The following is a 108,412-nucleotide window of genomic DNA, read 5'->3' as shown; positions in this document are numbered from 1 at the left end:
AACATAATTTCAGTGAGTCATATCATCAGCACAGGGGAAAGTGTGAACTAGCTCACTCTATCATGCTGATTGGATTTTAGGAGCAGATTGACTGCTGTAAAAGAGGGGACTATTTGCATATATTGAAAATGTTCGCCCCAAAAAAGCTTAAAAAATATATGAAATGTGTTCTTATTGTATTCCAGTATTCTATAGAAACATGTGAAAACATTTTCCTCAAACATTGAACCAGCAAACTTTGCAAAACACAACATTTGTCAATGCCAAAACTTATGGCCACGACTGTACAGAGAAAGACAGGACAGGGCAGCCCCAGACAAAACTCCCATGACAGATAGACAGAAGGTTCAATCAGTTCTGCAGGTTCTGCTGAGAAGACAGACAGAGGCTAGGGAACTACTCTATAAGAGGGCTGAACCCGGTGTGTGTGAGCGTGTGTGTGTCTGCATGTGTTTGGCTCATATTAACCTCACAGCATGTGGGTGAGAATGATTCCCCTTCACTCACAGAAAACACATGGTGATCAATCCTTGAGCTTATCTGGCTCCAGGTAACAGAGGGGACATGACTGAAGTGCACACACATACACACACGTACACACATATGCACACTCTCATAAATGAACACACACACACACACATCAGTTCTTCAGACTGTGTCTGGCCTGGCTCCTTTGGCAGCTTTAGAAGCCTCTCTTGTGAAGGGGTCGCCATGGTGACCCGTGCGTCGGAGGTTGTGAAGCGCAGCAACCTTGTGATCCAACCGGAACCGAGGAGACTGTCCTCGAGATGAGTGACTGAGTGCACAAGAGAAAACCTCCACTTCTCCCAAAAAGAGAAGAAGAAAAAAAGCGGAATTCAATTACACAGTCGAGCCCCTTCCGAGGCCTTGGGGAACGGAATCAACGCCATTTAAAAGTCTGATTACTCACAAAACCAATAACATTTTGACTCCTTGGTAATGGACCAGTAGATTAGAAAATTTAGATTACATTTAACCGCCCGTAGATTCTCATTAAAACACCACGAACTAGTTAGTAACAATAGGTAATTAAGAGTTTAATGAAGCATGTTACCGTTAGCGCTTGGTGCGGCTGTGCTTGTCTTATGGGACGGAGCTTTACTTTGCTCTTATCCTGCAGCAAAGCCACCTCGCGCCTCATTTGGGCAATACAACATATTAAATTAGATTAATGAATTTCGGTGTTGTCTCGTGGGATGGCAGAGCTCCACGTGGTGACAAGATAACAACGGATTATATATTGGCGAGACCCGTGCGCTGCAGGCAGACCGCGGCTCTGAGTTGCTCCCCGCCGACAGAGGTGGGATATGAGGCAGGAGCGGAGCAACCGGCTTCGGTTGGCACCTGCGGAATTACGGAATGCAAATAAAACACCACACAAATGTGTTGTGCTTGTAAACAAAAACAAATATTGAGTGCATTGTTGTGCCGTCTAAATAGCCTAGGTAACGAAATAAAACCAGAGGACAATACAATACAGGCTTTTAAAGACCAGAGTTAGCTGAAAAGGTTTAAATAATATATATCTTTTGCCCCTCTCGCCCGTTTCTTTCCACCCTCTGATGCCCCTGTCTCTCCTCTGTGGCGAGAGGAAGAGGAAGAAGGGAATGAAAAGAGGGAGGAGAAGAGAGGGGAGGGCAGGAGAGAGACAGATGGGCCAGTGTTGATTGTCCAGGACTGTCAGTATTGTTCTGGCTGCCAGGGAGGGTCACTCTGTCACAGAGAGAACCATGTCCCCAAAGGCCCCTGGGTCTAACATGTCACCCCCCTGCCAAACCCCAGCCTGCCCCCAGACTCTATTCCCCAGTCCCTTGCTCTCAGCCCCCAGCCAGCCTTCTGCCCCCAGCCAGACCCCAGACTCTATTCCCCAGCCCTAGGACTACAGCCCCCAGACAGGCCCCAGCTCACAGCCTGTATACCCCAGCCCTCAGAGGCCCAGCCCATTGTCACACACACTTTTTAATTTCTGAAATGCAATCAAGTGTGACACACAAACTGTTTACCTAGCGAGTCTAGCACAACCAAGGAATAAACAGGCACAGAAGCACACGCACACAAACACACGCACACAAACACACGCACATACACACATACACACATACACAGGGATCTGGGCCCAAACTAATCCTCTATAATACCAGCGAGTTAAAGAGGCTTTGCCAACATCCTCTACTCTCAGAAAGAAAGAGGGGAAGATAAAGACAAATATAAAAAACAAGAGAAAAAAGCTGCTGGGTTCGCCCTCTGTCTCGTCTGGGATTGCTAGTTATTGTTTTTATGGCATGACAACTGGGGAATTAGACTGTAAGCTTCTGGAGAGAGAGAGAGAGAGAGAGAGAGAGGGGGGGGGGACTGGGGAGGGGGGAGGGAGTTAAAAGAGAGAGGAGAAAATCATACAGGACAGGAAAAGGAGAGAAAAGAAGTGGAGAGGTGAGCAGAGGAGAGGACAATCCTTGGCAGCTATCCTGTGAGCGATCAGAGAGCCAGAGTCATCTCATCGGTGTGCCAATGAATTAATAAAGGTGTAATTAGAAAAGAAAACAGCGCCACCTGTTGGAATCGGCTCCCCTCTAACCCTGCCTTTGTGGTGAGCACCTGAGCCTGCCAGGACCAGTGTGTGTTTAACTGTATGTGTGTGTGTGTGTGTGTGTGTGTGTGTGCATGGGTACTACCTGGCAGCAAGAGGCAGGTTCTGGGGGTGAGCAGCTGGTCGTGGGGGGTCGCAGTGGCCTCCCATCCCTCAGGACTCAGGGGGGAGGCAGATGGACGGACCCCTGCCAAGGAGGAGGTCTGGGGGCCAGGGGGCTGGGGGGCTGGAGGGCCAAGGGGGCTGGAAGGGCTGGGTACAGCCAAAACCAACTGAATACACACATCCAGGTCAGAAACAGAAGGAACTAGCATAACACAGATTGCACCTGCAGGGAGGGATGTGCAGGAGGTCTATGTGGATCTAGAAAGACACATCATTTTAAGACTACAACGGAAAATATTCCACATCAAGTCTAAAAGACAAGTCTTTGGTTGGGATGCTGCAGGGTGTGTGTGTGTGTGTGCGCGTGTGTATGTGTGCACGTGTGTGTGTGCATGAGTGTGTGTTGACTTGGGATAATGTGTTTGCTGTACCAGGGGAGTTTCCTTTTTAATTTGCCTCTGTGTGTTTACCTCTCTTTGTGGATCACTGATCTGTTCAGAGAGAAAGAAAGAGAGAGAGAGAGAGAGAGAGAGAGAGAGAGAGAGAGAGAGAGAGAGAGAGAGAGAGAGAAAAAAATTAAAAGAGGAGTGCAGATTGTGTGAAGCTGTTTGGCCCTTCAGGCCCCAGGGCCTCGCTGGCAGCCTGCACCTGCTCCTCCTCCTGGGACACTTGCTCCTGATCCTACGCTCCTCTCCACTCATCTTCTTCTCTTATCCTCGCTTCTCCTCTCCTCTCTTCCCCCTATCCTCCCCTCCCCTCTCCCTCTCCTCTCCACCCCCTTCCCTCCTCTCTCATTGCCTCCCCTTATCTCCCCTCTTCTCTGCTTGGTTATTTTCTTAACGGATTGACACATAGTCCACGGAGTTGAAGTAAATACAAGGTGAGCTGTGGAATGTTGAAATGATCAAAACACACGTGTCTCTATAGGTCGGAAATGATGACAGCATGTCTTTATTTAGGCTCCAGTACTGTCACATATAACATGGTGGTCCACAGGTCAGATTTCTTGGTCCACCTCGTCACCACATGAAGTTTAACAACACTAGAAAGGCTATTCTGATTGGGTAGTCTCGTATTTATCATGTTGTGCCTCTGCAATGAACTACTGACTACTATGATCCTGATTTATATTGCAGGTACACACAAATACAAACAAACATACGCACGCACACACGTCAGTTGTATGTAGTGCTACTAACTACTGATAGACCAAGCAGTGTTTCTGTCCTCCAATCAAACAGCCTAAAAAAACAACAACTATCTGATTAGAACAGCCAATCACATGACAAATCAGTTCAAATGAAACACGAGTGTGCAAAACAATTGTGTGCTCTCTTTGAGAGCAGTAAGAAAACAAGCCGTTATATAAATTAACAGTTTGACATAGACTATGTTGATATTCAAATAAAAAAATAAAATAAAGTGCCACTGGTTTGGTCAGTCAGAAATGAACAACCCAACGTCAAATCCAACAATCAATCACAGTAATCACATTCATCTCTATTCACTCTGCACATACACAGTTAATTTGACTAGGGGACACATTTAATCTGGTGTTACTTTATGATTTTTAGATTTTTTTTTATTTGAGGCTGAAGAAAGAATGGCATACAGTAATGTAGAGCTACGGCGGCCTCTGGTGGTGAGAAAGTAGAACTGCGTCCAAACTTGTCCAGTTACCAGCTCACCATGGTCAACATCCTCCTCCATATATCCAGACTCCATCTCTCCATCTCTCCAACTTATATCCCTCCATCTCTCCATCTTATATCCCTCCATCTCTCCATTTTATATCCCTCCATCTCTCCACCCCTCCATTCTACCAGTCCAAGTGGCAGTCTCTCTGGCACTGAAGGTCAATAAGACCCTGCCAGACCACGGGAGCACACGTCACAGCATGACACGCCCAAACAGGAAGTCCATAAACTCATACAAGAAGTCACTTGACTAACAGGTTGTCATACACGGCATATAGACACCAGTGCAGAGCTCTGGAAGGACATTATTAATGGTAATCATAACGAACCCTTTCATTGGACGAACAGCTCATCGGAAGTCCACTCATAAAACCCTTTCTGATTCTGATTGGACGGAACTGTTTTATCAGAGATGCCCTCATTGGACTATCAGATCATGAGAGGCCCTGTCAGGCCCTGGGACTGCCACGGCAAAAGCAGTGATGTCATCAGACTATTTGGCTCGCCGTTTCCGGACAGGGGTCAGGGCTTCCCTTGAGCTGCAGCTCGTTGTCTGAGTCCGTGCCCACGTCAGAGTCAAACAGGGATGCGTCCGTGTCGGTGGAGTGTGCACGGCAGTGCGCGTGCGCGTGTTTGTCTCCACTCCGAGGGCCGCTGTCCTCGCTCTCCTCCAGGGTGTCAGTCCTGGAGAACAGGCCCAGGTCCGCAGGGCCAGTGGGAGACCCGCGGCTGTCTGTCTCCCCGTCGTAGTACAGATCCTCCAGGTCCACGAACCACTCGGGCCAGAAGCGCCTGCGCATGCGCTCACAGAACATGGCCAGGTTGATGAGCTCACCTGGGGAGGGTGGGGCGAGAGGGAGGGAGGACGCAGGGGACCACAAGTTGGAATCAAGAAAAGGAATGTCTGACCAGTCGGTATTCCCTGTCGTGAATTCACTCGTGCTGATGATAACCCAACACCGCATGCTGGCTTTCACTGCCACCTACTGGTGAAAATGGGAGGATTACACCAGGAAACAGGAACTGCTGTCGCATCAACAGGGGCTCCTACCTTTGATGAGCTGTTCGGGTCGCGACCCCGGCAGGCTCCACATGGGCACGGCCAACAGGCCGAAGACGCTAGCGTCCAGCTGAGACACACAGCCTCCCAGGAAGTAGCGCTTCTCACCTGGGGGATGGACGGGAAGCAGAACTCAGACACAGCGCAGGCTCCTCCTCCTCCTCTGCTCCCCATCCTCCCTCTCTCCTCTCTCTCCCCCTTTCCTCTCCCACTCCGCCCTTCTCACCCAGTAGATCGGCCAGCGTGCGCAGGTCCTTCTCCATCAGCAGGTAGATGTGCTCGCGGGGGAGCCGCCCCAGGCCCTGGCCGTACATCTCTCTCTGGAGCACGCCGCTCGTCAGCTGACCCAGCACCCAGCGCAGCACGCCACTCAGGGGGCCGCAGACGGGAAGCAGCTGCTGGCTCTGCTCCTGGTGCTCCACCCACTGACAGTAGACGATGGTCCTGGATACACACACACACACAGGCAAGGAGGATGATGGTTGTCGTGACTGGAGTGTTAGACCGGGGAGAAATGTTATCGTTCTGGTCCTCAGCGCCAATATTCCTATCACCACCGCCCCCGCCCCTTGCCCAGCCCCCCCCCCCCTCCCCTTCTCACTGCACGCGCACAAACAGGAAGCACAGGGGGTATGTCATTATAAAAGCAATTAGCTTGTGAAATCCATCCAGTTTAGGTTCATTGTTCCAGATGAAAGGCGGCCGATGTGTGTGTCTCTTAGCCTCTGGACGGGCAGTGAAAGGAGAGGCACCATACATCCCAGTCCCACACCTGACATCCTCTCCCTCCAGTGCAAGGCCTTCTGTTAGCCTGACTACAGACACGCACACACACATACATACCCTGAGAAACATGCTATCCCACTGCCCTGGGACATCCATAAATAATTGAATCAATAGCCCTCTGTTGGTCTAAACATAGCCCACTCTCACTGAGATAGGGAGGGGGGATGGAAGGAGGAGAGAAAAGAGGTCAGAGGGGAGGAAATAAGAAACGGAGAGAGGAAGAAAGCGATCAATGAAGAGTGTGAGAGAGAAATAGACAGATACAAAGAGAGAGATCAATAAAGAGTGAAATAAATATTAATTAAGGTAGGGAATGCAATCAATAAAGAAAAGAGAGAGAGAAAGCGAGTGAGAGAGAGAGAGAGAGAGAGAGAGAGAGAGAGAGAGAGAGAGAGAGAGAGAGAGAAGAGAGAGAGAGAGAGAGAGAGAGAGAGAGAGAGAGAGAGAGAGAGAGAGAGAGAGAGAGAGAGAGAGAGAGAGAGAGAGAGAGAGAGAGAGAGAAAGAGAGAAAGAGGCAGGATGAGTATTATCTTCACCACACACTTACAAAATCACCTCAGGAATAGACAACAGTCTTGGAGAGCGACTGTGTGCACATGAGTCTACTGTATAATGTGAGGGTGTGAGAGAGAATCTGTGTGTGCGTCTCACCAGTAGAGGTGTTCCTCCACCATGATGGTAACCGCACGGGAGAGCGCCCTCTCCTGGGCACTCAGGTGCTTGTTCAGGCTGAGGCCCAGCTTCTGCTCCAGGAAGTCCACTATGAACTCTGACCCTGAAACCTGCTGGTGGTTGTACTCTATCCAAGGCATCTTCCCCTGGGGCGAGAGCCCCCCATCAAAGTAGTTCTGCAGGGGCACCAAACAGGAAGAGGCGAGGGATTAGGGATTTCCCCCAAATCCTTATATGACACACTTCACTTCTGTCCATCCTGAGACACACAGTGAGCACACAGGGTGTGTGTGTGTGTGTGTGTGTGTGTGTGTGTGTGTGTGTGTGTGTGTGTGTGGTACCTGGTAAGGGAGGTCGAGCATGCGCAGGTAGGTCTCCAGCTGCAGACAGAAGGGCGACAGGCTGGGGGCTCCGTGGTTGGGCCTGGAGAACTGGTGGAGGATAATGGTGTCCTTAGAGTCCAGCTGCTGCTCCTTCCTGAGGGAGGGAGGAAGGGAGGAAGGGAGGGAGGAAGGGAGGGGGGAGGGAGGGAGGGAGGGAGGGAGGGAGGGAGGGAGGGAGGGAGGGAGGGAGGGAGGGAGGGAGGGAGGGAGGGAGGGAGGGAGGGAGGGAGGGAGGGAGGGAGGGAGGGAGGGAGGGGAAAACAGAGAGAGACAGTGAGAGAGAGGCAGGATGAGGGACAGGTGGAGAGAGAGAGAGTGAAACAGATAAAGAGAGAGAGAGAGAGAGAGAGAGAGAGAGAGAGAGAGAGAGAGAGAGAGAGAGAGAGAGAGAGAGGGGGGGAGAGCGCTAAGAGAATTAAGAAGGAAGTGAGAAGATAGAGACAAAAAGAAAAGAGTTGAACAGTCAGTGTGTAGCCTAACAGCAAGGCAGATTCTGATTGGAGGATGGGAGTTGTTTTCAGCTCCAAGCCCCCCAGGGAAGGAGAGAGGGAGAGAGAGAGAGAGGGGGGGGGGGGGCAGAAAGGAGGGGGGCAGCTGCTGCTCTTTATAGCCAGGGTGACACAGCAGAGCAGGATGCTACCCACACTCCCCACAGAGAAATATACTGTTTGTATACACACACAGACAGACAGACAGACAGACAGACAGACATTGACAAATACAAACACAGGGTTAGGGTTAGTGATAGCTAGAGTCCATAACTAAATCAGATTTAATCTGAAGTCAGACTGATGACTATTCAGTCAAAATGAAACATGCAAGTTTAATGTTTACACGTTGTTTGATCTCTATAGAGCAGATCAGGAAATTGACGTTTTTTACTATCGCTGTCCAGAGAGTCGTAGTGCTGAAACGGTTCAGACATTGTGACAGCCCATTTTCTCTAAGATGGTGAAAAACTAAGCAGTCAGTCGAAGTCAATGACCAGTTTCCCAGACTGCACGGGCCAGTGAATCATAGAACTATCCCAAGAGGCAACACGAGCCAAAGGCTTATACCATCACCACTGGGTAGCCTATATAGGTAATGAATGTGATTCATATGAGGATTAATGAACGACAAACAGTGACAGATTATAGCCCATAAAACAAGCCACTGGAACACCGGTCCCGTCCGTCGTGGGTACCGGATGTTCTTTCTTAAATCCATGAGTGACGGCTTTATTATTGCAAGGGCGTACTTTTCCCAACATTAAAATATAGGCGGAGTAATCCTTGATACCAAAAGACGACAAGGATTTCAATTATGATCTTTTATTCGTCCGCTTTTACATATAGGAACAGAGTGAACGTAGCTCACGTGGTATGTCAGATCAGGGCATCGTGACTGCTGCAGAGCCCGAGGAACGGTTATTTATGTTCAAGTCGCTGGGCAGGCACGAGACCTGGCACATGAGCAGACGCGTGATTCATACAGTACAGTCCGAATGGTCGGTGTTTTACGACCATCTCTGCATGCAGATTGTGCTACAATAAACACAACGAACGATCTAGAAAACAGAGAGAGGTTGGGTTGTTGGTGCAGCCGCAGTCAATAACCTAGCCAAAGTGAATGGGCCTGTAAAGCAATAATGACAATCTTCATCCTCATCATCCTCATGCACCTTGCATCCTCCGATTTTTACACAGACATAATGTAACGGGAGCAAATGTCATTCATTTGAACACATGTTTGGGGGCGGGACAGCCGATATCGTTCTGTATGTTTGCTGTGTCGGTGTTTGCGTGACATCTCTCTACAGGTGTTCCTTATCGGCGGGCTGATTTGACCACCTACGGGATTGGCTGGGTAAAGGCATAAGAACAAACCAAGATCTCCTCTACAGGGCTCGCACCCGACTACGGACGACCACGGTTTCCACACACGGAGGCGAGATCCGGAGCCAGCCGCCCTCTTCCCCGAGTCCTGGATGATCGGTCAGCACGGTGCCTCCAAGCCCCATCAGATTGTTCAACGCACTCAACTCCACGCCATAAAGGGAAGTAGCCCCGCTATTACTTTATGTGTGTAAGAACAACTGCAACCGTGATCGTTACATTTGGTTGCGTTTAATTATACACCTCCTGCACTTCCCCAGCACACAGAAGAAGCAGACGCCATCAGCAGTGTGGACGACTACCCCGAGACGAACTATTGTTGGTGTGGATTATAGTTTCCTGTTTCCCCAGTCTGAGCTGGGCTGCTAACGCACGGGGGAACAACGTCAGTGCCTCGTAGGCGTGGCCGACAGGCTCGCATCTGTCCCTCAACCTCCTCCTGGACTTCGGTTGGCTAGGCCGTGGGTTGGGCCGTGAGTACTGTCGAACGGTGATTGGCCTTCGAATCCGTTCCCCGTTAGAGTAGGGAATTGTGTATTTTAAATTGTGGTTAGACTTTCCACTGGCTGCCCGCAGTGTCACCATATTTATATCGATTATCTTCATACCTGGGGCTCTGTGTTGTCATACTGGGTGGTGATCTTACCTGTTGGCTCATTTAGCCTCCAGCTGTTTGCATATTGCACATGCTATTATAGTGCCAGATTGTTTGCAGTTTTTGCACGTACGTTTGCAGTGTCATTGTTTACACGCTTTGCACAGACTGATCTCAGTGGGGATCACTGCTTAAACTTTGCACATCTTGACGTTTTCCACTATAGGGTTACCACACGGTCGGTTAGATTACTATAGCCTCTTTACAGGTTTGCAGATAATACCCATTTCCACTGCCGGCGCCTAGTCTGGCCACCCTGTTCTAACTGTGAATTGATGAGTTGTTTTCTTGTGTTATTTCCTCTGCTAGTATTTTATAGGATGACAGTTTCCTGTTTTAAACTTTGTTAATACCAATAAAACCGTGTTCATAAATACATTGTTGGTATTGTTGTGTATTCCAGGGTCTAACGTTTTTAACCTGTCCGGTTACAAATTTGGCGTAGTCGGCAGGACCCTTGACGTACACAGCAATATGAATAATGGCGGGCAGCCAATGGTAGCGGGGGCACAACCCCAAGTAGTGCCCACAATGATGCCATGGTTCATGAGTGGGCCATGGGTGCCAAAGTATAGCGGGGAAGGAGAACCATCCAAATTTCTAGATTGGCGAACCCAAATTGAGGCTTTTATTCGGGCCCAGGGGCTAAATGACGAACAGCGGGTAGACTTTTTGTTGAGCGTATTGGAAGGGAATGCAAAAAGGGAGGTGGCGCTGTTGGCAGAGGCTGATCGAAATACGGATGTAAAGATTCTGGACGCCCTGGCGAGGCTGTATGGGGGCCAGCAACCAGTAGCCCTGCTGCGAGTACAGTTCTTTAACTGTAAACAAGAACCTGGAGAGGATGTGGGCACGTTCACTCTTCGGCTGCGGGAGCTGCATCACAGGTGGAGAGCAAGAGACCCCCAGGATGCGGGCTCGGATGACGAACTGCTGCGCACCCAGTTTTCCATGGGCCTGAGGCAGGGATTAGCCAAACAAGAACTGCAAAGACAGCTCAGAAGGGTCACAACGCTTACATTTGTCCAGGTCTGTGCAGAGGCAAAAGCATTGGAGCGTGAACTGGGCCACACTGAAGAAGCCCAAGTTTGCCCAACTGTTGCCACAACATCCAAGAGGCCCTCAACGGTCACCTCTGATTGGCAGCAAATGAAGGAAGCCCTCCGAGCCGAATTGCGTCAAGAGTTGACAGAACAGGTGAGCCTCCTAAGTAAATCCATCGTCGAACAGCTGCAAGGGCGTTTAAACATCATACCAGCCACCGGTGCTACAGCACTGCCGGCCATGGGTGCAAACCCCCAACAGGCTTGGCGTCAAGAACATGACCCGAGACGACAGCGGCTAGGGTCTGCCCCCCCGGATAATACGTCTTACCAATGGGATGGCCAAGGGAGAGCCATTTGCCGCGACTGCGGGGAGGCTGGGCATATTCAGAGGTTTTGCCCACGGCGACGGCCGCACCAGCCGGGTTTTCGGTATCCCCGGTCACAGCAGGGCGAGTGAACCGGGAGGGGCCCCAGATCGTACCCCCACAAAGGCCCTCAATGGTGGGCAAATGCCCTGAAGTGGAAGTGTTTGTTCAAGGGCAACGGGTTCCATTTATACTTGACACTGGCTCCCAAGTCACCATGTTCAGCCAAACACTGTTCCAGCACTATTTTGGGGGGGAGTGCATACAAGATCCCAGTGGTATACCATGGCTAACCTTGAAAGCGGCCAATGGTCTTCGTATTCCTTATGTGGGTTATGCTGTCTTGGATTTTAGTATTGGGGGAATAGACATTAAGAAAAAGGGTGTGGTTATTGTGAGGGATGATTGTATAAACACAGAATATGGCCTCCTTGGAATGAATGTGGTGGCGGATTGTTGGACAGAGGTATTCCGTAGGGGGCACCCAGGAGTGACGGCATTTAAATCTGTGTTCTCTCCTCATGCAGAGAAGGCTTGGGATGCAGCTTTTGCCGCTTGCCAGAAAGCGGATACGTCGATGGGCCAGATGGAGCTACAAGGGGTGGCTAGACTCCAGCGGCAGTCCCCAGTGAGGTTACCTCCTACCACAGAGACTATTATCTGGGCCCAAGTTCCACAAGCAGCTGGCCTACAGGATTGCCTGGTCCTGGTTGAAGACCTAGAAGACCATGGGCACGAATGGAGAGTGGCCAGATCTTTGAGCTGGACCCGTGGTGGGAGGGTCCCCCTGCGCATCTGCAACCCTAATCCTTTCCCGCTGGAACTACCTCAACGACGCCCCCTGGCTACAGTGACCCAGATTGACCCCAGAGATGTACAAGGGCGGTCGAAGTTGGTGCTGCGCAATACTGGTCCCCAGATAGTTGAGGTCGATGTACAGCACGTAGGGCAGACTTCAACCGAGGAGCACCCGGCACTGGCACTACGTGGGGAGGAATTGAATGACTATCAACAAGCACAACTGAAGGCCCTCCTGCAGAAGTGGTCACACATATTCGCTGCACACGATGAAGATTTTGGAAGGACCTCAGTGGTCACCCACCAGATACCCACTGGCACAGCACCCCCAATAAGAGAACGCTACCGCCCTGTCGCTCCAAACCTCTACCCAGAGTTGAGGGCCTTATTGCAGGGCATGCTTGACAGTGGGGTGGTGAAAGAAAGTTCGAGTCCGTGGGCAGCTCCAGTGGTCCTGGCAAAAAAGAAAGACGGGTCGTGGAGATTCTGTGTGGATTACCGCAAGCTTAATTCCGTGACTCACAAAGACTCCTTTCCCCTGCCGCGCATTGAGGAGTCCCTCACGAGCCTAACCCAAGCCAAATGGTACTCCACGCTCGACTTGGCGAGCGGATACTGGCAAGTGGATGTCGCACCAGAGGACCAGGAGAAGACTGCGTTCACTACACCCTTTGGCCTCTACCACTTTGAACGTATGCCTTTTGGACTCTGCAATGCGCCAGCTACGTTTCAGAGATTAATGCAACGTTGCCTCGGCTCACAAGTGTACGATCACCTCTTGATTTATCTCGATGACGTCATAGTCTATTCGCCCGACTTCCCCACCCACTTACAACACCTAGAACAGGTATTTACCCGCCTTCAAGAACATGGCCTGAAACTACAACCCCGTAAGTGTCATCTGTTCCAGAAGCAAGTGGTCTACCTGGGGCATGTGGTTAGCAGTCAGGGTGTGGCAACCGACCCAGACAAGACGGCCATTGTCCGCGATTGGGCTGCGCCCACGACCGTCAAGCAAGTGAGGTCATTTTTAGGCTTCGCGGGGTACTACAGGCGATTTATCCCTGCTTTCTCCAAAGTCGCCGCTCCACTTCACCAGCTCCTACAGGGCCAGGCTAATAGACCTTCTGCCCCAATCCAGTGGACAGCTGACTGCCAAGTTGCTTTTGACAACCTGAAACAGGCTCTTCTTAGTGCCCCCATACTGGCTTTTGCGGACTTCCAATTGCCTTTCAAGCTGTACACAGACGCCAGCCTGGATGGCCTAGGAGCGGTCCTGTCCCAAGTCCAGGATGGAAAAGAGCGGGTCATAGCATACGCAAGCCGTAGCCTCGCTCCGGCTGAGCGCAACGACAAAAATTACAGCTCCTTCAAGCTGGAGCTCTTGGCCTTGAAGTGGGCAATTACAGACAAATTCAAAGACTACTTGTGGGGGGCCCAAGTCACTGTGTTCACAGACAACAACCCGCTAGTCCACCTGCAGACCGCACGACTGGGGGCAACCGAACAACGATGGGTGGCCCAACTGGCCAACTACTCGTACGAAGTACGCTACCGACCAGGGACGGCCAACCGAAACGCAGATGTCTTGTCGCGACTTCCAGGAGAAGCCACCAGCACCACCACACAGGCCACAGCGTGCACGACGTCAGTAGAACCCTGCCCTGGCTCAAACCTATGGGCGACGCGTCAAATAGAGGATCCAGACCTACGACTCCTCCAGGCCTGGAGGCTAGAGGCAGAACCTCCAGTCACCGGTAACCGTTCGGCCTTGTCCCCACAACTCCGTCGCCTGCTTCAAGAGTGGGACCATCTGGAGCTTCAAGATGGAGCCTTGGTGAGGCACGTCACTGAACCTGACACTGGGGCCCCAGTAAGACAAATTGTCATCCCAGAGGGCCAAGCTCGATCGATATGGGAGGAATACCACAGAGCGGCAGGTCACGCTCACGGCGACAAGATGATGTCCTTGCTTAGGAGGAGGTTCTTTTGGGTGGGAATGAGTGCAAGTGCCCGGGCATGGACCACCGAATGTACCACCTGTGTGGTAGGAAAGCGGGGGCAACAACCAAAAGCCCCCCTGTGCCCCATTCCGTCCAGCTTTCCATTTGAAACTGTGGCCCTGGACTTTTTATCACTCGGAAGGCCCGCGGACCCTTACCAATATATTTTGGTCATCACGGATCTGTTTTCACGCTACGCACTGGCCGTGCCCACGAAGGATCAGACGGCTGCTACAACGGTGAAGGCACTGTGGACTGCTCTCATCCTCCCATTTGGCTGCCCAGAACGGATCCTCACCGACCGAGGGGGAGCATTCGAGTCGGCCCTAATGCAACAACTATGTGCCATGTATGGCTGCAGGAAGGTACATACTACCCCGTACCACCCACAGGGCAACGGGGCCTGCGAAAGGCTTAACCGCACACTTCTGTCCCTGTTGAGCACAATCGAGGTTAAGCACCAGGCCCAGTGGCCAGTTCATCTTCCAGCCCTCCTGCAAGCATACAACAATTCCTCCCACGCTAGCACCGGGATGACACCACACTACGTCGTGTTTGGCCGCCACGCCAGGCTTCCAGTGGACATGCTACATGAAGTCGCACCACCTCAACAAAGAGCTGATCTAGACGGGTGGGTCCGAACGCACTATCACTCACTTCTACAAGCTTATGACGCAGTACGGGGAAATGCGGAGCGTCGTGTAAACTGGAACCAAAAACGGTATGACCGCAATGCCCGTACCTTGCCGCTGCTACCTGGAGAGAGGGTGCTAATCAGAAATTTTCGCCGTCGGGCTCAAGGTAAATTGGCCCCTCAGTGGCTCCCATTACCCTTTGTAGTCGTCTCCCAGCCTTACCAGGACCGGCCAGTATTTGCTATACGGCCAGAGGGTAAAGATGGTCCTATTCGAACAATCCATCGTAACAACTTGAGATCCTGTCCTGGTGATCCACCACCAACCAACCACACCCCTGCGAACCCACATAGAAACGACACCTGGCAACCAGAACCGGTTTGGCCATACATCCCACTGGCACGCCACCAACTGATGCCACAACAGCAGCAGGAACCCACAGCCGCACCGCTGAGACCGGCCGCAGCGCCAACGGCCTCCACAGCAACGCCACCTCCTGCCATTGCTCCAGTCGCCCCGGCCCCCGAAGCCCCTGTATACGATCTAGTAGTTCCTCTTAATGTACCTGTAGATCATGGCCCAACCCCTACACACCATCAAGGAACCGCAACGGGTACCCCACCAAGGTACCCAGCTCGCCACAATCGGGGTCAACCTCCAGCACGGTACCGCCCTGAGGATTGAACCAGACAGTAGTGCTCGGGACGACCACTGTTAATGTGGGGGGGAATTGTAACGGGAGCAAATGTCATTCATTTGAACACATGTTTGGGGGCGGGACAGCCGATATCGTTCTGTATGTTTGCTGTGTCGGTGTTTGCGTGACATCTCTCTACAGGTGTTCCTTATCGGCGGGCTGATTTGACCACCTACGGGATTGGCTGGGTAAAGGCATAAGAACAAACCAAGATCTCCTCTCAGGGCTCGCACCCGACTACGGACGACCACGGTTTCCACACACGGAGGCGAGATCCGGAGCCAGCCGCCCTCTTCCCCGAGTCCTGGATGATCGGTCAGCACGGTGCCTCCAAGCCCCATCAGATTGTTCAACGCACTCAACTCCACGCCATAAAGGGAAGTAGCCCCGCTATTACTTTATGTGTGTAAGAACAACTGCAACCGTGATCGTTACATTTGGTTGCGTTTAATTATACACCTCCTGCACTTCCCCAGCACACAGAAGAAGCAGACGCCATCAGCAGTGTGGACGACTACCCCGAGACGAACTATTGTTGGTGTGGATTATAGTTTCCTGTTTCCCCAGTCTGAGCTGGGCTGCTAACGCACGGGGGAACAACGTCAGTGCCTCGTAGGCGTGGCCGACAGGCTCGCATCTGTCCCTCAACCTCCTCCTGGACTTCGGTTGGCTAGGCCGTGGGTTGGGCCGTGAGTACTGTCGAACGGTGATTGGCCTTCGAATCCGTTCCCCGTTAGAGTAGGGAATTGTGTATTTTAAATTGTGGTTAGACTTTCCACTGGCTGCCCGCAGTGTCACCATATTTATATCGATTATCTTCATACCTGGGGCTCTGTGTTGTCATACTGGGTGGTGATCTTACCTGTTGGCTCATTTAGCCTCCAGCTGTTTGCATATTGCACATGCTATTATAGTGCCAGATTGTTTGCAGTTTTTGCACGTACGTTTGCAGTGTCATTGTTTACACGCTTTGCACAGACTGATCTCAGTGGGGATCACTGCTTAAACTTTGCACATCTTGACGTTTTCCACTATAGGGTTACCACACGGTCGGTTAGATTACTATAGCCTCTTTACAGGTTTGCAGATAATACCCATTTCCACTGCCGGCGCCTAGTCTGGCCACCCTGTTCTAACTGTGAATTGATGAGTTGTTTTCTTGTGTTATTTCCTCTGCTAGTATTTTATAGGATGACAGTTTCCTGTTTTAAACTTTGTTAATACCAATAAAACCGTGTTCATAAATACATTGTTGGTATTGTTGTGTATTCAAGGGTCTAACGTTTTTAACCTGTCCGGTTACAACATAACACCATATACACGGATCGTGATGAGGATATGAAGACATGTCATTCACGGTAGCATTTTCTGTACGGAGTTTTTAACGGAGATCCTACCTGATAGCGAGCAGCTCGTGCAATAGGTAAGCGGCGGCGGCAAGGAGCGCTCCACCGGTGACATAGAGCGTCTTCTTCCACCATGAGTCGGTACCCAGTCCCGTCACGAGCGCACTGTAATCCTGTAAAGGAACAGCGGCAAAGTATCCATATAAAGACTGGTGTTCCTCAGAGCCACAAAACCCAAAGGGCAGGCTGTGGTTTCGGCCGAGCTCAACCACGCAGGGCCGGGACGAGGCGAAGCCAGCACTCCAATACATGGTCTCTTTCGGTAGGCCTGCCCTCCAACTTCCACCCAATAACCTCCACCGGACCTCATCAAAGTGCCTGGACAGCTATACAGCCTGGCGACATGGTGTCGATCAACCGAGCGGGAGGTAGCAGCATCTTCGCCCCTGATGGTGCCCGCACCCACATCGGCATCCTCCGCCAGAGCTCGGAGCCTTTGTCTGTTCCAATGGAAGCCAGTGATGTCACCGCGCCTCGCCGGAGTACACTCCCCTCGCATCTCAGTAAAACTAACAACGATGCGAGCTGACGGGGAACATACTGTAGCCTGCAGCCTGTCCACCTGAATATCTGAACTGGGCTAAAGCAGATGTCTCTGCAAACTGTTTCAGCACTCATAATCCACCGGTATTAGCTAAAGAGCAATAAGAGATCCAAACATGTATTAATTAGACTACCTCTATCCTCCTCTTTATGAGTGGAATTTTTAATGTTACATATTATATAGTAGGCTATTAATCCATAATACTCACTGTTAAAACAATGAAAAAAATATGTTTTCAACCTGTAGGCTATGTAAACACACGAACAACACACACCAGTGTCGATGCCAGACTCGGCTAATTTAGCAACAGCCTAACACACAAATTACAATAGACTTTGTAGTTTTACTCACCCGGTAACAACTTGTAAAATGAATATGGACAGTCATCTCGGAAAATACATTGGTACAGCGAGTTCTCTGTAGCGATTGCTTTCCGCATCTCTGTTGCAAAACAACTGATTTCGTAAGGATTCTTTAACTGAAGGGCAGTTACGTACCCAGCGAGAAGCAGTAGGCTAAAAACACGGTGTCGTCCGCAACCCGGTCCTGTCATTTACAGGCATGCCCTCAACATTTTCAAACGCGTGTGTGGGGAGATCATAGGACGTGCTGCTTCAACATTGCAAGCTTAATCAATATCTTAACATATAATGGCGTTTAGGATTAACCGACGAGAATCCATAATCGTCAATTAGCGGTTTTCGAAATCTGAAGCCTGTTGCTGAGTGGGACACTGAATTAAGGGTAATTCACACGTCACCTCTTCTCAGTAATAGAACATCTATGTTGCTGATATGCACCAGAAATTTCAGATCAACTGTTCCATAAGCAGAACAAGGAGTTCCAACTGTTTCCAGAACCTTCAGCATGGCAGGTTTGTTGATGTTGCTTTAGGAGTGACACTCCTGGAAGGCTTGGGGTGGAGTTATGTAATAATTCACTAACAGGCCAATTACCCTCCCCTAGTTGCCATGGAGATGGGATACAGCCCAGTCCTATATTTGTGTGGTCAGGAGAGAGCCTCTTCAGACAGCTTCATGTGGCTCAGAGACAACAGGGCTTCTTACGCAACCATTAATTATGAAACAACACTTCTTTTGATGGAGCGTGTTATTATGCAGTAGATATCTTGTGCAGTGAATGGAACCATCGATTATACTATGGGCAAACCAGATAGACAGTTGATGTGTACAAAGACCCAGACAGGTGTAGACCAGCCAGCCAGCCAGCGGTTGAGATAAGAACTGGATAGAGAGGTGAATGATGAAATCCATACATGTTTCATCTGTTTATTAGGCATGATTCGGTCTTTTTCCTTTTGAACAGTACATCTAACCCCTCGCCCCTCACCGTGGCCGTGAACACTCGGACTTCAGCTCATCTCACGGTGAGTCTTCAAGACAGTTTGGCAGCAGTGTGCGCTTCAAACAAGGTCACACCAGCTCAGCACTGCTGTCTAGAGTCGGCTGGCTAAAAAAAACACCACACTGCCAACAAGACACACAAGGACTGTCCAGACGAGCTCTTCTATCCCCGACCCCGTCTTTCCATCCTCAAAGTCTGCTCCGGAACATCTCCTACAGTAGATCTCCGGGGAAGAACCTTCCAGATGCTTCAGTCCTCTCTCCTCCATCACAGTCTTCCCCCCCTCCTGTGCCCCCTCACCCTCCCTCGCCCTCAGCTGTGTCCAGGAGGGGGCGCATCTCTGCCTCCGGTGTGGGCGGGGCCTGTTTGGGTGTGGCCGGGCGGGGGCTCCTCCTTCCTCTTGACGGCGTGCAGGGCGTAGTTGACGCTGGTGCTCTGCGTCCAGCTCCACCCCCCAGACACGGGGTTGTACAGCATGCCCTGGATACTCTCCACACTAAACCCATCTGGAGGAGGAAGAGAGACATCCGGAAGAATGCGTCAATAACCAAAGGGAGACCTCGAGGACTTGGAGAAACAAGAAGATGAACAGGAAGGCACGGGAGGAAACAGGAAGGGGATGACGAAGACCGCGGGAGACCTACTGGACTCCAGGAGGCGCTCCAGGTCCACAGGGGTGATGAACTTGTCCCAGTCGTGGGTACCGCTGGGCACGATGCCCAGTACCCGCTCTGCCGCCACTATGGCCAGGGCGTAGGACAGGTTGGTCTTGGAGATGGTGGTGATGAAGAGAGAGCCTCCGGGCTGGCAGGAGAGGAGCAGAGGGAGGTGTTAGTGAGTGGAACAGCCACAGGAGGCGAGCAGAGGGAGGTGTTAGTGAGTGGAACAGCCACAGGGGGCGAGCAGAGGGAGGTGTTAGTGAGTGGAACAGCCACAGGGGGCGAGCAGAGGGAGGTGTTAGTGGAACAGCCACAAGACAGGGGAAAGTCTACCCAAACCGTAGTTCACCAATTCACTGTGTTCTCTACTGTTCTATTGTGCTATCTACAGGTCTCCATTGTTCTCTCACGTTATCTACTGATCCTCCTGACCTCCACTGTTTACAAATGAGCAATGCAACATAGCGTCATCGCGTGGTACAGCTCAGCTTCACAGGGTCTGCTCCAGCCAGATAGAATGGACTGCAGCCTGAGTCTGGCTGCGGCTCTAAAAGGATGTGAGGCATTAGAGGAGATGAATAGGTTCTGGCCTCCCCACACATCTGGTGAACACACACACAGTACTAACAGCAAGCACAAACATAGTGCAAATAGAGCGTGTGCGAGTGCTGGCAGACACACACACACACACACACACGCTCCTCCTCATAGGACAACCAGACGGAGCATCGCACGATGACTTTGCAGCAGGCAGCAGGTCCCGTGAGCTACCTTCAGGACGTGCCCACAGCAGAGGGCGAAGGTGTCCAGGTCAGCCAGGTGTTCCACCACCTCGGAGGCCACCACCGCGTCGAACGACTCCTCTTCCGCCTCCGCCGCCTCCCCGGCCTCCCCCTCCAGGCCCTGGGACAGCTCCTCCAGGGTGCAGGCCCGGTAGCTGACACGCCCCCGCAGCTCCGGGTCTCGGAAGGTATGGAGCTCTGCTGTTCCGATGCTGTTGGCTGCAGGGTCAATCCCCAACACGTCTGCCCCCAGTCTGCCTAGGGGCTGGGGGTGGAGGGAAGGAGAGTGATGAGTACAGTTTTAGTCCAGATGGACTACAGCAAGTCACCAGATTACATAATGCCAAAGTGGTAAAGAGAACTGGACATTTAGTTCACTTTCTCTCTCCCCCCCCCCCCTAGGAAACACATCTCAGGAGCTGGATGTAAACAAATGTTGATCAAAAACGATCATGGTTGCAAGCAAGAAGGCAGGAATGTGCTTTTTGAGGGTCTTCCACCCTGATCTAATGGATAGATATTATAAACAGACTACAATACAGAAAATATGACATTCTGTTGCAGATTACAGAAAGAAAAGGGAGAAGAGTGCTTGTATAAACAGGATACATCTCTGATTAACCGTCAATTCAACATAGGAGTTGCTCATCACAGAATGGTAGAAAATTACACGCACATTCACATCACCTGATCGACCTTGTGTCTTTTGTTCGTTGTATAAAAATAAAAACATGTTTTGACATAAAAAGGATTAACTAATTGCCAGCAGATGGCGCTAAAGAGCTGTCTGGTTGGTGCTGCAGATGAAGGACTATACATCACAATAAGACGACTCTGCATACTATTTCACTGCATTACTAACGGAAGCTGGGAATCTGTCGCCCCCTTATGGGTGGACGACAAAACAGACAATGTCAATGTCACGTGTTTGAGAGAGAAATCCAGACTGTCCTCCCCCAGTCTCGTCAGCCCTCCACCGCTGATCTCCTGTGAAGGGAACAACGCTCGCCACAGGATTCTGACACACACACACAAACACACAGTGTGTACAGTATATCGTGTTTGTGGGAGACAGACAGCGATAATGGGACCTGATGCTGTCTGCTCGCATCAGCCCTAACAGCTGGTACGTCCACGGCGGAAAGCAACGTCTGAAGAGAGATATCCAAACTAACCAACACGTAAACAACAGTAAAGTACCGACTGTCCCTTCCACCAAACCACGACCAGTCACATCAGCCGAGCCGAGCGCTGAGGCGGACGCCTGGGTGTATTTTTGGACGCTGGTACACGGAGGGCCGCGTCAAACAGCCGACAACTGAGGAGGAACCTCCCAGGAGAGCTGGATGTGATCTGAATGCTGGTGATTCGAACAATTGGAAAACCAAAGACAGCTATACATGGGATGGCGGGAAGACGGCAGCCTATCTCCTTGTCGAACACTCCCTTCCCACTTGTCCTGCTTTCTGAGAAACACGCACACGCACGCACGCACGCAGCAGTGCTACCTCTGTGAGGAGGCCTCCTCCACAGCCCATGTCCAGGATGCGTAGACCGGCGAGGGGTTTCCCGGGGTGGCGCCCCCCGTGGACACTCATCAGGTTGTCCCTGTGGACAGAGGTCAGAGGTCAACAGGAAGTCCCTAAGGTCCGAGATCACTCCCTGAACTAGTCTGCGAGTCTGTGCTCCCTGTCGCTGTGAGACAGTCTGACAGCGCTGGGGGGTGGAATGCACTGAAGCCAATGGGCTTCTTCCACACTGGGGTGAGGAGAGGGGGGGGGGCAGGGTTGAGGTGGAGCCAGAAAGGAGGTAGGATAGGGAGGGTAGGAGAGGTGGGGTGGGTGGGTGGGGTTGAATGCCTGTTTGGGGTGGGTGAAGGCCTGTTGTGCTCCATATTTCTGACACCTCTCGCTGTCCCAATACCCCCTGGCCACTGTTGCGATGACAAAAAGGCTTGAATATCATCCCTTATGTACATTACAGAGCAAAAACAATTGGCCCCAACCCCAGGCCTGTCAGTCCATCTCCACACAGATTCGGGGCTGGGATGACACACCTATCAGTGTAAAAACAGCTTGATGTTCTTTATCTGACAGCCCAGCAACAGCAGGGTCTTGCCTGGAGGGTGTGGCCACATCAGCTGTCACTACGGAAACCCATCAACAGGACATGGGGTGTTTGGGGTATTATAGGCTGGATGGCCAGCACAGAGTTGATGGGGTCAGGGCAGCAGATCAAATCGGTTAAAATAGCCCCATCTCCTCTCTCCTTAATACTGCACCCCCTCCACTTTTCTAGCACAGTGCTGATGTGGAGGCTCTCTATCGCTTTGATTTGCTATCTGTCCTAGCAATCCACCCTGTGGCCATCCCTTCAACAGACGCTGAATGGTCTCTGTAAAATTGTCAAAAGCTGAAGTGACCAATTGTTATTGTCATTGGCTTCAGACAAACGCACAGACCGTATGAAAGGCACCCGTAAGTCGTTCATGGAGTGGAGGGCTGCAAATTCCCCTTGTTCATCCCACCACTTGCTGGCCAGTGCCTGGAACTTCTTCACCTCGTCTGGGTCCACGGTGGACTGCGAAGCGTAGCAGGCCCTGCAGGGAAACGACAGGCTGTTGACGTTAACCGGACTGATGATAATGTGCACCCTTTTGGTAGTAGGCTAGTGAGGGAAAAGTAGTCAACTCACACTTAGTAACACTGATTAAAGAAATCCTGCAGTGTATTCTATACTGTTTGACCTGGCTTGGATAAAAGTACACGAGTCATTAGCAGCTCATGGTTCATGCTGTAGATGTTTTACCTGACATGGATTGGTACCGGGCGTAGTTGGACAGATGGATATGCGCGACGGTTCAGAAGCAGAGCGCGACGTTGACATACTGAGGTCCAGCTGAACGCTCTCCTTCCCGACGCAGCCCCGTCTCTCTTCAAACTTGTGCTACATATCCCTTGCACGAGCTCCCCAAACTTCTTACAGTACATGTTGCTTAAATACATATTTATTATTTAACGTTGTATGTATAGGACAGACTAGTCAATGTGACCGTGTCCCCATTATGCTTTCTTCCGACTGGAAACACGGTTATTACAAATAGTTCCTAGTCTTAGCACCAACGGCCAATCACGTGTGAGTTTACAAACTAGAGGAGCACGCGTTTCTTTTTTCAGTGGAGATATAACGTAATGAAAAGTGATAAAATGTTTATAATTGACAATTTCAGACAATTCTTTTAATAACTTGATTAAAACACACATTTTCAGGGAGTTATTTGGATCCAAGTTGGTTCAAACAGACCAGTGCAGACAGGGAAAGGGACCATTTCACTTTTATTGGATTACATCAACATTGTGATTTCAGTTAATTCTGTTATGGTTTAAAATAATACACCTTTAAAGATTCTACAGACTTACAAAGCACTTTGCTTTGCATGATACAAGGCAAAACCCTAGCATTCCAAATGTCCTGTTTTCAGGCTTCACTTAAAAAGAACACATATTTACAAAGTAGAAGGGCGAGAAATGGAGAGGAGGATGGGTCGAGAGAAAGAAAGAGAGCGGGAGAGTAGGGGGGGGGGGGAGAGGGGTCTGGAGAGTCCACCTACACTGTTGCCTCGACAATGAGACAAGCCTGTTAAACTCATGGAATTTAAGAGGGGCACAGACATGATCTCCTCAGCGGCGGCGACGAGACGGAGACCTGGACCTGGAGGAGAGACGCAGGAGGGGGGGGGGGCCTTAGTGCTGCTCTTCTCTCCCCCTCTCTCTCACACACACACACACACACACATACACTCTCTCTCTCCCTCTCACGGTAACAGACACACGCTTTAAACTCTACAAATACACATGGAACAAGGACACGCATATAGCACGCCCCAGACGGGCCTCGCTGCTCTCTAGGGGCTCTGCGTGAGGCAGGCTGGGCAGCTGAACAGCACTGAGCTCGTCATATTAAACAAATAACACACGGGGCCTAGCGCCCCCCTCTAAACGGGAGGTTAACTATGCTGGTGCTCGGCAGAATTGTACAAAGATGGCCATGATTCTCTGAAAAGCAAACAGTTTCTAGGAGGTAGTTTCTTCAGAAAAGGTTTTTCAAAAAATAGCCCTTGAGCGAGCCCTTGGCAATAGTTGTTACAAATACCACTGGCTAAAAGGCCTTGACGCATACATCCAGACACACAATAGAGACATCGATTATTAGAAAAAGAGGGACGGAGAAAAATGAATACTACCTTGATCGTGACTTAGACTTGTGTTTGCGGCTTGCCTTCTTACCAGACCTGTGAGAACGTTCCGTCGACCTGGAGCGACTACGTTTGGATTTTCTAGACTTCTTTTCTTTGCTAAGCTCAGGGCTAGACCTGCTGGCCTCGGAGTCCGAGTGTCTCTTGCTAGGCTTGGCGGAGCCCTTCTTACTGGCCCTGCTCTCCTGCCGGGGCGCCCTGTCGCTGGGGGCTTCTGCCTGCTCGCTCTCCCTCCGCCTCTTGGACTTTCCGTTGCTCTCCTCCACCACTACGTCCCTCTCTTTGTCCCTAGCCTTCTGCTTGTCTCTCTTCCTGTCTGACTCCTTGTCCTTCTCTTTCTTCTTCTTGTCCTTGTCCTGGCTGCGGCTCCTGTCTTTCCTCCTCTCCCTGTCTTTGCTGGAGGCCTTCTGCTTGTGCTTGCTGCTGTAGCTGTCCCTGCGCTCTCTGCTACGCTTCCTCTCCTTCTCCCTTTCCCGCTCCTTCTCCCTCTCCTTCTCTCTCTCCTTCTCCCTCTCCCTCTCCTTCTCCCTCTCCTTCCCCCTGTCTCTCTCCCTGCTGCGGCTGGCCCGGTCCTCAGACCTGCTCTTGCGCCCCCTGCTGGCCCGGCGCTCCCTGGAGGAGCTGCGCTCGCTCCGGTCCCGCCGCCTCTCTGGGGCCTTGTCACCGTGGCGACGGCGGGAGCCCCGGCTGCCGCTGCGGCGGCTCCCTCGGTGGGAGGAGGAGCGGCTGCTGCGCCTCCTCTTCCTGCGCGGCGAGGAGGAGCGCGAGGAGGAGCGCGAGGAGGCCGAGGAGGAGGAACGCGAGGAGGAGCGGCTGCTGGAGCGGCTGGAGCTGGAGGAGCTGCTGCGTCCGTTGCTCGGGGAGACCGTGGCGGCCCGCTTCCCTCCCCGGCCCGCCCCCCTAACCTCGCTGGCTTCCTGTTCGCTGCGTGACCTTCGCCTCTCTACCGCGGGCTCCGCCTCCCTCTCCCTGACTTCCTGTTTTTGCAGACTGTCTAGCTGGCCCTCCACATACTCAGCCCTCTCTCTGCTCACTCTGTCCAAAGCCATTTCTGTGAAGGAGGGAAGAAACACAGTCACCACGGTTACCTCAGATAGCGGCACATCACACCAAACTATGAATATTTTGTGGGGTTTTTTTTTTTTTGGGGGGGGGGGGGGGGGGTGCATATTTGTCCATGTTGCGTCCTCGTGTGGTCGCCTCACCCCGGGCTATGGCGGCCTCCTGCGCCTGCCTCTCCAGCTGGGCCTGCAGCTCCCTCTCCTTGCGGCGGAAGGCGTCCTGCTTCTCCTGGATGCGCAGGTGCAGCTCCTCCTCGTCCGTGTCGGACGACTCGGAGGCCCGGGCGCTGGGCGGCTCCTCGTCCTCGCTCTCCTCTGAGCCGTAGTCCCCCAGTCCACCTGCCACAACAGAGCCCCCCGCCGCGTGAGCACAGAGGAGACGACAGACACAAGGCTCTCACACACTCCACCCCCACCCCCCCCCCCTCGGTCCCACCACCCCATAGACAACCCCCCCCCCCACCCCCGCTGGCTTGTCTTCCTAGCTAAGCTACACCTTCCTAGCTAAGCTACAACCCAGACACTTACTGTTAAGGCAGGCATGCATCTGAGTACTACACACTCTGCAACAACACACCCAAGACACTTCTCAAGTCTAGGAGAGCCTGCTTTCGGCCTCGGAAATGACTAGAACGGCTGCAACGAGACTAGGCTGGAGCTTCTTAGACACTTTCCCCCACACACACACAACACTCCGCCCTCCCACCCCTCTCTCCCTCCCTCCCTCCCACATCCCCCCCCGGTAAAGAAAGGAGGGGGGTACTCACTCAGGCCAGTCAGAGAAGCCAGTGCGCTTGACTGTGCCAGCTGTTTGGCAGGAGCTTTTGATTCACATCAACAACAGGAGCAACATGTTAACACACACACAGCCACCATAGTCTGATCATCAGAGCCAAGAGATAACGCACGGTTCGCACGGCGGCCCGGGGCGTGCGTGAAGAGACACAAGGAGAACACAATGGAGAGAAGAGAAGGGTTAACAGGCAAACAAAACAAAAAAAAACAAAAACAAAAACAAACAACAACAACCAAAGTTGCGTCACACATTCAAACATGTCAATACATGGCGGGACGGGAGAGAGTCAATGCAGCACTGGCCACTTCGGTTGTCTGCGTTGAGGGAGGGGTGCGGCGGAGGGGGGGCAGGGGAGAGCTACTCGGAGCCGGCCTGCAGTCCGAGGCTCTGACTCGGGTGCTGAGGAGAGTCTCAGCTGGTACGAGGACTCATGTGACATCCCGGGCTCTCCTCCGCTCCCCCTCCTCCCTCCCTGCCTCCCTCCCCTCATCCGCCCGTCGTCCACTGCAGCCGCAGAGGCTGGCTGAGGCTGTAGATGGCGCCACACGACTCAGCCAACCTCGCACACACACAGAAGGCTGCACTGGGACACTTCAAAAAGAGACTGTGAACACAACACATGGAATTGTACACTTTCTGCAGGATGAGAGACTGGTGTCTGGGAGTCAGGCCCCGGAGGGCTGTGTGGGGGAAGGGGGGAGGGGGGGGAAGGGGCCGGGGCAGATTGGAAAAGAGGCCGGAGGGGGAAGGAGGGGGGGGGGGGGCAGGGGCGGGGTGGTGACGAAGCTGGGGGAGGGGGTGGAGGGGCAGGGCAGGGAAGAGAGAGGAGGGGGACGCAGCGGACCTTTGGTGGCTTTGCGGTGCGTGTCTCTGGCCACGTGCTGGATCTCCTCGTTGGTGACCTCCAGCAGGATCTCCGTCAGCAGAGTCTTGGTCAGGACCATCTGAGGAAAGACACGGAGCGCTCGAGCACATGAGGGCGCCTTCTACGGTGGGGGCCGGACACATGGTCGGCTTGGCTCACGTGCTGCTATTCGAACCTGAACACGGCTGGAGCCTCACCACCCTGGGGGAAACGTACCAATTGGAAGTCTCGCTCCTCATCGGTCATCTCTGGTTCGCTGTGGCCTTCCTGGGCAGGGGAGGGGCTACGGCTCGTCGCGTCTTTCTTGGCGGGGCCCCTCTCCTCGACCTCCCCGGCCTCTTCCTCATCGGCCTCCTCATCGTCGCTGTCCTGAAGCAGGCAGAGGGGAGAGAGAAGATGGCCATCAACAACCACCGCAAGGTTCTACGGTCGCTTGTGGGGGTGTTTGAGCGGGACAAGGGGGGGGGGGGGGGGGGTTCTCTTACGAATTTGCTCTTGCGGGGGATGCGGGGGTCTCCCTCCTCCTCCGGCGGCCCGCCCGCCTTGCCCTCCTCCTTGGCCATCTTGGCCCTCTCCTTCTCCATGCGATCCCTCTCCAGCTTCTTCTGCTTCTCCCGGTCCATCTTCTCCAGGCCCTCGCGGATCCACGCCGGCAACGTGCGCCTCTTCACCGCGTCTGGGGACGGAGACGGGTCGTTCGCCACGACACACTCGGGGTTAAGCGGGGAGGGGGGGGGGCGGGCGTGTCATGATGTAGGCAGTGATGGTGTTTTGTGTGTGTGCGCAATATGTAAGCTTGTGTGTGTTTGTGACAGAGGTCTCTCACCCAGAGCAGCAGCATTGTCCTGCTTGACTGGCAGCTGGATGGGGGACCTCTGGCGGTCCCTGAAGCCCGGGGGTCTGTCCCGTCTGCCCTGGGGGGGGCCCTGCCAGTAGGGGGGGTGGAAGCCTGGCGGGGTGGGGCCATAGTTGCCCGCTGCTCCGTGCTGCAGAGAGAGAGAGAGAGAGAGTGAGGAGGCAGGTTTTCACGGGAGCTGGTCCAGCTAGACTGGCTCGAGCAGTCTGGAGCCCTGGGATGGCAGGGGGGGTTCATTATGGTTACTTTCAGCTGCCCCCCCCACTCCTCATCATCATCATCACTGTGAACAGAGCAGCTGTTGGGACAGAAAACAAGAGTCTCCGGCTACGCCTCTCCGCCTACAGAACCCTCTTCTGAGAGGAAAAAACAAAACAAACCAAAAAAACAGAACTCAAGGTTCCTCCAGTGCATGTCTGCATACCTGATAATCAAACTGGTTCATGGCCATGGGGGCCGTGGCGTAGCAGTCGGGCTGAGCCCCATACCCATGGCTGTTTGGGGGGTAGGCCCCGCGGGGACCGTCGGAGCTGAACTCCAGGCTGTCCTGGCTGTTGCTGTCCTCCGAGGGCGCCACCACATCCATAGGTCCCGTCCCTGGGGGCATCCAGGCCTGCTCTGGGGGTGGAGGGGGGGGCTGGCTATGCATGCTCCATTCTGGGGGAGGAGGGAGACACAAGTACAATTTACAGACGTCATATAAGCGGGAGGGGGGGGCACGAACACAAGATACGAATCCATTGCTAACTGTGTTTTTGGTCAGCTGTATGCTAATCAGGACCCGCTCTTCAATTTCAAGCTAAAGGTGTAGTCTTTATTGCTAATGCTATACTCGGCGGTATTAGGCAGGGTCTCTACCAGGCTGCCACATCCGGCCGAAGGCAGGGTCGCCCTGGAAGGGCCCGTGGTTGCTGGGGGGTGTTGGGTCCAATCCTGGAGGCTCCTGGCCATTGGGCTGGAGGTTTGTCTGGTCCACGGCCGGGCCTGGGCCAGTAGAGTCCTTCTGGGCAATCCAGGCTTGGGCTAGCGCGGCCCAATCTACCTGGCCTACAAAATGACAACCACAGGAACAATGGTGAGTTTGTTCACTTGAGAGGAGTGTGTTTATCACAAGACTCGGACTTCAAACATCAGCAGGTGGTTCTAGGTGGTTTAAGAACATGTTACTAGCTACGTGTGTAATTAACTTCCTGCAATGAGAAAGTACGGGAAGCCAGAGTTCTTGTCATTTCTACATGCAACTGTGTGACATAGCTAGCTCAGCGATGAGCATCTCTATCCATCTCTGGGCTTCGTGTACGGTTCTGAGTAGGTCACCCACCTGGATCCTGCTGGTGCTGGAACGTCTGCATCCACTGCTGCTGGCTCAGCGGCCATTGCGGCCAGGGCTGGCCACCCTGGTCCCACATCTCGATGTGCTCACTGTGGTTCCTATCTAACAACCTGGGTAGAGATATCATGTGATCTGTGTAAGGACGGACGGGGATCCGTGTAGGTTATTAGGTTTCAAAGCTAGTTTCAAATACAGTTAACAACACACGCAGACGTCTCTGATACCTACAATGATATAGCTATATAGCTAGCCATCGAAAGCTAGCTTGCTACGTCAACTATTTACAGGTCGCACCGAGGGGCCAAAATGAACCAAATTGCGCTGTTTGATTTGCGATGATTTGTTATGCATGCATGTAAAATATGCCAAGATACGCTTCACAACTATCCATATGGCTCACAGTGAATTGTGCATTAGCTATCCGCCAGGGAGACACAGTTCTGGGCCCTATTGAAAAAGGCTTTCAGCGCATTAGATTGTAGCTAGCCTACCTAGCTGAATAGAAGAACGGCCCATGGAAGCTACGCTAGCATGGCTAACGTTGGCCAATGATTTGAAATCAGTAACGTGGGCTAGCAAATATGTTTTAGATTAATTGTATAAGCCAACCATAAAAGCAACTGAAACCCTACACCATAAAGTAGGCTTGTCTCAACAACAATAATGTTTTCCCACCTCTTCCAAGTAAGCTCTTCCGTACCGTTTAGCTCTCAAAATGGCTACAACCTGGAAATAGAAATGTGAAGGAGGTGCTTCAAGTCACGACTAGCACGAGAAACGGAGATTACGCGTGTCCGCGAGAGCATGCTGCAAACGCGCTGTACACACCGCATCCGTTGCCTACCACAAAAATGCACAATTACAATGTAGTTATTTTTATAAATAAATAAATAAATAAAATAAATCTGAAGCGCATACTATTACACTCTAGCATGATACTCTGATAAGATAACATAATATTCTGATAAGAAATTTGAACATATGGTTAATAATAGGTTACAAATGTATTACCACGACATTAATTTGCCATCCTTATTGTTTTATTAAGAACCTCCTTCTCTTCTTACAATGGATTCATTATAATGCAACTTCGGAAATCTATGCGTTTTGGTTATTATTTAACACTCATTTTTACTCATCTGCAGCCAAGTCAGCCAAGCCAACCAGTCAAACTAAGTCACACCAAACCTGGTTTGGGTTAAACAGGTAGTGCAGTATCCCAACCACTCCATCTTACTGGTTGTTTAAAGACATGAGCTTTACATTTGTTGCTCATCTAGTTTCCACGGGTAGCCTGACAGCCTTTCATTAAGACAGATGTAATCACATGTGACCCCTCATCAGCAGAATGTCCCAGAGCAAGTGGCCCTGCTCTTCCAAACAGACAAATTTCAGGAGCGATTTGCAGAGTCCGCGGCGGTAGGTTTGACACCATGCTGTACGCTCTTAGCAGCTTGGTGGAGGCTGTCACTTCGCGAGCTGCCTTGACAGAATCCCATTCGACGTTGCCCTTTTCCAGCTTCCACACCCACCTCCTCCTCACCAGCTCACAACATGTCCCCGAAACAGCGCGGCCTTGCACTCGTCGCCGCGACGACGCACTGAAGATGGCACCCTGGGATCCGCAGTGACAGCCAGCTCTAATAGCTGCCGCCGCTGTCTGCAAAAAGGGAGAGATGATGACACACATTCCGGAAGAAAGGGAGAGGAAAAACAAGCCTTTTCCCTTTCTTTGTTTCTGTAGCCTCTAGACAGAGCTGAACACAAGGGAGAGACCAGTACAAACACAGGCAGAGCCCAGCAGTCCCTTGTACACTTGTTCATAAGTTAGATTTATTCTAGCTTTGATAGATTTGTGATTCATACATCCCCACTTTAGATTCATGATTGAAACCAAACCAGACGGCCGTAGAGGAAGCCCAGGAGAGCAAGTGACAGCTGCTCCACACTCTCACACACACACACACACACACACACACACACACACACACACACACACACACACACACACACACACACACACACACACACACACACACACACACACACACACACACACACACACACACTCTCTCTCTCTCTCACTCTCACACACACACACACACACACACACGCACACGTGGACACAAACAGGCCCACTAACGAGCCCCATACATAATACTCTGTTGTGCGTATCTTTGCATATGTATAGCGTAAATAAATACATCTCTGACACCCGCACACGCCGCCTGTAGACTCTGTACTGTATGCTAACGTGTGTGTACCTTGACACATGTTCTTACCATGCAGATGCTCATTCACCAGAAGCGTAGGCACAAGAGAGGTCTGGGCCACACCCACCACACATCACTAACCTGTCAGCAAGGAGGCGGAGCCTCACCACCACAATCATTTGGCAATTTTTCAAAACAAACCAACAGAAAATAAAACAAACAGCATGTGCACCATTTCAGTAAAAACAATGAACAATGTAAAAAAAAAAAAAAGAACCTAAAGGAATCAGACGGGTTCGAATGCCAGATTGACCAATCATTGGCCTGCATTCGGCTCATGTGACAGTAAGACAGTGACTGTAATTTTCAGCTCTTTCACCAAAGGTTTGTTTCACAGTCTCAACCCTCAACCGTGTTATGATGGATAGACGAATAAAGTCAATGAAATCAAGTGTACAGTCAGGTGACCACAGAGGATCTAGGCAGGAGTCTGGCCTTGTCTCTGTGTGTTGGTTTGTGGGGCCATAGACTGAAAGTTTGCCAAGAACACACTCTGGTTTGAAACACACTCCAGCACACTGCAGTCCACCCTAGGCAGGAAAGTACTCTGCTGCCTGTCTCTTTGGCAATCTTAACAAAAGTCTTCACGATCATCCTAATGGGAGTCACATACAGACATTAGCACATTCTCTACAATACAATCCAGATCACAGCAACAGGCTGTAGTATAAATACTGTGGCATTTTCCTCATTGGTGCTGATTGATAAACGCACTCCCTCCCCCTCTCCTTCTGGCACCCTGAGGGGACCTGGACATAAATAAACTCTCTGGCCCAGAGGATGCACAATAAGGAGGCCCATTCTGAGGCCGGGGGAATCCGAGGCCCAGGACCAGGACCAGGACCAGGACCAGGACCAGGACCAGGCAAATCCAGCCAGCCTGTGAAGCTGCTCAGTCCAGCCATGCATGCAGCGAGCCTGGGGTCCTCCGGCCCTAGCCAGTCCCATCATGCAGAGCGAGTCCTGACTCCAGACCTAGGCCAGGTTCCTACGGGGGGGGGGTCCTTTGTGTGGGGGAGGAGGAGGAGGGGGGGGGGGGGTAGAGGGGTCGTAGGAAAGTGGGCGGGTTCCTACAGCAGCTCCTCGTAGAAGAGCAGGTAAGCCTGGGAGCTCAGCACCCTGGACTCTGGGACAGTCTGAACTGTGGTGTCACTGACGTACACCCACTGACCCTGGCTGGACCCACTGGCCTCTCTGGGACCTGGAAAACACACACACACACACACACACACACATTATATGGTTTCCCCTCTCCGCCTCAAGCACACTTGGCACTGAGAAAAGAGAACACACGATGGAGAGAGCCAAGTCACTTGAAATCCAATCTTAGACCTTGGTCTGTCCAGACCTGCCTGATGCTACAATGGTCAAGTAAGGGCGGGGGAAATACACTGAACAGATGGATAGAGAAGGTGAAGGTCGGCCTGAGTTTTTGACTCTTGGATTTGAGCTGTTAGTTTCTGTGTTGCCGCACTGTGCCATCGTCTTAGAAGCATCCGGAACAATGCAGGGCGAGCTCTATGCTATCTAATTAACCAGCAAGGACGGCGGCTCACAGTGCACCAGGGAGGCATCCGAGAACATTTCAGCTCCCTGTGAAAGGCCTCCCGCTCTCCTTGAGAGCTGAAAGAGAAAATGACATCTCTACATCTCCCCACCGGACAAAAAAAAAAAAAAAAACTGTGTGCCTCGCCTCGAAAGCGCTTTCCTTCAAGGTTGGCGTGGAGGAAGGCGGTCGGCGGCCGACGCCGACGTAAAAAAAGAAATCGAAAAGAGAACGAGGCCTCGCGTGGAGACGGGCAAACCCTCACCTGGCTGGTTCCGACGCGGCTGCTCCGAGGGTCTCTGGGGGGGGCGCACTTTCACGTAGGCAGTGTAGTGGCCCCCCCGCATCGAGCCGCTGTGCTCCACGATCCCATACAGGCTGTAGAGAACACGCTCCCCCGACACCAGGTTCTGCTCGGGGAGAAGACAAACACATACACAAATCCGCACACACACACACAAGCACGCACGCACGCGTCAGAGGTGTCATCACAGGTGTCCGAGTTCACACTGAGACAAAGCCAGAAGAACGTGCTGGAAGCTAAGTCTCTCCTGCATTCATCGTCGTGCTCGATACCCTCGAGTGTCTTATGATAAATGCCAATCGAGCCTCAATAATCTTGACAAAGACCATCTCTGTTTAGCTGGTCTTTACTGCGGCATTCACGATGATGTTCACCTTGTCTATAGATCTCAAACGAGAGACACAGTGAGAGCGCGAGGTTCCTCTCGAGAGATTTGTGTGTGGAAGAGAGAAGGTCATTGTTGTGTCGAAGGTTGGGGGGGTGTTAAAGGATGGGGTGGGCGTTGCGGCGAGCACCTTGCAGGAGGCGGAGCAGAAGGGCGCCAGGTCCACGGTCAGGGGGAAGTCCACGTGGCGGTTCACTTTCCTCAGGTTCATCCCTGCCTGCACGCAGGAACCACAACCGCACGGTCACACAGCCCAGAACCACAGCCAAACGGAGAGTGTGCGTCTAAGTGCGTTGAAGTGGGTGTGTGTCTATGAGTGTGTGTATAAGTGTATGCGTGTGTATCCATGTTTGTGTGCGTGTATGTAACAGTGTGTGTGTGTGTGTGTGTCGCGGGGAGGCAGCCTAACCTGGTGGAAGCGCTTGAGGTGCAGCGTGACCACGGGGGGCAGTGCTGATATGAGGATCTGCTTGCGAGCGCTGGTGTACACCTTCTCGGCTTTCCTCTCTGAGGCCACGGTAAAGAGAAACACTTTCAGGTCAGAGTGTGTGCATGTCTGTCCGACTCACGGTGTGTGTAGGTGCCTGGTGTACCGGGTGAGTATAAGTGTGTGTCTGTGTGTGTCTGTGTGTGTCTGTGTGTGTCTGTGTGGGTCTGTGTGGGTCTGTGTGTGTGTGTCTGTGTGTGAGTGTGTCTGTGTCTGTGTGTGTGTCTGTGTGGGTCTGTGTGTGTGTGTGGGTCTGTGTGTGTGTGTGTCTGTGTGTGAGTGTGTCCGTGTCTGTGTGTGTGCGCGCGCTGACCTGCCACGGTGCTCTTGCGGAGCTGCTTGTGCCTGCGCTCGGTGCAGCTCTCGCACAGCAGCTTGTTGTTGCCCATCAGCAGCTCCACGGAGGTGAACTGGTGCAGGCAGGACTGGACGGAGCACTCCTTGGAGCAGGGGGTGTAGCTGTGCGACAGGGCCTGGAAGGCGCCCTGGTGGAGGGGCTGCTCGCGGTGCCCCGCGCCCCCCTGCTCCTCCTGTCCGTCGGGGCCCAGGCCCAGCTTGGACACGGCGCTGACCAGCTGCTCCACGGCGCCTCCGCCCTGCTGGGGCTTGGGGGACGGGGCCGAGGCGAGGGGGGGCGGGGAGGGGGTGAGGGTGGAGGCCGTGCCGGAGCTCTGGGCGTGTGCCGAAGGGGGGCGGGCCGCCCACTCGCTCTCGGAGGCCTCGCTGTCGGCGTCGTTGCTGCTGTCCTGGGGGCCGGAGTCCTTCTCGCTGCTCTCCGATTGGCTGGCGGCGGCTGCTGCCGCCGCAGGCGTGCGGGCCTCGTCCTCCTGGGGGCGCTCTGGGGGGGCGTCGGCTGCCCCCTCCCTGTCCTCAACATGGCCTGAAGACCTCCTGTCCTGCTGCTTCTGCACACACACAACTCTAATCAAAACCCATAAATGCTTCCACCTGCACGCTCTCTCTCTTCTACACACACACACACACACTCCTAATCACAGCCCAACCATACTCACACACACACACCCTCTTTCTCCGTCTCTCGTTCCCGTACACACCTGTCCGCCCTGCTTCCTGTTGTTCTTGATGCACTGAGCGTGTGCGGAGGAGAGAGTCTCGTCGCCGTGGGGCCCGTGTGTCTCCTGGTCCCGGATGACCTTGCCCAGCCGGCCAGGGTTGGTGGGCTTCGACATCTGGAATGGCGGAGGGGGTGGGCGGGGTTACACCTGCAGCTTATACCAACACAGTCTGTGGGGGCAGATGCCATCGCGCGGTGACGCCAGCCTTACCCGCTCCTCGATGATGGGCAGGGAGATGTCCATGAAGGCCTCCTTGACAGTGGAGATCTGCGGGGCGAGCAGACCAGCTTTGTTCAAACACACACACACACACACACACACCCTAACACATGCTAAAATCCGCAACACGTGCCACGTAGCGTCTGCCGATATGAGCACACGCGGGAAACACACACCGAACACAGGTTGGCTTACGTGCTCGCACTCCTCGCACATGATGGTGTTGGTCAACTCGCCCACGAAGATCCTGTCCACAAAGTTCATCTTCACCCCCTCCTTCCCATAGGCTGGCAGAGGAAAAGGGAGGGTCAGAAAATGGGGGTTATGTCCAATCAGATGCAGGGACAGGCTGACGGGCAGAGCGTGTCGTACAGGTGGTGTACAGGAGAGGAGCTGGTCGAGACTGGAATGCTCGGCCTGAGGGAACTGGAAGCAGCACGTTTACCTCAGGAACGCCGACACGTTTCTTTTCTGTCCACGGGTCTTTTGGAGGACTGTCTCACCACATTGTTTGATGCTGCACTGTGTGCAATACTGTAGTTGAGGTGTGTGACTGCTGCGTTTTTGGGAGACATTTGGTTTGTGTTTTGTCGAGTTACATTTTTATTGACCACGACGACTGTGGCTCGAGATGCCGCAAAGACTGCGGCCTCAGAAGGGTTTTCTTATTTGTATTATTGTTTTTATGTGAAGCAACTCGAGCTGCAATTCTTGTATGAAATGTGCTGTATTAAAAAAAGTCTTCTATGTATATGATGTTATAGTCTGTGCCCGGTAAACACAGACCAGGTCTAGACGCTGCTCACGTCTTGTAGGAGCTGTGCGCTCCTGATGCTCGTTAACATCCTGTTCTTTCTGCTATCTGTTTGTCGCTTTGAATGAAAGCGCCACTAGATGGAGCTGTTGAACTGGTTCTGTGAGCGAGGCGGGTTGTCGATGGCGTGTGGTCTTCAGGGTTCCAGTGGATTTGTGTGAAAGGGTTGGGGTCAGTTCTCTCTTAATTAAATACATTCCGAATCACAAACTGGAATAACAATTCTAAAAGCTAATTTTTTCCCCATTATTTCAACCGCTTTTGTACAGTTACACAGATATCTTTTGCAAATTGTTTTTTAAACGTAATATTTCAAAGTAAATTTCACATAAAAAATGTTGAAGAATCGAGCCCAACCATGGTGTGTGTATGTATGTGTGTGTGTTTTAAAACCTTTGACTTGGCGCTTGGTCTCCTCATCTGCTGTCTTCTCTGTGGGGTTGTTGAAGGCCTTCAGAATGCTGGCTTTGATCCTCTGCACTCCACACACACACACACACACACACACACACACACACACACACACACACAAAGAGAACTTAAACGGCATGTTAAATCTTTCAAATGCTGGCTTGGCTTCTCTGAGGTTGGCTACCAGGCAGTGATGTCTGTGGGCGTCTGTAAAGCTCTTTGTGACATTGAGTAGAAAATGTCATACAAACAACATTTGATTGTATTTATTTGATCTAGTGGGTAAAATATTGCTTACTTAAAAGTCATCAAATGATTCGATGTTGCCGTCTATTTCTTTCAATGCCTTTAACCGATCTAAAGTTGTGTGTGTTTTTATGTGTACGTGTGTTTGTGTGTGTGAGATGATACTTCTATAGGGGAACCAGAACTCTGAATGGGCACTTGGGGGTGTGAGAGGTGTGTGTGTGTGTGTGTGTGTGCGCCCGTCGTCTGCCTGCTCTGTTATGTGAGATGACATGGTCAGTGAGTATGTTGGTGCAAGAGCTGTGAAGACACACAGCCACAGTAAAGCACCAATCAATAGATAATTGGCCGTGGCTGTCTGTGGACCTAACCAGTCACACCCCTCCCCCAGACCCACCGCCAGAACCCACGCACTGGACAGCCTATCTAGGTCAGAAGCCTCGTTAATCCCAGCCTGGCCCGGCCCGGCCCAGCACCCCTCCACAGAATTAGATTTACCCACTAATTAGTTACCAGCAGAGATCTTCCCCCACCCCCTTTACCCTTCCTTCCCAAAACAACAGACTGCTCTGTCCCACGCAGGACAAGGGGGGGGGGGGGTCAAGGAGGAGAGAGGCTTGGGTCTCAGAATGGAGTACCAAACGTCTCAGCTAACTGGTGATAATTGACTGTGGGCTCATTAGCATATTTACATATGTGATCCTAATGACTAATCAACACAAACACTTAAGACCCTCTAGTTCGCTGGAATAGGCATTGAGTGAGAGAGAGAGAGAGAGAGAGAGAGAGAGAGAGAGAGAGAGAGAGAGAGAGAGAGAGAGAGAGAGAGAGAGAGAGAGAGATGGTGTGTTTGTTTTTGAAACTGAACATAGTTAAGTGTTGGGCTTCTGGTTGCCGAATGATGGTCAACAACGGCGACAAAGTGTTGCCGAACCAGCTTCTGTATGCTGCGACTTGTCATTGGTTACTATGGTTACACTCAAAGAGTTTTAAGTGAGTCAGGAACCGTCAGAAATGTTGAAATGGTGTGTATACTGTGTGTGTGTGTGTGCGTGTATATATGCGTGGGTGTAAATGAGATAAATGTATACATGAGTGTGCCTGATTGTGATGAATAGAGCTGGTGCTTCCCCCCCTCCTACTCTTCCTGATTGGAGGGGCTGGGGAGGGGGGGGTGGGCGGGCATGGAGGGGCAGGGGGGCTGAGGGAGGGAAAGGGAGGGGGTGACCCTGTGGCATAATGGCCCAGTCCTGCAACTCATTCAGCAGCTGTGGGTTTCCCAAGACCGCACAATGGTGCCGTGGCCCTGCCACTTGCAAGGCCCCCAAGTAGCACAACTGTCACCGTTCACAAGTCGGGAGCCAAGGACCAGAGGAGGGCCAGCCGGGGAGGCCCCTGCGGGGCTGGCCGCTCCACACCCGCTCCTCCTGCTCCTTCAGGGGCCCACTGAGACACTGGTGGGCTGGGGGGCGCCCGGGGATGGGCTGGGGGTGGGGGGGACCTGGAGCTCAGCTCTGTGGGGGTCATAATTGCTTCACAAGGGGGTAGGACTCTGCACTTGCCAGAAACATGGCACCAGGTTAGGACACAATGGCTAGCCAGGCAGAGACCAGACCGCGCGCACACACGCACAAAATATGGACGTGTGCCTTTGACTATCTGTTGTCTGGAACACTAGATAGCTACCCTTAGTTACTGGGTAAGACAGTGAGAGCAGAAGAGAGAGGGGGAGAAAGAGAGAGAGCATTTGTGTGTGTCAGTTTATCAGGGGAGCTAAACGTTGGTTTGATGGTAATACCATACTGTACCAACTAGATGACACAACAGATCAATAATGGCCTCTTGGCTTCATCCCAAGTTGAGCTGCAGTACGCTACGATTCGATACAGTTCCCAATGATACACAGCTATCCAGCTAGTACCGTCCAATACTTATCACTCCCAGCGTAAACCAGTTAAACACTAGCGTTAGCAGCTAGCCATTTGGGAAAACCAACAGGTTGGTTGTAAGGCAAGCCAATCATTATTATTGCTTGGTCATCCAAAGACCAGTTACAAGGACAAGTTACATTTTTCCTTTAGTCCAATTAATATTTTTTTTTTTTTATGAATTAGTGTACCATAAATGTTTCAAATAATGAACATTTTTTAGTTTGGGCAAGAGTAGAACATGATAGTGTGCGTACATATGAGTGTGTACTGTATAGGAGTGTGTGTGTGCGTGAGAAAGTGTGTCCTCACCTTTGTCTCCTCTACCCTGATAGACTCCAGCAGGTAGTGCAGAAGTTCCTGACTGTCCTGCTGCTGGTAACCCTTGAATCGAGGAGCCCTGGGAAGACGGAGGGAGGGAGAGAGCGAGAGAACGGGGAAGAAAGATTGACAAAGAAAGAGTGAGAGGGAGAGAAAGTGAGGGAAGGCGAACAAAGCTTGGACATAGAACCCGAAGCCACGAATAACACCAAAATCGAAATGGAATTTGTTTAAACCCACATTCACAAACACACAAACACATGCTGCCAATGTGCTCGTTTGGCACCGCAGGAAAACTGGGACAAACACACGGCGGGCCTGCCGCCTCGCAAACACCCGCCTCCACCCAGACAGAAAGCAATCAGCCACATCCACAAAGCAATCAACTGCATAGAGGGGCTTGAATGAGGAAAGAGAATAGGCATTCTTCTTCCTCAAGGACTTTCCCTGGGTGCAGCCGGAGAGGCGCTGCCTCGCTCTCTGGTGCCTCGCAGGCACACATTGTTTCACTCTGCCGGTTTCATTAAACCAGCTCGGGTCACACACACACGCAACCCCCCCCCCCCCCCCCCGTGACACGCACGCTGACACAAACTCACGCGCCGCGACACACGACGCGCTGACATAATGTTGCACTTTGGTATTATTATGTTCAGTCCGATTCAAGGTAAAGCGTCCACATCGTGGCGTTTTACGAATGACACTACATTTACAACGTTTTATCAGCTGTAGTTGGATAAAGTGTCAGGCCGCACAATACTGAGACAAGTCGGTCGCCTAGTCTACCGTACGTTCTATGGTGTCACGATCAAAAAGGGATTTTGTACCAACTGTACATGCAGTATGTGCCAAACTGGGACATACTGCTTTGTATAAAACCATGCCTCGAAGACAGGCTGGTTTTGGGATGTGGGTCAGAATAGGCTCACACACTGCCAATGCTTCTGGATGCAGTAGGACATTGGGGTACTAAAAAATAAATAATTGCACACTGCATTTGACATACTATGTGTTGGCACACACTAAATATGTTTTGGGCATACAATACATTATGATAGTATGGGTATTGAGACACAGCTATCTTGTCTGTTAACCTAGGTGTCACAATCAATCGATCAATATAACATAAGATCAACTTCTTGATCTTGGAAAACAGGCCGCGGGTGAGAAAGCTTTTAGTGAGGGGGTCAGATGGCTGAGCGGTTAGGGAATCGGGCTAGTAATCTGAAGGTCGCCAGTTCGATTCCCGGCCATGCCAAATGACGTTGTGTCCTTGGGCAAGGCACTTCACCCAACCTGCCTCGGGGGGGGGGGATGTCCCTGTACTTACTGTAAGTCGCTCTGGATAAGAGCGTCTGCTAAATGGCTACATGTAAATGTAGTGCTCACGCTACAGCCCAGATCCCGGCTTCCTACCGTCACAGGGCCGAGCCGTCCCGAGCCGTCCCGGGCGTCTCCTTGAGCTCGCCCCCGTCCGGGCAGCACAGCTGCGAGGGCCAGATGCAGGGGCCAGACGGCCAGCCGGCCAGACGGGCCACAGGCGTGCCAACCTGTTGGCCGGCCACAGCCACACAACTCCCCCCCAAAACGGGGTCGAGAGGCTGAAAGTAGGTCACGAGGTCGGCCCCGTTAACCATGTCTTTCCGGTTCGGATGCTTTTACTTTGACGGGGACCGGATGTAGTGGTGTTGTACTGGCGAAGTGGGAGTGTGACCATTTAAAAACCGAGTCAACGAAACACAGTGTTTTATATGAATGAACAGGCCCGAGCGACGGCAGGGGGGGGGTCAGGGGTCGGGACGGACCCAGATGAGGGTCCCGTTCAGCCTGCCGGCGGGCGGACGACGCCGGGCGAGTCTGCTAGCGTCGGCGGCCGGACGTGGTCTGCTGTGATAGGCTGCCACCGCGGAGCAGGTCTGCCGTGGGTAGGCTGGCGTCGGGGAAAGTGTGGGGGGTCTGGGATGGGACAGCAGAGCTGTGGACAGCAGGCCACCTGCCCCCCCCCCCCCCATGTCTCAGTCCCTCTGCCCTCTCGTCTCTGCACCATGCTGGAACGAGGGGGGGGGAGAGGGGGGCACATATGTCCTTGATTTGCGTTACATGCAATGTCTCCTTCGCAACGATGGAATGTTCGCTTTTGACTCCAGGAATTCCAACTTGATCCTGGTGGCAGCAAGAAGCTGGTGTTTAAGAAGGAGAAAAGGGGGGGAGGGGGAGAGTGGAGTGGAGGAGAGGCGCAGGGAGAAGGGCAGAAAGAAGAGGAGAAGGAGAAGGAGAGGGGCGGGCGGGCGGGGACCAGAGTGGAGTGTGTGTCCTGGAAGCTCACCGCAGTGGAAGAGAGGCAGAAGGGCCCTGCAGCGCTCGCCCCAATCTGGGCCCCCGCCGCACACACACAGCTGCCCCTCTCTCACTATTAACAGCGGATGAGTTAGTACCAGACACAAGCCTGCCCCTGCCCCCCCCACACACACACGCACACGCACACTCCTTTCCCTGCCTACATTTGAGAGCCTGTCTCTCCGTGCCTGTGACCGGATTGCTTTGCTGCCTGTCTGTCGGGCGAGGTTAAAGCAGACAGGTGAGCAGAGCGACAGGCAAAACTGCACATGAAACCACTACTTATGTTTCGGAAGTGTTCAACCCCCACACAGGGTCACTCAACCCCCCCCCCAAAAAAAATAAAAATAAATAAATAATAATAATAACAACCCTACTCATACAAGCCCAAGCCTAGCCCCCCCTCCCCCCACACACACACACATGACACGGGGAGAGTACAGAGTACCGAGGGTCTGAGCACAAGCTGGGTGCCTCGCTGGCACCAGGTCCACAGTGTGGTGCTGACCCTCCAGACCACAGGCCCTGGCGCTGGGCCCAGACCAACCCGTCCAGCTGGCAGCCCTGCCAGGCCAGGCCCGGCCCGGCTAGCAGGGACCCGGGCAGCAGGAGCCCAGCTGGTCATGGGGGAACACACGCACACACACACACACGCACAAAGCAGATTCCGTCTCCAAAAGCAAATAAACAGTGGCAAGGCTCCTGCTTCAATCATGGTTGGAGCCAAGTTGAGCTGCCCGGAAACACACACACACACACACAAAAACATAGACAAACACAGACACACACACACACAGGAGAAGATATAGGATCTGTAGCAGAGAGGTAGCCTTCACAGTAGCAGCAACACGAGGAGGAGCAGGGCATTCTGGGAGTGGGTGGTGGGTGAGTGAATGTGTGAGGAAGGTAAACTGCCACACACTGAAGTGTGCATGTGTGCTGTGAGTGGGTTTGGATAAAGGCCTGTGCATGTGTGCATGCACTGTAAGCATGAGCAAGGCCACGATAAGAGGCCCGTTTGTGTGCGCACACGTGTGAGCGTGTGTGTGTGTGTGTGTGCGGGCGTGTGTGTGCGGGGGGGGGGCGGGGGGGGGGGGGCGTGCTTGTGTGAATGCACCATCGAGTACACTGTGTGCTGCAGGCTGATGTGGCACCAGGTGAGATGACACACATGTACACAATCATACACACACACAATCATACACACACAATCATACACACACAATCATGCACACACAATCTCACATCCACAAGCCTGTTAGTTGAAGGTTGGGTACCTGGGAACACATCAAAGCAGCACCAGAGAGGTACCCAGCCGGCTGACAGGCTGGCACTCGACGAGCCACCCAACCATTCTGCACCACACACACACACACACACACACATTAAAGACTTACTCTACACACACAAACATAGGCCTGTCTCCCAGCCTGTGCACAACCTGCAGTTCACCCTGTTCAAACACAAGAACCAACCAACCATTCAGCACGGGGTTCACACACACACACACACACACACACACACACACACACGAGCGACCAGCCGAGCATCCTGGCTGCTCTGACAGTCCACCACCAGAGGCCCGGGCCAGGCAGGAGGTTTGTTGGGGTCAGACACACACAGGTGGAGCTGCAACATGAAGGGGGTTGGTGTGTGTGTGTGTGTGTGTGTGTGTGTGTGTGTGTGTGTGTGTGTGTGGGGAGGGGGGGGGGGGGAGGTGGGGAGCAGAAACAGACACAGGCCTGGACCAGGTGGGGTGGAGCACAGCAGAAAAGGATTCATTCATCCATATTCATCTGTAAGGGGATGAGGGTGGTGGGGTTAGGGCGGCCTTTTCTCAACTGGTGGGTCGTGACCCAAAAGTGGGTCGCAAGCTGGTGTGGAGTGGGTCGCGTGCTTTGGCTCCGTCCAAAAATCGAACTTTTATTTGTTTATGTTACCGAACTTCCGACGGCGCGCTTTTATTTCGAAAGGTGCTCAAAGCTCACGCATTTGCCGTGAGACTCCGAGGAGATAGCCGTAACAGAGTTACATGCCACCTACCAGCCAAGCAGAAACATCACCAGCACCAGCAGGGTGGTGGAGTTAGGGGGCCGCGGTGGTGGGGTTAGGGGGTGAGGGTGGTGAGGTTAGGGTGGTGTGGTTAGGGGGTGAGGGTGGTGGGGTTAGGTGGTGAGGGTGGTGGGGTTAGGCTCTCACTTGTGGCACAGCTGGTTGAAGAGGATCTTGGGGTTGACGGGGCCCTTCCCCCCCTCCCTCATGCCGTGGAGGAACAGGAACATGGCTGAGGTCAGCGGCTCGGGGCTGGCCAGGGTCACCGTCAGCGGGCCCTGCTGCACACACGGCACAGCATCACAGCCGGGATGGAAACAGTCACATCTACACATCACATCGACGAGGTTAACACGTGTGTGTGTGTGTGTGTGTGTGGCAGCGGACAGTACCAGGTTGGTGTCAGGCGGGGGAGGGATCTTCAGCTTGTGACCCTTCTCCTTGACGTCTTGTATGAGGTCGTTGAGCAGGTGGGTCTGGGACAGGTTCTGGGGGGTGGGGGGGGGAACAGAGGAGGCACAGAGGAGGTCGGCACAGAGGAGGTCGGCACAGAGGAGGTCGGCACAGAGGAGGTCGGCACAGAGGAGGTCGGCACAGAGGAGGTCGGCACAGAGGAGGTCGGCACAGGCTTCTCCAGACCCCCCGTCTCTAGGGTGTCTCAGAACAGCGTTAACACCCACCGGCATGGAAGACTCCACAGATTATAACAATCCCAGTGATCCGTAATCCCAGTGTTTCCTCTATGTCGATTTTGGCGTGGCGGCCCGCCACGGCAAGATTTCTGCCGCCACGGTATCAGAAATAGGGCTGTACATCAGCAGGCATCAGCAGTGATTGTTAGAGTGCGCGTGGGAGAATAGCACGGACACGCGCTTCACGCCGCAAGCGGGCACGCACACCACTCTGCGTCCTTGACAACTGTCCTATAACTTATGTTGTCAGTTCATTTCAACCTGTTATTATATTAGTCTAAAGTTCTTGCAAATTTAAATTAAGTAAACTGGTGATTTAAAGTAGCCTAACCTTATTGCTTTAAGGGAAATAGGACAAATATATGTGCAATATTACATTAGCTATTAAACAGTCGACTAATACATTAAGATGCTCCAAAATATAGTGAACTTTGTTTCGGCTGTTCGGTTGTTCGGACAGACGAGGAGAATCCTAGTGGAAACACAGAATCCCATTCCTCCAAAGCCGTGAGAACCTCCCCACCGAGCTTTGATAACGACACATCTACGACCACAACACAGTGGCGTCTTGGCCTCGGCACGGCGAAATCCAATGTGCACGACCCTGCCCACCCGAGACCCACCGGGTAGGAGCCCTACCTGCATGACGGCGTTGAAGAAGCAGGTGTTCCCCAGGTTATTGATGCCCTTGACGGGGACCAGAGTGCTGTTCGCGGGACTCCTCCCCCTGGGCGGGTCGGCCAGGTCCAGAGGCTCCTCCCTCAGCTTGATCAGCCTGGAGCTGGGCCCTGCGGGGGGGGAGAGGGACGCAGTGAGCAGGAGAGCTACGGAGGGAGGGTGGAGAGGGGGCGGGAATGCTGCACAGAGGTTTCAAGTTTGCAGGGAGAGGTCGGAGAGTCGGGCCAGAGGTTTAGAGGACGGGAGGGGGTTAGAGGCTGGGAGGCTAGGTTTTGGAGGCAGGGGAAGCTGGGGTTTGGAGGCTAGGGTTTGGCGGCTGGGTTTAGAGGCTGGGGTTTAGAGGCTAGGGTTTGGAGACTGGGAGGCTGGGGTTTAGAGGCTGGGGTTTGGAGACCGGGAGGCTGGGGTTTAGAGGTGAGAGGCTGGGGTTTTTAAAGGCTAGGGTTTGGAGGCTCGAAGGCTGGGTTTAGAGGCTGGGGTTTAGAGGCTGGGGTTTAGAGGCTGGGGTTTAGAGGCTGGGGTTTAGAGGCTGGGGTTTAGAGGCGGAGGTTTAGTAGCGGGGAGGCTGGGGCTGTGGCAGCAGCTGGAAGTAGAAGCGGGTCATATGGGAGAACAGATGACAGCTGGACACGCTTCCACTGGTTAGGGAGGGAGGGCTGTTCTAGACACAGCTGTTCCTCCTCTCCTTATTCCCCCCTCTCCTCTCCTCTCCTGTCCTCCCCGACCCTCTCCTCTCTACTCAGCCCCTACCGGCTCCCTTCCCCTTCCTCGCATCCCTTCCCCTAGTCTCACATCACACAACACAGGAGGAAACTAGGCCAATGAGAGCAAACAAGTCAGGAGCATCTTAATTCAATCAAACACAGACTACAAGCTAGTACATGCCAACAGGGCCCGGGACAAGCAATCAACAATTAACTGTTCTGCCAGGCCATCAGTGCTAATTCAACTGTCATCGGTGCCATTAGAGCATGGGGGTGGGGGTGTTCCAACACATTAGGCACTAACGAGCAAAACAAGTGAGAGGACCCTAGGCTGTGTAGACCCCCCCCCTCCCCCACCCCCACACTTCTCCACACTTCTCCACACACACACACACACACACACAAACACAAACACACACAATTTAGCCCATCTTTCACGCACCACTAGACAGCAAGCTGCCTTCCTGGCTACCCCCCACCCCCCCCCCCCCCCCCCCCGCCCGCCCCACTCAGAGTGTGATACAGCTTGGTCTTCTCAACACAGGGGAGGGGAGGGGGAGCGGAACCTGCGCCAAATACCATAATACTGCTTCAGGAGTATTTCATACAAACTCAAGTTGCTTCGACTCATTCTTTCTTGCCTTTGGAACGTGGACTAATGATGTTGTTGTGCTGGGTAGGGAAGTGAAGAGGTGCTAAACAGGCCTGGTGTCCTGTGTGTCTGGATGTGCTCTGTGCCTGACATCCCCGACCCCTCTCGCCTCCCCCGCCCCAGGCTCCCCAGGTACAGGGTGCGGAGGCCAGGGGTGGGCCTTGGGTCGCCGCCCTGCGGTCGCACATCCATCAGGAGAACACCATGAGAGACGAGACCTCTCAGTCTGAAACACTTCACCCTAAACCAGTCAGGGAGCCCCGATTATACTCTGGGCCCGGTCCCCCCTGGCCCCTCGGCCAATGAGCTTCCGTCCTCCCACTGGTTGTTAACCCAGCATTCAGGAAATCCTAATTATGACTGCAGAACCCTTGGCCTCTCCTCCTCCGCCTCTCTTCTCTCCACTCCATACAGCATCTTTCTGCTCCCTGGTATTCAGCTATTGAGCGAACTGTCGGCTGGCCTCCAGCTCGCCCGCCCGTCCGTCTTTCTATACCTGGTTGACCTCGAGGGGCTTCACGCGCACAGGCATTATGCCCTGGACGCCACAAGACCAGGCACACACACTCCACTTGCATTGTCCACACACAAACACACACACGCGTGCACACACGGGCAAACGTGCACGCTCGCGCACACAAACTCGCACTACAGATGGGGTGAAAGACCGCAATTCAAAGAGGTGGAATGCGAAAGGAATTAAATAAATAACAACAACAAAAAAACTGCCGAGCCGTTCTTTCACGCCTTCCATCACATGTGACATATGGTGTTTGATCACATGCTAATTGTTTTCCTTGAAATCTTGGTTTTCCTTGCGAAATGTCCCTCTCAAGGTCGTTTCTCCTCTTCACGGCAACATCCTTCACTCTCTGCACAACATCGCTTTTCACCAGCGACGCCCGAGTCTCGCAGCCTCGAATAAAAAGGCAAATATCCGACACAGTCACTTTGACAATAGCCACAGCAACGGGCCTGTCAGTTTCGGAGTTTGCTAATGACGTGGCCTTGGTGGGCCGCTTGCCGGACGAGCCCTCCCTGTCCCTTAGGCAGCCAGTGTGTGGACAGCACGGTCCTCAGGCTCCAGGACCGCTCAGGAGGGCAGACGCGACAAACGGTTGGAGATCTCTCCAGAGAGGCCCGTTCTGTACACAACACGGGGTCTACAAGAAGTGTTTCTCCCGAGAGAGACGTCCGACGTGTGTCCCGTTTTACGCTCCGGCAGGACGTGTTTGCGGCAGAGAAAAAGCAAGAATGAACTCAACAAGGAGAATCAAGCACACAAACAAAATCACCGGCACCACTCAATCCCAACTCTGGGATCTTTCCAGTCACATCAGTAAATAGGAAGGCAGACAGTGAGACTCCCTTCACAGCTCTCCTTTCAGCTGTTCCCCTTCAGCCAAAAAGACAGCTTACAAACACCTTCTAGTTCATTCCCACAGCAGAATCCATTTGAAACAAGGCCAAAAAGACAGGCATTACTTTTGAAATCAGCTTTGCTCAACTGCTTTTACTGTGTTTACATAGGAATTGTTTGGAGCCTTTCACATTTGAATGTTTTGTGTTGTTTGTGAGTCGCTAACCTAAGACTTAATTGGTACGTGATAAAAAAAAATAAAAAAAAACTTTTGAAAATCGAATTGAATTACTGGCCAAGCACAGAAATGTCAATGCCTTTTATGAGAGCTGAAATGTAGGAAGTGAATTGGGTTCCTAGACCTGAGTAAGCAGACAGTGACCTGTCCTTCAAGCCTGCCACTGTCACTAGTTGTTTTTTTAAACAGGCAGTCAAGTTGAGGGATTCAGTTTCATCTACAACAGGGGTAATATCCGCCAATGAAATATAACAGATGGAACAATAAGAGCTCATTCCTTATCCTTTTACTATATATTGCCATATTATTTATCATAAATTGACATTGATCCCCCCCCCCCCCCCGCATACAACACCCCGTTTGAATTTAGTTATAATAAATTATAACATTTGTGTTCACCCATTTTTTTATCAGGCGTGTTGAAAAAGGTTCATTGTCTGAAAGGAGGTGAATAATTATTTGTCTTTAATGTATCTTTTATTCGACGGGCAGTACCTCAACATAGTAAAGCACATAACCCTCCAGTGGCTAGTGGCTACACTTCTGAAGTAGACACCAGACCATCATCCATTATGGATCAGACTTGGGTGTCAATCATCTCACTGTGGGATGTTATACACACTGTGTGTGTGTGTGTGTGTGTGTGTGTGTGTGTGTGTGTGTGTGTGTGTGTGTGTGGTGGAGAGAGAGACACTGCGTGGGAGAGAGATGGTGTGTACATGTGTGTTCTATAGTGTCAGTCCACCCAGTGGTGCCAACAGCATCTGTCTCCCCCCCTCAGAAACATCTGGAAGTCTGTCTGTATCTGCTAAGCCATCAGGGAGAGAGCCATATGGCAATACTCATGACACACACACACACACACACTCACACAACACCCTATGCACAACCCACCAACACAAAAAACAACACACACACACACACAAAGACACACACAAGGCGTTCTGTACACCATGTGACTGTCCGAGGTGGGCAGCTGAGAGAGAGAGCGACCTGTTCCTTGGCAGAGTGGAGGAATGGGCATGCCTATGGAGCCTCTAAGTGGGACTCCCAACCAAGGTAAACAATGCTCACTCCGCCATCTGGCTGGGACTGTAGGGGGGGGGCTGGGGTGGGGGGGGGGGGGGGGGTGGATGTAGAGGGGGTTGGTGTGTGGGGGGGTGGAGAGCAGTAGCATATGGAAAAGCAGATTTTTCCTCTCCCCGCAGCAGTCAGGGAAGGCAAATGTCAGCATGCGCCGCGTCCACGCTTGACTGTGCGGCGCTCGGCTACACCACCTGGCCCTCCTTGCCCAGCCACCGAGTATGGGCAGCAGTGACACTGTGGCGCCTGTCCCCGGGGCAGACTAACCATGCTACCCCCCCCACCCCCCGCCATCCCTAACAGCCCCCCCCCCCCCCCACCTTGATACACCCCCCCCCCCCCCCCTCCTTTATCCCTGCTCATTTTCACACAAGTGAAAGAGAGCGCAGGACTTCTTTATTTGTAAAATATTTGCCCGGGTTACATGCCGGCAGCAGCAGGCACACCAAGTTTAATCGGGTATGAACGTGAAAGCCACTATCGGCATAACTGCAAGGTTCATTACCAGCTGACTACTGGCCCTTTACGCGCTGCTGCAACAATATTATAACTATTGACAGCTTCCCTTCTTTAAACTATTCCCAGAGTTCAAAGAGAGAAGGGGAAAGGGGAAGAAGGGAGAGGGGAGGGTCCTGTCATGCAGCAAAGAGTAGCCAGTCAAGAGGAAGGCCAGGCAACACCAAATGTCTGATTAATCTGTTAATTTGTTGTGCCCGCGGGGCATGAAAAGCCTGCTTCCTCGCCATCTGAGGCCAGAGGAGCCCACTGCCACGTTAAACACACACACACACACAACTTTCCGAGCTAGTCCTGACCACAGTGTCCTACATTAATGTTCAGTGGTGGGTTAAGACAGCAAGTCACCCTTGATTAGGCCCACCCAGGCCCCCACCGGGGAGCAGGCCAGCCCGCTGACCGCCAGCCCACTGACACGCCACAGCCCGGCCCGGCACACGCACAGCCTGTAGCACGGGCCGGCTACGAGCTAGCCTGCTCCACAGGCCCCCGCGAATGCCTTTCGCACACAGACTGTGTGAGGGCTGTGACTGGTCGGAGACAGGGGGGAGGGTGAAAGACAAGACAGATTGTACCGCCGGGTCCGGATGCGAGGGAGGCTAAGACCACCCCCTTACCTGTCCAGCCATCATCGTTTAAAAGATGTCCTGTGTTCAAAAAATAAAAACACAGGAAGAAACAGCTGTGAGGTGGCTCACATGTCGCGTACCACACAAGCCTTACCGCAGGTGTGTGGGTTCTAATCCGGCCCAGAACCTTTCCTCCCCTCACACTCTCTCTCCCTTACGTTTCCTTTCATTCTTCACTCTCTTTCCCAATAAAGCAAGAATGCCCAATTATTATTTGTTAATTTATTATCATTGTAGCTGTGAGAACAAAAATTAAATACCGTGAACACACCCACAAACCCTTAGATGTTGGAGGAACAATTAAAACGGAACCCCAAGACCCTGCAACGTGGAAGTGGCGGGCACGACGGCGTCCGATACCGTGTTGGTTATGCTCCTATACCGTGTTGGTTATGATCCTATACCCGTGTTGGTTATGATCCTATACCCGTGTTGGTTATGATCCTATACCCGTGTTGGTTATGATCCTATACCAAGTTGGTTATTATCCTATACCGTGTTGGTTATGATCCTATACCGTGTTGGTAATTATCATATACTGTGTTGGTTATGATCCTATACCGTGTTGGTTACTATCCTATACTGTGTTGGTTATGATCCTATACCATGTTGGTTATGATCCTATACCGTGCCCATGATCCTTTCCTGTGGGCAACGCCAGGTTTTCACCAAAAAGAGAGGGACAAAAGAAAGAGAGGGAAAACCGCTGGATGGATGAAGATCAATAGAGGGATGTAACGAGTTGGAGCCGACAAACCTCGGATGCCCATTCACAGCAAGCATTTTAATTTAGTGCACAGAGCCAGCCAGCTGTACGACTGCCACTGAGGTCAAGTCCCCTTGTGCTAGGGCTCGGGTACTTGAGCTGAAGGCCTTGTTGGTGAGAGAGCATGCTTAATAGATTTTTCTTTCTTCTCGGCACTGTTGTTGTACCAAACTATTATGGATTCAGGAAACATTTTTTCCTGGGGCTCCTTTGTGCCCAGGGTGGGGGCAATGCGAAGAGGAGAATACTGCACTGCGCTGAGCCTATACCCTGGCCTTCAAGCTGGAATTTCAATTTCACCAGCTCTCCTAGTCCTCCAGCCAGTCCATCTGCGGGCTACAATCACCTATTCAGCCTGCCGGTGGTGAGGTGGGGGGGTCTGAGGGTGGGGGGTGGGGGGGACAGGTAATCTTAGAGGTGACCAGACCGAGTTGTGTGTGTGTATATGGGGGGGGGGAGAGAGAGAGAGAGAGAGAGAGAGAGAGAGAGAGAGAGAGAGAGAGAGAGAGAGAGAGAGAGAGAGAGGGAGAGAGGGAGAGAGACAGTGGGGCACCTATTAGAGCCCTTTAACCAGGAGCCTGTTTGTCTGGCCTGAGAGCGGGCCTCAGATGAGACATGTAGGAGCTGGTTGGATGAGTGTGGGGATGAAAAGGAGGGCCATGGAAGAGGCAGATGGATGAGTGTGGGGATGAGACGACAGCCATGCAGTTGTGTGCCACTACAGATCCAGCAGGGGGGCACAGCTGGATCCGGGCTTCTGAAGATGAGCTTCACGAAGGTCGAGGGGAACTAAACAAACTCCTAGCTACCGATAAACAAATCAATAACTCAACTTATGCTGTGTGATTGTGTACTTATATGAGTGTGTGTGTGTATATAACAAGACGGGGTAAGGGGGAGGAGTGGGGGGGGGGGGGGTAAAAGCATTTGCATGACTAAACACAATGTGTTAAAAGTGTGAATGTATGTGTATGTGTGTGTGTGTGTGTGTGTGTGTGTGTTTGTGTGTGTCCAGTCAAAGGCTGTGCTGGGCCCAGGGAGCATGCTGCAGCTGTTGAGATCCAGTCTCCTGGACCCGTGTTGGACCCTGGATCCCACAAGCCTGGCACACAGGCCCGTCCCAGAGGTGCCGAGACATGCAGCAGGACAGGGGCTCGGCGAGGTGGGGGGATTGGGAAGGGAGGGGGGTGACAGTGGGGGAGAGGGGGGGGGAGCGTTGTCCGGACCCCGACACAGCTGCTCTCGTTCTTCAGGGAACCCAGCCGGAGAGCGTCGCTCAGGCGTCTAATGCTTCTAATGTGTGCAGCCACGCGGCAGGAGTGGAACTGGAGCATCGCTGGGCCCCCCTGCAACACCACAGCATGCCTAGGAGAGAGGCCTGGAAGAGGGGGGACCAGGCTGGGTCTGGGGACCAGCCTGGGTCTGGGTCTAGGTCTGGGAGAGGGGGGACCAGGCTGGGTCTGGGGACCAGCCTGGGTCTGGGTCTAGGTCTGGGAGAGGGGGGACCAGGCTGGGTCTGGGGACCAGCCTGGGTCTAGGTCTTGGAGAGGGGGCCAGTCTGGCTCTGAACCAGCCTGAATCTGGGAGAGGGGACCAGATGAGTGTAGGTCTGGTAGAGGGGGAAGGGACCAGCCTGGGTCTGGGAGAACCAGAATCTATCCAGTGCCCTGTTGACCAAGGTTCCCCATACTCTCAAGAAGACTACAACCTACAATCTCTTCCACAAAGCGGAAGCATAACTCAATATGCACAATTACAGGTATATCTCCCATAACTGCTGCTTCTGAATTCCAGTTCATCTCAATTTCATTAGCATCAATACTTGCTTTACTCTACCAGTGGCCCTGACCAGTCTGAATGGAGAGCTGTTACAAGCCTCCATCAATCTTGAGCATTCCTGCTAGCCAGCCGCTGCCTCTGTATTCATAAGGTACTGTATTAAGTAGCCTGTCTTTCAATCGCTGTTGAACAACACTCAATGTTCAGTAATATATTCCACTGGCAACATAATGTATTCACAGCGCTGATACCATGATGCCATTTGAACCCGTGTTTAATAAAACTGCAATTTATGTTTGCCACAATGAAACATACCGTACATATCGCACACACACAAGGTTCTTTCTGGGACATAGCACAGCTTGACAAATTCGACCTTGTGGGTCAAGGTTTGGGCCCATCTCAACATGATGACACATTCACTTATCCATCTCCCCGTGTCTCTTCCTCTCTCCCTGCTCCCCCCACCCCCCCTCCATCCCCACATCATACGCCAGAGAAGGAACAGGTGTGAGAGAGAGAGAGAGAGAGAGAGAGAGGGACCAGCTCGGAGGCAGGGGGAGGTGGAGTGCTGCGGTCCCTTCCTCCTCTCTTCACCTCCATCCTAACCTCCACCTTCTCCAAACCCCGGAGGGATACTACAGCATTATTACAACAGATAAAGGAGCAAGATGATTGCTCTGAGTGAGTGAGTGTGGGTGTGAGTGTGAGTGTGAGTGTGTGAGTGAGTGAGTGAGTGAGTGAGAGAGAGAGAGAGAGAGAGAGAGAGAGAGAGAGAGAGAGAGAGAGAGAGAGAGAGAGAGAGAGAGCGAGAGCGAGAGAGAGAGCGAGAGAGAGAGAGAGAGAGAGAGAGAGGCAAAGGGCTTGAGAGTGTCTCCACCAGTCCTGAATGGTTAGTTTGACAGACAGAGACAGTTCGTCCTCTCTTTGGTCGGCCGGCAGCCGCATGACTCACCTGAGGCAGCTTTGGCGGAGTGCTTTTGGAGGAAGTCCAGCGTCTGGGCCAGAGCCTTTTTGTTGCAGTGAGTGGAGAGCTCTTCATTACATTCAAAACACCTGTCGGGGAACAGACAGGGGAGCACAGGGAGGAGTCAGATTGGGATTGGGGATGACTTCTCAGTGTGCTGGAGGGTGGGGGGCGGGGGATGTCCTGATCTTGGTAAACACATCCCAAGTATCTCTACGCCAGACTACAGGCGACCCCACACAGGCAGGTTCGAGTCTCACCAGGCCTTCCAGGAGCTGAGGCTGATGGTGATGCAGTGGGCCTCGGGGTGCAGGGCCTGGTGGTGCCTGGAGGAGTGTTGGCTTTCAGACTGGTTACAGCCCTGCAGGAACACAAATGGGCCCGATCACGCACACACATCTTAATTACCAGCCTACAGTCCCTGTTACAATTCAGGTTATATAAACAACATATACAAATCTGATTACCAGGGAACATAAAAGTGTCCAGTGACATCGTATTTCCATAATCTATTCACGGCTACTGCTCCCATGGAAGCAAAAGTGAAACTAAATTCCCCAGAGAAGTTGCTTTCTCATACTGTCACAAGACAAATGCATCTGGAGTTCCTGGCTTTATGTTACTGGCTGACTGGTTGCCTGGCTGACTGGCTGACTGGCTGCCTGGCTGACTGGCTGCCTGGCTGACTGTCCGCCTGGCTGCCTGGCTGACTGTCCGCCTGGCTGCCTAGCTGACTGGCTGACTGGCTGCCTGGCTGAGAGTGAGAGAAGGGAGAGCGGACCTGGAAGCCACATTTGAGGCAGACGAAGATGTCGTGCAGGCCGGAGGTCTCGGCCTCCACAGTCGACCTCTCCCTGAGGCAGTCGGAACACACAGCCCACACGCTGGACGACACAGCCTTCCTGACCAGGCTCAGGTCCACCGCCCTGCTCACGTGCTGGCAGGTCAGGCCTGCCGGGGAGGGAAAGCAAAAAGGAACGCTCTGTCTCACTGGTTACCTACATGTAGAGGGAAGCCGTTTCGGCAGGAAGTGCTCTGCTGGTCCTGGTGTTTGCATACAGCCCTAGTGTCTTTGCGCATTGTGCGGCGTCCATAGTCCATACGTACCACTGACTTCGTCAGACGACTCCTCGTCCCGAGGCTTCCTCGGCTTGTTGGTCCGCTTGGTCATGTCGGCCGCTTTGAGGGAGAAGGGGTCCTTCAGTCGCATCTGTAGATGGAGGAAGGACTCTCCTATCAGACCTAGAAGAGATGGAGACACTGTGGTGGGCTGAAAAGGATCACCACTCACACAAAGGATTACCATACCCCAAGGCGAATTCCTTCATATGTGGTCAGCGTCTGACCTGACCAGTACCTAACCCCACTACGAAGTTCACGACAAGCATCACACAGACAGCATTAGCGTCATTGTCAACTAACTTTAAGTTAAGATCGTAATTGTGTCGGGTTATTAATAGGGTCTGACAGTTTTCCCAGTTCTATGAAATAAATGTTAGTCCCTATTAATAACCCTGCAAACACCTAAGCTTCAACAATGAGTCACTATTAAAGGACACGACTCATTGGCTCGCTAGGCCGTTTAACGTTATTGTACACAAATCCTTAGCATAGGTTAAGTTAGCTACCTACCTACAGTTCTGAGGTATTACCTTACAACATCACCGATTAGTTGTTTAAAATATGTCAAACACCTTGAACGTACCTTCTATATTTAGGTGGAAAGCTTGTGGATTTAGCTAACGTTAGCTCTCTGGCTAGCTTGCTACCAAAACCGGTGCCTAAATGACAAAGATAGGTAAACGTGTTCCAAGTGAAATGCACATTAACGAACGGTAAATAACTATCGACAATACTTGCTATCAATGCGCACCTCCAATAGGTACACTTTCAGTATTTTTTTGTACTTTATAAAACTGTCAGGGTCTGCTAGGTGTCGATAGCATCCAATCCGAAACTATACTACTGTCACAGAAGTCAACAAATGACGCGCTACGGTGGCTGCCGTGGTGTGGAACAGAGCGATGAGAAAAATAACACAGGAGTTCAGTAAAATAATTTATCTGGCATATAAATCCATGCAAATATGTATGTACAACTGGGGCCACTTGCAATAAATGTTAGTAGCATTATTCTATGTTTTGCTTAGTTCTCTATTGATCGCGCATGGTTTTCATCCATAGAAAACCGCAACGTTGTCCCGTCCTTGCTGTGACCCGTACGCACGCTCACGTCAGTATACGTCGTGAATTTGTATGAACACTCATAACAGTGTTGTCAGTAGCTAGCTAGCAGCTAGTAAGGTAGACATGTAGAGGGCATAAGTGTTATTATAACGCTTTGATTTGTACGTATATAAAACGTGCATGTTGACATGGCTCTCAAAGCTTGCAGAAGGTTTTCGGGAGTGATTCCCCGACTCTTGTTAGAAAGAAATGTCCCTCCTTTCCCATGTGCCTCGAAAGGAATGCCATCAAACATGCCAGAGACTCAACCCCGCTGTGCTTGTAAGTGAACTTGAACTTCATTTAAAATAACTTTATTTTTTTCTTCTTTTCGTCAAGTTCAGAATGTGTGTTTTTGATTGTGAGATGTTGATTAAACAAAGTCCCAAACGAAACTGTTCAAAACCGATAGATGTACGGAAGTTCAAGCTCTAAGTCAACCGTATATCTTTCAGATGTCCTGTGGACCAACAGAGCGTACTTATTGCGTAGTTTCAGCTCGTCGTCTTCGCCCTCCGAAACCAATGTGTCCTACGACCAACTGAAGCAAATCCTCGCCTCTCAGTCTAGTGTCGTCATAGATGTGCGCGAACCATGGGAGTTGAGAGAGTACGGACACATGCCGGGGTCAATCAACGTCCCTTGTGAGTAATAGCCTGCAAAACATTCAAATGATCTATCTGTGACTTTCCACCACTACGGGGCTTGTTAAGAAGCTTTCACTGCTATCTAGAGTAGTGAACTACGATGTCATATGATCACTTTTCAAAACAACCACCTTTCTTTCATAGGGCGAACAAAATGCTTATTCAGCTTTGTTGCCTGCTCGGTCATGCATGCACACACAATGCTTATAAAATACACTTCTCCATACAGACACATTAACAAACACAAAGACCCACCATTGTGAGGTAAGACAATGTTTTCTCTTTGGCCTACACCCTAACTGGCCATGCCTTGTCTAGATAGCATGTCCTCTCACTTAACCAGTTGAACATGCGTTCCAGTGGGCCAGGTGTGTGTTGCCCTGCAGCTGGACCCCGAGGAGTTCAGGGAGAGGTATGGAGGAGACATGCCCCGGCAGACGGACCACATCATCTTCTCCTGCCTGGCAGGAATCAGGAGCATGAAGGCCCTGGACACCGCAGTCTCTCTGGGATACACAGAGTGAGACCCACCCTCAGCATTTCCAACACATTCAGTGACCCCTCCCCCCACCCAAACACACCTGTCCTGTCCTGGCCTGTATTAATTATTTCAACATTATTTTCCTCTACTAAGTTATTTTCTTGCTGAACAAATACACAATGACAGTTATTAAGCAGTTCTACAACGTTTTCCTTGTCTCTTTTCTCCCCTTTTCTCTTGTAGTGTTCGGCATTACCCTGGTGGCTGGCAGGAGTGGGCGGAGCTTGAGCAGCTGAACTGATCATGTTTTAAGTGTGCCATAATAAGGACTTAAAGACGTGTATAAATGGTTAAAGTATTACTTTATAAACTCAATATAAACAGCTTATAAAGTCAGTGTCTCTTTAATCACCAGCGGTGTAAATGGTTAACCCTTTGCATACCCATTTCCCTATTATTTGTAATTGCTTTTATTGAATCAATCACAAGTTTGTAGGCATTACTTTGGTTGAGTCATTGGACCTTTTGGAGAGGCTTTTCAGAGTAGAAACTGTCATTTGTTTTGACCTTTGAACTGGAGTTTGGAATATCAGCCTCTGCCTGCAGTGTTCATTCCAGACGATGCAAAAATAAATTAAACTGTGATGGGATTAGACCCAAACTAAAGGCACAAACGTAGCTTTGTGCCTTTTATACATTATACACATTATACACATTACTCATTATACATTTTACAATGAAAATGTCTTGTAAATATATAAGCAGCAAGTGTGAATATGGAGAACATGTAAAGACACTCATTTTATGGAAATGATTAAAACCCATTTGATTCATGTTTGTATCTTATGACTGATGTCGAGTGAGTAAGTATGTAAGTACATTTTATTTATAAAGCACACTCTAACACAGCAAGGCTGACCGATGTGCCGAACAAAAGCAGAAAAAAAAAGAATTAAATACATAATTTGATAATAATAAAATACATAGTAGAAACAAAATACAAACAGTCAATAACAGTAAAATAAGTGACACCACAACTCAAGAGGTAGCAGTAGATGGAATAGGCCTGGGTGTCTGACGAGGTTGAATAATCTGGGAGTGCATTTCATATTGAAGCACTTCAGACTTGAGTCTGACATGCCGGCCACTGCTAGGATGATCTACTGTATTTAATAAGACATTCGAATCATGGCTGCATCTCAATGCGAGTTTGTCACTGGTGCTCCACTGAACATTAGCAGGCTCATTAGTCAACATGAAGAACACCCCTGCCCCCCCCCCACACCCTTAGTGCCCTGGTTAACCTGATATACAGATTATTACCGATGTACTGTCACAGTCAAAAAACATACCCAATCTTGAATTTATATTCATTAAAAAATAAATTATATTGAAGAAAAAAAGATCCCTTCTCTTTGCTTGGGTTTTTCCGCATAAAAAAACGGCGTTCCTGAGCTCCAACATACAACAGGGGTTCATCTACTATGGAAAACAGTAGTAGAGCACCCATCTTGTTTGAATTCTATATGAATTCTATTGGTCCTCCCTTGGCCCTCTTCAACTCAAACCCCGCAGAGCTTCTGCATACCAGTGTTTAGAAAACCTGACATCCAGGGGGGTTCTGAATGGAGCAATCATGTTTATGCTATAGAGCCGAAAGTCACGTTGAGCGGATAACAGTAATGCAGTCGAGATGTATGAAAGAAATATGATGAAACACCAATGTCTTTTTCCTGATTCATTCTGATGGAGTTTGTGACATTGTGTCATGGTTAGATTCTGTTCTGAGCACATATGTGGGTGAAGATAGCTTCTATTTGCATCTTGGAGACATGCTCTCCCTCATCCCATCCTCACATCTCCCTCACCCCACCCTGACATCACACACAACTGCCAGGTCTGAGTTCAACAGGAAAAACTCCTACGCTGGAATATTCAATCATTGACTAAAGATACAAAATGTGTCATAGAAATGTTGAATGCAGGCCCGCACTGTATTGTACAGTTTAATGGTTTTCAGGGTCATGGTGGAGGTCAGGGTTTCTCCAACCTAAGTCGGTGGGAAGGCAGATGTCCATAGAAAAATGCTTGCCAGTGTCTAAAGTGACTGCGTGATTACATTTCTTCGTTTTTATTATAAAGATGACTTCACCTTGATGGCCCACTCTAATCAAGCCCCTGTAAGCACAGGTTATGGAACTTGTCTTTTTACCTAAGCAAGTGGTTTCTAGAGGGAAGAGTAAAGCTATGCTGGTTCTTGGCCTTTAAACAGGAACAAATCTATTTCCCCAGCCTGATTTACTGTATGGGAGCTATAAACTAAGCCAGGTCAGACTTGACCAGACAGGGTCAGACAAGGCCAGACCACCATTGCCTTATTTCATGTCTCTCTGCCATGTCAAGCATAAACGCCCTGCTTAAAATTCCTCCTTGGCGCTAGTTAATAATGTCATTTTTTCTTAGTTTTTTTTACTAATAAGTCATTTATGCCAGCGCTTGCACATGCTTTGTCCCTCTGTTGCCATGTCGTCAGGCCACCTCTATCCTTCTCTGCCGTGTAATTATCCCCCCTCCCATCACAGCCAATCACATCACATTAGCCGTTTACCTTCTGCCCAATGGTATGCTGCCTCTCAGGCTTCCATGATTCCAGCTCAAGGTTCTCCAGCCTTAGCTGAGGGTTCCATTGCACCACCTCAAGTTTCTATTGCTAACAGTGGTCTGACAGATGTCTGTATGTCAGGACGGACTCTCTGTGGAGGAGAGGTTAGACATTCCTTAGAGGTTGGTTCATGAGCAGGGTGGGGGGCCAAGCTTGGGCAGGGTGGGGTTGAGACGGGGGTGCACACTGCTGAGGGAGGCCAGACCAGGATGGTGGGGGCAGGTGGAGGCAGGCTCTCTCGTGGGAGTATAAAAGATAGACGGGAACTGGAGGGTCTGTATGAGAGCTGCAGTAGAGCAGAGACAGTCCAAGGTAAATCTTCTCCACTCGTCATACAGAAAGACAGACGGAGCATCTTTCCCCTCCCAGAGGCCGCCACCATGAGTCGCTCCCCAGAGAGAATGTCGTCGTACCGCCGCCACTTTGAGGACACCAGCGCCACGTCTATCCAAGTCCGGATGTCCAGCCCTTCTCCTGTCAGGAGGCAAGATGGCCGGCAAGCCTCGGCCAGCTACTCCCGAAGCCTGGCCACCACCAATAGCATGAGGGCCGAGGGGCGCCGCACCGTGTCCGCGGCACGCAAAACCCGCACCACAGGCCCCGGGTAAGATGCTCCTCTGAACCCCCGAGATGGCTGTCGTACGTTCGATTTGACATGCGTTTTGATTTATGTCCAAATGTTCAGTGGCTGCACTGATGTGACAAGGCTGTACCAAAGCGGAGGGTAAAGGTGATTAATCGTGACCGTTGTCACCACCATGGGCTTGTGACAAGTCTCTTCCCCTCTGCTGTCTCTTCACACGTGGGTGGGGGGCAGGGTGGGACTTGAGGATGTGCTGATTGGCCGAGGGTCCCTGTCGTCTGGCTGTGATTTTGACACCAGAACCAGGGGACAGAACCTTTCAGCCCTCACACGTCCGCGCTATCATCAGTTGCTCTCCTGATCACACTGGGATGACACAGCCTTGGGCCAGCGGGAGCCTGTTGACAGCACCTGAGGCATGCAGGGCACATACCACCACGGGGTCCTCAGTCAAGCAAGAGCCCCCCCCCTCCCGAGAGAGAGAGAGAGAGAGAGAGAGAGAGAGAGAGAGAGAGAGAGAGAGATAGAGAGAGAGAGAGACAGAGAGAGAGAGAGACAGAGAGAGAGAGAGAGAGAGAGAGAGACAGAGAGAGAGAGAGAGAGAGAGAGAGAGAGAGAGAGAGAGAGAGAGAGAGCTGGAAAACACACTTTTCATCACTCTGATTCAAAACACAAACCTTGAAGATTACTAGATCCGAACTGTTCCTGTGATCTATGTGTGTGTGGCTGTGACACGGCAAGGTGTGTGTACCTGCGTAGTAATGCATGCACATCTGTGGTTTCAGTGGCGGGACTCTGTGCGTTGGCTTTGGTGGGGAGAAGGCCATCGACCTGGACGTGGCCGCCGCAGAGAACCAGGAGTTCCTCGCCACGCGCAGCGGCGAGCGCAAGGAGATGGTCGTGCTCAACGACAGGCTGGCTGCCTACATCGAAAAGGAAAGACGCGCCCCCGCCTCCTGCGCACACTCCCTCCAAGCGACACGACACGCACACGTCCACACACACAGACGCACGTAGGAGGTAGTAAGCTTGGGCCGCAGGTGCTACGAGATGTTATGTGAAACAGCGTGGATGCATAATACTAAGTCAACGTGGGCTTCCTGTCCTCTGGAACCTCCAGCAGCTCAGTGATAGAATGAGTCTGATGAGCGCTGCCTTGTCTGGGAGCGTCGGAGCATATGGGCGCGTGGAGACACACCCCCCAGGCTATGGAAACGAAGGAGGCCATTACTCTCACCTCCGTGGGCAGCCAGCGTCTCACAGGCTAGGCCAGGGCTCTGGATGGCAGGCCTGGCAGAGGCGAGGGAGCACCTAGAGAGCGTTGTAGCTGGAGGGCACTGCGAGTCCAAGCGCACGTAGAATCCCATTAAAGTGGCTTCCGTGGGTCTGTTACTGACGAGCCACATCTGGGATGTCTGCCAAGACTTCCTTCTCTGTCGCTTCTTGGCGTGGGTGCGAGGTAGGTCTAAACCCTCTGCTCGGTATCCTTGTTCTCCCCCTAAACAGGTCCGCTCCCTGCAGCAGCAGAATGCCCTGCTGGAGACGGAGATCGAGGCCTACCAGAACCGGTTCCAGAAGCCGTCGGGTCTGAGGCTGCTGTACGAGGAGCAGCTGAAGGAGATGAAGAGAGTCGCGGATCAGATGAAGGTCCAGAGGGTAAGGCACGATGACATGACTCAAAGCTTCTTTTTTTCCCTCTTTATGTCGGTGTTTATCACATGACTGATCATGAGTGCTGGAGCTGAGTGTTTTGCTCCCGGAGAGCTTCACCCTTCGCTGACTCTCACAGGAAGCTTCTGGGCCACAATGGCTCTTCTACAAGACGTCAACTTGGTGTTTTCAAGGTTGTCTACCTGGTAACAGTATTCTCTCCTCAGGCACAGCGGAAGGTGTCTCAGCGTGTTAGCATGCAGCCAGGCACAATGTCCTCAGCTGTGCTTTACACAGTCACAAAAAGGAAGCTGTGAATCACACACACCCAGAATCCCCACACACACACGCACACAGAACCAGCTCAGGCATGAAGAAAGGCCCTGTATCTGCATTACTGCTCATAGCTTTGACTTCCTGTCTATAACTGCCATCCTTATCATTATGATCTTCATCATCATCATCATCATCAATCTCCTGAGGCTCATCCTGCACATTGTGTTTCAGGAACTGGCGCTTGCGGCCAAGGAGGCCATGAATGGCCAGCTGGAGGCCATCAAGATCAGGTACGAGGAGGCCGTGGAGCTGAGGAGGAAGGCTGAGCTGGAGATAGAAGCCTTCCGTCCGGTGAGATAACTGATGGTTTGATCTACCTTACAGTATGTTACACCTTCGCTGATGACCATTCAAGCGGGCTCATTATAAAGCTGTTTGTTTGTTTGTTTGTGTGTGTGTTTGTGTGTGTGTGTGTGTGCATGATCTTAGGACGTGGACGCGGCCACCTCCACCCGCATTGTTCTGGAGAAGCGTCTGGAGCAGCTGGAGGTGGAGATTGAGTTCCTGCAGAGGGTTCACCAGCAGGTGGGTGCTCATACAGCTAAGATTCATCCCGGTTAGATCATGACAATCCCCCAGGGTGGCATGTCAGTGTTGAGGATTCTGTTTCATGTCACCTGAAGGTGAAGTCACCAAAAGTTGATTCTCCACAGGAAATCGAGGAGCTGCTGAAGCAGATCTATGCGGCTCATGCCCAGGCTCAGAGTGCTTTCGCCCTGCCGGACCTCTCGGCTGCACTCAAACAGATCCAGAGTCAGTACGACGACATTGCAGCCAAGAACCTGAAGGTATAGCCCTGCTCCCAGGAGGGTGTCTGTCTGTGTGTGTCTGTGTTTGTTGGTCACATGAATTGAGTTGGTCTACCGTCCTCCTCCTGTGTGTGTTTAGGAAATGGATAACTGGTATCAATCGAAGTTCGAGGATATAAGCAGCAAAACGTCAAAAAGCGTGGACAAGGTCCGGAACGTCCGGCAGGAGATAACCGGCGCCAAGAAAGAAGTATGTCACGGATGAAGAGAAACACATTCTTATTGCTGTTGTCAACTGAATGAACATTTGGTTTAACAAGCCAAACATTTAACATTCCATGTTGATTATTAACCTTTCCAGTAAATGTCCCAGTATGAGCCATAGCTGGCGACAGTTGAAGTCTCTTCTGTACATCTATGCATAGCATGCCATGCTCCTTAGCCAACTCCCATCCATTTAAGACTTCACATATGCATAACATCATGTGATGAGGAGATCATGACATCCCCCTCTCGCGGTCCAGATCCAGAACAAGGAGCGTGACATGGAGTCTCTGAGGACCAAAGGGGACGCCCTGGAGGCCCAGATCCGAGAGACCCAGGAGCGACACAAGAAAGAGCTGGAGGACACGCAGGTGAGGGGTGCAGAGGGGTTCATGAGGATGGACGGGTGGCACAGGGACCGGAACAGACAGAGAGAACAGGGAAAGGCACCGGAGATCCATAGGGTCACATATAGGGACAGGAGACCCCTACCCAATCAGCTAGTCTCTGCAGCCCATATGCAGGCAGATGTCTCAAATCAAGTCGATTTTATGTGAGGGGTATCTCATGAAGACTCGGAGTCTGTCTCCATCTGACAGGCCCGCATCCAAGCCCTTCAACTGGAGCTGAAGTCCACCAAGGAGAAGATCGCACTGCATCTGAGGGAGTACCAGGACCTGCTGAACATGAAGATGGCTCTTGAGATCGAGATCACCACCTACAGGTGAGGAGGCAGCAGCGCAGACACCTCAGGGGTTTGTCAGGGATTCATCAAACACACAGCGGGCCAAGCCCACTATGTGTGAATAGATTTGTAGACAGTGGATAAGCATTGTTTATACTAATGTAATGGATGGTCCGAAACTGTTTGTTTGTATGAGCTTTTAATGCCTTTACCACTAACCATTGTCTTATGTGTCATTACTCAATCATAACTATTGGTTGCCCGTCCCTTTCTTCTTCCTGTCTCAACAGGAAGCTGATTGAGGGCGAGGACTCTCGCCTCTCCACCATGGTGCAGAGCATGTCTCTGATGAGCAGCAGTATGACTGCCATCGGTAGTGGAATGAGCATGGGCTTTGGAGGAGGGATGGGAGGAGCAGGAATGGGAGGAGGAGGAATGGGTGGAGCAGGAGGAGGAATGGGAGGGGGAGGGATGGGAGGAGGGGTAGGAATGGGTGGAGCAGGAGGAATGGGAGGAGGGGTAGGAATGGGTGGAGGAGGGATGGGTGGAGCTAGAGGAATGGGAGGAGGAGGGATAGGAGGAGGAGGGGTGGGTGGAGCAGGAGGAATGGGAGGAGGAATGGGAGGAGGAATGGGAGACGGAATGGGAGGAGGAGGGATGGGAGGTGGAATGGGAGGTGGAATGGGAGAAGGAGGAATGGGAGGTGGAATGGGAGGTGGAATGGGAGAAGGAGGAATGGGAGGTGGAATGGGAGGGGGAGGAATGGGTGGTGGAATGGGAGGGGGAGGAATGGGAGGTGGAATGGGAGGGGGAGGGAGGGGAGGAGCAGGGGAAGGAGTAATGGGTACAGGAGGAGTGGGGGGAGGAAGAGTTGGAATGGGTGGAGGAGGAGGAGGAATGGGAGGAGTGGGAGGTGGAGGAATGGGTCCAGGAGATATGAGTAAAGGAGGCTATGGTGCTGGATTAGGTGAAGGACATGGAGCTGGGGATATTGGAGGTGTTGGAGGTGTTGGAACTGGAATGGGTGGACCCAATGGTTCAGGAATTGGAAATGATGTTGGTGGAGTAGGAGGAGGAATGGGTGGAGGAATAGGTGGTGGAGGTGGAATGGGAGGAGGAGCAGGAGGAGTAGGAGGAGGACTGGGTGGAGGAGCTGGAGGAGCTGGAGAAGGAGGAATGGGAGGAGGAGCAGGAGGAGTAGGAGGAGTGGGTGGAGGAACTGGAGGAGTGGGAATGGGTGGAGGAGCAGTAGGAGTAGGAGGTGGAGTAGGAGGAATGGGAGCAGGAGTTGGAGGAGGAGTGGGTGGAGGAAGAGCAGGAGGTCCCGGGGTTGTGGCTGGAGGAAATGGAGTGAAGGTGAACCGCTCCCAGCAGCAGGCGGTGGAGATGACCGAGAGGAGAACCGTGCTAATAAGGTAAGAAAGGCCTCGTCTCCAAACTTCTCCTCAGGGAAACCACAGGGTGACACCCGACGTGCAGACTGAGACGGTCATGTGTCTTCTCTCAGGACGGTGAAGACAGATGAGGATGTGCTGGAGACAGACCAGCAGGAGCAGACCTACATCATCTCTGGAGCTGCCGATGACTCTGATGAGGAGTAGGCTGGGTGACCTCTTCGTACACCGTCCTGCCCCTTTTCCCGCCACCCCTCAAGCTTTTTCCTGATGACCTGCATTTGACCTTTGATCTCTGAACCCTGGACACGAGGCCCTAGCCTTGACAACCCTTATGTTGGGTCCAGAAGCCTCTTCTACGTTCTTAACATATCTCTTAAAACTGCTTACAAATGATTGTCTATCCACATCAAATAAAGTTCTTAACAATACATTACTGGTGTGTCTTATCCTTAATTTAAGTAATTTGCCACTGTGGTTGATTTGCACTGAATGCCAAATTCTGTAGGAGAGGGAGAGAGACTGTGATAGTAAAAATCAGACAGGGTGAGTGATACAGAAATACATTTATGATGAGAGGACTTAAGACCTGAGCTGAGAGAAGCAACGAGGGGGTAAGAGAGAAAGAGGAAAAACAGTCTCCTGGGGCTTGAAGGGGTGAGTCCAGCACTCTGACTGAGTATCTGATGTGTGGGTGGGTGGGTATGGGGGGGTCTAGGGTTCAAGCCATGGGGGAGGTGGGTGGAGGGATTAAGGCGAGATGGGGGGCAGATCCGTCAGTCAGCAGTCTGTCCTGCCTGCAGAACAAGGGCTTGCAGGCACTCCCCGTCCCCATTCCATCCACTTCCTCACCTCCCCCGGCCTTGGCTGATCGGGAACGATCGGATCTCGTCAGTGTTTGCCAAACACACTCAACGTCCCAGCTGGGGAGGAATGGTCGGGCGGGTGACAGGGCTGCTGAAGTTACACAACACCAAGACACTTACGGTAACAACATGTAGAAATGCAAGTGCAAGTGTATCTGATCGAAGTGATGTGATTGATCGATGGAATTGACAGGGGTCATACATAACTCCAACTGAAGTGAGAAACTACCAGACACAAACATTTTCGTTACTATAAAACTAAAGATTAACCCAGATAATCTTGGTGTTAATTTATTCTAAATAAATACGACAACATGCCTTTCAAGAAGCAAGCAGGCCAAATAACATGTTAAATTTCAGATCCTTGTAAAGCAAGCATCTGGAAAATGTCACTGCATTTGTAAAAATATAAATAATATTAGGCTATATTGATCTGTAAAATTATTTTGGGCGTAATAGGCCGACTGTTCTCCCGTAACAGCCATTTTCAGAGCAGAATAGTGAGAGTGCAGACCCCGAAACGGAAAAAGTATGACACTCATTATAAATTGTAACAGAAACTAGCCAATAGATATCATTATGACCGTATCTGTCTCCGTCCAGCTGACATGACACCCTTTTTGCGATCTGAATACAGCAATTATCCGGATGATACTGAACACAGACATGTACAGTGTTAATCAATATTATTCCGTTCCCGCGTGGCCGTCATTTCCACAAGCTCATTCCACCCGAAACGCAGGCGCAATTAGTCCGTTTGCGACTTTTTTCTGTTTATTTCTGAGAAAAAACGAACCCAGAAATGTCACTCTCAGTCTAATGAGGATCTGCCAGACCCTCTCAGACCGTGTTTGGCCTTGATTCACATCATTAGATGATATTCTGTTGAATGTTATAATGTGCATCCAAGCTAAATGAGAGCCAGACCATATAAATAAAACGAAAATAAATAAATAAATAAATAAAATACTTTTTTTTTTTTTACAAATAACAAAAATCTGCTGTATAAAGTAATATTTTGTAGGCTAATATCAATATAATTAACTGACACAATAAAGACCAGTGGTTGAGGGCACGACCCCCGTTAATATGTGGCAACAACAGGGAGCTATCCATGGTGCTGTTATCCAGCTCCATCGCCTGGTCAAGAGGGAAACACTCCACGTGTTGGTAGCAACAAAATAGACAAATGGTGAATAGCCTGCCTACCTCGCCTATGTTGAAATCTTTATCGACGTGTTATCAAAGACCATTATATAAATGTCTCTGTTTTTGAAATGTATAATCCTTTACTTATATTACTTGGCTAACGTATCTTTACAAATGTCTGAGAAAAAGGCTAAATGTATTTCTCATTTTAATTCCACAATAGCCTATGGTCAAAATAGACAAAACGACCAATTATAGACCAGCAAAAACACCAGTAACTTATTAAGCTTTGATATGATTTAATTCCACACTCACTGGTATTGTTCCATGTCAAGACATGTAGCTCAAATACATTAAGGATATAGGCACGAATAGTCTTTATTAATTTTACATGTAATATCTATAAATGTTCTAATCTAAGAAATAATGTAATCTTTTGTATGCTAATTGATTATTCTAAACATCAGTTTAAACGTCAATGATACATTTTGATAATTATTTAAACATTTCTGGTCCATTAATCGCAAATTTACAATTTTGTAAGTTCTGGTCATGCTAGATATGTACACCTACTGTGGTAGGCACGCGCTGCATTTTATAGGTTATATTTACTTACCCATATTGAATGTGCTGCTATAGGCCTACATCAAGAAACGACCTATGGGCAGGAAGCAAGCTGTTTTCCCATGCACTAGAATTGTTTAGGGCCAAAAGTTTGACTTCTTTGAAACTTGTGAATTTCTGTCACTTCATGCATATGTTTTAAGTGTCTAAATCCCAATTAGGATCGGCTGACACGCTGCGCTATTCACCAAGAGCCCTCCCTGAATACATTTGCCTAGGAATGAACTTCACAAATAGAGCTCGCGCTAAATGCGCTCGACAGCAGAGAGAATCGAATAGAGTGACGGTTTCATTCTGAAGCGCTCGAGTGAGAAAAGGTATGAATTTATAAGGTACACCGAAACATTTCAATTCAGACAACTTTACGCCCCATTATCTGCGTCTTCTCAACCGAAAAGACAGAGTTAAAGTTAGGGAAATTTGCCTCAAAAGCCGGCACAAACTTTGTTAAGACTTTGAATACTGAAATGGAGCGGCCCACCTTTAAAAGGGAGCATTTAAAAATAAGAGCACGCATGAACAGAGTTGAATCACCGGCCTCTCATTTCGCCAATCTCTAATGTGATTTTGAATATTAGTCTGGGTTAAAATCCCAATCATGTCATCTGGTGGGACTCCCATACAAGCATCATTACTATTCAAACGCTTCGGTAATGTTCCACCCGCACTTCTACAGCAGCTGGTCCGCCCTTTTGTCAGGCCAGAATCTTCCCGTGAGGTGGAGATATTGTGCGATTATAACAAGTAACTGGGTGACCTAGACAGAAAACAAACACCCTAGAAATAAGGACAATTCAATCATTGTATAGCCTGTAAAGTGAGCAAAGCCAATATGGATTAGGCCTATAGGATTTAGGTATTTAGGCTATCATACTAAAATAGTTTTTGTGTAAATTCCAAACTAGGGATTCTGCCTCATAACACATAGACGTCCCCAATAACATTTTGCGACTGTGATAACACCTGCTCAACTGTTCTGTTGTCTGCATACTGTGCGTCAGGGAAACCATGCACCTGTTGTAGAAAGCAATAGTGTATATGAAGCTCGTGACAATGACGGTGTAGCGAAAACACTAACCCAAATGAATTCGTGGGAAATCTGAATAAAAAGCATTTTGTTTGGAGTTTGCGAAAGAGAGGTGGCTTGTCTGTTTGAAAGGAGCCTGAGCAAAGTTTATGGTCGACATAAAAAATGTGTTGTCAGGGAGCTCCGTGGGTCTTGAGTGGTGCATTGTAGACACTCCGGGAGGAGAGAGGTGAACCCGGGCTCCCTGAGGCAGTTTAGGAGGCTGAATAGAGCTCCCTGGTGGGGCATTGGGCCCTGTAGCCTCGCTGCTTTCAGACGGGTTGTTCTTCTGCATTCATGACCCGTTATGGGCCAACCAGTTAAATCAGAACCCCACATCGACCGGATTGTAAAACAGAGGCGTTAGCTATAGCACTCTTCTCTGAAGACCTGGAGAGGTGGAAATAGGCCAGCTCCCATAAAAACGTCTTCCCCTGGTCCAATTATTCAGCGGTTTGTTATTTAATTAAATTAAGGACTCGGGAAGTTCGTTAAGAGGGTAGAACTCGTGGAATGCTGTGACCGGCTCCGCAATATTGTTCTGGAATAAAGCTGCGACCATGTAATTAATGTGTCTTTGAAAAAGACCCAGACAATACCGCCGGTCAAGCTATTTAATTTCATTTAATTTTCCATCCCATTTGCTCCGAACACTGCTTTCACTTCTGACACCAAGCCTTTGACTGTTCACTGTGCTTCAGTGCGCGCATTGGAATGGGATTCACCCATGCTTCTCCCGGGTTAGGGAACAGAAAGGACATGTCTCTTTTCCTCTCGAAGAATAATTAATTTCACTTAGAGAACTGGGAAGACTTTGAGCCACAGGACGAGAATGAGAGTCGCCACGGCTGGTGTGAGAGGTTTTGGGGGCCGAACCCGTTATTCCCTGGTGGATGGGAACCAGCAACAAATGGCAACATTAATAAATAACTCCAGCGCAGCCGGCCTTTTGCGTCCGCCTATTGACGAGATTGTTCGCGTGTCGTTCACGCTCTTTGACTGATGAAGTGGAGAGAAGAGAAGGGTCCTCGAATGGAGCAGTGGGGTACCTTTACGTGGCCGGAGAGGGACCCCCTCTCCCCCCATCTACAGTTAAGCAGAGACGGTAGAGTCTCAGGGCCAGAGGTTAGATGGACATGTTCATGGCTTGGATTTATCGCCCACGGCTTCTTGTTCTGTCTCTAAGTCGAACTCTTTTCGAGCCACATCAAAGGGAGTGGACTCCTTTAAGAATCGGCGGTCACAAAGCCACTGTCACCAGTCCCAAATCCCTTTTCACCTCCATTTACTATCATACCCACCCTCTCTGGATGCCATGGTTCTCAATTTGAAATGAAACCATATCACTCCTACCTATTTTTTTTATCTGTCTATATATATAGGCCTATATACATACATTAGATACATACATACATACATACATACATACATGTATGTACGTACGTATGTACGTACGTATGTATGTATGTATGTATGTATGTATGTATGTATGTATGTATGTATGTATGTATGTATGTATGTATGTATCTACTGTATGTATGTATGTATGTATGTATGTATGTATGTATCTACTGTATGTATATAGGCCTATATATATAGACAGATAAAAATGTATCTGTATCTATTTTGTATGTAGGCTATCTATTTTGTATCTATGTATCTATCTATCAATCTATCTATTTTTTCCAAATGAATTAGCCTACTTTTAATTACAATTGTATTTAATTACATTATACTTAATTAAATGCATACTCACTGTGCGTTAACCTATTAGCCAAAACAGTTATAGGCAAAAATCTATATCTTGAAATTCATTATGGATTAGACAACATTTAGGCCTACAATACTTTGATAATATAGGCTACAAAATGAAGCAAAATTCTGTTTTACAAAATGATCAAATAGCACACAATTTATTTCACAATTTAAAACTAACTATAGCATAAAAACATATATGTAAAAAATAGCTTATTTATGAAACTGTGCAACATGCCGCTTTTACGCAAAAATGTATGTACCATCGAAATTAATTGATAACAAAATGTGCAACTGAGGCCTCAAAAGGCTATGTCTGTGTGTCAGATCTCTCTTGACTGAAGTCGTGACAAAAAAAACCACAAGTGTGAAATGATAAGATGGTGGTTATTTTGAAAGCAGTAGCTATTTTTCTGGTTGTCCCGTGGAGTACCTGCCTGATCTCCACCCGGCACACGCCGGGACTCAACAGAAGTTAACAAGTCCTCCAAACATTCCTGTTGCCTTTGTTCAAGTAGGGACGTACAAAGCTCCCGGGAGGAAAGGATGGAGTGCTTTGAAGTATATAAACCTTAAAGAAGGCAGCCAAGTAGATTTAAAGTAGTCACTGATTTCCCAAAAACTAGTTTGTAAAGGAACAATAAAAAGGGGAGAATTTATGGAGAAATTATACAGTGGATTTGTCAGTTAAAATATCGGAACTGTCTGGGGTACAAAGCCACATGCTGAGGATTAATGGTCGCCACAGACCTTTGATTCTGCTCGCTCTTTTCTCTGTCCTTGACAAATTGGATTTTGGGGATGGGAAGGTCGCTGGCCTATTGTCTCTTGACCGTTTTTGGAGCAGTTCATTATGTGCGAGGGTGAGGGAAAGTCTCCATGTGACCACGGCGGCCCTGGCTTTCTCCACAGCTGCTCACAGAGACAAACTCTCTCACACCGCGCGCACTTGCTCGTCCTTGCGCGTTAATGTGCCGAGGGGGTACCTAGCCTGTCCTTAGAAAAGCCGGATCACATACGCCACCACGTCACTTCGCGGGCGGAGATTGGCCTGTCCTCATCTACGTGACTCTTCTTGCCTCAATCAAGCACCGTTTGGTCTTCATGGTTCAGATCTCACCGCGCGCAGAGCCAGCCATGCAAGCCAGCCGGGCATCCACTCTCAGTGTGTTTGCAGACTGCAGCATCCCAGCCGGTCTGCGGATAGGACCTGTACCGGGCGTCTTCAAACTAGGGAAGTACGTGTCTGATCGAAAGGAAGTTGGATCAAAGAAAAAGGTAAATAACAATTTCCCCTATTTATTATTATTATTATTATTATTGTTATTATTATGATGATGATGATGAACAGAGTATGGGTCAATACTCTGAATTTAATCTTCAAATTAGGCATTTTTGGTATATGTCTTGAAGGAGCTTGTCAATTGTGAGTTTGTTCTGCTTATAACAGAATAAGTTTAATATTTTAAAGAAAAAGCCTGCCAAAATAACGTTTCATCATGTGTTATAATAATATGACATTGTACTTTATTCGATAGGGGGAAATTATGCCAATTATATTAGGCCCACTGTCATTATATTCGTTATCTATAGAAGTGAGTTTAATGTGCCTTATTCGTTGTTATACGTACTTGGTCTCCTGGACAGCAGCCTAATTGCAAGGGCAGGTAAATAGAAAGGGGTGCTCTTTTTAATATTTGGATGCAGACCTGTCATAATTCATTGGGCCTTGATTTATTAATTGGTTAATGCTGTCAAGTTTGGAAATAATTTAGTTAGCCTATATTAGTGGGACGACTTGTCACTTTGAGACTTCACTTAACCACCCTAATAGGCCGACCAGGAAAGCTACAGAATCCATGCCCTGGCGCCGCAAATCCCCCAGCCCGCTGGCCTAGATATTCTGATGAGACATTTAATCTTACTGTAATGTAAATCATGGAAAGATGCAGCGGACAGAGAGAATAGCCCCAGGCTAAGAAAAACAAACGACAATTTTAAATGCTTAAATTGGACACAAATTATACAAAAATTGTCCTAAACTATCATTTTAAAGACCATGGTTGTTTGCGTTTGTTTGTTCGATAACACACAATTCCACAACGAAATGAAATTGATAGCCTATTTGAATGCATGTGCATTTATAGCCTAGCCGTATTCTGTTTGTGCCCAACAAAAACAAAAATTATTTGCGGATTTATTTACATGGTCTTAAATGCATTTCTAACTGCACTATAACAACCTTATAAATACACCATCGTGTTCTTCAGCTGTCTACATCTGTGATTGATGCAGTTAAATGCATGGCCTCCGGCTGTAGGCGATCATCAGGTGCAATCTCCGTGTCAAATGTCATGCTTCAGTCTTTAATTTGCTTGAACAGTTTAGAAACGCTTTGACACTCCTCAAATTCGTTTCCCATATCAACTCAATTATGTGTCATTCTCCTTAGAGAATTATCACTGCTGCCCAACGGGGCGGATAAAGACACATTAAACGCGTTAGGGTTATGGGCACACCTCCATGTTTCAGACAACAATTTACATAAACAACAGGACTTTCTGCAATTAAATGTTATTAAAAGTTGCATAATTGACCATGTCAATATTTGTCCAATAAAAAACATAGATTACAACTTCTTACGAAAATAACATAAAAAACTATTTGCAGAAGGCAAACAAGCGTGTCGTTAAGAAATAGATAGCCTAGGCGAATAGAAATATGATTTGACTGAACTGATTTTTTTGTCGGTCTTATGCGGTCATGACCGTGTGAAAATATAAGATATGTGTCCATAAATTGTAGTTCTATAATTATAATGCCAAACATTGTTTACATTTTTGTTAGATTCGGCTGCAAAGAGGTGAATTCCTGGACGAGAACGGTTGTCAAGTATCGGACTGGATTGGGTTTATTCGAGCTGCCAGGAACAGTCAGGAGCAGAATCTCGAGGCAGTCGCAGACCTCCCTGGTGGACAGGTAGGCCCCTCAATTCTGTTTAAATAAATCGCATGTTTATTTATGCTTATTGTCTTTGCTGGACTAAATTAGACATCAGTAGACAATCAACCAACAAACAAACAACATGAGTGGCACAACACATAATCCACACCATGCAGAAAGACTCATAGCCTATGTGACACATTGTCTACCGAGTTCACATTCTGTGATGAAATGTTAAAAAGCTACTGCGGAGGCTTATGCAAGCTCACACGGCCTGGTTCTGCAGATCTTCTATCGGGTGCTGCGGGAGATCCCTTCGGGCGAGGAGCTGAGTGTGTGGTACTCCAACCCCCTGGCCCAGTGGTATGACATCCCCACCAGTGCCACGCCAACTCATGACGAAAAAGGTAAACTAGGCACCATTTCACCCCACTTCAGAAATCAGTTGTTTGGAAACATCAATCAGATTATGATCGCCACTCGCCTGACATTTGAAGAAATAGTCTAATAAAACTTTTGATACAGTTAAACTGGGATTCCACAGCGTCATTGACATTCTGAAAGTGCCATCATTGCTCGGTTATGCAGTCGATATCGTGCACCACTGTGCTGAGCCGGTAGAACCAATTACTGTGACTGGAGCCTTCTCTTCTTCAATGGTCGACATTTGCATCCCCAGAGCACACTTTTCGATTGCAGACAGATTTATTGGTTTTACTTAAGATGATTCAATCCGTTTGTTTTATTGAATTTGTGAGGGTTTTATTATAGCCTGTGAAGAAGTAAAGTGAAAACACATCTTAATGAAACAATAAAAAGCATGGAAAAATTGCAACAGGCTTACAATAATAACTGTCAAGGACAATAACAACAAAACAATAACCACAGTATTGATGATCATATAAATAAAATAGACTGATTATAACATTCATAATTTCAGACTGTATTAGGCTACTATTGGGCCTACTACCTTAGTTGATATGGCAATATGTTATTGCACCTGAGTAAGGTCTACTGCAAACCAAATTAAAATCAATCTGGGTAGTGTTAGTGCCCTCGACGCCTTATAGTTTAATCCTTTGCGGTCACCAGCGATATGATCCTGTTCTACAGTAATTGGATTATGTCCATTGGATACTGGGAATGGATGCTCTGCAGGGCAATTCGATATGTAGTTGACATTTATATTTAGTCATACATTAGTTCAATTTGAACTGATTAAGATAGACTAGGCTGTCTTCTATCGACAAGAAAACAGACAATTAATTTACCTGTAGCCTAATAGCCTATCAACAAAAAAACAAACAGGTAGCGTATCTATTTAAAAAAACATAACATTTCGGAATACGTCATGACAGTAATTACACTGATGGAGATGGGTGTCTCAGACACCATCAAAGCAGGCGGTACGAATGCAGCCTAGGACAGGGGTTAACAAATGTCATTGCACCGTTAATATTCATGTATTCAAAAGCATATCAATTCAAAAAGGTGCTTTACGGTAAATTAGCAGCCTACACAGGGTATTGTTGCCTAATGAATGGTAACTTTTATGTGGATGTATATTGCCCTGATTTGCGGCGATGGCCCTGTGTTCTCTGCACTCCGGCCAATGCACCGCGCGCTCCTTGACATACGCTTCCTATTATGTGGCGTCAACAGATGGGCCCGCGCCATTGTTTCTGCAGACTTGCGATTTCAAGCAACAGCTGCTGTCACTTCCACGGGAAAAAGACCAGAGAAAGTATCCATTCAGAAACCGGCTCCGAGCGCCAGATTGGACAGGGCGTTTTGCTCTTTTGATGGCGATAATAAACAACTGCCCATAAAGATTACAAAATCATTACATCTATATAATTGACCCCACATTGTTAAACCGTTGTCCCCGCCCAGGCTTGATGGAGTATGCCTTCGCGATATAATAGACTCCATCCTTACATACCTGCTTTACTAACGGTTAAGGATGAAAGCTGAATACTATGTTCGTCGCCTACTTAAAAAACACAGGCAATGACATATGAATGTGTGTTAACGGTACCCCCACCATTTAATGACCTCCTGCTTTTCCTCTTTCTTCTCAGGTGAGGAACGTTATATCTGCTGGTACTGCTGGAGAATATTCAAATACCCCAACACTCTGAAGGCACATGTTCACTTCCACTGCGCCCTGAGCAATGGACGGGGGTTCGTAAGCACTGAACAGGCCCGGGGTACGGAAAGTTTTAGCCGGTCACCGAAGTCTGGGGACATTCCCAACACTTCGGCCTCGCCCCGGAACGGACACAACACCTCCATCTCTGACTCCCGGCGCGCCGTGTCCTCCTTACCATTCCTCACAAAGGCGGGGGTGTCTAAGAAAGGCAGCGCGGAAGAACAGGACAGGGCTCTGGACATGAGTGTGGCCTCGGCCCGGAACCACGGACACTTGCTGGGCCTGGGTGCGACTTCATCTGTGCTGAGTAACATGGGCTTCCATCCCGGCGTGCGCTCTGCCTTCAAGCCCATGGGCCTCTCCAAAGCCCCAGCGGCGGAGCTCTCCAGAGAAGAACCCAACGGAAAACATACCACACTAGGCTTCAGTAAACTGCTTGGGAACATGAAATCGACGCGAGTCCTTAACGAACCTTTGACTGGAAATCATCCTCCCAAATGTGTCCACCCAATGGACTCCACATCCCCGGTAGTGCCATGCGGCAACGGCATTCGCGGATTCCCGTTAATGCCGCATTTTGAGGAGACCTCCGCTTTCAAGCACGTGGAAAGCCGCATGCACTCGGGGCTGTCCCCGTCCCGCTACCCCCAGATGCCATCGGGACTCCATTTTGAACGGTTCTCTCTCCCTCAGTTCGATGGCGTCAAACCGTATGGTGGGGACTGTAACATTCCTCTCATGCCCTTCACGGTATATAACGGCGAATTGCTCTATAGCTCACCGTATTACCCACTAAAATTCCACTTTAGTAACCTCCTGAAATACCCAGAGTCCATGTCCTACTTTGGGACTCCGACTCTGAACCAGGATATAGGCTCCATAACTAACATTGACAGGGAGATAGCCATGCACACCCAACAACTGTCGGAGATCACTGTGGAGAAGAATAGGGCCAGACTGGACACTCTGCCCGGCGCCAACGCCAGCTCGGGCAAACCCAAAAAGGGACACCTGTGTCTGTACTGTGGGAAGCTGTACTCAAGGAAATACGGTCTCAAGATTCACATGAGAACTCACACAGGGTATAAACCCCTTAAGTGCAAAGTTTGTTTCCGGCCCTTCGGTGATCCAAGCAACCTGAACAAGCACATCCGCCTGCACGCGGAAGGTAACACGCCCTACAGGTGTGAGTTCTGTGGAAAGGTGCTCGTGCGTCGGAGAGATCTGGAACGTCACGTGAAATCACGGCATCCAGGGCAAACCATCAAAAAGACTGAGGACAAAACAGAAGGAATTTTTGACGACCAAGAGGAGCACAAGAGTGACAATGACAGTGATGTAGACGTGTGCTTCACCGACGAGCAGAGCGACCAGGAGTCCAGTAAAAATACTGATTAACTGAAATAAACAGAAATTAAGTGTAATTGTTTTTAAAATGGCAACAGACTTCCTGTGCAGGTGTATGTGTAATTTATGTCTGTTTCCTGTGACTAAATATATTTATGTTTTAAAAGCTCTTGAACGTAATGCATTTTTTTTCTTCCTGAAAACCGTATAATGATTGGACGTTAATCCGGATCATAACTGTATTCATGGAATCTGTTCATTAGGAGCTTGCCGCCACAGGGCAACGGGCTAGCAGGCCATTGGAGCATCTGCTATTGGTGCATGTTTCTACATTAAATGTTTGGTTTTGAATCCCAAAAGGAGGTCATTTGCACTTTAAAACGGTTATAGAAAGGCAAGAAAAATCCAACGAGAAGTCAGTTGTATAAATGTATAAGCCCTAAATGTTAAACTTATTTTGGAAAATGAACTTTCTGATTTTCGCGTTCTTGAATTGCACTTTTGCGGAAGCAAGTTATACTTTGAAGAAAAAAAATGATAATCCACAATTAATTTAAGGAAGTTGTAAACAAGCAAACAGTTATTAAATTCATAAACAGAATAAAGTGTTAGATACGATCATCGACGGTTTAGTAAAACAGTGTTGTATACCCTTGTTGAAGAGTGATATTGTACAATATTTGAAAAAAATCCCCTGTTTACCAAGTTGTTCCATTTTAAATAAATTAAATATAAAACAAATTCACCGTCATAAATGTATTCCATACGTGATGCTCGATAAAGTCTTTGGTAGGCTATATTAAATTCGTTGAGGCACATTTAAGTATTTTTTTGACTCATTGATCTACAATTTAATGTTAAGTAATTTGATGGATGGACGTCATCGGGAGGCTGGATTGCTGCACCTGTGGACAAGGCTATAACATCCTGAATGCAGAATAAAAGATTTTGGGTAGGTATTGACCAATCAATTGAAGTCAACATTCTACTGCTCAGTAAAAAAAAACGAAGATGAAATCTTGTGTGATGCTATCCCCTTTACCCAGACCGCGCGCTTCACTGGCACACGTTACAGAAAATCCGAAATAACTCAGCAGCTGTAGCCACACGCTGCCATTTGGGGCGAGAGGTAGTCACGGGCGATGAGGCGTTCAAGAAGAGGTTCCTGTAGGTTAACGGCATGATTTATAGGGCAGAAACTCGGCTCATTTCTACAACTGGTTTTACTAGGTTTGGTCAGGTTTTGGTTTTACCTCAATGAAAAACGTTCGTTTTAGATTAGGCTAATAATTGTTTTTAGAAACACAAACAATATATTAGAAAAACAATATGTGTGCCACAAAATAAACCAGAAATAATATGCATTTTACTTTAGTTCTTGCCGACTGAATTACTGTATGATTTGCTTGTGGTCATAGGTTTATTAATCCCCAAGGCGCAATTGCGACATTGCAGCAGGTATGAAGAGGAAATAGCAACAGGAATGACTGTAAAAACACATTTTGTTTTTTTACAAATACAGTTGTCCTACTCTTTGTAAACCAAGCTTGTACCAGAGTGACATGATGAACTAGCAAATTGGATCTATCAAGGAAGGAAGAGGGTCGAGGGTCAGTTTGTATACTATCTTGGTAAAGGTTTGCAAACATCAGATATTTATACTGTGTATATATTCTGCATCTGGAGAGGTCAGAATGAAAAACTATTCCATGGATTCATTTAATACGTTTTACACACTATTCATCTTCATTATCAGTACTGTTTCATTATTTTCAGGAATGTTCTAAGCCATTGGCCCCCAACTGCTAAAAAAAGATTCCAGTAAGCAATGGTTTAACAAAGGTAGTTAATACAGGCAGCATTTTTTTTCCAATGGTGGTTAAAGCAGTTTCCTTTCCTCCTCCTCTCCTTTCACATGATGCGCCAGGCTCCTTCTGGTACAAAGGCTTCTCTAGACCTAGAGTGTCTGTCATATCAACCGTTGAAAGTAGATTGTCTAGTTAAGCACACACATGCACTCGCTTGCACACGGCGACGTGCCAACACACGCACGCACACACAGGTCTCAAGGATGAGGGAGAAGGTCCATTCAGTGATCAGATGGATGCATAAATGCCGCGGCCCTCTGAGACCTGTGAGGTGGGGACTGTGAGGGGACGCAGTCACAAATGCTGTTGAGTGACGGAGAGGAGACGATGGGGACGATTTGAGGCAGTGCCCTCCCCTTCATCCATCAGAACAGAGTTATCTGTGCCTTCAAGGGGAAGCGTGCAGTCTCCTGAAGATGCAACAAGGCCCGTTCCTACTCCAAACAGACAAACTATCTGAAGGCCTGCTCATTGATTGACATCATTTATACACCCACTCTACCTGACCTCCGAGATGCCAGCCGTTCCTCTCTCAGAGAGTGCGCAGGGAGGGTAGGGTGTTTACACGCACTGTCACAGAAGTAGGTAGATAGTTCAATCAAGTCAGAGCACAAAGAGGCCACCTTGAATGCTTGTTTGATCATTGTGATTTCGACTTTGGCTCCGGAGGTATGTATGGGGGCTGGATGTACATTTAGTCATTTTACATTTCGTCATTTGGATTTAGTCATTTGGATGTATGTTGCAGTGTTTTTTCTGTCTCCTTCGGCTCATGCGGCTCCCATTTTTCAGCTGCTTCTGTGAGGAAGGAGCTGTCACTGAACATCCAGGCACACCACCACATCACTTCCCGGCAGGTCCTTAGGCATCTGTGTGTTGATGTGTGTACGTGCGTGTGTGTGTGTGTGTGAGTTGCCGCGCGCTTGTTAGAAATTTCGTCCACAAATGATGCGATGCAATGTGATTGTGATGCTCTGCAATGTCGGCGAACACTACAGCCTGTGCTTGACGTCGAGATGTGTCTTGTTTCTAGGGCAACTGGAAAGTGAGCACCTATAGTTCTCCGGACTACTCGGAGGAGAGGAGATTTGAGGAGAAACGAGGAAAGAATGGGAGAGGAGGAGAGGAGGCGGAAGGAGGAGATGACCGAGGAGAAGAGGACTAAGGGAAAGTAGAAAGGATGAGAAGGCAAAAGAGAGGAGATGAGGTCACTATCCTATATCACACCCTCCCTCCTGCCGCAGTCTGAAAAGGTAAACCAGTTATGAGGACAAGTGAAGTATGTCTGCTCCCACCTAATTTCCTCTAAATGGGTCTTTGTTTCAGGTTTGAGTGACACTTAGTTCAAGTGGACAAGAAAAACTATGTATTTTCGTTTGAAGAGGCTTAGATAAATTCAGGATGTTAGGAAGGGTTATTAGCACTGTACAAACCCACTCACAAACACGCGCGCACACGCACACACAAAAACATATTCCCATTAACAGGTGATGAGAGAGACGCAACTGAAAAGAGAGCGAAAAAGTAACTCGAGACAGACAGTAAAGCAAGGACACAGGTCTTTGAGGCCCACAGTGGCAGAGTGTGTGTATATGTGTGTGTTTGTGGCACATTAAGAGCTCTCAGCTTGAGCAGCTGATTGTTCCTGCTGGCTGCTATACTACTGTATGCTGCAGGAAAGAACAAGTCCATGTACACTCCACCAAGGATAAAGCAAGAGTATGGTTCTAGCTCAGTGCTAGAGTGTTTGAATGCAGACTAAGAGGACGCAAAAATCAAATCCCCCTGTTGCTTTGGTTAAAAGTGTCTGCAAAAGGAATACATCATTATGAAATACAATATGCTGCATGTTTCCAACGCATGGTACAGTAATACGCCACAGCACTGACTGTGCAATGGGCTTTCAGGGAGAGGGCATGGGGTACTAGAGAGGTCAGACTGACAGGATGTGATGCGACAGAGACAGGATGTGATGTGACTGCTTTCCTGCAGCTGTTGACAGGTAAACCAGGAGAGGAGGGCAGGTAGGACACACACACATGCATACACACTTATGTGTGTGTCTGACAGAGGTCACACAGACAGGAAATGATGCGACAGGGACAGGATGTGATGCGACTGCTCTCCTGCTGCTGCTGACAGGCTGGTCTCCTGAAACAGGTAAACCAGGAGAGGGGGGCAGGTATAGTAAAAACACACAAACACACAGGGATGTCAAGCAGCTATGTACCAGATGCAGTAGCATCATACTGTTGTTACTGTTGCTTCATGTCATTGAGGTACCAGCCAAACACAGACCAAATACAGGGAGCACCATTCAGAGCGGCAGGTCCGGTTCTGATCCCCTGGCGGGTGGATTCGGGGCCGGTCCTGAATTGGAGCCTGCAGGCTGGTATTGACCTGGTCAGAAAGGGCCAGGCAGGAACAATTTCGTACCTGTTTATCTTTCACTTATCCAGGATAGTCAATGTTGACTCTGTCGATGTTGAGTGCTGACCTGATTTCTCGGGCTGATACCTAGGGTAGGTGGTCCAGTCAGATAGCCTGAGTGTCTATCTGCCTGTCTGTCTGCCTGTCTGTCTGGTTGTACAGATGTTTGAGTGTGGAACATTGATTTCCTCATTACCTTCAGCCTAGTAAACAGACCGACAAGAACACTGCTAATGCATTGCTAATTAGCACTTCCAAGCTAGTCTGTCAACTCACCCTACATTGACACACCCAACCAATCACAAAACTCAGCCATCTGCTGGTTGATTAGAAACTGGTGTGGTCAGAGAAGAGACTCCACAATAAAGCTGCATGCACACTCACTCAAGGACTTCTTCTATGGTCACTATCGGAGGTTAAGGTTGGGTCTTTGACAGCCATCTATGGGATCTTGTAAATCCCTTTAAAACGGTGTCAAGAAATCAGTAAATAGTTTATTTCATAACAGTGTCCCGAAAAAATCTTGCTTTATCAAGATATGTGTGTGTGTGTGTGCATGTGTGTGGGCAGAGCAGAGAAAGCACTGCTAGCTGGTCCTCCAGTCTACCCCAGCTGTGGTGGGGTTGGATCTCAGACAGGCAGAGCAGAGGAAGACAATCATTACCCAAACACAACAAAGGCTGACTATTTAAACCCCTGCTGCCATTGTGGGACGACCACCACCAACTGAAGAAGACAGGGGAGTAAAGAGAGTAAATAGACCAACAAAGGCCAAAAGAGTGAGAGACAAAGAAAGAAATGGAGTGGAAGAGTGAAAGAGGATGGGAAACAACCCGAGAGAGAGAGTGAAAAAGAGAGAGGGACACGGAGAGGGAGGGAAGTGGGATTAGAGAGAGAGAGAGAGAGAGAGAGAGAGAGAGAGAGAGAGAGAGAGAGAGAGAGAGAGCAGTGTGCCATTGTGGTGCAGTGGACTGTGAGACGGGCCCTTTTTGTGCCTCTCTCTAAGGCAGCACTGGGCTGGAGTTAACCACTCAGCTCCATTACCAGAGCAGAGGGCGGGCTCAGACCTGCCACACCAAAGCCAGCCCACCGCCCAGCCAGGAATATTAATTGCTTTTAAATGAAGTGGAAGTCTCTTTATTGGGTGTCTGGTGTTGGTTTGTCACCGGCCCCCTGAGAGGCCCCCAGTCCTTTGGTGTGGCTGATTCTGAAAGCACCGCCGACTCTGGATGAGTTCATTGATCAGCAGGGGGCGGGCTGGCGGCGGGCCGGCCCCTTCGCTGGCCCATTGTCCTCCCCTGTCATCCCTTGGTGACAGGCATTCAGGACAACATTGTTTACTGGCTCTTCTGAAGCGTCCTGCACACAGAATAAAGACACGAGTTTCTTTAATTTGTAATTTTTTTACCACAATGGTTTAGATCTGTTACCTGTATTTAAACACCTAAACACTCCAATCCTTCTCCAGCAAAGACATTCATTATTGACATGGCGCCTGCCATGGTCAGTCATCAACTCGTCTGGCCTGGCTCAGCAGGGTGTGGCACGGTCGCTTATCAACTAGTCTGACCTGGCCTGGTATGGTCTGATCTGGTACTCTCTACTCTGTTCCGGCCTGGGACCAGTGTGAATGGTGGGCAGATGATTGAGAAGATTATCTTTAATTCCTACTCCCACTGCTCTGCCTCATTCAAGTGGCTGCAGCAAACAAAGCCGGCTGTCCTGCAGCGGAGGAACAGAAAGCAGAGCTCACATCCCGGCCACGAGCGCCTGTATTAATCCTGCGTCGAGAAGAAAGAATCAAGCTACAGGTCGCTCTCCATACATCCTTTGTGTTAGTTTCTTTTTTTGGTCGCTCTCTGTCTGGTTTCTGAAAAGGGTTTTTCTCTCTCTCTGCCCATTGAAGAAATTGCCTTCTAAATACATGCTATTAGAATATTTGTTAGATGAGTAATAAGTTATTAGTTGCAATTACTGGTCATCTATCAGTCTTGTATAATAGACTGATGAGCAGCCAGCTTTTAACTTCAGAAGATGTAATTTGGAGGGCAGGCAGACATGAGCTGAAGAATAGGCTTCCTTTATCCAGCTGCCTATTGTAGAAAAATACACATTATAATGGTATTACCTGAGGACTATGGGGAACTGATAAAATCAAGGACGCACGCATTGAAGACTTTGTCTGGCGGGCACTGGATGGGGGGTTAGGAGCTGACTGTAGCACATGCAGAACTACAGAACGTCACACGCGTGATGTGATACGGCAGATTTATAGAAGCCTAATAGGTGATGGTGATAACACATGCTGTACGGAAAATTATGTAAAGTTTTAAAGAATTGTACAAAGCAGAATAGGAATCAGGTAAAGAAAAAAGAAGACAAATATATACATAACCCACTCACCCTACCCCCCCCCCCCCCGTTAAAAAACCCACTTGAGCCAATTTCCAATTAGAGATAGACAACCTTGAAATCTTTTGAAGATAGACTTCAGATGTTAAAGCTTTGGCCCAGACTCTCTGCCTCTCTTACCATAGCCATCTACCAGACCTTAATCAGAAAGACTTCAGTTTACCCAGCTTGGTTAACTTCCACGCATTCAGAAACCCTGGCTAGGTGGAGGTAGTAATCTTCAACAACAAATGATCTTCAGCTTCAAATGTTTGTCTGTATGTGTCTGTCTGATGTGTGTTGATCTGTTTGTGACCTGACAATACCAGAGGCCTGTTGTTTCTATTGAGCTAATACTAGACTTACCACGAGATTATCACAACAAGTCGCCATTCAGGTTTGTTGTAAGGAGCCCAAGGACACTCGTCCATTGTGGAGGTCCCAACATGCGGCTGCCTTCTATTACCAAGAACAATGACAGCTGGAATAGGTCCCTTTCCTTCTCCTCTCCTCCACCATGTCTATTCACATTCTCTTGCTCGCTCTCCCACTCCCTATCCTTTCTCCCTCGCCCCCTTTTTTCTGACCATAAAGAAGGCCTGACAATATTCCCAGGCGCCATGGCGAGAATCGGAGGATTTGAGAGCGACAGCGCACGGGTGAGAAAGAGAACAAAGGGTCGGAAAAAGACGCGGTGTGTCTGACAGGCAGTCCCACCGAGCAGCTCTCTCTGCTTCAATTGGCAGATCAATTTGTGCTCTCCGCCGCTCCGTATAGCAGGGACCAGCGACCACACGGCTCTGACAGCGGGCCAAATGACACGCAACAATTTCACCTCTCTATTGGGGTTTGGAGGAGAGGGGGGGGGCGGGGGGGGGGGACGGGAAGAACAAGTGCTGTTCTATTCTTCTCCTCTGCCTCCCCCTCTTCCTCTCCTCTGTTTGAGGTTTGTGTGGCGGTGGTGCGCCGGGCCGGCTGCTGGTGACAGGACGCTCGTGGCGGTGGGGTTCGCTCTCTGACGTGCTTCCAGGAAGCGCGGGGGGCTGGCTTTGTGCTGGGGTCTGGAGCTGGCAGGCCTGCCTGCTGCACCAGTCTACCAGGCCTCTGCCCGCAGGGAGGGAGGGGGTGCTCAGGGCAGCTAGTACACACATAGCACCCCCATTTCATCCTCCACCCCCACCCTCAGTCCAAGCCCCAGCTCTAGTCCCTGTCCCAAACCTAGTCCCAGTCCCTGTCCTAGCCTCAGTCCTTGTCCTTGTCCTTGTCCTTGTCCTTGTCCTTGTCCTTGTCCTTGTCCTTGTCCTTGTCCTTGTCCTTGTCCTTGTCCTTGTCCCTGTCCCAGCCTCAGTCCCAGTCCCAGTCCCTGTCCCAGCCTCAGTCCCAGTCCCTGTCCCAGCCTCAGTCCTAGTCCTTGTCCTTGTCCCTGTCCCTGTCCCTGTCCCTGTCCCTGTCCCTGTCCCTGTCCCTGTCCCTGTCCCTGTCCCAGCATCAGTCCTAGTCCCTGTCCCTGTCCCTGTCCCAGCCTCACTCCCAGTCCCAGCCTCACTCCCAGTCCCAGCCTCAGTCCCTGTCCCTGTCCCAGCCTCAGTCCCAGTCTCAGTCTCAGTCCCTGTCCCAGCCTCAGTCCCAGTCCCTGTCCCAGCCTCAGTCCCTGTCCCAGCCTCAGTCTCAGTCCCTGTCCCTGTCCCAGCCTCAGTCCCTGTCCCTGTCCCAGCCTCAGTCCCAGTCCCTGTCCCAGCCTCAGTCCCAGTCCCTGTCCCAGCCTCAGTCCCTGTCTGAGCCTGAGTTTCAGCTCAAGCTTACAGGACACACAAGATCCCAAATCAGCCACCAATTCATCAGTATTCTCCAGGCAGCAGGAGACTGAGGGGGACGCGTGGCACATCTCCCACAGAGAAACACAGAAGACATCACAGGCAGAAAGGATGAGAGAAAGAGAGAAATAGAGAGAGAGAGAGAGAGAGAGAGAGAGAGGAGGGGGGCCTCTATAGTTGGTAGTCAGCAGGCCAGGTTAGTATGATGGGGTGGTAGATTGCTGGCAGCAAGTGAAACACTCCACAAGATGATGGGAGTGCAGTAAAGTGTCAGGGTCCATGATCGCTGGCTGCTCTTAGGTAATAGCCCCTCCCCCTCCCCCTCCCCCTCCCCCCCCCCGCCCTCAGAGCCTCTCGTGTGGAGGGAGAGGATGAAAGTGCAGGGGGAAAATAATTACACGTAATGACACTGTTGTCTTGTAGCGTTATGGAGATGTTCTTGAAGTCAGCGAATAGGAGGAGTGAGCGTCTTGAGGCCACTCTCCCCCCCCACCTCCTCTCCACCCCCCCCCCCCCCCCCGGTCCATATGGCCGGTAATTACACACGTCTTATTGAAGTCCTCCTCTCCTCTCCTCCACTCCTCTCCACTCCTCTCTTTCGCTCCACCACTCCTCTATTACACAGAGTGACACTCCTAGACATCCAACTGATCAGCCACCTCCATCATCTAAATCGCCCCCCCCCCCCCCACTCCCCCACTCCCCCCCCAACCCCAACCCCCCCTGGCTTTGATGTCAGACTGCCCTCACACACACACACGCACGCAGACAGGAGGACACATGCTTGTGAACAGATACACACGCACAATCATATCCGGGACGACACACTTGCACACACATATGGATCTCTCTTCCTCTCTCAACTGCCCAACGAAGAGGCCTTGTATCCTGAGCCAAGAACACAGAAATTGTAGAAAAACAAGTTCGATTCTGAGCAAGCTGTTTACCTGACTGCATTAAAAGAGTACCAGAACATTACTATACCAGATGCTTTCATCGGAAATAATACTGTTATTACCAACAATATCATCAGTTAACAGACTTTAACCAACAATATCATCAGTTAGCATATGGTCTGAAATCCAGCACTTTAGACACTGGCTACCTACATAGAAACATAGGACCGTATCGCTGATCATCTGGGAGGAACTATAGAGTCCTCAGGTGGGGCTTGGGGGTGAAGTGCTCTCAGTGTGTGTGTGTGTGTGTATTAGAGTGTATGGAAAGGAGCAAGAAGGACATCCTCAAAGCCCTTCTCCTCGTCACAGGGAAAAATGACCCTCTGCGACACGTGCACACACACACATATTCACAGCTGTGCGGGTGGGTCTTGTTATTTTTCCTGCTTGTTGTCTTTGATTGGGTGGGTTGTGTGGCTCTCCAACGACGTGTGTGTGTGCGTGTGCGTGTGTGTGCACCATGTGGTTCTGTTCTCAGTCCCCTCTTGGCTCGGGCCTGATTTGCATTCCTTTGTGTGTGTGTATAAAGGCACCTATTCTGAGGACAGAGTTTACCAGCTGCCGTCCAGCACTAGTCCTTATTAGAGCCTTGCTGCTACTCTGAGAACGCCAGCACATGTTCAACACGCGCTCTGCCCCCCCCCCCCCCCCCAACACACACACACACACAGAACTAGGATGCGTCTGTGGAGAGCACCAGCTCTACCAACCCCAATGTGGGTAAAGGTCATCATCTCTCTTCCTTTTCACTCTCCCTCCATCAACATGTTTCTTCTCCCTCATCCTCATTGTCCACTCCCTCTTCTCATCCCAAAATGACCGCAGCCGGATCTTCCTCTTGGATAGATGAACCCTTTCATGGAGGATGGAGTGGTCTTCTTGCAGCGGTCTTCCAGGACTCGTGATGACTTGAGTGCAGCAGGAGCCAGCGGTGTCCTGCGTACGCCGAGTCAGACAGGTCCTGCGAGGGTGGCGAGACAGAGCAAGCAGGCGAGCCTTACAGGCTGCCACAATGACTGAAATTCCTGTAGGGTTAAAGTCGTACAATAACGACAGCCAATCTTGGCAGAAGGCCTAATAATAACAAACCCCTGTGTCTAGCAGCGTTTACGCGGAGGAGGGCATGCCGACAGCCTTGAGTCTCACAAAGAGAAAAGAAGCAGATGTGTTTTTGCGACCAGAAGCGTTGAGCTCTCTCCTTCAACAGGCTACCAATTGCTGTGAAAGTGAGAACAAAAAAAGAACAAAAAAAAGTCATTCCGAAATATGTGGCATACCTTTCAGAGAGAGTTGGGCTACTGCACCTATTCTTGCTGGTGCCATGGTCACAAACGGAGCACCGTGCTTGTTATTACCTTTAATTGGAAAAGGTATGTGTGCCGATGCTTGTTTTTGAGCATTTGTTGTTTGGTGTGTGTCTGTTTCCGTGTACTTATGTGTATGTGTGCATGTCCATGTGTGTGTGTGTGTGTGTGTGTGTGTGTGTTGAAGGGCCCTGTGTAAGGCAGGGTTCTGGGTGACATGTGCTGTTGGAACTCCAGGATGCAGATCAGGTCCTCAGGCAGTAGCTGGCATCTGCTCAGCTCCACTGCTCTACAGCATCTGTGACCCCCTTTACACTGACACACACACACACGCATTCAAATGGTTGTAGCGTCAACACAGTATTTAACGTCATGCATCCCCTGATGTCATTCATCAATCACTTCTGCACAATTGCAGTGTCTTCTTTTTGAACCTGAAACGGAACCTGTCCACCGCGACCGACGATGTTCAGACTGGGACGGAGACAGACGGAGACAACTCTCCCGTCCTGTAATTGTCACGTCCTCTCCTGTCCTCTCCTCTGTTGTGTGTGAAGAGGGCCCATGACACACACTCCTCCACGGTGTCGTTCAGAAGCTCAGCCATTGTTTACCTCTCTCTCTCTCTCTCTCTCTCTCTCTCTCTCTCTCTCTCTCTCTCTCTCTCTCTCTCTCTCTCTCTCTCTCTCTCTCTCTCTCTCTCTCTCTCTCTCTCTCTCTCTCTCTCTCTCTCTCTCTGTCTCTCTCTCTCTGTCTCTCTCTCTTTCTCTCCGTTTCTATGTCTCTCTCTCCCCCTATTAACCCGTCCTCTTTTGTCTGGCTGCTTTGCATTCATTGGAGCTGGATTGTTTACGCCGTGAATAGAATGCTAGTGGGAAGAGCAGCACATGCTGAGGTCGGCAGGACGAGGACACTCCACGCCGCAGACGAGCCGCCCTCACGGCCCGGCCACGCCACAGCGAAGAGGGCCCGCGCCAGCCTCATCAGACACCTATCTGGAAATGAAAGATATGGTAATGGCAGGTGATAATGACGTATCTAAACATTGATTACTAATGCCGCTGAACAACACGAAGAGGGGAGGAGAGGACATCTAGAGGGAGCGTAGAGAGGGTACAAGAGAAACACATGAGAAAGAAACAAAAGACACAAGTGGGGAAAGGGAGACAGAGAGAGAGAGCGAGAGAGAGAGAAGCCGAAAGAGGGAGAGAGAGAATCCGAAAGAGGGAGAGAAAGGGAGGGTTGGGGCGAGGCTGGGAATGAGCGAGGGGGAAGTGAGCGGCGGAAAGATGGCGAGACAGCCAGGTAGAGGGGGAGAGGGGGAGGGAGGGAGAGAGAGAGAGAGAGAGAGAGAGAGAGAGAGAGAGAGAGAGAGAGAGAGAGAGAGAGAGAGTGAGAGAGAGTGAGAGAGAGAGAGAGAGAGAGAGAGAGAGAGAGAGAGAGAGAGGGAGCGACACGACGAGACGTGTCATTCTGAGCTTAACCACATCAAAAGGTGTGCAGTGTGGTAATGAAGTGTATTCTTCCGATGATGCGCCGCAGACCGCGGGGGGGATGGGGCGAGGGATGGCAGTGAATAGACTCCCTCACCTCTCTCTGCATCGGCCACCATTATCCTGACGGTGGTGGGCTCCCGGGCGAGGGGAGGACATGATGAGGAAGGACCGCTGTCACAACACAAACAGAAGAACATGTATGGTGAAAATCAGATTTTTTTTCCTCCACCCTCTATGTTCAGCAGGGACGAATCGGGCCCAGGAAGAATGATTTGCCTACCAGAGCTTGTACTAATTACTTTAATGATGTCGCCATGGTAGCGGGGCCTGCGCCGCCCTCGGTCAGAGGCTGATAGGGAAACCAGAGTTCAAAGGTCACTTGGCTATCAGCTCATTGGTGAGCATCAGCTTAGGTCTGGGACTAACTCAAAACCAAGACCAGAAATAGGACCAGGACAATGACATATGGTTGATAGATGTGACTAACCCAACAGGGTCAACAGGGCTGAGAAATGATCACGCAGAACCTTGCCAGTCCAGTCTCACTGCCGCCTGCTCTCCCAGTCCACCTCTTGCTGCTGTTCTGCTTTGGGGACCATATGGAGTGTTTATGATGTGCAGCATTTGCCTTCAGCTCCAGGGGTTAGTGAAGCCCAGCTGACACGGTGGGTGAGCTGGCACGCTGACACACACAGATGTTCCCTCTCATGCCCTCACGCCTGGGACCACGGTTCTCCCCTGCTCTCTTCTCCTCTCTACTATTCTCCTCTCTTTCCTCTCCTCTCCTCTCTGGGCTATTTGACAGTGATGTGTTGTGAAGGCCAGAGGACATAGGGGAGTTGTAACAACATCAGTGCGCTTCGCCAGGTTTTCAAGTCAGGGACATGTCTTATTATAATTACTACCTAGACCTTATTTATTCTTCTGAGGAACTACTTGTGCACTGGACAGTCATGTCCTCTCTCCTTCTCCTCCTCCTCCTCTCCTCCTCCCAACCCCTGGAGAGATGGAAGGGTGGGGGGAGAGGGAAGGAGAGGAGAGAGGGGGGGGGACAGACATGGTGGGGGTGGTGGTGGAGTGTGTGTGTGTGTGAGGGGGTTGTGAATCTGCAAATCATTTATTTACGTTTGGCATCTGCATAACGAGGCAGTCAGCCAATGGCAGCCGAGGCAGGGTGGCATGCCTTCAGTTTTAATGGGCGAGCCGAGGAAACTTCCAATCCTTCTTGACATTTCTCATAGCGAAACAAACGTGCTCTGGGTCACAGTGTCTATTAGGAAAATAAGAGACGAGCAAGTCAATTATTCTCCAATGACTGGATAGCCAGGGGACCTCATTATGGTGATCAGACCGCGGCCATGCTGCCCAGGCTCTCCTGTGTGTAGCTCCTGATTATGCTGGGGAAGAATGACATGGCCCTTTTCCACTCTTTATGGTACACACACACTCACTCACGGACACACACACACACACACACACACTCAGAAACACAGACAAACTCACATCGGCAAACGTACGCTGTGACACACACTTAAACACACACATGTACACACAGAGACATAGCCGGAGTGGAGTGTCTGGCCAGCCAGCCAGAAATTGTTGACACGTTCAAAAAAGTGCGAGGCGCTCTCATCCAGCGGAGTGCTGAGGTCGGAGCTGCTGATAGGCTGACGGGGTCACGGAACTGGATGCTTTGGGAAAACATTAGTGGCAGGGGCACTGCGAGCTGTCATGCCCACCCTGGACACAGGCCCCTGGGGAGGCAGGAGGAGGGTTGAGGGGTGAACAGGAAGGGAGGAGGGGGGGGGGGGAGGAGGAGGAGGATGCGCGGGTTAAAAAAAGCAGAGCCTGGGGTTTGGTGGGCGGAGTGGTGCATGCTGGGATGCCGTGTGCGAGATGGCGCCACGGCGTGCGGCTGCTGATGTGATGCGGGCAGGCAGGGCGCGGGGGGCGCGGCTTGTCTTTCCTAGTGCCCGCATAGTGTGTGGCACGGCTCCGCTGCATGGGCGATGACACGCTAATTAATTCATGCGAGAACCTATCTGGACCACTGCTGATTGATAACCAGCCATCTTATCAAAGCCAGAACTGTCATCCAGCTGTGTAAACCTACACCAGCTTGCACAGTTAGGTTCATATACAACGCTTTTGTTTCAGGTGGCAATGAAACAATTTATTTTATTACTTCCATAAAGCAATGAATATGAACCAGTAAGTATGTGCCAGAAAGACAGTGATTGTGAGTCCAAAGAATAAATATTGATATTCTTTCCTTCCCCCCTCACTTTTCAGAGCGTTTTTGTCCGTGAGAAACTGCTCATTCACCTCATAGAAATTCCTCCGACGTTGCCGAGGAGCGCTGGGGTTATTGAAAACAAATCACAAACGTTTCTTTATTAGTCATTGATTCAAAATGAGTCTGTGCCTCCGTTTGATACCGTCCTTTGCATGCGTACACCGTTCCTCTTGTCTCCACGGTAATGGCGCGCTATCCAGGGGTGGGGGTGGGGGGGGGTGGGTTAGTTGTGGGGAGTTGTGGGGGGGCGAGGAGGGCGAGGAGGGTGCGGGGGCGGGGGCAACTCCTCCAGTGGGTGTGGCCTTGGCGGGCACTTTCCCATATCTCCCATATTGCTCCCTGAAACATGAATGATTGGATTATTTGATGACAGCTTATTTCTTAAATTTGTTTCGGCACCATATGTCTCTAATGCGCATCTGTCCAGGGCTCCGGAGTCGTGCCCTGGGGTCTGGTAGGACGCAGGCAGCCTCTGTACCTGGGGGGCAGGAATGGCTAGTGAGCCCTCCACCCCATCCTCCACCCCCAAACCCGACATGCACATGGCACTGGGGGAGGAAGTGCAGCAGACCGCAGTCTAGCGCATGTTGAAGAAACATCTTTTTTATTGCCTCACCCTCTCTTTCACCCTCTCTCTCGCCCTCCTCTTCAGATGGTGAATTAATAACAGCGCTGCAGGCAACGCTGCAGTTTGCGAACATCTAGCAAGCCAAGCAGAAGAGGAGGAGGAGGAAGATTCCTTCGCTTCTCTAGCTATTTTCCGCTTCTTCCAATGGAAGTATCCTTGTTATCATAATTGGTTCCTTGGGCCTGTTGGTTCCCTACGTCCCCCCCCCCCACACGGTTCTAGGAGCAGCCCCCCAGACATAGACAATGCGGGCAAACCTAACTAACTTTAACCAGCCTCACCAACCTGCGTCTCTGCTCTCCAATTAGTTCTTTAATTGTTTTGGCAGCACGACAACCAACATAACCTACGTGTAACCTACATGCACAGGCCGTGCCCAGGGGGTCGGGGGGGGGGGGTCGGCGGCAGGGGTCATTTGTTGTCACGGCACCGGGTCATGGTGGTGTGCTCGGGGGATGAGCCAGGGGTCTCGCAGAGCGTGAGATCACTAACGAGCCTGTTGCTTTCACACCTCTCGTGTGCACGCAGCGTAGCGTCTCTGCTCTGTGTCCATACGCTCAGGGAGCGGGCCTGTCAGCCTGCGTGTCACCAGCCTGGAACAATCTGCATATTGGCCACAACCTCCGGTCAGTCACCTAGGAAGAGGAGGACCCACACCCTCTTCCCCCCCCTTCGCCCCCCTTCGCCCACCCCCCCCTCCACCTCCCCCTCCCACTTCCCCCCAAGAAACACACACACACAGTCACACTCTCACACACACATCACATATGACCCCCTTCCACACACACACACACACACGCACGCTGGGTAAATAATATTCTTGCTAAACCTGTAATCAGAAGGAAGATGACCTTGCTCAATCTAAGTTTGAAATACAGAAGGAGACAGCTCTTTTGTTTAATTCAGCCTTCAGGGGAACTTTTAATTGATGTCTTACAGCTCTCAATGGCTTTGAGGTTTGAAATAAAACTACAATTGAGATACATACTCAGACAGGCAAACAGACAGGCAAATCCACTAAACCCAATTAAAGAGGTTGAGAATTATGTAAAGACCTCCCTCTCTCTGTGAATACAAGTGTCAAAAGTAATTACATTTGTGAATTTCCTAATTCTACAGCCAGTCAATCATTATTTGCTTCATATAGACACATGTCAACACATGCACACACATGTGTGTGTGTTGAGTTTGTGTGTGTGCCAGCTTGGTGACTGTGGTCTAGTTGCCCTATGAGTAACCCTGTCTGGTCCAGATTCTTCCTGGCCATTTAGCTTGGCTAATGGCCCCTGTATGTGTGTGTGTGTGTGTGTGTGTGTGTGTGTCTGTGTGTGCCTGCTTGGCCCCGTTCTTCGCTCCACTAGTCACATGTCAGCATGATCCTTCTAATGTCAATATTGGGACCTTGGCCCCGCCCCCTAGGGTACCTAAACAAGCTCTTTAATAGATATACTGTGCTTCCTCAAGGCCCCCTGCCCCCCTACCCCCTGGTTTGGTTTACAGGGGGAACAAAAGACTATTAGGAGAGAGAGAGAGAGAGAGAGAGAGAGAGAGAGAGAGAGAGAGAGAGGGAGAGTGAGAGTGAGAGAGAGAGAGAGAGAGAGAGAGAGAGAGAGAGAGAGAGAGAGAGAGAGAGAGAGAGAGAGAGAGAGAGGAGAAAAGAGAAATTTAGGAGGGGGATTCCAGAAACTGGTGACATTGGTCAAAATGTCTAAAATTACAAAAAGTCTGTGTTAGGGAGAATGGTAAACAGGTAAACAATGGTCCAACAATGTCATGGGCCCTTTTCACTCACAACACAGAATTTGTATAGAATTCTTCTCTACAAAGCTGCCATTCTCTCATCTCCTCTCCTGTCCTCCCTTGGTATCTGGAACCTTTATGCACAGGGAAACCTTATTGGGTAAATGGTTCTACTTTATTTCATGGACATTCCCTCCTCCAGGTCTTCTGTGCTGGATTCCAACATAGAACTGGCCCAAGGCTCTGGAACAGCAGGTTTTTGGCAGCAGGAATTATCGTGACCCCTTCCCATCCCTACTTTCATAGAGAAGCCCTGCCCCCATACTCACAACGTAACGCTAACCCCACCCCGAGGGCTAAAATAGGCCACAGTGCCAGGGGCTTCATGTTGGTCATGTGACCTGTGATAACTTCTCACCTCCCTGGGCTGGTTAATTGGCTTTAATTGCCTGTAATTGCCTAATTAGCTGGTCAGTTATTTACTTAGATTCTTTCTAGTCCCTCCTTTGTTCGACAGGGCAGGGTTTGCACTGGTGTCACGTCCAATCACACCGCTCTGGACGGGACCCAATTAGCATTGTAAGCTGAACAATTTTTTGTCCGCGATTTGTGCGGGAGGAGGACATAATTGAAGACGACAACAGCTTTAATGTGAAAGTGTGCAGCCTGGGGGCTAGTCTGTGAAGTTTGTTCTTCTTCAAGGTGCTGGGCGCACTACAGTACGGTTCTACTTACAGTATACCATGGAGCGGAGAGGTTTTTACAGTACAGAACTAATATCAATGACAGTTGTGAGAGTCAGTAACTGACTGAGGCCTGTGCCCTGACCATTACCATTACCAGGAAGAGGTGAAAAAGAGTCATTTAGAGGCTCTGTTCTCTCAGGGAGCAAATGTAGCCTGAGGATAGTCAGGGAGGCCTGCATGAACACCAGAGACCTGTGATGCACTGTCAGACCTTGTAAGCTGCAAACTGGGCCACCTCCTCTCTACCCGTCTCCTCTCTTCCCTCCGTCAAACCCTCCTCCACTTTTTCTCCCTCTCCTCCTCGTTCTCCCATCGCTATCTCCTCTCCTGTCTTCTTCCCATCTCTCTGGTGGTGGCAGGTCCATTCAGGCCTCATTACTTCAAGCCCAAAGTAAGCGTCTGAACTTGTAACCTTATGATCTTCCAGGACAGGCTTAATGGGTCACCAGAGTTCCAACCCGCCTCGACCAGCCCGGCACATTAGAACCACTCAGTTCCCATAACTCCCAGACCAATCAAAAAGTCTCACACAGCAACTAGCCAATCAAGCAGGCCTTCCGGATTGACCGGCCCCAAATGCGATGAGGCACCACTGCCTAGAGACCTGCTTGGTTCACCACGGCCCCAGGTCAAGTGTCTATGACATCACGGGGCAGCAGTGGCCCCGGGGAATGCATAGGAGAAGCCGACCCAGAAAGGTCTGTGTAGCCAGAGTCACATGACCTCTCTTCAGGTCAGAACAGCTGGAGGGCGTCGCCACAGGCAGGAAGGGCTGGGGCTATGTCCTCTGAGTTGGAGAGAAATAAAGACAGAGAGAGAGAGAGAGAGAGAGAGAGAGAGAGAGAGAGAGAGAGAGAGAGAGAGAGAGAGAGAGAGAGAGAGAGAGAGAGAGGAGGAGACAAGAAAGATTTAGGAACGGGATTTCAGAAACTGGTGACATTGGTCAAAATGTCTAAAATTACAAAAAAAATTACAAAACAGTGTTCCTTTACAACAATAAACTTCCCGCATGTGTGGAAAGTCTGTGTTAGGGAGAATGGGGGAGTGTGTCTGTGGGATAGTGGGGAGTGTGTGTGAAGGGGGAAAGCAGGCGTCTGTGAGCCTAATCGCTAAGCCACTTAGGCAACATCAGTCAGAGGAATTAGGGCCTAAACATCCCGGCCCAGCGTCATGGAAGACAGCAAGCTGACAGGAACTAGCGAGTGTGTGGCTCGCGTTCAGCGACTGGAATATCAAGCCCAACTTGTAGGCCGACTAGTGCTTTATCTGATAGGATTAGCGTTACTTAGACCACACACGCTGGAGCGTTCATAACCCCGGACGCTTTTTATAGATATCTCTCTCTCTCCATCTCCTTGTGTCTCTATATCCCAAGCTCTGTCTCTGCCAGCAGAGCAGTGAAGGGAGAAGGGCTGACGCTCTGTGTGAAGGCTGCTATCGAATGGATGCTCATCATCAGCGGGAGCTCAGACAGAAACATCCATGGGAGAGCTGGTCAGGAGAACACAACAACCGGCAGCAGGCTGGGGTTGACGCTGGTGTTTGGTTGACGTCCTGGTCGTGCCCTGGGCCAGCTTTGATCCCTGCTTGTATTTGTACATCAAATAACTCCCTTCCCTGACCAGGGTGAAACTTGACTCCACCTCCTCCCACCCTCCCCCCTACACACACACAAAACCTCTGACAGACTTTCTGGGTGACTTTCTGCTTCAAATTCATTGACCACGACATCTACTAAGTGAAACCCAAGGGCCATGTATGGTTGGTTGGTCTGTTGCTAAAGCAGGGACTAAAGTGTGGGTGGGTGGGCAAGTGTGCTGACTCACCTCATTGTCTCATTGTCAGAGTGTGTGTGAGTGTGTTAGTTGTCTCATGTAGACCCTTGAGCAGGTAAGGAGATAAAGTGGCCAGTGTATTTACATGCCAGTAGAGCAGTTAGAGAAAGAGCCACCTAGCCGCTCCTGCTACATCAAAGAGAAGCAGGTTATTAACGGGACATGGAGAGCCCTGCAGCCTGGGTTAGCATCACACACACTCCTACGCTCATCTGGAATCAACAACACACACTCACACACGTACACCGCTGCACACACAGCCACAAGCATATAAACACACACAGGACCAGGACCGGCTTCCATACAAAACTACTTTCAATATCCAATCCACCTAGGGCTAGTCCATTGTCAGTGGCTCTCACAATTAATTAGGCAACTTATTGAGCTCGAGATGCAATATGCATGTTAATTTAATGGGTTCTCTCTGGCTTGGAAAAAAAAAAAGAAAGAAAAGGCTTTGATGTTCACCAAACTTGGCAGTGGATTGGCCGTGGCACACAATGGCAGAATTAATGAGGACAGGGAAACAATGGACCAGGTATTGTTTCCCAAACCTGCATACAAATGGAGCGGAGATGCATGCATGCTAATGTGGTCTGAACCCATACCCTGCAAAACGGGCCCTGGTCTAGCTTTTCATAATGTCTCTCTGCTGGTACCTATTCAACGTCTCTTTTAGTGAGCAGAGTTAGCCTCATACAGCCTCAGAGATCCAACCGGATGGTCTGGGGGATACTTTGCCCGTGTGGGCAGAGCCAACAGCATCAGGCGCCCCTATGTCGGGGAACCCTGCTCTCCTCTCTCTTCTTCATCTCCATGTTCAACCCTAACATTCAGATATAATTGTGTTCAGGCAAATTGATTGCGTCTTTTTGTGACTTAACTAACCTGCGCTCAACATAAACAAACAGGCAATTTGACCCGTTCAAATAGGGTAACCCATGCAGCACATCGGAACAGCAGAGCCTTGCCCCTTCTCTACCCTGTGCCAACAACATCCAGGAGCTTGCATTGACATTTGTCACAAACAAGAAACTATGGTTTCACACACGCTAAAACCGGCCACAGGTAGGCTCCATTCGGGACCCAATATGATCTTGTGTGATGAATTCATGAAGTTCTTGGAATTCCATAATCAGGGATTAAAAAATATGTGAGTTGCAGGGCTGTAACTGATCTGGAGGTGATGATCTTTCAGTGTTCCATCTGGACCTTATATGTTTATTTAACATTATTGAAAAAAATCTACCTTAACAAAATTAACCAAACATACTAGAAATGTACAGTATTTTAATTAACTTATTATTCAGTGACCTAACCTTACTGCTATCCATTATGACAAATGCTTCTTTAACAAATGGAACCATTTCATGGCAAGGTGAAAAAACGAGTTGTGAAGGCTATTGAATTGCCATAGAAATACACAATAAAATACAATTCAGCAACAGGCCACATTTACGAAATAACATGCATAGCAAATCTTTCAAGGTCAAAAAGAGAACAAAATATTGTAGCAGAGCCATGTTTGAAAGGTGGAGCAGAAGTGAAGCATTGAGGTCAGATGTAGGGAGCTCCTGTATGACAGTCAGTTCCTCAGCATGTGTTGCTCCATCTGGAGCACCAGGACAAGAAGCAGCACAAGCCAAGCGAGCATGTGCCAAGATTTGAAAGGCGGGAAAATGCTCTGATTACCACGCGCTTGGTCCATCAGCGCAAGGCTAAAGGCTGTACAGCATGCTGTATTTACATTATTAACGCGAATAACTGCCACTCCGGTATACAAATGATATTCAGTGAATCATTTTGAAACACTGTGTCACCACGAGAGCAACAAATGATACAAACAAGTGTACGGATGCAAACCCACTTCCCAGCTGTAAATTGACTTCTTTTCATAACATTCCTACAAGAAGAGGTAATCATACAACAAAATTAATCCATCAAGGATTTTTATAAAACCTGAATTTGCCGAAAAAATGCTTCTATGTAGGCCATTCTTGCAGTGTGAGCTGCAGGGGAAGTCTCGGTCTGTTTTTACTACAAAAAAAATAATTACACTTGACTTTAGGTTGTAATCACACTTGTCATGTTGCATTCCCGACTGAGTCAAACACAGTGAAAGGCTTCTTCTAATTATGGAAAAGTTGTCAAGCCTCTCTCGCGCCTGCTTGGTATCTGCGCGTGGTACCCGCCCGTGCAACAACAGGCGGTGGGGAACCTGTGCCAGGCTCTGGCTCGCGGGGGAAAACCTGTGCGACGCGCAGGATGCACTATCTGTCTGCTGAAGCAAGACGTCTCAATTCATTATTCACAGAATCAGTCAAGGAAAACGAAAAACAGTGAGGAACGTAGGCAACAGCCAGCAGAGCGTGGCATTAAATACAAAGTTTTAATAGGCCCACTGGTTAACATTTTATAGGCTAACATAATGTGACTAAAAGGTCATTTAAAAAGAGTGTTGTTATAAGCAACTTCACATTTGTGTGGTTTCACATCAAAGACAACAAAAATGTAAACGATTAAGCTACATTACTACTGTCACTCTGACACAGCCTTCCACCTTCCAAAGCTTTGACACATCTGTCCAACTGGTCAGCCGAGCATGCAGAGTCAGCAGATCAGGTCAGACAAGACATGAGAACTAATGGGGCTCAATCCGTATTTTTGATTTACAGATAGTGGGTAAAATATTTTGCTTTCGACTCAACTGGATTCAAACATTTGGAAAATCAAAGTAAATCAGGTACAGTTTGGGAGAGTAATTGTAAAAAGAGTTGTCATAAATCCAAACACACCAGTCCCCTGCCCAGTCGAAAGAAAAGAGAACGTTGTTGATCGCGGAGGTTTGAAGCTTGTTGACACAAGACACGACGAGGCCCTCTGCTGGTGTGGAAAGGAATTAAATGACATATTTTATTGTGATACTTGCCCTCCATTCTCCAAACCACGGAAAACAGGAAAACACACACCAAGGTCACATCCTGTATTGGTACATTATTACCAAAGTATGTTTTATACAAATAGGAATGCTGCCTCTGTTAAAAGCGAAACATCACCATTGGCTTTGGACAAAGATAACTGAGTGTTTTGTCTGAGCTGAATGATTGGTGCAACTGCTTCGGCTGCTTTTCTCAGTTTATTGATGAAAGAAGACTTTCGGGTAGAAGGACATCAGCAAGGGGTCAAGTATACTGCTTTCAAATACTTTAGGTGTTTGTTTGCCTTGAATCGTGTGGGTGAGGAGAACACAAAATGTTTTTGGTCTGTTTTGTACTACTCGTTTGGACTGAGGTCTTATACAGGGCTGCTAGTGCTGTGATGGAACAAAAATCCTGGGGTGTTGGGTGGAGGGGTGCAGGGTTGTATGAGGGGGTTGGGTTAGGGTGGGTGGGTGGGTGGGTGGATGGATAAGTGTGGGGTTGGGTTAGGGAGGGGGTGGTATTTTACTGCTGAAAACAAGGTCAAACAATGTCAGATCAAATAGCTTTCACTCAGCCTGCCTGCTTGCCCATCTGCCTGTCTGGCTGCCACCCGTCCGTCCATCCAGTTGCCAGTGAACCTGCCTGTCTCTCTTCAGGGCTGGAGGACAGAGGCAGAGCATTTCAGGATGTGCAAGGGCCAGGTGGGCATCAGAGACGGAGAGATCCACATTCCAACCTGTCACTGAGTAGGGGATCACTGGTGCCAGTGCCGCGGTTAAACCCAGGGCCCTCCTGGAACAATAAACAGTTTTACACTAATGTGGTGAACACAATCAATAAGATGGCCGTTGATTGGACAGACAGGACAGTGGGATAATGTTGACATTGAGACATATTGATGAACCTGTCAAAGCACCAATGGCCTGGGATTGGCTAGAGGGGTAGGGGGCATAGAGAGACAATAGGCCATTATCCAGCAGGGGCATGGAGTTGGCGGGAGAGGCCTGGGGGAGAGGCCTTGGGTGAGACGCTGAGACTGTCTGGTCTGGTCTGGTCGCCTCTTTATTGATCACATGGGGATGGCTGTGGTGGTTGGCGTGGATGAGTGGGGCTGGGGGATGGTTGGGGGTGAGGGTGGGCCGTACCCTCTGGAAGCATGTCCGTCTGGTCAGTGGTGGGACTCTCACTGGTGACCCACCCTGAAGCTGGCCGCCTGCTCTTGTTGCACCAGACAGTCAGAGAAGTGCCCAACGGCCCAGTCTGACATAATCAATGTTTACTAACTCAGTGAATGATTTACACAGCGGTAGCCGTGACGGACATGACCCTGAAGGATACTATGTCTCATTCAATTATGCACGCACATAATGGGATTTCATAGAATAGTTGTGGCTGAGATTATAAATGGCTTTATTGGCATTTCATGACAAAAAAGACACATATCATAACGTAAACGTTTCAAACATATAACAAAATGCACATTTAGAAAGTGGCACGGTACTGTACGTCTATACTCTTGTAATACCACAGTTTGCCTGTGGGGAGCGCTTGGACACCACAAGAATCTCACATCTGAGCTTCATATGAAGATAAAAAAAAACAAAAAAAAACATGACAGTTGAATCTCTGACAACATGCTGGTCAATATATAGGTAGCTATAGGTCCTACAACGAGCTAGTCAACATATGTAGAGATATGTAGACAGGGATCGTGTGGACAGGCGACAAGGTGACAAACAGATAAACAGACAGGTAGACAGGCGAACAGGTAAGCAGACAGATAAACAGACAGCTAGACAGGCGAACAGGTAAACAGACAGATAAACAGACAGCTAGACAGGCAGCCATTGACAGACAGACAAGAAGACTTGAACAGAAGGTCACAGTGTATATTCAGCCTCAATGGTACTCTCACAGGCTGGCAGAGGTTGGAGTATTGTGTGTGTGTGTGTATGTGTGCGTGTACGTATGTGTGTTGTAGGGGATGTCTGAATTAGTAGTGTGTTCTGCGTGATTGCGTGTGTGTGTTGGCTTTGGCGGGAGTCTCGCTGTCTCCCTCTGGGTCGCTGGGCGCTGGGCGTTGGGTCATGCGCTTGCGGAAGTGTCTGCTCAGCAGGATGTAGATGAAGGGGTTGATAGAGCTGGGGGCGTAGCTCAGGCAGACGGACAGGTAGTAGCAGGTGTGGTAGGCCAATGAGGGCCGGCGCACCCTCAGGTTTACAAGCTGGAGAACGTGATAGGGCGCCACGCTCACCATGAACACGCCCACTAGAACCAGCACCATCCGGGTGAGGCGGACGGCGCGCTGTCTGGGTAGGCTCATGTTGCAGCTGGAAGGAGGGGGGACGTGGGCAGAGGAGCGGCAGGAGGGGGGAGGAGAAAGAATCAGGGAGGAGAAATGTGAAGGGAGGATGGGGCGTTAGAGATTTTTTTTTTTTTTTCATCTTGATGTTCAGCTGAACTTTTAGAAAGGTCTCTGTTTAAAATCACTGACAACAATAACAGACTAGCCTGTCCCTAGCAGCAGTCCCATGGTGTGGGTTGGCCACAGGCGGATGCTTTCATAATCCCGTTTCATGATTCACTCTGACTTCTAAGAGGCAAAAAATATCCTTTCCAGTCTGTCGGAAACAGTCAGGAGTTGTTGTGTAAAGAATCTTTCATCAGCTGACCACATCTGACCACAGTTTTCCAAAGATGAGCACAGTTAACATCACCGCTTGAGCGCTTACTCTGCCATCATAGATACCATCTCCCTGCCAGCGACTGACGTCACTTAACCTGCTGCTGTTACTGCATACCCATGTTGGTCTGTGCCCATGCATCAAACACACACATACACACACACACCAGCTTGCCTGCTTGGTCTTCAGGTACTTCCTCCATGTCGAGGTGAGGATGAGGATGTAGCACGTCAGGATGAGGGGCAGCGGCAGGAAGAACGATGTGATGGTCTGATACAGGGTGTACCTGAGAGAGAGAGAGAGAGAGAGAGAGAGAGAGAGAGAGGGAGAAAGAGAGAGAGGGAGAGAGAGATAGAGAGAGACAGAGAGAAAGGGAGAGAGGGAGAGAGAGAAAAGGGAGAGAGAGAGAAAAGGGAGAAAGAGAGAGGGAGAGAGAGAGAGAGACAGAAAGAGAGAGAAAAGGGAGAGAGAGGGGGAGAAAGAGAGAGAGAGAGAGAGAGAGAGAGAGAGAGAGAGAGAGAGAGAGAGAGAGAGAGAGAGAGAGAGAGAGAGAGAGAGAGAGAGAGAGAGAGAGAGAGAGAGAGAGAGAGAGAGAGAGAGAGGGAGAGAGAAAGGGAGAGAGAGAGAAAAGGGAGAGAGAGAGAAAGAGAGAAAGAAAGAGAGAGAAGGAGAAAGAGAGAGGGAGAGAGAGAGAGAGAGAGAGAGAGAGAGAGAGAGAGAGAGAGACATGAGCAAACCAAGGTACAGTACGTCCGAGTCTCAATCAACACACAGATAACCTATTGAGAACATAATGTATTCAAGGAGGTGATTACACTCTCTGTGTGTAGATCCATCATATCCAGCAGCCATATAGAATGCATGGCTGTAGACTGGAATAGAGTTAACCCGGGAGCTGCAGCTCTTTCAATATGGCTCTAATTCAGCCCTCACTAGCAGGTTCAGCGTGAATTTAAAGAGCAGCGTTGACCCTCGTGACTCCATTACCACTGAGCATCACACAGAGCTTCATGTTTAATGATGCTCAGCCAGACTCATCTGCAGCCAGGAACCATCCCTGAAATCAAACACCACCTGTGTTGCTTCACATTGGCATCAGTGTTATTAAGAGATTGTTAAGAGATGTTAGTTAGATGTGATGATATTCACGTCCACGGTACTGGCTGGAGAGAAGATTAGAGTACAGGAAGTAGTTTGGTTATACTGTCAGCAGTCTACTACACGATTTCTGGACGGTCGTGAATTCCTGATTTCCTGACCCTTACCAGAGCACTGCGCTGGGAGAGACCAGGTTCATGGTGCAGCTTTCCAGGCCGTCGGGGAAGCGCAGCACCTCTGAGTAGAGCCAGGCAGGCAGCACCAGGATGAAGGACACCACCCACACACACAGGTTGATCCGGATGGTTCTGGAGCGGGTCCTCAGGGTCATCAGGCGGAGCGGGTGGACCACCGCCAGGTACCTAGGGCCGGGGGTGAGAAGACGGAGAGACTGATGGGGAAAGACAGATAAAGAGAAGACAAACATGCTCCCCGGTCCCTGAGTGTTTTCAAACAACCCCAATGTCCCCTGAATGTAAAAACATTTGTGAAACAGGGGTGTGGTTGAAAACTATATCTACACTCAACAGATAGACATGGTAAAACACACACACATACACACAGTTGGGTTGGGTACACTGGGGTTGGGTACTACTGTAGTGTGGGTGCTTCCTCCAATCGGTTGGAAGCTAGCTGTTGCTTTGAGATAACCGTTGATTGTAATGCACCATGTCTGGTGGCCTTGGATGAAGGCAAGCTTTGATGAAGAGAACCATTGCATCAAACCGCTCTCAAATTAGTGAGTTTACCGATATTCAGTCCCCTATGCATTACCATGCCTCAAAGCTAATGCATCCATTAGGCTTGTCGATGCCCAAGGGCAAAATGCACCAACTGTCATGGCCGCCACACTGGTCATGAAATGGACAGCCGTGGGACAGAAACCACATCTGCTCCATATAACTGTCAAAACTACATATGGAGACGGGAATGTAATTTATATCTGTACACCAACAGTCAGATAATGTCATTCAGGGATGTCCAAGAGATTCCGACTATATGTTGAGTTAAGTTAATCTGTCTGAAGCGGGTTACTGGAAGAGAGCCTGTGATGGCTCTTATAGTGGGTTTTGTTCTAAAGCATCTAATGGATCAGTGTCCACTTGATGTCTGCTCACTAGAACAGTCAGAGACTGTCAAACCAGTCATGAGAACCACTGGTAAGCAGGAAGATATGAAACCACACAGAACCAACGGCTTTTTGTGTTCACTGGTGTCCAGGCTGTGTCTGAGACATTTGAAACTGAATACAAACTGATCCAAATATTTCAGTAACCTGTCTAGTTATCTGTGCAAGAGATTCCGGCCTAAGAAGATTCGCTTTTAGGGAAAAGAAATCGGAATCTTGTCCCTGATGACCAATCAGTGATCAATCACGCACCAACCTGTCCATGCTAACCAATCATACACTGACCTGCCCAGGCCTGCCAATCACGCACCAACCTGTCCATGCTAACCAATCATACACTGACCTGCCCAGGCTAACCAATCACACACCAACCTGTCCAGGCTGACGGCAGTCATGACAGCTGCGCAGGCCACCTGGTTACAGTTGTCGATGGAGGTGATGATGGTGCAGAGGGTGCTGCCAAACACCCAGTGCCCCCCGCGCGCCCACTGGTGGATGAGGAAGGGCATGACGGTCACGTGCACCACATCTGCCACCGCCAGGTTACACACATACACGTCAGGAACAGTCTTCTTGGTGGTCCTGAGGGAGCACACACACACACATATATATATATTTCTATACAGACACACACCAATACAAAGTTCATATAAACACATTCACCAGCCGGTTACAACATAGCCATGCTTCATCACTGATCATGTGTTGCTCAGTGATGGGGGTTGTCTGTTGTTGTGTTGTATGCTTATATGTGATATGTGTTTTGGTTGTTGCCTCCCTGATCTATATTTTGATCTACATCCTGTATGATCACCAGCACGGCTGCTCTCTGCATTGGTCTCCCCTGGGAACCTCCCATATCCTGCTGTGCCTCCTCCAATCCCAGCGTCCGATACTGATCGTCTCCAATCCCTTCGCCTGATATTGATCTCCTCCAATCCCTGTGCCCGATACTGATCTCCTCCAGTCTTGGCTTCTAAAATCAGACATGGCTCAAGGATGTCCTTCCTTCAGCCCGCAGCTAAAGAATGTACGAAGCAGGAAGGGTCAGATAGCTCACACATGGTGAGCGGCAGAAGACGATAACCACGGAAACCTGGCATTGCTTGGCTCTCAATGCAATCATGTTTTGTTTTGATTGTCCATTGATTCAGAAATGCAGTACATTTACATTTAGTCATTTAGCAGATGCTCTTATCCAGAGCGACTGACAGTAAGTACAGGGACATTCCCCCGGTAAGTAGAATGAAGTGTCTTGCCCAAGGACACATCATTTGGCACAAACCGGCAACTTTCTGATAATAGCCTGATGCCCTAACCGCTCAGCCATCAGCGTACTCTGATCCATATGCAGATCTATCATAACAATCCACATGGATCTTCCCCCTTCATTGTCAACTGTCCCAGCTCCATAGCCAAGCTCCATCTCTTCACACCTGCTGACCGGCTCCAGCATGAGAACTAGGACCAGCCTGCTGATGCTCCATGAGCCTGGTCCAGAATCCCCCCAGAGAATCATCCTTAATGTCCCCCCATCCTGTATCACCTGCCTGGGCTCAGCAGCGAAGGTTCACTTGTTGAGGGGGGGTGGGGGTGGTGGCGGTGGGGGGAGGCGGAGCGGAGCAGGGGGGTCTCCTGTACAAATCCTTGTCATTTAAGCCATCTGAGCTGTCAGTAGAGGTACTGAAGGGGCCCCACACCCCCGGTACAGCAGAGTGCACAATGACCATGGGACATTGTCTGGAAGAAACACTTCTTTAAAGACAGACCCTCCATTATGGACCTTGTCTTAAAACATGGGGATTAACTACTGTATATGTATAAACATAGAGAGTCACCAGACTCAAATTAACACATATCTGGGAATAGCAATAAAAGTGGCAAACCTTGGAATTGGGTAAACATGAGACCGCTTTAACATTTTGTAGTTTGCTTCAGTTGACAAAAAGAGATGTTTATATAAGATTATAATTATTTTCTGCAGCCTAATTTAACAACACATGACTGCTAGAGTTTATTCAGCACTTTAACAGCAATTCGAATTTCAAGCTAAATATTTTATTTTCAGCTACAGTAAATGCAATTTCGCCACTTCCACGTTGTCATGGTTAATAAAATTGGTTTCTAGCAGCCACCTTTCTGCCTGCAAAAATTATATATAACATTTTACATTTCTAACATAGTGGGGTTTGATTTGCTTCGGAGATAACTACAATGTTAGCGCCTACCTCAAGATTGTCACCAGCACGAGGATGTTTCCCACGAGTCCCGTGGAACACAAGAAGCCTATTAGAGAAGGTAGTATCGTGGTCTCCGTAACGTGCACAAAGTTCGAATATTCATCCAGGTGGTTGCCGTCATCACTGCCCGACTCGTTGAGAGGATAAGTTGTTTGATTCCAGGTATATTTGTCGATATCATCCATGGTGATATTTGCTCACGATTTGATCCGTTTTTATTACTGCCAGATTACACAATTAGTGGAAACGTAGGATGGAGTCGGGTTTCCTTTACTGTTCATCTTAACATGAGGAGAACGCTGTGACGGCGCGGGACTGCGGACTCTCGCACTATGGCACAAGAGCGCATTACGCACGCATATGAATATGCGGATAGCTGTCGGCCTCAAACTTCCCCAAGAAGCAGCTAGATATAAACCTTTTTCTTGACCCTCACACTTTGAAAAGCACCGTCATATAAAAGTCATGAAATCTATACCACGGCAGAAGCTTTGAAGTCAAGCTTGGCGATTCATTAAGCTTGTCAAATCTGAGATGCTGTCCAGCAAGAAGACATGACACAACCATCCATAATTAATGACGGAGATGAAACGTTAGTGGAAACCGTCAGATCTGTAAGATGTCATGACTCTCTTCAAAGACCCGATGTAAGCATGCAGTAGGCAGTTTTACTTTAAAATGTATTTTCTTCGAACTTCGTATACTTGGCTACATCTAATTCTATAGGCCCATAGATATACAATATTTTGAAGAACCTGTTGGAACTAGCTACATCTTCTTGTTTGTAACACAACAGCTGGTTCCCAGTGACCAACAAGCATCACCAGAGGTCATAAACAATATAGGCTACCAGTATTCAAACAGTGAAAAGCGGAGATAACATCCAGTCTGTGTAAACATGGCTTGTCGTAAACATCTCCCTGTGTCTGCGGGACGAGATCAATAAGCACCACTATTAGCTTATATTCTGTTCTACACAGACATCTCAATTCAGGTGCATCTCTGACCGTGTCTCCAAGTAAACATCACAGTGTTATGCTACAAACTGTGTTGACTGCTAAATGGCAATGGTGATTAGGGTGACCAGAAGCATGACCCTGAAAAGGATGACACTTGGGTCCAAAAAGGATAACAATCCTATATGAAATTAAGACAATAACATTAGTCATTTTAGTAAGTCAAGTCTAAACTGCAGTCTAAACTCCTGTAAGAGTGGTGATGTTTCACTGTATGAAATAATTGGGTCAGCTCAGCAGTGGTTTTATCATCCGCTGTTGTTGTGTTAAGAGCAAAAAATGATGTTTAGGAAGAGTGCCTGGCAGAACTAGCATTATCCTTGTGCCGTTCTCTAGCGTTATGCCGCTCTAAAGCCCCTTTCCCCCTACTACTCACGTCTATATCAATGCGACAGAGCTTACAGAAGGCATGATATTAATCTGTGCTCCTCTTAGTGGCAAAGTGGAGTTCTGAACTCCAAGTAGGT

At 49.8% G+C, this 108,412-nt stretch overlaps 8 protein-coding genes across 14 annotated transcripts; 3 read left to right on the top strand and 5 right to left on the bottom strand.

Moving 5' to 3' along the window:
* Positions 1-3,637: 3,637 nt before the first annotated feature.
* Positions 3,638-18,063, bottom strand: faxcb (failed axon connections homolog, metaxin like GST domain containing b). 2 transcript variants are annotated; one of them, XM_084707441.1, is made up of 7 exons: positions 17,689-18,063; positions 16,785-16,906; positions 7,270-7,405; positions 6,908-7,104; positions 5,697-5,914; positions 5,462-5,578; positions 3,638-5,245 (listed from the first exon to the last, which is right to left on the bottom strand). In XM_084707441.1, the coding sequence occupies exons 1-7, from the start codon at positions 17,722-17,724 to the stop codon at positions 4,899-4,901; spliced, it is 1,173 nt and encodes a 390-aa protein (XP_084563567.1). In that variant the 5' UTR covers positions 17,725-18,063; the 3' UTR covers positions 3,638-4,898. The 2 variants fall into 2 exon arrangements, with proteins under 2 accessions (XP_084563567.1, XP_084563556.1); XM_084707430.1 differs by lacking the exon at positions 17,689-18,063 and having other exon boundaries at positions 16,785-17,658.
* A 549-nt stretch (positions 18,064-18,612) lies between these two features.
* coq3 (coenzyme Q3 methyltransferase) lies at positions 18,613-23,212 on the bottom strand. The gene is made up of 6 exons (XM_084669987.1): positions 22,952-23,212; positions 22,605-22,742; positions 21,652-21,751; positions 20,133-20,408; positions 19,347-19,506; positions 18,613-19,208 (listed from the first exon to the last, which is right to left on the bottom strand). The coding sequence occupies exons 1-6, from the start codon at positions 23,146-23,148 to the stop codon at positions 19,015-19,017; spliced, it is 1,065 nt and encodes a 354-aa protein (XP_084526113.1). The 5' UTR covers positions 23,149-23,212; the 3' UTR covers positions 18,613-19,014.
* A 248-nt stretch (positions 23,213-23,460) lies between these two features.
* Positions 23,461-30,112, bottom strand: pnisr (PNN-interacting serine/arginine-rich protein). Of its 2 annotated transcripts, none has more exons than XM_084707417.1 (12): positions 29,985-30,112; positions 29,298-29,419; positions 28,835-29,023; positions 28,401-28,633; positions 27,947-28,106; positions 27,606-27,796; positions 27,337-27,489; positions 27,100-27,199; positions 26,227-26,280; positions 25,604-25,798; positions 24,387-25,449; positions 23,461-23,854 (listed from the first exon to the last, which is right to left on the bottom strand). In XM_084707417.1, the coding sequence occupies exons 2-12, from the start codon at positions 29,383-29,385 to the stop codon at positions 23,824-23,826; spliced, it is 2,457 nt and encodes an 818-aa protein (XP_084563543.1). In that variant the 5' UTR covers positions 29,386-29,419; positions 29,985-30,112; the 3' UTR covers positions 23,461-23,823. The 2 variants fall into 2 exon arrangements, with proteins under 2 accessions (XP_084563543.1, XP_084563533.1); XM_084707407.1 differs by having other exon boundaries at positions 29,298-29,441; positions 29,985-30,087.
* A 215-nt stretch (positions 30,113-30,327) lies between these two features.
* On the bottom strand, positions 30,328-55,803 carry usp45 (ubiquitin specific peptidase 45). Of its 4 annotated transcripts, none has more exons than XM_084707356.1 (18): positions 55,478-55,803; positions 54,880-55,014; positions 54,554-54,723; positions 54,033-54,133; positions 53,761-53,861; positions 45,040-45,188; positions 44,101-44,196; positions 43,856-43,986; positions 39,311-39,398; positions 36,807-36,888; positions 35,795-35,886; positions 35,591-35,647; positions 35,360-35,494; positions 34,618-35,209; positions 34,227-34,324; positions 33,807-34,034; positions 33,394-33,538; positions 30,328-32,783 (listed from the first exon to the last, which is right to left on the bottom strand). In XM_084707356.1, exons 2-18 carry the CDS (start codon positions 54,980-54,982, stop codon positions 32,653-32,655), a joined length of 2,499 nt encoding a protein of 832 aa, XP_084563482.1. In that variant the 5' UTR covers positions 54,983-55,014; positions 55,478-55,803; the 3' UTR covers positions 30,328-32,652. The 4 variants fall into 4 exon arrangements, with proteins under 4 accessions (XP_084563482.1, XP_084563472.1, XP_084563499.1 ...); XM_084707346.1 differs by having other exon boundaries at positions 43,856-43,989; positions 55,478-55,802; XM_084707373.1 differs by having other exon boundaries at positions 33,948-34,034; positions 55,478-55,798.
* Positions 55,804-56,010: 207 nt separating this feature from the next.
* On the top strand, positions 56,011-57,958 carry tstd3 (thiosulfate sulfurtransferase like domain containing 3). Of its 2 annotated transcripts, none has more exons than XM_084707388.1 (4): positions 56,011-56,279; positions 56,453-56,641; positions 57,005-57,164; positions 57,369-57,958. In XM_084707388.1, the coding sequence occupies exons 1-4, from the start codon at positions 56,147-56,149 to the stop codon at positions 57,424-57,426; spliced, it is 540 nt and encodes a 179-aa protein (XP_084563514.1). In that variant the 5' UTR covers positions 56,011-56,146; the 3' UTR covers positions 57,427-57,958. The 2 variants fall into 2 exon arrangements, with proteins under 2 accessions (XP_084563514.1, XP_084563522.1); XM_084707396.1 differs by having other exon boundaries at positions 56,058-56,273; positions 56,524-56,641.
* A 2,121-nt stretch (positions 57,959-60,079) lies between these two features.
* On the top strand, positions 60,080-65,873 carry LOC146300908 (desmin). The gene is made up of 14 exons (XM_084669974.1): positions 60,080-60,391; positions 61,156-61,307; positions 61,878-62,026; positions 62,528-62,647; positions 62,786-62,881; positions 63,010-63,144; positions 63,245-63,355; positions 63,630-63,740; positions 63,969-64,093; positions 64,345-64,406; positions 64,470-64,493; positions 64,626-65,078; positions 65,271-65,469; positions 65,562-65,873. The coding sequence occupies exons 1-14, from the start codon at positions 60,168-60,170 to the stop codon at positions 65,653-65,655; spliced, it is 2,055 nt and encodes a 684-aa protein (XP_084526100.1). The 5' UTR covers positions 60,080-60,167; the 3' UTR covers positions 65,656-65,873.
* Positions 65,874-72,012: 6,139 nt separating this feature from the next.
* prdm13 (PR domain containing 13) lies at positions 72,013-77,401 on the top strand. The gene is made up of 4 exons (XM_084670120.1): positions 72,013-72,186; positions 73,756-73,887; positions 74,138-74,258; positions 75,933-77,401. Exons 1-4 carry the CDS (start codon positions 72,013-72,015, stop codon positions 77,399-77,401), a joined length of 1,896 nt encoding a protein of 631 aa, XP_084526246.1.
* A 23,770-nt stretch (positions 77,402-101,171) lies between these two features.
* Positions 101,172-107,165, bottom strand: mchr2a (melanin concentrating hormone receptor 2a). Its single transcript, XM_084669962.1, has 5 exons — positions 106,918-107,165; positions 105,062-105,271; positions 103,728-103,922; positions 102,629-102,748; positions 101,172-102,108 (listed from the first exon to the last, which is right to left on the bottom strand). The coding sequence occupies exons 1-5, from the start codon at positions 107,112-107,114 to the stop codon at positions 101,772-101,774; spliced, it is 1,059 nt and encodes a 352-aa protein (XP_084526088.1). The 5' UTR covers positions 107,115-107,165; the 3' UTR covers positions 101,172-101,771.
* Between the last annotated feature and the right edge of the window lie 1,247 nt (positions 107,166-108,412).

Source organism: Hypomesus nipponensis, chromosome 2 (assembly GCF_054491055.1).
Source record: "Hypomesus nipponensis isolate SF chromosome 2, ASM5449105v1, whole genome shotgun sequence".
NCBI classification, from domain to species: Eukaryota; Metazoa; Chordata; class Actinopteri; order Osmeriformes; family Osmeridae; genus Hypomesus; species Hypomesus nipponensis.
This window is presented reverse-complemented; position numbering and strand designations above follow the sequence as displayed.

What these genes read in the sequence shown, in the direction of transcription:
- faxcb (XM_084707430.1), bottom strand. Translation starts at nt 17,044, where the DNA reads ATGTATTGGAGTGCTGGCTTCGCCTCGTCCCGGCCCTGCGTGGTTGAG. An exon ending in CACGAGCTGCTCGCTATCAG is followed by an intron (nt 7,406 to 16,784) that starts GTAGGATCTCCG and finishes TCCCTCCCTCAG; the next exon opens with GAAGGAGCAGCAGCTGGACT. An exon ending in TGCTCGACCTCCCTTACCAG is followed by an intron (nt 7,105 to 7,269) that starts GTACCACACACA and finishes GTGCCCCTGCAG; the next exon opens with AACTACTTTGATGGGGGGCT.
- coq3 (XM_084669987.1), bottom strand. Translation starts at nt 23,148, where the DNA reads ATGTATTTAAGCAACATGTACTGTAAGAAGTTTGGGGAGCTCGTGCAA. An exon ending in GAGGAGGCCTCCTCACAGAG is followed by an intron (nt 20,409 to 21,651) that starts GTAGCACTGCTG and finishes CTCCACCCCCAG; the next exon opens with CCCCTAGGCAGACTGGGGGC. An exon ending in GCTGTGGGCACGTCCTGAAG is followed by an intron (nt 19,507 to 20,132) that starts GTAGCTCACGGG and finishes CTCTCCTGCCAG; the next exon opens with CCCGGAGGCTCTCTCTTCAT.
- pnisr (XM_084707407.1), bottom strand. Translation starts at nt 29,436, where the DNA reads ATGATATCTCTACCCAGGTTGTTAGATAGGAACCACAGTGAGCACATC. An exon ending in CCAGCACCAGCAGGATCCAG is followed by an intron (nt 29,024 to 29,297) that starts GTGGGTGACCTA and finishes GTCATTTTGTAG; the next exon opens with GCCAGGTAGATTGGGCCGCG. An exon ending in GGCTTCTCTGACTGGCCTGA is followed by an intron (nt 25,799 to 26,226) that starts GTGAGTACCCCC and finishes CTGTTGTGGCAG; the next exon opens with GTGGACTGGGGGACTACGGC.
- usp45 (XM_084707346.1), bottom strand. Translation starts at nt 54,982, where the DNA reads ATGCGACTGAAGGACCCCTTCTCCCTCAAAGCGGCCGACATGACCAAG. An exon ending in TTCAACCAGCTGTGCCACAA is followed by an intron (nt 39,399 to 43,855) that starts GTGAGAGCCTAA and finishes CCGTCTTCCCAG; the next exon opens with GGCTCCTCGATTCAAGGGTT. An exon ending in GTTTGAGATCTATAGACAAG is followed by an intron (nt 33,539 to 33,806) that starts GTGAACATCATC and finishes CTCCCCGAGCAG; the next exon opens with AACCTGGTGTCGGGGGAGCG.
- tstd3 (XM_084707388.1), top strand. Translation starts at nt 56,147, where the DNA reads ATGGCTCTCAAAGCTTGCAGAAGGTTTTCGGGAGTGATTCCCCGACTC. An exon ending in GGGGTCAATCAACGTCCCTT is followed by an intron (nt 56,642 to 57,004) that starts GTGAGTAATAGC and finishes CATGCGTTCCAG; the next exon opens with TGGGCCAGGTGTGTGTTGCC. An exon ending in GTCTCTCTGGGATACACAGA is followed by an intron (nt 57,165 to 57,368) that starts GTGAGACCCACC and finishes TTTCTCTTGTAG; the next exon opens with TGTTCGGCATTACCCTGGTG.
- LOC146300908 (XM_084669974.1), top strand. Translation starts at nt 60,168, where the DNA reads ATGAGTCGCTCCCCAGAGAGAATGTCGTCGTACCGCCGCCACTTTGAG. An exon ending in TGCAGAGGGTTCACCAGCAG is followed by an intron (nt 62,882 to 63,009) that starts GTGGGTGCTCAT and finishes GATTCTCCACAG; the next exon opens with GAAATCGAGGAGCTGCTGAA. An exon ending in GCAGAGCATGTCTCTGATGA is followed by an intron (nt 64,407 to 64,469) that starts GCAGCAGTATGA and finishes GGATGGGAGGAG; the next exon opens with CAGGAATGGGAGGAGGAGGA.
- prdm13 (XM_084670120.1), top strand. Translation starts at nt 72,013, where the DNA reads ATGGTTCAGATCTCACCGCGCGCAGAGCCAGCCATGCAAGCCAGCCGG. An exon ending in AAGTTGGATCAAAGAAAAAG is followed by an intron (nt 72,187 to 73,755) that starts GTAAATAACAAT and finishes CATTTTTGTTAG; the next exon opens with ATTCGGCTGCAAAGAGGTGA. An exon ending in CAGACCTCCCTGGTGGACAG is followed by an intron (nt 73,888 to 74,137) that starts GTAGGCCCCTCA and finishes CTGGTTCTGCAG; the next exon opens with ATCTTCTATCGGGTGCTGCG.
- mchr2a (XM_084669962.1), bottom strand. Translation starts at nt 107,114, where the DNA reads ATGGATGATATCGACAAATATACCTGGAATCAAACAACTTATCCTCTC. An exon ending in TCTCCCAGCGCAGTGCTCTG is followed by an intron (nt 102,749 to 103,727) that starts GTAAGGGTCAGG and finishes TCTCTCTCTCAG; the next exon opens with GTACACCCTGTATCAGACCA. An exon ending in AAGACCAAGCAGGCAAGCTG is followed by an intron (nt 102,109 to 102,628) that starts GTGTGTGTGTGT and finishes CCCTCCTTCCAG; the next exon opens with CTGCAACATGAGCCTACCCA.